This window comes from Tympanuchus pallidicinctus, unplaced genomic scaffold, assembly GCF_026119805.1.
Source record: "Tympanuchus pallidicinctus isolate F22 unplaced genomic scaffold, pur_lepc_1.0 scaffold32, whole genome shotgun sequence".
NCBI lineage: Eukaryota > Metazoa > Chordata > Aves > Galliformes > Phasianidae > Tympanuchus > Tympanuchus pallidicinctus.
This window is the reverse complement of record NW_026294750.1, coordinates 256,845-393,547: the sequence shown is the minus strand read 5'-3', so window position 1 is coordinate 393,547 and position 136,703 is coordinate 256,845. Positions and strand designations below refer to the sequence as shown.

Sequence of the window (136,703 nt, the reverse complement as noted above, 5' to 3'; positions counted from 1 at the left end):
CCCTGCTGTGACTGAAAGGAAACATCCTGCACCAACGCCACCTCGCTCAGATGGCAGTGGGCACTGAGCAGTGCTGCTCCCAGCCCACGTCTGTGCATGGCAGATCCCTGGCCCTGCAGGCCCAGGGGCAGCCCCAGAGCCCCCTGTCTTTGCAGCCAAACTGCTTTGGCACACAGTAGGTCAATGCATTTAAGACAGAATGCGTCCCCTCCACCTGGGCAGTGAGGAACACGTGCAGCAGTTCAGATGGCAGCCAGAAAAGGAAAACTTTGAGGACCTACAAGGCACAGCGATTAATTACGGGCAAAGGCAAAATGTCAGACCTATGTGTTAGTAAATGGAAATCAGATACAATCCACACAGCAGCACAAGGCATCTCTTGGAAGTCTCTTTTGCTGAGTATCAGTGTGCTCATCAACACTCCTCCCAGGGGCACAGATGTCACCGTGTTTCTTGTGACTGCCACATCCCAGTACCTCCACACATCTCAGCAGATAGAAAAAGATCAACTTCACTGAGATGCTAATATCCATCATAACATATGGATGCATTTCTCCCGGCACTTCTGCTAGTTGTATATTATCTACATATGCTCCTGCATTCATATCATCAATAATTACTGACATTAACAACATACTAATGAGACACACTCTGTGAGTGAATACACATCACTGAGCAAGGAGCACTTCTGCTGTATTTAGGCAGATCTCTGGTGGAGCAATTCGAGCAGCAGCCTGACACATTAACCATTTCTTCCAACACCAACCTGCTGCTCCATGCTTGCTCTGAGCCCTGCAGCATAGCATCACAGCCCTGCCTCTCCTAGCACCACAGCAGTGAGGTGAGAGAAGATACTTTTGCCTCCTGAGCCACTGAAATGGTAAGCTGAAATCAATAGTGGTTTATGTGACTGTGCTGAGCTGGAAAAATTGGTACTGTGCCCTGTTCAACTATTCCTACAACAGCCACCCAGTCAGACCTGTTGCCCTCCTGCTCCGTGTGTGCAGAAACACGCAGGGGATGGGAATGAGAGGTACTGCCACGCCAGCGTCAGGCTCCTACAGGGATACTGCCTGCAGCAATTAAAACACCAACTTCCTTCCCACTGTCAACTGACAAACAGGCTCCTGCAATCAGGCATGAGTGCTTCTGAGCTTATTTTTGTAGCTCTTCAGCATTCTTTATGCAGCAGAGTGGCAGACCATGTCCTCAAAACAAGCATTAACGTTAGGACAGCAAGCAGCCTGCTGTGGGCACATGGATGGGAGCAGAGGACCCGAAAGCAGGCTGGGTGTGCTCCCACACAGCGATCAGCCCACAGTATCCGTGTCACACTGAAGAACCCACAACTGCTGCCAATGTTTTGAAGCTGTCCCCCATCAGCAGCTGGGGAAGGAGAGATGATGGGATGGCAGTGCTTAGACTGCAAAGGAGTGCAAGAGCATCCTCACCTACGGATGGGGAAACTGGGGCAAGGAGCACCAAAAGGATTTGCTCGGTGCTCCTGGCAGACAAGGCCACCTGGAGAGGGAGCCCACAGTTCCCAGCAAAAGCCAGGGCTCAGAGCTCTCTCCACCACAATCAAACACATTGCAGGGACAACATCAGTGCTGAGCTCCTCTCAGACACATTCTTGTGTGCTTGGTGCCATAGACACAGCTCTCTTGCCCCAGGCACTGATCTGTATGGCACTCACTTGCACATATTTTCCACTGCTCTGTGATGTAGGGCTGTAAACTCCTCTCTGGATGATTTCCCATAGCCTGGCAAACAAAGGGACCTTGCAAATGGTGTTGGCTCCTCATTACCTCCTCAGGGGGGAGACTCCCTGCTCAGGACCACTGTGCCAGTCCCAGAGCAGGCTCTAAGCAATGGCAAGTGCAGAACTGCTGACTAGCCCATGTCACAGCTGCTGATTATCTGCAACAGCTCAGAACTGGCACCACGGAGTACAATGCTTGCCAGGCCTACCAGAAACTTACGATGATAAAAACTTCTCCAAATATGCACTCCAAAGCCCACTGCAAGCAGCAGAAAAACGCTGGCCCAGCAGCTTTAGATGCACAAACAGGAGATGCTGGTTTGGACTCACACTTTCTTCTCTGGCATTTTGGACCAGTCTGGTCCCCTGACCAACCTGAACTTAACACGAGCCTTGAAGGAAGTAAAGGAGAGAGACCCTTACCACCCAGCACAGCAGGGCAAGCAGGAGAGAATGGCGTGGGCAGAGAGCTGCAGGCAGCCGGTGGAAGATGCCTCTGGAGGACTGAGCAAAGCAAGGAAACTGAAATGCACTGTTCTGCTTGTTCTGTGACAAATGTGTGCAGCTCAGCTGGCAAGGTGACAGGAGGAAATGGTGCCGTCACATTCAGCCAAGGAACTTTTGCTTCCCAGGCTGAGCTCTGAGCAGCTCATGTGATGGAAAGCAGAGGGACTTGTTTCTCCTCCCACCTGAGCTCCAACCGCTTCTTGCATTCAGGTAAGGCAAACGTCAAATTGGCACATGATTTTGACTTCTCACCCTAAATCAAGACAGAAACTGATAAGATGCATGCATGGATGCTAGGAAAGCCAGAAAGGGAAAGAAAATGGAGGGCAATGAAGCAGGGGGGAAAGCTAGATCAAGGGCTGCATTTTCTGAGGCACTCAGCAGCCAGCAAATCTTTTTGTTCTCAAGGCAATGGCGGAAGAACAGAGTCTGGATTACCCTTGGAGGCAGCTGAGCCTTTTTTTCTAAAGCTGCCCCTCCCATTCCACATCTAAGATGAAGATTTCACACAGACGAGAGCTGTTTGATTTAAAGGCATAATCCTGTGGTCACCACTGCAGCGCACGGCTCTGGTTATCTGAACAGAGACTTTGAGAGTCGTGGCCTGCCCTGAGGTTGCCACCTGGGAACAGGTGCCAGGCCCAGCATGCTGGGAGGTGACCTGGGAACCCTCCTGCAGGATCCAGCCTCTCGGCTATGTGGTCTTGCCCTGCTTGGCAGCTGACAGTCCTTGCAGTGCAGAGGGTCAAGAGAATCATGGTCTAAAAAACTCAGGAGAAAGTCAAACATACAGCACAGCAGCTGATCCCTGTGAGATGCTGAGGCCAGGAGCACAGATTGCCTCCAAGAGTTAACAGAAGAGCCCAGGTCAGCTGGGAACTGGATGAACTCTTAATTACTACAGAGGGGGAAAGAACAGGAGGCCCTGAAGGGAAAAAAGAAAGTTTGGAAGTGGTGGGAGATGACATTTAAGAGACCTCACTGCTACTTAGATCTCTTGAATACCCTGCAATTGGCCAAAGAAATTGGAGTGACTCCAGGTCCTTTGGGTCCCTTTTTAGAAAACAGCTCAAAAATAACACACACACACACACACACACACACACACACACACAAAAAAGCCTGAGAGGATTGACCTGTGCCTGATGCTGAGAGCAGATGCACCAGCAGAAAGGAGAGCCTCTGGGAGCCCCTCCACGGTCCAATGTTCCTCTGATGTCCGCTGGCTCGCCTGGCACTGCTGAAGGGCATCAGTGCATCGCTTGCTATTTTGGACACCGTCCCTTTCCTGTGGTCATGCTCCGGGGCAGACGAGTTGCACGCAGGTTTGCAGTTAGCACTCAGTGCTTGATTCACAACGCAGCTGTTGGGGGAATGGGTCGATCCCCTGCCCCACACGCTGGGTTAGCAGGCAGCTCCCTTGTACCCACTTAAGGACCAGGAGATGTGCTGCTGCCTAAAGCGCAGCTGAATATGGAAGGGCTTCATTTTGGAACAAAAGCTGTGAGCAGCTCCAGTGGAGCCAGGAGCAGATTCTACTTGGAAAAAAAAACCTTTCACTGGCGTCTGTAGTGAAAGGAACGAGATCTGGGTCTTGGTAGTGAATTGCTGGGTCTGGGAATGCTTGAAAGGTTTCCTAGAGACAACAGTGCAGTGCATGGAAATGTTTTCCATTTGCAACAGCACTTCTACCTCGTTCCTCTCAGCGCACCAACCTAAGCATGACCTTTTGGGGTCTGACAGCTAACAACCAGTCCTGGCTCCTGCCACTTCCTTTCCAGCCTACAATGCCAACTTCTTGTGATTCCTAAGCACGATTACAAGCCAGAAGGGGCTCAGATATCAAGATTATCTTGTATTATAAGAAGTGTAAGAAAAAAATGCTAAATCACATGCTTCAGAGTTGACATCAGTAACAGCTCTTGCAAATTATCCCTGGTCTCTGCACAGGAGGCTCTTCTACATTCCTTGGAGTTAAGTCTCAGCAGCACAGCAATTTCTATTTTCTAGTATCTTAGCAATTTTCCCAGAGAGAATGGGCAACATTAATTTCCTCATCCAGATAATAAGAAGAAGCATAAAAATATGCAAGAAGCGTTCATAGTAAAAACAAAAAGCACACACTGGAAAGAGCCAGGAAGCATTGGGGCTTCGGGATTATCTTTGTAGCTCCTTCCTGCCTTGCTTGTTGGCCTGGACAGACCACACGCCTCAGCTTCCCCCCAGTAAAAGAGGAGCATAACTCTCCATCGATTTCAGAGGGATTGCTGCCAGAGACTCCAAAGAACACGTGTGCAGTGGAGTGGGCATATGCATTTATGCTGCATTTATCTGGCACCAAGCCTACTCCATTCATATTTAGGTGACTAATCATTAATATGTTCATTTATTAATGATGCTGAAAGCCTTCAAGGCAGTAGAAAACTCCCAGGCTAAAGAAGCTATGCAATTATGTCTTTAAAGCAATGCTATAAACATTTAAGCAGAGGATTTAATTCTCCCTGAAAATGACATCGAGCAATTGGACGACTCAGATCAGACTCTTGGAAACGGACTTAGTAATTAACTTGGTGTAAATTAACGAGCTTCAGTCAGGATTTGGAGACTTTAATAGCTGAGTGCTAGCTTTTGTAGCGACAGCTCCCAGACAGCACTTTGAAGTGGCCTGCCTCCTTGAAGTGGTGCAAGCTCCAGGATGGGGAAGCAGCAGCTATGATTTGCCTTACAATGGTACTCAAGCCCCCCACCCCCGGATCTGAGCCCAGTGCTACCATGCACTCAAGGCGAGACTGAAGAGGTGCCAGTCCAGCTAGATAAGGCAGACAAAGGAGTCGCATGAGAAACCGCCACAGGAAAGCAAGGACAATTTGGGCCCTGGTTTCCTGGGTGAAGCTGCTCGAGTCCAGGCTGCTGCCAAAGGCGCTGCTCTCCCTGCCACCAGCCCTCCAGCACAGCCTTTGTGCCCACTGCCAGGCCCAGCTCCACAGGGCACAGCTCAGATCCGGCTGGCCGTGAGCTGCTTCGCTGGAGCCGCTGCGTGGAAATGGACTTCTTCCCTTCCTTAGCCCAGAAAAAACCTTTACTCATCCCGCCACACAATGGGATCAGATCAGCAAAGCCATTTAGCTATTTTTAAATTAGCATATCCATAAAGAAGCTATGTCAATACAGTGCACTTCACGTCAGTGCGCCATCAGTGCTTCTACAGCTCGCCTGATGCTGGCAAATAAGCCTCCTGCAGCTCAGCAGCAGATCACAACTGGTGCAGCACGGGCAGAGCTCCGTGCTGCCATTAATTAAAAAAGGAAACTGGAGCTGGGTCACTACAGCCTAAACATAGATGAGGGGAAAACAAAACACCAGGGGAATTTTTACGGAGGCTGCCGGACACAAGCACGCCCTGTGGTCCTGTCTGTCTGTCCATCCAGCCACGCTGCTGCAGCCCGGCTGACCGCAGCGGGTCTCCCTCCAGGACTGCAGATGGGCAGGAAATATTTTTCCCATCCCACAAACATCTTCCTCTTCTCCATCAGGATGAAACCGAGATCTTTTAGATTTCCAGTCTTATTTTGTGAAGAAACAGCCACATGCAATCTCGCTGTGTGGGTCAGTCCTTCCCTTTCCATATATTCTTCAGCCTTTGGCCAATCTCAATCAAATCTGGCTGATGTGATACCAGCAACGTTCCTGCAAGTTTCAGACAGCTTGGGAGAAATGAGACAAAACACTTCTGCTACAGAAAAGCAGTCCTCAGCCACATAAAGCTCCAGTCCTTCTGGAAACCAGTTCGTAGCAGACACAGGAGCATTGGTTCTGCTGGCAGTGGGCACTGCCTGGCTTTGCTGCTCCTGGCAGTGTCTGCAAGGCCCTCATGCATCACAGCATGACTGGGACATGGGAATTCAAAGCCTGGCTCCAAGATGTGCTTCCTCAGACTACAATTCTTAACGTGCACCCAACCTGTACACCTACAGCCAGCACAGACACCCATTCTCTTGCCCTCGCCCACTTCCATGCTGATAAAGAAAAAAAAAACGTAAAACAGGGGCCTGCTGGGCTTGCGCAGGGCAGGGCACAGGCTGCAGGCAGCAACCCTCCAGCACTCAGCTCACTGCAGCCCTCACCAGCAAGGAACTCAAAGGCCACAGTCACACCCGTTACCCTTCTGCAAAGCCCCTGCTGGGCCCCACCCTCCACCCAGGCCTTCCACCACCTCCTGGCACAGAGATTTCCTTGATTCATTTTCTCCCTTTGCTTGCCAACTTGCAGCTCTTTACCAGGCCTTTGCAGGTGGTGTCTCAGCGCCTAATCGTGCACACCACCTCCTGAATTATCTGAGTCCTGGAGGCCACCCCACAACAAGCATCCCTGCCAGAAAGGTCAGAGATAAGAAGAAGGTCCCTTTGTGCTGTTTCCCTGCCTGGGTTTCTTAGAATCTAGCTGCCTTCGAAAGAAGAAAGAAAATAAACAACTGCAAGTAAGTCCCAGCACTGACTCTTAACACCTAGGTGAGAGGAAGAGGTTGCCTAAGGCATTAGCAGGGCCCTACCCTACACACAGGGAAGGCAAAAGGCAGCACTGACTGCACTTCTAAAGGTAGCTCTGCAATCACAATTGCAGGCCAAGCAGGTGATCAGCTTGCAGGGAATGTAAGTGCAGGACAAGAGAATCCATTCACAGACAGATGCAGTGCACTAGTGCACTTTTAACTGCTGCAGGCTGACAGAAAGTCCATGAACTAAACGGGCACACAGATCGGGTGAGATTGACTTTGGTGCTAAGAGCTGTGCGAAGCCTGACTTACCTCCAAACCCCACGCCAGGGCTGATGATGGGCAAAAGGGACAGGACTCCAAGCACTCAGCTGGCATCCAGGCTAAAGGCACAGAGCAAAATCCACTCCTCTACCAGCCCTGAGCTTAGGAGGGACAGCAGCAGGGGACACAAATTGATTACTGCAACTGGGTGAAAATAAGCTGCATTTAATCAGTGACAAACTGGAAGGAACTCTGATGACAGCTGATGGAGAATTGAGATCATATGTACTGAATCACATCTCTCTAGGCTCTTGTATTTTAAATGTGCTTAACATTTTTTTTTCCTCTCCCATCACAGCTACTGCAGCTTAGGCCAACAGCGACAGCTTTGGAAAACCCCATCACTGCAGTTTAATGATGATGAATTGGTTATACCTGTAATGTGCTTTGCCAGCTAGATTCACACAGGCAGCACAAATAATGCTGCTGCTTCTTGACAAACAAAACCCATGCAACACACGTTTAGCTGCTAACCAGAACAAAACATAGGTGTCCCTGCCAGTCACACTGCCTAACCTCTTCCTCCCTCACTAGGGGCGGAGGTGAGGAAGATGAGCATCCAGGAGAACAGCTGTTTTGGTGCGTGTTCATCACTCCCTGCAGGGCTGATGTTCTGCATGGCCCCCAGCCAGCTGACACCATGCACGCTGCCTCAGTTTCCCCTTCTGCTGGTTGAGGTTGATGGAAGGAGATTTCATAGAACTCTGCATTTTTGTAATTCCTGCATTTTCACGTTCATTGCTTTTTCTTAATTATTGACTGGGCATATAAATACCAACTGCCCGAGGCTACAGCACAGAAAGTCAAAGGCCTACGTCACTGATTTATGAGACCTCCATTCAGTTCAGTTTGCCTCCCTCTGTAGTTCCCATGGGAAAAGTTGCTTTTCATTTCCTTTCCAAAATCTCATGTACGGCATGGCTGGGAGCTGCTAAACCTCTTTTTGCCTTTGTCACAGTTTTCTCCACAACATGAGCTGGATGTGCCGCTTCTCCCTTCTGCTGCACTGAATTGGGTGAAGAAGCAAAGGTGCCAAGTTAATAGGAAACATGGGCGTTGTGTTTTTACTTATGAAAGTGGTGACTAGGTTAAAAGCTTGGGTGATCCAAAATAATACACAGTGCAGAGGAAGAAACTGGCACACGTAAGCACTAATGGAAAACATCCTAGAGGCACACAGCACCCCTGCTACTTGCATGCAGCTGCTACATCACCACTTATAGGAACTGAAATACTCAGAAACCTTTTGCTCCCAGAAAAGCAGGTGCCAGAGGCTGGGAAGGGAATCAGGAGAGCGCAGTCAAGCCCAAAAGCCTATGTAAATTGACAAATGCCTGCCTCAATCTTTTTGCTCTAAAATTGACACGACACCTTTTGCTTTTACTCCTTATATTCCTCAAGAAAATTCATTCCCCATCCCTCCCTATAGGCTGCTATGCAGCGATGCCAAGTGCCTGCATGAGTCATTTCAGGACAGAGATAATGATGCATCTCTAGGAGAGGAGATTCACATTCATCTCAGTGACAGCCATTACTGCAAACAATCAACCAGAGACACCAGAAACACTAACTGCATGCCCTGGAAGCTCCTACTTGGGTCAGCAGATTTACTCAGCTCTGTATACCAATTTGATAAGCATGGCAGCTGTACATCTTTCATTTTCAGGCATACACAGCATGAGATTACAGTTGATCCTACTTAGCTAATAAACTGAACTGTGCAATAGTACTTCTGAACTTGGTGGGGGTCTGGAGTTAAGAGATGCTACAAAACAAAGACCAGACTCCTATCCTTCACAGTTCCAACCATCCAAACCATGGGCACCTCCTGCACTGATGGGTGCTCAGTCTGAGTGCTGCATGCCAAGGAGCAGAAAGGTCACCCTGTGGCTAATGACAGCAGGGCTACAGGGTGCTGTGCCTGCGTGCCAGCCACTGAGACAGCCAGGCACAGAGGGCTCAGAGGGCTGGCACTTGCCGCCAGTTAGACCCTTGAGACCTCACCAATTTCAATGGGCTCACATGCAGTGTTAAGCAAACAGCATTCAGCCCCACAATATGCAAACTTAACTTCTGCCAGCAATTAGCTGACAAACACATTAGAAGTATGTGTATTTATTTACTTCCTGCACAGTGTAAGTTAAGAAGGAGAAAATAGATGCTCAGCAACGATCTCTGCTCACCTGCTGAGATTGATGGTTGGATGCACAGCTGAGAACTACAGTGGTGCCTTACAGACAGACAAATTTCCACTTCCATCTCCTGCCACTTCTTGCATCTGCAAAGCTGCCTGCCCAGCTAGGGCAGACCCAGCTAGGTTCTTAAGGAACCTGTCTGGCTGTGCATACGGACACTTCTGAGCTCACTCTACAAACCACTTTGGATGTACTAAGCTGAAATGCATTCTGGAAGCAGAGATTATACTGACGGTCTTCAGCCATCAAATAATTTCGCCGTGTTTAGGCCCACCCTGCGTCCTGCATTTACCCTACAGCACTGCAAGCTGATAATTTCAAAGAGCTTTAACAGCTGCATTGAAAAGAAGAAAAAAACAACAGATGTATGTGAGACAGAAGACAAACGTGGCAGAAGCCCTTTGAAGACAGACAGTGGCACACAAAGCATTTCAGTGGTTATTTCCCTGCGTGCACTGTCACAACCATGAATACGTAAACCCAGCTCCACTGCCATCTCTGCTGCTCTCACACCTCATTGCACATGCTGGTAGCAGTAGTACACGTGCTGGCAACACCAAGATGCTCTAATCAGAACTGAGACTCTCCTCTGCCAAGCTCTGCACTTACTCTGACGGTGCTCATCATCTGGGTATCACAGACCTACATCAATCAAGCCATGCAATGCAGAGCAACTGACCTACATGTCAGTATCTTATCAGGCCAGGGTTGAGGAGGTGGCCTGAGCAGCCACAGCTGGCTCTGTGTAAGATGACAAAAAAGTGCTGAGATGCTTTTTGGCTAACAATGAGAAGTGTCACACCCTCAGCTGAAGAATTTGGGGAAATCTCTGCCAAATCAGAGACTTTCTCGGGTATTTCCAGTGGAGAGGTTGATCCAGGCTCTGATCATGAATTAAATTGAATACAAAAAAAAAAAAAAAAAAAAAAAAAAAAGTCAGACCTCCTCTCTGTTAATTTTCTGGCTCAGGGTAGAAATTTAAACAGGGATAGTTTGAAAGGTACTTTCCACAAGCCTGAAGTCCATCTGTGCTTGCCCAAGCCCAGCTCCTCCATAAGACATGTGCATACAGAAACCAGATCTGTCCTGAAAACAGCAAATCCCCAAATCCTTGAGTTTCAGACAGACCACTTACAAGTGGAAAGCCCTTGCAAGAGAAAGTGCCAGCTGCATATGCAAAGGCACACTGAGAAGCAAGTTTGTGCAAATGACTTCTGGGTCACACCAAGTGTGCATGAGGCAAGGACCGGCCCCACTCTGCCTCCCTTGTGCTGGTAAAATGCCACTCACTTCTGCTGCAACTGAACATCAGAATGCAGAATGGAGCTCTCTGGAACACACTGTGCTTTACTTCTCAGGAGCAGTACGTGTGGCAGTAGGCTACAAGGCCACAAGAAGGCTGTTTTGGGCCTCAACTCATCCTGGAGTGCAGGCAACAGCAAGGTCTCTGCACTCGGACTTACCTCCATTGCAGGAAGTGGTGCAATTGGCTGCTCTGCTCTTTGTGCAGGAGTTTGATGTGGGCCATCAGCCACAAAGGCAAGATGAAACTGGACACAGCAACGATTAAGCAGGAGCACGTTCTACATGCAGCATGATTGGCTTGTGCTGCGTTGGAAAGAGCAAACAGGACACTATCTCACTGACCTACAGGGCTGTACCCTGCCTTTCATCTCCCGTTTGCGCAAGCTGCAGGTCCTGCATTGCCAGCACCCTTGCCACCCCCACCACATGTACAGGCATGGGGCAGGAGGACACAAGCCAGTACTCCTACACCAGCTGACTTCTGCTCTCAGATAGGAAGTTGATAAAAATCTCACTTGGCTGCAGAAAGAAAAATCAGATTTCAAAACCTCTGCCAAAAGGCCTCCAGAGCCTAGCAGCAGACCTGGCACCAACCCTTGCCAGAAGTAAGGCCCCTTCCCAGCTGCACCTGAGGCAGACCCTGGTTGTGCCTTGTCAACTCTTTCAGAATGCTTTCCCCTCCTGAGCTGCTGCTTATATTCTCCTGTAATGCCTTTTTTTTTTTTTTTTTTTTTTTTTTAAATCTTGGGATCTAGCACATGTCAAATCTGCTTTCATAAGTGAGTTGGGGGTGGAGGGGAGGGAGGAAAGAAGGGATAGGAAAAACTGCTATCTTGAGTTAACATGCAGATCCACTGCAAAAGATGAGTGGAGGTGGGAGCAAAAATGAAACCTGGTGCAAGGTTGGATGGCAAAACCCAAGGCATCTTAGCAAAATGCTCAGATCCCAGAGGAACAAGCCAGCTCCTGTGAGGTTGCATAGGCTCTCCCAGTTCTTGGTTCCAGCTCCAAAATCCTGATTCCAAGGACTTCTCGCAGAAGAGAAGATTTTTACTTTGACAGAGCATTGCATGCTTTCCAACAAATTTAAGCAGCCTCTAATTAATAGTTAGGGAACAACCTGCTCTCAGGGAGTAGATTTCCTGCTTCGTGGAAGTCATCAGATTTGTCTCTACCCCTCAACACACACCCTGTGCTGCTGCAAAAGCTGCTGCGTGGCAAAATAACAAAGTCCTTCCAGCCAGCCCTAACCTCTTTGCAACACCCCTGCCCTGTTCCCACCCTACCCCAATGGAACATGCAGAAAACCTTGCAAAAGGCCCCAGGCACAGGACTTCCCAGCAGGCAGGATCTGTGCAACCCACCTTCCCTGTATACTGGCTGCCATGCATGTAGCATGGCCCAGAATAGGGCATGCTGCCCGGGGGTAAGCAGGTGCTCTGTGCTTCTCACCCTTCTCCCCTCTTTTCTCTCTGCATCTTATATCAGTCTATGATTAAATCGAGCCTGTTTAACCGTCACAACCAGATGTGGGGACCCCATTCGTTATACAAAAAAAAAGAAAGAAAAATGGCACGTGGTAACAGTTGTCTGCACGTGAAACATGGCCTGCAGCCCTCTGTACACCCCGAAGCCACAGGATCCTTGTTTAGGGCATGGGAACTCATTTTATCAGATCCTCAAAGACTCAGCTAAAACAGACCCTGTTGTAGGTTAGATGGAGGAAACGCGCGCCCTGCGAGACACCGCACGCCCTCCCAGCTCTCAGCCCTCCTTGCCCAACGAGCCCCTTACAGCACAGACTCAGCCCTCCTCATGTCCACAGACCGCTGTAATGCTTGCTACCCCTGGCCCCACAGATCCCATCCCTCTGGCCAAACCAGAGGGATTCACAGCCGCAGAAAGCTTGCTCCATGCCTAACCCTGCAGCAGCTTCCCCTGCTCCTCGTTGCCCTGAGCTCCAGTGAGTGCTTTTCATTATGATCTGTAGGTGTCTTACTGCCATCACTAGACTGGACCCCTCAAGGGACTAAGGCTGAAAGCCCCTTGGGATTTGCACAGCAGAAAATGTCAATGAGCAGAGCCTGCAGCACAGCCAGGGCAAACTAACAGGGCTTACAGAGAGCTTTGCACTCACAGAGGAAGAAGCAGAGACATGAGAGGAAGGAAAGGAGCAGGAAGGAGAGGAGATGATATCCATCTCCATGCCCAGCGCAGGGAGATGAACAGCAAGAGCAAGCAATGAAGCCTATCGTTGCCTCCCAGCTGGCGCAGGCCCTCAGAGACATGCTGTGGGCTGCAGGCCGTTGAGAACAGGGCCGTCATCTCCACAAGGCTTTATCAGCAGCTGTTTCTTCTTTCTTTCTGTCTTGCTCCAAATTCTCAATTCCCAAAAAGGGTGGGAGATGTCACAGAATCAGCAACATATCCTGAACAGCTGCTGCCACCCTCTATCTCTGCCTCACCCCTTGTCCCTGCTGCTTCTGGAGCCCCCAGAAATGCAAACTGCTCCGCCTGGCTAACAAGGCCCAAGCAGTGATGCTACACCGCCAGTCTGGAGCGCTGCAGATCTCTGATAGCATTCAGTTCTGGGTTCCCATTGGGTCTGATCAATTCAGGACTTCTGCAGACTAACAGCCTGCGGACCAGAGTCCTGTACAGAGGGTCAACTGAAAAAAAAAAAAAAAAAAAGTTGGTTTTCCAGCTTATGCTTCTTCCATGACAAGATCTGGAGGCTTTTTTTGTCTCAAGGAAATGAGAATAGGTGGGAGAGGATAAGGTTTTTTCAGCACCCAAAGCTTTCACAGAGCAGCTGGTGTGAAACAGTGCTACATTTCCATTGCTACTGCATCTGTATTTCCAGGATCCCACTGGGAGGCAAAAGTGACTGTCATCAGACACCAAGCTCCAATTTACAGATAAAGGCATTTCCTTAAAGTGCGTTGCTCAGGAATGCCAACATTCTTAAAACAACAGATTTTAACAGGTATTTAAAGGTGATGGTAACCCCGCTCAATCCCACTCTTGCAAAGCTAGACAACTGCTTAGCATTACAACTTTTCCAGTCAAATTACTGATTGTTCTTAAGCTATCTTCTTCCGTTTCAAAAAAGTAGAGAAAAGGAAGTACCTTGCTCTATGCAACAACCAACAGCCTAGCCAGAACCAGACACCCTTCTGAACCCAGTATTATAGTCAGTGTGGCCCAGCAGCACACAGAAGAGCCTGCACTACGTCTCCCACCACTATGGCGAGCATCTCCATAAGCCAGTGAAGCTTCTCAGTCCAACCCAGGATGGTTTCAAGAAGCAGTGTCCATGTGTGAGCCCCTGCTGAGGAATGGGGGCTCTTCACAACCCATTCAAACAGCTTTCCTGCCCTGCAGAAGTGTGAAGAGCTCCACAGAAGGATTCCAAGCCCAGGTGGATAAGCAAATGCGCACATCTGTAGCTCAGAAGTTTCCAAATTTACATTCTACCCACTCACAACACAGCTCATGATCGGCTTCAGGAATTACTTCTGCTGGCCCCACACGCTCCATGCCTGGGGACAGATGGCTTCACCTTGCTCAGCAGGAGGAGACAGCCCCAGCCCGATCCAGAGAGCAGCAGGATCCCAAGACCCCGCTGGATCTGTGCCTGAGGGAGCAGGATTCCTCCCCCACCCCTACCCTGGAAGGGCAACACCCAATGTGTGGTTTCCTGAAACAACAGATATTTGTCAAAGACAGCAGCAAGAAACGCAAATGTGGTAAAGTGGCCTCTGCTGAGCTGTGCAGGTTGCCAGCCTTACCTTGAAGCATGAGCACTATCACCCCGTGGGGCCAGCAGCAGCACCTTGCCCTTTGCAAGATATCAAAGGCATGGGCAATGCAGCTCTGGCTCAGAGCAGACATGGCTTCCACTGGTAGGCTTTCCACAAAGGGAAGTGTGCAAAAAGCAGGCAGGAGACATTATCCTGGCCCAGCTTTACTGCTGACATCTGTCTTACCAGTGACCAAGCCTACCTCATTGTTCCAGCACCTCCTCCAGCAATGCTAAGACATCTACAGGTCAGACAAATGGCTGAGGTGAGGAGCAGGCTCCAGCTCAGAGATGCTCATTCTGCTGCCCATGCCTTTGGCTCTCTCTGCCATGGCTGTGAAAATACTGATTTACAGCGTACTCCACAGCAAGGGACTGCATTAGTACTTGCTGCACCCAGCATCTGGCACGTCCAAGGCAGCCACAAACAGTTTGCCAAAGCAAGGATGGTGACACAGAACAACAGCTTGTGAACAAGACTGAGCAGAGATCTTATGCTCTCCAGAACAGGACCAGTTGTATTATCTGTAAGGATCTTGAGAACAGAACATCACCACAGCTGACACTGTTCCTCTGCCTGTTTTTCAGCAAACTCCACATCTGTTGATCCTCAGTAACCAGCGCAGCACATCTCCTCATCACCTTTGGATTGTAAAGTTTGAAGAAAACAGAAGCAACAAAATGGAGAACATCCACTGAGTCACCAGTGAGGCAGGAAAAGCTGACCTGGAATCTGCAATAGTTCCTGGCAGCAGAGGCTCTGGACAGCCTGGAAGTGTGGGTTTACATGCTTGCTGGGTTACATACAGCACTGACTCAAACACAGCTTTGAGCTTGTGGGATGGGAACGAACAGTTTTTACATCAGCTAAATAGCATTACAATAAAAAGTCCAGTGGATATCAACCACCCTGGGCCCATTTTAACCAGTAAAGATGCTCTGACATTCCAGTTAGGCCAAAAGAAAGCTCCTGGGAGCTCCTTGCTATGGAAGACTCACCTTAATGTAGTGCAATCCCCAGACACGTGGACTCTGCAGCCCCTATAGTAAGGGTGAGGGGAAGTTGAGTGTGACAGGGAGAGGCAGGGACCCTTTGGGGCCCAGCTCCAGCACTGACAGTCAGTGCCATACAGCACAAGCCTTGAATGGGTAACAGCACCTCGCTCACTGCCTGAAGAAAAAAAAAACACCACACATTTCTGTGTCTAGCTCTGCAGCTGACATCTGAAGAACAGCATTATCTTCCAGACAAAGCCAGAGCCTTGACATGTTTGGGAGCACAGTGCACCCTTGAGAAGCCTAATTGCATTCCCCTGTACAGAGGCACACCTCATTTCCTCCTCCAACTCCACTGACCTGCATTTCCAGCACCTGGGTGGTGCATAAAGAGCCCTCCACCACCGATGCCCTCTCCCCCTATGGCTATTTGTGTTTCTATGTGGCTTGATGAAATGGCTTCAAGCTTTACTCAGAACTCTGGGGCTGGAACACCTAACTCATGCACTGAGATGGATTCTACACTCTGGAAACTCCATCTTCTACACATGTAACATCATTTACATCATTTTGAGATATGTATGCGAACTCCAGAAGCGACCCTGCAGAGCTGCACAGATCCCCATCTCGCAAGCCTAGGCAGGGCAGTGCTTTCTGCCAAGACATCAGCCTCTTCCACCAGGAAGCAACAAGTCCACAGGGTATTACTTCACACAAGTATATTGCCAACACTAACAGCGCTGTTGCATTAGAGAGAAGAGTATTTGTCAATAGTAGCAAAGCAGCCTCTCTGCATTCAGGTCATGATCTCTGCAAGCCATAGGCCAATTTCCTTAGGAGAAACATTCTCAGATGGACAACTTATTCCCTCCTCACCCCTCTCCTGTGTATCAAGTGCTTGTCACCATCACACTACACAACAATCCTCGCATAGCATCAGTCAAGGGACTTAGGGGCTTCACTTTTCAGAAACAGATGGGCACAGGGAAGATTTTGGTGACATCCTGACTGCAGGGGGCTGTAAGAGTCTAAATGAATTCACTGCTAGCTATTTTGGTTTCTGACATAAGCCAATGAGAAGAGCACATGGTGACAACGTGCCCTCTGGTGGCAGCGGCGCTGGGGCGGGCAGAAGCACATGCAAAAGTTCACCCCACCTCACCTTAGCAATTACCACCTACCCATCTCAGTTGTTGCTCAGAAACACCAGGCTCCCACGCCAGCCTCCTGCAGGCCCTCCAGCTGCACCAGCACCGCCCAGTTCAGAACTGAAAAAGCCTTGGGCTTTCCCTACCAAGGAGTGGACAGTCATCCATTCCCATCATTCTTTACAAAGCTGAATTTCAACAGGCCTCACAGCTTTCCCCTCCCTTCCCCCCCCCCCCCCCCCCCCCCCCCGGACTATCAGTATTAGAATAACTATTCAGCTGTAGCTCACTAAGGTTTAGTATGTTTGTCTGGGGTGACACAATAAGGGCTTGGGATTCCCACCTCCTACACCTTCTTTGAAATAATCTGCATGAAGTTCTGTAAAAACACGTGAGCTTCTTTCCTTTCTCAGTTTGAAACCAATCTGAAAGTGCTTCTTGTTGCAAAAGGAAGTGTTCCAATCTCTGGGAAAAAACACCACGCTCAGGAAGACGCACAGACTCCCACCATCCTGCATTTTCTTGTTTTGCTGCCAGCTGACCGATTTCACAGCACTGCAGAGGAAGCTGGCACCATAAACTGGCAAACATTTCCAGCGGCAGTGTCGATTCCCACTCCACATGGGCTCCAAAATAAGGATGTCACCCTCCACCTATGGACAGGAACAGCCAGCATGGTTCTGCTCGCTTCCAGATTCCTTCTCTTTCACATCAGACCCCTGGCAACATCTTTCAGCACAGCCCTGAAGCACTCCTTCTTTCACTACGCCTCTTTCCCCTCGGCTGCCAGTCTCCTCCAGTGGCTGCGAGCAGCTGCTGCTTCACACACACCGAGAAACCCTGACATCACAGAGGAGCCAGACCTTTATGGAAGCTTCTCCCATCCCACCCCAGCAGGCAAAGGGAAGCCGTGCATAACAGAATGATGCACCCACGCCATAATGTGGGATGCAGCACCTGTGATTTTAGGAACTTCTGCACATATTTAGTTGAGGGGAGTTCCCCAGGCTCTGGATTTTCAGCTTGCAACCAAGTCCAGCAGGGACTGCAGTACTCTGGGAAGCTTGCACCATCACCAACAGTATTCTAACATCAGCTGGTGCATTTCATCAGTTCTGAGAGCATCTCAAAAGGCATGCCAACACTTACTGATGGGAGAACGACATGCAGAGGAGCATAGAGGCTTGTGTATGGTTATTCAGCAGGCTGGCTGCAGTTAGGACTAGAGCTCAAAATAACAGCGCTCTGCACCAATAACCAGAGCACCCAGCCTCCCCCAGCACTGCTCACTGCAGGGCTTCCCCTGCCACCCCCTGCCTGGTGTCCAAAGAGACAGTTTTGTTTTCTGAAGTTTATGATACTTCAGGATGGGGAAAAAAATATTCCCAAGAGTAAAACAAACCACAACAACAACAAACAACAACACACAAAATCAACAAAAACCAAGCAGGCAGCACAGGGCTGTGAAGTATTCTCATTTATACAAGAGCTCCCACACGTGAATAAACCAAGTAATGCAGCCATTGAAGAAGAACGTCAGATGGAGGCAGCGGGAATCCAGGCTAAGTGACTGCCAACACCCAGGTGGGAACAGGGCAATTCAGAAAGACTTAAATAACTTGCTGTGAGCTGCTGACAGCTGTGGAGTCAGAGAGCCTCTGCAGGGCTCCATGCTCCCTACAAGCACTGAAGGCAGAAACACAGTGCCCTCATTCTCTATAACTGCTCAGCATCTCTTCTTTCTGCCTCCTAGAGAAACACCCTCAGCTGCTCGGGAAGACAGTGGATGCCCTCCATCCATACTGACAGAGACAAGCATAATAAAGAATCTGAAAGTCAGCTGGAGCAGGAAGAATCTGTGCTGCTCTGCAGATCAACAGACAGGTCTCCAGAGCGGGAGAGGGGCATCGGGCCTTGATCAGTATTCTATAGGATTGTCTCTATTTTTTTATGAAACAGATAGATATGTAAACACCTGGAGGCAAGGAGTCAAACCCACAATTCTTTCTTTTCATGCAAATGCTATAAATAACATGGTAAGAAGTGACATTACAAAGTACTGGAGACAAGAGATCAAGAAGAAACTGTCCTCATGCACGAGGACTCACCAGGAGTTACAGATCTGCCACAAGCTGCATTTATAATAGTGCACCTTTCCCAAACTCAGTGAGGTAACTCAGCTAAAGAGCATCTCCATCAGTCCTCTTGTACAGACAGGGAAGCAAAAGATGTGGGAGAGCTAGCAGATGGGAACAGCACACCAAAGTCCCGAGCTGCATGCATCTCCAACCCACAATTCACCCACTGATTCTGCAATGGGCTCCCACCGGCGCTCTCTTCTGCCTGAAATATTTCAATCTCTACCTTCACACCACTCATGTCGTTTTGTTTTCTTTTTGCCCTTCGTCTGAGCATGATGGCTGGCATGTTATACCCTGAGAAGGAAACACTACCTCACCGTGTATTCTGATGCACACAGTACTCATCAAGCAAAAGTACCTTTCTGCTTGCTTCCATGTTTACACACCCCCTGGATTCGTTACAAGAAATGAAACTGACTGCACAGAAAGCTTAGACTGAGGGGCACGAGTCTCTCCTGGAGCCCTATTGATATTGAACCATCCACAGCTCCCCATCACTCCTGCAGACAATTCCAGCTCAGCCTCAGCCTCTTCTCAGCGGTTGCACTGCACTGCTTTCAGTACAGACCCGCCACTCTCACACCCTTTCCTCCCCAACGTAGCTCAGTCACCCCTCAGCAGTTAACCAGCAGGTTACAGCTTCACAACACGAACCGTTCCCCCTTCCATCTCCTCAGGCTTCCTCAGCCCCGTCAACCCACTCACCTCAACCAAGACCTCCAGAACCAGCACTTCGCACACAGCCCTCAAGGGAAGCTCGTATCGGCCTCCATGCCCGGCGGGACCCCGACAGACACACAGGCGGCAGGGCAGTCCCCGGTCACAGCACGCCAACACCTTCACGCACGGGGACCACGCCGTAGCCGTCAAAGCTTCGCCCTCCCCCCCTCGCACTTCCAGCCTTTTAGAAGCGCCTCCTACCTTTGAAATCCAGCAGCTCCCCCTCCCGCACGACGCTTCCTCGCACCCATCCTTCCCCGCCCGCTCTCGGCTCCACGCGGCCGCAGCCCTTGTTTACGCCGCGCCCCGCGGAGGGCCGAGCCGCCGCACAGCGCCGGAAGCGCGGGGCGGAGATCGGGCTGAAGGTTCGCGCAGCTCTCAGCAGCACAGCCCGGAGCGCTGCCGCCCGCACCGCCGTTCGCTCTTCCAGAGGCTCGCGACGGGAACGCCGCTACTGCTGCTCGTTGTCCTCGCTCCCTCTCGAGCGCGCCGGCAGAGCTGGGATGAGCCGCAGGCCCCGCGCGCCGCCTACAGCCCCCAGAGTGCACCGCGCGCCTCGAGCGCGGCCCCGGCGCCTCACACATGCGCATCGTGCTGTATGGCTCCAAGATGGCCGACGCGGCGCCCGGCGGTTCCGGCACGGTAACGGCAGCTCCTCACTGGGCCGCGGGGTCGTTACGGAGGGCATCCCTCCGAGGAACCGGGCGGAACGGCAGCGGCCTACGCCGGCCGAGGAGCCCAAATGACTGCGGCCTGCCAGCGGCGGCCTTTAGGGGGAGCTGAAGAGAAGGAGGCGCTGATTGGCTGGATGGCTGGGCGGGGGCGGGGTTTGGTGGCAGACTTTGATTGGCCCAAGCTCTTCTGCTGGAATTGGCGGAGAGGGCCGCGGGGCGGGGTTGGCCGCGAGGCGGCTTTGTTTAAAGGGACCGCGCACGAGTGGGAGGGCGGGGTTGGAGGGGGGAGGGGTGCAAGGTGATGCTCCCCGTCCGTCCGTCCGTCCGTCCGTCCGTCCGTCCGTCCGTCCGTCCGTCCGTCCGTCCGTCCGTCCGTCCGTCCGTCCGTCCGTCCGTCCAGCTTATGCATAACTGTGTGCATTTGCAGATTTCTGTATGCCTGTCTGTGTGCATATGCGTGTGTGTTTATGTGTGCAGATGTGTAGATATGCCCATGTATTTATGTGTGTGTTATCTCCACGTGTGTAGTTTGTGCATGTGAAGAATCTCTAGTTGTAGGTTGCTCCAAAAGTAATGCCTCTTATTTACTTGTGTGAAAGCTGCAACATCTACAATGAGCCAAATAATACTATTTGGTAAAGCATGTTTGCAGATAGAAACACTATTTTTCAACGTGGTTACCATTATTTTTATCATCATTGAACAAGAGCCTGCATGCTGCACTCATACTGCCTGTGTGACCCACTGTTTCTGCTGAAACACACCACCCACAGCTTCACTGTGCTCACATCTGCTGTTCTGTCTCCAGAAACATCCAGAAAGCATTGTTGGAAGTCAATGCGTGCCTTCATGCCTTTTTTTTTTTTTTTTTTTTTTTTTTTTCACAGAGGAATTCAGTAATATCTCTTTGCTTCATACGCACTTCTACATTACACACCATCTTGTCAGGCTGTTGCCATCTGTCACATGGCAATGTAATGGTTACAGAACGTTGGCAGCAAGGTTCAGCCTCTGTTACCATACTACCAACATCCACCTCTGATGTCAAGGGCCAACAGCATAAAATAGGAGGCATTACTTTCAGAGCAGTCCTCAAACGTGTATGTCAGTAGGTGTGAGTCAATATGCGTAGGTGTCAGTGCTGCATGTGTACCCTTGTGATGTGAGCAGGATGTGTGAGCCCAGCCTGGGTGCTGGCTGCATGCAGGCATTTGGGTTCAGTTTGAGCTCTGTGTCCGCAGAGGTCGGGCAGCAAGCACACGACCACGCCGGCGGATAACTACTACCTGGCCCGAAGGAGGACTCTGCAGGTGGTGGTCAGCTCCTTGCTCACTGAAGCTGGCTTTGAGAGTGCTGAAAAGGCTGCGGTGGAAACACTGACAGAGATGTTACAGAGCTGTGAGTCCCCGTGTCACCATTGTGGTGATTTAGGGCAAAATCACCTTGAAGTTAATTCAGATTTGCTTTTGCTCTTTCTGTTGTTTTTTTGCGTGTTTGTTTTGTTGATTTTATTTGTAATTTCTTACATTAATGATGTTAGCAAAAGCAGAAGGCTTGGCAGGGCATTAGAGCACAGCCCTGGGGTCACAGACCTTCTGACTGTGAGCAGTTTGTCTGAACTCAGTGGTGCTTATCTTACTCAGTGGGCATTAGGAATCCTAATAAGGTATCTGGAGACTGAGATGCTACCAGAATAAACAGACTGGTAACCAAGTTCCAGACATTTGGTTAGTGAAGGCTGTAGAAATGGGACTGTCTGGCAGTTCTGCTCTTAATTTCCTGGGTGATGTGCCTAGGATCTCAGCTTACAGTTTTTTTATGTTGATTAATGATTAGGTTTGGTAGTTTTTCATGCTGTGTTGCAGATTTGCTTTTTTTATTTGTGAAAAGCATCTGACTTGATAATCAGTGTTTCCATACTTCGGCTGTCCTTTACTTTGACATATGCAGGCTGTAAGATACCAGATTCTGGAAGCTATTTTTTATTCCTTGCTAGGTGCACAGTGTTACTTCTAGGTCTGCATCCCTGCCAGGAGAGCAGCAGGCCCACAGGCCCACCAACCAAAAAAAAATAAAGAGGAAGGGATTTCAATGGTTTACAAGCTGGTTTGGCCCAGGTCCATGGCTGATGGGGCAGGGGGACCAGGGACCAACACCGCAGCAGAAGGGAAAGGGGAAAAGGGGGAGGGTAGGGAGATGGGAAAGAGCAGTCTCGTGACTGGCAATCAGTTTTATCTTTCCCACTGAATGCAGTCCTCTGGGGTGTGCAGTTCTTCTGTTCTGAGAACCAGGTACCCAGCAAATAAGCAGTCCACAGAACTGGAGCGTTAACTCTTTAACTCCCTGTGCTTTACATGATGTTATGATGTGGAATACGAGTTACAAAAATCATAAAACCATGACACTAGATTTGCTAAAAATTCAGGAGTTGGGCTGACACAAATGTGTGGTCGGTGACTGAAGTGAATATGTAATAGTTGTTGTTGATTTTTTCCCTCCAGATATTTCTGAAATTGGAAGGAGTGCAAAGTCCTACTGTGAGCATACAGCCAGAACACAGCCTACACTCTCTGATATAGTGGTTACTTTAGTGGAAATGGGTGAGTAGCTGACTCATCTCACTAATTCCAGATGCATACATTGCAGGAGAATGGGTGCTCTGTGTTGCCATAACAATATGTTGCTGGTGTTGCCAGTGTTTGTGTGATGTCCACCATTCTGCGTCTCACGCAGGTGATCCGATATCACTGTTGTTGATGCAGTTTCTATGCATACAGAGTACATAATTTTCCTTCTTCTTGGTGTGATTCCTTTTTCCTCCTCTTCTGTATTTCAGGGTTCAATGTTGAAACGCTTCCCGCATACGCAAAGCGCTCCCAGAGGATGGTCATCACTGCCCGTATGTGAGAAGTCCTTTCTTGTGCAGGAAATAATTGTCATTTCTATCTGCTGGCATCCAGAGGGCTGCTGCTTTTCTCATGAACGGTGCAGTCCAGTGCTCTGGGGCACACAGTTTGTGTTAAGGATTCCTGTAATTATGATGTAATATGTGAAGGAGGACATCCTTTGCCAAATCAGTTGCTTTTGCTTCAGCATCCTCATTGCACATGAGAATCCTCAAGATGATTTTGGTTCTCCTTGTGTAGGAGAGAGAGGTCATGTAAGCCTTGTTCTCTTTGCCAATGCTGATAAAAATGCCAAACACAACCTGAAACTGTTGCTCATAGGATGTGCTCTGTCCCTATCACAGGACCTGGAGACATGAGTCACAGCTTGGTACAGACTAGCACTTCTTGATGCCTAACATTTGGCAGAATGATGCTGGCTAATTTAGTGCATGTGCTTTTTTAACCGTAGCTCCTGTGACAAATCAGCCTGTGACTCCCAAAGCCCTGACAGCTGGGCAGAACAAGCCACATCCATCCCACATCCCTGGCTATTTTCCTGAGTTTCCAGATCCTCATACCTACATCAAGACACCAGTGAGTGAAAAAAGACTTTTGTGCTGTTTGGATTCTGTCTGAAGTCAGTAATGTTAGGAAAGCGCGTGTGTATTTTTATTGTAGCGCTGTTCCAGAACACTCTTTCTGCTTCCTTGGCACAATGCTCGTCATTTGCACATTGTACTTGTTTGAGTTTTATGGCTGATATCTGTAGCTGTTTGAAAACGTGTGCATGTTGAAGGTCAGTGCTTGCCTGTAGCACCCGCGTCCTAGTAGTGTTCGGAACTTGGTCTGTCTGCATTGAATCTAGTGACTGTACTTGTTGTGTCCTCCCTGCTCTACAGACATACCGAGAGCCAGTGTCTGATTACCAAGTGCTGCGGGAAAAGGCAGCGTCTCAGCGGCGCGACGTGGAAAGAGCTCTCACCCGCTTCATGGCTAAGACAGGAGAAACGCAGAGTCTCTTCAAAGATGACGTTAGCACATTCCCATGTGAGTTATCTAGGAAGCTTGTGCTGTGAAGGACAGACATCTAACACAGTGTACACGCAGTGTTCTTGCGATTGCAGAAGGTGGGCACTGAGGGATCCCATTCTGAGGCATGGGAAGGGAGGGTGATGAGGGACTTTCTATTTTAAACAGGCATAAAGACCTCGGGTTCATAATAAAGCCTTGCTTGCCTCATGGTAGGCTTCCACTGTAAATGAATGCCCTCTTTCTTGTGATGGTGGAGAGGGGTTTGACTGATAGATCCTCTCATTCCCTTATCCCAGTGCTGTCTGAGTTTCTGTAACTTCTGTACAAGTCATTTCTTTTCTCACACATTTCTGTGTGAGGCAGTGGAGGTTGTTGTGTTTCTCCGCCTGCAAAGCAGGGATGACAATTCCCACTTTCCCAAGCTTGGCTGAGAGCACAGCCTGTGTTATCTTCTGGGGAACTAAGTAAATACTTCAGCCTGTGAGGCAGTTGAACTTGTATGAACAGTCAGGAATGAATTTTTTGTGTTTGTATAATGCTGTGTCCATGACTGGAAACATAAAGGGTCTTCAGAAAATAGGGAATTAGAGACTGCCATCTTTTGGGGACAGCATATTTCATTCCTGACTCCTGGGAGCGGCAGAAGAGGTGTGCCTATTTTGTTTAAAATCAGAACTATGAAAGGGTTTGGTTTCAAAGTAACTGGTTACTTTGTGCTGCGGAGTCTCTGAGTTGATGAGCTGTCTCCCACCTTGCTCACTGCGTCCTTTTCCCCAACCTTAGTGATTGCTGCCAGGCCTTTCACTGTACCCTACTTGACAGCTCTTCTCCCCTCTGAGCTGGAAATGCAGCAAATGGAAGAAACAGATTCATCTGAGCAAGACGACCAGACAGACACAGAGAACCTCCCCTTGCATATGAGCACGGTACGCCCCCCCTTAGAGATCAAGATCCCTAGGGCCTGCCTTTCTTAAACATACGAAACCTTCGTCCGTCTTCCTTGCAGCTGAGCAGAGGGGGTGGAAAATGGTTGCATTTTACCGGATGTAAATGACTAACACTGTCATGGTTCTTTAACTTTCTGCAAAATACATTGTACAATGAGGTTATCCAGTGTTGGATCACGAGCTTTCAATGCAACCTTTATTTCCATGTTAGAGGAGAGAGGATTGTGCCACTATTCCATGCTGTTCTCAGAGGGGATCTGCTTATATTAAAAATCTGGACTTCCCACCTTTAATGCAGCTTTTTGTTTGCTTCTGTTTATCTTGGCTGTTGATTATGTTTCACCCTTGTGTTTTGTGGTTTGAACTTCTAAGCCTTGTTTAGACTAACTGTGGTTATTTATGCTTTTTTTTTTTTGCTTTTTTTTTTTTCCTGTGCCAGGATGATTCCGGACCTGAAAAAGAGAATGCTTCAGTATTACAGCAGAACACCTCCTTGTCTGGCAGCCGGAATGGGGAGGAGAATATGATAGACAACCCTTACCTCCGGCCAGTGAAAAAGCCCAAGATCCGCAGAAAGAAATGAAGTGTGGTCAGCTGGCTGCTAGAAGAAAGAGGAGCCCATTTCTCTGGCTGTTATGAGTTGTCACCTCTGCTGCTGTGGGTAGGAGGCATGGAGCACAGGAGGGGCAGTCTGACCGAGTGACAGAAGCAGAGGAATGATCTGCCTAACAAACTACACTGTCATCACTGTTTGCACTGCTCCCTCTTTCTCCTCTGCTTTCCTCCTAACTGGGATTCCTAAGTGGTCAATTGCCTTAAAAGTGGTGAAAACCACTGAGTTACAGATGGGAATTGTCTCATTTGGTTTCTTCTGACTGTTGGGGAGATTTACTCTTTAAAGAGGCGTGGGATGCAAAGATTCTTGCTGCTCTACAGAACACAAAGACATAATTTGTTTTTGGCTGCCTTACAAGCTAGGAAAGAAACTTCTGCAGTGAACCTTGTTTAGCTTTATAATCTGTGAAGCATGTATTTAGAGAGAGAAAAATCCCACAGAGGTTTCTTTCTTTTGGTTGTTGGCAGGTAAAAGCAAACACGTTTATTGAAGAATGAAGTGTAAATGAAAGCTAAGATGGCATTTATTCTCAGCTTTTCTGACTGCAGCTGCACTTCCAACTTAAAAGTGCTGAGTGTGGTGTTTACCCTACTCTGCTTTGAGATTATTTGCTAGCAGTACCAATGGCAGATTCAGCAGCTGCCTCAGGCTCTTTTTGAGTTCTGTTGTTAGTTTCAGCACAGCACAAGTCCTTTGAGAGTTCATGCCTTCACCAGCTGTTTTGAAAGATTCTTGCTGCAAAGCTTGGAGTATGGAATAAAGCTGTATTGATTACAGTCTGCAGGGCTGTGCTATCGATCACGCTTTTTAATTTTGTCTTTGTTCAGTATGGGCTCTTATCAACAGAAGTTGCTCTTTTTTCTTTTCTTTCTTTTTTTTTTTGTTGTTGCTATTGTTGTTCCCTTTTTTCCTTAGAGAAGGACCTTTATTTCAGCTCTGAAAATGACTGCTGGTGGGATTGCTGTAATTGTTATCCAATTATGGAGGCCTTTCCTTTACTTTTCATTTAGTCTTTACTTAGGGAAAATATGCACAGAATTCCTGTAACAAAGTACTCCTAAGTACTTGTTTGGTACAGTCTCCCAAGCATGATATTAATACCTGAATTCTGTAGTTCATACTACATCAGCTTTTTCCCATTCATGCAGGTAAGTTCTGAAGGGAAAGTTGCTTTTAAGCAGTAGTCAAAACTGCACCTCTTTTAGATGAGAATTTGGTGCTGCGAGGCAAAGCCTGCCTGCTTCAGACTGCCAACTTACTGCTCCCAGAGCAGTGCCTGGTGCACAGTCAGTTGCAGTCAGAGGGAACAGAGTTACGTGTGGTTTGTTCTCTTCTGTTAGTGAAGGTACCCCTCTGTCCCCATCACCCAGAGAGGAGGAAGAAGAGGAATTATTTCAGCAAGATTGGAAGTATTCCTGACAAACTATTTGAAATCGCATCTTTAGCAAAAAAAAGTCCTGCATGTGCCATTGCCACTTTTGCTGGTGCCTTGGTTGTACAGAAAATCAAATGTACAGACATTATGTGTATATATATATGTATATAAAAAAATATATCTTTTTTTTTTTTTTTTTTCTACCTTGGATTAGATGTTTTTCATAATGAAAATATCTCTTTCTGAATAGGGGAAAATCTGGAATGAAAATATGTTCATAATAAAAGAGATTTTATCTTCTACAAGCCAAAGCAACTGAGTTCTTAACATTTCAGGAAGAGTGGAAAAAAACCACCTGAATGGAGCCTGAATGTGTGCTCACGGGGGAATGGTGAAGTTCTCACCAACTCGAAGGAGGCCTCATTCTTCCTGCTGTGTCTCTTCCTTTCTTTGCAATGATGTTTGATTGCTGAGAAGGTTGGGAGTTTTCCAACGCTGTGTGTTCAGTGAGGACAAAGTACCTCCCTTTATGAGAAGGTTTTTCTCTGTCACAAGTGGAACATGTGGTTGAAAAAGACTGCAGAATCCTTGGTGCTTTTTAGTAAGTCCTGCATCTTTCTGATGTGTTTTTTTCCTTACAAAAAGCTCAAGAAAGATAAAGGATACAGTGTCAGCCATGAATGCAATGATGCAGCCATTGAAAACAGGCCTTACAACAGTAAAATGTGCAGGGGATAACAGCCCCTCCTTGAAGAGTTTTCATCAAAAGGTGCAACCGAGAGTCAGCAACTGCATCCCGTCCTGGCAGCTGCAGCTACAAAGCTGCCTTGTGTGGCTGGGAGGGTCGTGCACTGAGAATAAAGGCTGTGAGCAGCTGCACTGCATGTGTGAGAGCACGAGAAGCCTGAAAGCGGGGAACTGGAAGAATGTATCTCGTTTTTATAGTCACAATTGGGCTGCAGGTGAAATGATAATGTCACAGCTAAGCAGACCCAGAGAATGCGAAAGCTTGCATTGTGGTTGGCAGTTATTTCGAGTACAAATATGGTGAGTTCCCAGTTTTCCCCTGAGATCTGATCACCGTGTGTGCAGGCAGGTTGTAAATATTTATAGAAGTCTCTGCAGTCTGAGCTGCGCCTTACAGAAGCACCTGAAGGCAAACACCAGAACCTCTCTGTTTCACACTAGGGTTATTTTTGTGGCCTCACGGGTTGCTCGTAGATTGAGAGCAGCTCTTCCTGTGCATAGGGCAGTGCTGGTCAGGTCCAGGCACGGCCACCCAGTCTGGCCATTCCCAGCCCTCCGTGCCCAGGACGTTTGCAGTCTGTGAGGTTAATGCAGCTGACTGCACAGAGCCATTACACTTCTTCCCAGTGCAGCAGTACTGCACAGCTCTTCTCTGACTGCGGTGCATTCTTCTACTGGAAGGAGATCAGTGGAAGAGGAAACCCTGAGGTGGTGAGGAAGCTGAGGAAGCAGGTAGTGGTGTCGAGGAGTTAACTGTGTTCCTTTCTGATGCCATCAAGGGCTGGATATGGGGGTGAAGCCCCCTGTGGCAGGGGAAACCATGCTGGGGAGTGCAGCGCCACGATGTGTCTCCATGGCAACCTGCCCAAGATGGCCGCCCCCATGCCTGGACAAGGAGCTGAGGGAAGCAGTGCTGAATGCTGGCCCCAGCGATGCCAAACACCCGCAGAGCCAGGAGAGACCAGGTGCCAGATCAGGTAATCAAAACTAATTGAAGAAATGTGGCTTTGAACAGGTTTTATTTGAGGAGGCAGAGTATTGCAGGCAGACGTGCCCATGGCAGGCATGCACAGGATGCATCGCTGTTCAGCCCTCATACAAACTCAGGTAGGCCACGCGGTTCTGATACTTCCTGAATTCTCTGTCCACGATCAGCTGAAAGAAAAGAGAGCACAGGAAGACACGGAGTGGTGTTGAGCACTGCAGGCTGGTTCACCAGCTGGTTTTCCTGACTCTCAGTGTTTCAAACTGGAAAGTTTTTCCAGCAGAGCTGTGCAGAGAAAGAAATCTGGGCTCCGATCTTCTCACTTTGTGGATGGAAACTTATTTCTAGAGCAAACTCCCTACTCAAAGCGTTTTTGAAGGACTGTAGCTGATTTTGCAAACTGGCGTTTTCTGACAGCAGCTCACTTTGTGTCTCACTCCCTAAGCTGGTACAGCTCCACACCGAGCAGGCCAGAGAGGAGAGGATGGCAAAAGACAGTGCTTAAGTAATCATCTGATTTCCTCTGTGAGAAATATTAAGCTGGGAATAGCATCCCCTCATCCCTGTCCATACCTTCTGAACTTCCATTTTTAGCATCCTCTTCGCTGGCATTGGCACTAAAGACCAATCTGGAGACCCAAACTTCATTGGCCAAGTGATCTTTTTGTGTAATCGCTTGTCTGCATCATAAGTTCCAGGTCTAAAGAAAACAGAAACAAAATATCTCATTTCTAGATCTGGTGTATGATGTTTGCAATATGAGAATTAACCAGGCCTGCTTTGACCTATGGGAAAAATGCATTTTGTGGTCTTCTAGTCATCATAGGTTGAAGACTGAAGCAAAGGAGCCTTTTGAAGATAATTTAAAAAAAAGAAAAAGAAACAAAGCATTACTGGGGACTCGTTACATATCTTCTATTTCTGTCTCAGTATTTCTCTCCTCTAGTACTCCTTTTTATTAGAAGAGTAAGAAAATGAGTCATATTACCCAGGGAAAAGTTCTTTCTTTGGAGGTTTATCAGGAAATCGTGGTGTCTTAGAGGAAAATGGAGCATAGTTAGACTGGCGTTTTCTCTCCATATTGCAGAATGGCTGGTATGTTCCTGGTCCGGGAGTCGCCATCTGCAAGAGAAAAAAAATCAGTACAGAAGATTTTGTTCTGCAAGCCATTTCTGAATGCTTTGAATCAGAGTGTTTAATGCCAGCTGGCTAGGCACTGCAGGCCTGCTGTTCAATGCATGTCCTGGCTACCCTGATAGCACAAGAAGAGCAGAACAGATCAGATCTGTGCTCCCTGCTGTTTACCCAGCCTATCCTGTGACATCTCTCCTGATACAGTGTTAATCTTCAGAAGCTGGGTCGCTAAACTAGCTTTGTTCAATTAGTACAACTTGAGCTCCCTTCCTGATTTGCCTCGCTACGTACACCTAGGTGTGTGTGAGAGAGATCCAAAGGAATACGTATACAAAAGCACGCATCCATGTTTCCAGAGCTCCCATGATTGGTGATTGATTTCTAGCCTCAGTGCTTGCGACAAAGCTTGGCATGGGGAGATCTCTGACCACCATTACTTTAAGCTGGAGGCAGGCCAGCACGTGTTCACAACTTACAGTCTGTGGTAGGATCAGCCTACAAATTCTTTCAGAGCTGTGGCACTGCCTCTCTGAAGCATCCTTTTCTTACCCGTGGCTCTGGTACGAATCGCCGGGCCGTTCGGGCTCCTATCGCGTAACCTTTCATGCTCAGTGGTTTTGTTCCAAAGGAGTTCCTGAAGCTGCTTTCCTGCGGTTAAAAAGCAGAAGCATTGTTTGCATCAACGGAATAGGAGAAGTACCTGAGCAGCAGACATCGTTCCTTTAATTTCTCACTAATCAGAGTATTAGCACAGCTGGAGCTTTGAGGACTGGTTAATTTAGAAGGTAACTTTTCTAGGAGATAAATGTATTTTTTTGATATATATGCAGATTTATACAAAGGCTTTACAGGGCAGGCACGGAGTACGCTGTGGCTGGCTGGCCGTGCTCTTATTACCTGTTACTTATCACTTACTCCTTACTACTGCTCCTATAGCACATGTCTTCTGTGAAGGAAAAGCTCTGAGAATAAAAAACAAACTTACCTCCTGACTCCAGTAGCCGCCTGGCCCTAGGAAGCGGTTTCCCCTGATGGCTGCTAGCTGGGTTCCCATCCTGTTTGGAGCAAGGTGGAGAGGGAACATTTTTTGATCTTGGCGTGACCCAAAGCAAATTTGTTTCTGCACATCTGTAAAACCAGGAGAGGGAACTGAGATCAGTGTGATTCACCCATGAGGGTTTGACCACTCGCTGCTCTTCTTCCTCCTCAGGTGTCTGCTGCTTCCTGAGGTGGGCTGTATATCTCAGTTGCCCCTGGATGTCCTGGCAGGGCCTGCTCTTTGAATGACTCCCTGCTGCCACAAAGACTTATTCTTCCCCAGCCTGGGCAAGGAGGTGCATAGCAGCCCAGTCACAGGAAAGACTGCGAGGGGATCCTGATGCTGTTGGAGATGCAGGGCCCATGCTCGCAGCCCCCCATGCTGTGCACACCTCACACAGCTCACCTCTGGGCTGCCACTCTGCACGCATGCTGCCACATCAGGCACTTAAGCAACTCTGTGTACTGTAGTTGCTATGGATACGGGGAGGGGTGCTGGAGGAAATACTGGCAGTAGGAGCTCTTGAAGCGTGCAGGAAAAGGAGCAGCTTTGATAAAAGCCCTGGGGATCACACTGTGCTTACTCTTGCTCCCAGGAGTTGCAACTGCACAGTGAAATTCAGACTCTGGCAAAGCAGTCCATAGAGCATGCTGTCAGGACCCTTCACTGTGTGTTTTCAGACACAGCAATATCCCGTGTCATCTGCTCCCTGTCTTTTTCCCTGTATCTGGCTGTCATGATAAGATAGTAAGAAATTGCTGGAAAAAGATACTGGAATTAAGTCTACCTTCGGGATTTGAGCCCATCCCACAAGTGTAAAAACTGAGAACGAAGGAGCATCAAAATATTACAGGCAAGATGAGTCCAAGCAGCACGCATTTTACTTTTGCAGAACGCTTTATTGACCATTATTATTCCATGGGATTCATTCAGAGGGGAGAGCTTGCTCTCACAGAATGGGTGGCTTCATGCCCAGTTGCAGCAGGAGCAGCTGGAATCAAAGACGAGACCGGCCTGGCACGACTGCGTGAAGGTTTCGCCATTATTGCAGTTGTAGAACTTGCTCTTGTTGGTTGGATCTGCGTAGATGCCGTTGGCCTTGCCAGCACAGAATGCACTCCCACCTGAGCTGTCGGGATTGCTGCCGGAGCTGCCACTCTCACTCCCGCTTTCACTTCCTTGCGTATTACAGAGAACTGCGGTGGTGGTAGGACTGGGCGTTGTGGGCACACAGCCTGCGAGAAGAGCAGGAAAAAGCTTATTTTATTGTAGGCAGTTTCTCAGCTCTCCTTTTCTGCTGCTGGCATCAGCAGAAGAGCGACTAAACTTTGTCCCCCTCAAAGTCTGGCTGGGTTCACTGTTGGCCTTTGAAATATCGGGACCCACACGTAAGTTCCAATCTCACACTTTCATCCCGGGGACGTAGAGTAAAGGGGTGTTTCCAGCACAATCTCCTGCTGTGGTTTCCACAGAAGAAGTGTGTCCACCAAGGCCTTACAAGTGAAAGTTCATGGGCTTCTGAAGCTCTGCACCAGCAGCAAGCTAGGGGATCCCCTGCAAGCAAGCCCCACCACTCAGGTTACTCACTGCTGCTTTGAAGACCAAGAGCATTCTTCAGGGTGGTAATCAGGGGATATCTGCCCTGTTTACAGAAAGTGCCAGTGAAGTCATCCATATCAAGGGCCCAAACCATAGCACCGCCATAGTTGTTCTTCTTCAGCCAGTCAACCTGTGCAATGCCAGGGGAGAATGAAATGACTGTTTGTCCCAAGACGTGCTACTGCAGAAGGGCTCCTGCTCTGTCCTTAGTGCAGCTGCACCTCCCACCCACTGTACCTTGATGTTGAAGCTCTTGATGTTGTCATAGCCAACCCATTCACTGCTCTTGTAGGCATAGGGCACATCCTGGGGAGCATCCCAAGCCTGGGTGGCCCCAGAGTCCAGGAAAGTGCAGATCTGGGGAGAAAGGGAGAAGGGGGAATTTTCTTGAGTATCATGCTGCGTGCAGCAGCCATTCAGAAAGTTGCATGAATCCTTTCTATGAAATTATTTGAAGTAGTATCACAAAAGTGATATTATACACACCTCATAGTAAGCCAGCGTCCCAGCCTCCTGAGTGTAAGGTCCAGCAGGTCCTGGTCCTGAAGTCGGAGCTCCGAGACCATGATTAGATGGGTTTTGCAGTCTGAAGGTGTTTCCATAGGCTGGGAATCCCACAACTAGTTTCTCAGCTGGGGCACCATTGCTTTTCCAGTAATTCATAGCATAATCCTGTTAAAAACAAAACAAAACAAAACAAAACAAACAACAAAAAAACCCTGAATTGCAGTCTGTGCAAGGTTTGGTAGACAGGATGGTGAATTCTTGCATTATTGTCACTGCTCTGACCACAGTGCTAACCATTCTTACACGGGCTCCTAAAATACACTTACAACATTGAAGTAGATATTGTCACCAGTGTCACTTGGGCCTTGGTATAGAGGGCTGTTCTCCCCTGTTTGTGTATCCCATGAGCCATGGAAGTCGTAAGTCATCACATGAAAGTAGTCCAAGTACCTGCAGAGAAAGGTTGCTGTGTCTGCACCCTGGCCAGTTCCATCACGCAGACCCAACTGTTCCTTCACACCTGGCCAAGGGCTGAGGCAAGTTCCTCCTGCAGAGGGGGGAGGCAGAGCACAGCGCAGGGTGGGATTTGTGCTGAAGTTATGGGAGCTGAGAGATGTTGTCTGCTGGCTCGGAGTGGCTGGAGCCCACCTGCTGTTGCCCTTCCCTCCCTCAGCTATCCATGTCTGCCCCAAACAGGCACTGCCTGCGTGGCCTTCTTGCCCTGCACAACAGCGTGGGGCTGCTCAGGCTCGGGATGCTCAGGATGGGCTGTGCCCAATAATGGCAGGAGGAGTGCTGCAAGAAATCTCTTGAAGGAAGCTCTGGAAAGCATACCAGAGAGTTTGCTACTCACTTTCCAAGCTCAGCAATCTGGTAGCCAGCCTGAATGTTGGAAAGTCCTGCAGCAACAGCAGCCGTGATCATGAGACGGGGCTTGTTCACCTGCTTGGCTTCCTGCTCAAAGGCAGCCAGCATTTCCTGCAGGATGACCACAAACGGCTCAGCGTGAACCCCAGTGGGCTGTGGTCAGAGCTGTGCAGATCGGGGGGCCTGATCAAAACCTTCTGTTGTGTCCTACCTGAACCAGGACGGTGAAGAGAGCTTTGTCCTGAGAAGAGCTGCCCCTTGATCCAGGGTATTCCCAGTCAATGTCCAGCCCATCAAATTGGTACTGGCGCAGGAATTTGATGACGGAGTTGATGAAGGTCTGGCGGTTCTCAGGAGTGGAAACCATTGTGGAGAACCTAGGGAAGCAGAGAAGGGCAGAATTGAGGCTTGCTTGGTGCCTCTTTTTGTAGTTCCTCTGTTGCAGGGAAGGAAATGGTTTGAACTTACTTGGCTGTTCCAAAATTCCATCCTCCAATAGAAAGCAAGGTCTTCAGGTTTTTATTCCTATAGAGGGAGGGACATGAACACGTTTCACTGCAAAGAATGGTTCAGTATTGCTGTTTCCAACTTCAGACCAAAGACCAACACGAAGCACAGTGCTCCTGCTTTTCTGCAAAGTGGCTGCTGCAGCTGCATTTGTAGGCTGTGATGTCGTGGAGTGACACCCAGGCAGTAAGTCGGGAGCACTTACTGATGTGACTGATGTTCCTCATCCCCGGAGGATCAATGCTGGCAGCCTGGCCAGCCTTATCTGCCATCACTGTCTCCAACTCTCCTCAGCACCCCAGTGCCAATGCAGGGAATGGCTGCTGTGTAATGGGCAGGTCCTGAACCAGGATTAAATGATACCTGATGCTGTCAGTACGTACTGATTTTTCAGTCCATTGAAGGATTTGTAGAGGGTCTCATCATTCCATTCAATGGTTGTGATCTCATTGTTGGACATCCCAGCAAAGGCGTACAGCAAGTGGGTGCACAGACATGGGTCGATGTTATCAGGCATGAAACTTCCCAGGCCCGGTCTGTATTGAGCCCAGTTGGTGAAATAGCATGACAGCACATAGGCAGTGCCTGCAGGGAAATAGAAATGGGGTAGTGAGGGAAGAATACAGAGAGAATGTGTTCCAAATGCTGTCAGACGTGCACGCTGTCCATGTAACACGAGGCCATGTTAGTTCTTATTACCACCCTTCGTACCACTCAGTCATCCAGCACTGGCTTGCGACCTATGTGAAATCTGATCTGAAATGACTGGGCAGTACTTCCTTGCAGACAAGAGTTCAGAGAAAGGGAAGTGGGACTGGTTGGTTGTGAGCCGTCTCAGCAAAATCATAATTCATTTCTTTCCTTCTTTCTTTGTTTCCATAAACAAGTCTACCTAGGAGCCTCTTGCATACTGATTGATCAGTATGAATCAGGGATGTTATGGCTGCTGAGTCTCTTCCCTAAACTCAGTCTTTCTCCCTTGCTGCCAGGTGAGGACGAACAGAGGCAGAATGGATCTCCAGTGAGGCACTCAGAATGAGGAAGGTTGTTTTTGTGTCTGCTGTACTGCTTTCTTCACCTGTCTGTGAAAGTCAAGCACAGCCTTTCTGCATAGCCACAGAATGGCTGCACTCAGACTTCATTAAAGCTGAGCAGGAAGGGACTAAGGGGAAACTTGTGTGAAGGCAAGCAGCATATTTACACTTCATGCACTCCATGCTTCATTAAAGCGCTGTCTGCAGAGACACAACTGCTGAGTGCTAAGCAGCCTTTGAGTCCTCCCTGTCTTGTAAAAGAGTTAGCCAGTGAGTCCATTCCAGGTACAGATGCTGAAAAACGTTTGGTGGAGCACGTACCTATCTGGGCATTCAGCAGGAGGGCCAGACCTTTGAAGAAAAAAATGTAGGATTAGTCCTTGAACTGAGAAATGCAAGGCACAACTGGGCTGAACCCAATGTAACTTGTGCCCCAGGTCACTTTGAGGAAAGGGGAAACTGTGGTAAAGAGGTCATGTGCCACTAAAATATGAAATGTGCCACTAAAATATGAAATTGAATTTGTTTGTGATCGTTTTGTTTCCTTGAGTAACATACAGGAACATGGATTGTTCAGCACAGGTCTGCTGAGTGTTCATTTGGAAATGGGTACAATTTGTGGAACAATTTCATGTAGAAGCATAGAAAAGAAGCTGGATAGCACACATAGAGAATTTTGAGATTTTGTGGTTTTTTCCTTTGCTTTGTTCAAAAAGAAAATGCCAATTTCAAATAACAATGAACCATATTGATTGTGAATGCATAAAGTATCTTCTCAGCCGTACTGAAAAATCTAACAATCCATCCTGAAAGCTACTGTTATATTTTTTTCCTTTGAAAGGAATGCGCAAACTCTTGAGTGCCATAGCATCTCTCTTTGATCACCTGGTGTAAAAGTGAGAGAGCCCTGGCACTTGTCATAAAGGCAGAGAAGAAGTTTTGAAGCAGGACTTACCGGTAAGCAAAACGAGCTTGGCCATCTTTGACCAGAACTGATCTGCTGCAGACTTTTCTCACTTTTATATGCTGCTCTCACTTCTTGCAAGTCTTGTCAACAAAGATGCTGAAACATTATTGGGCATTATTGGGCAAGATTAGATTACCTTTCTTAGAAATTCTCTTTACCACGACAGACTTTGCGTCGATATCAGCGATTATGCAGAGCAGATGCCTGAGTGTTCAACCTTGTGCTGCCATTGTGTCTGCCCAGAGGCAGCAGGTGCTGCCAAACCTGGGTGCTTTACAAGGGTTTGGTCTCCTTGGCTGGGGGTCGGAGAGGTGAGACTGAGCAGAGCTTGGACCTACAGCAGCGGAGGGCTCAGGAGCTCACTGCTGTTGGCAGGAGGCTGCTCAGGATCCTGGGGCTTCTTGGTCTGACTTCTCCCTTGCCTGTGCCACTTCCCCTGCTGTGAGTCGAAGCTTTGTTCATGGTAAGATGATGTGAAGGTGGTTCAAGGTGGGTTTCAAGGCGGTTGCCAAGACTTGCTGCAATGGGAGCCCTGAAAATGCCCACAAAGTTGTCCGTGTCACGTACTTGTTCTGAAACCACGGACCTGCCTTAGAAGCTCATTAGGCTGCAGACGTGCAGTATGGAGGAGTGAGATGAGATACGGTGGATGATTGACTTTGGTGCTTTGCCAGGGTGCGGGATGGCACTGGCACAGCCTTGCACCCACCCACCGTGAGGTGTTTCTAACAGTGACTGCCAGCCAGCTCTCTAACAAGTGCTGCATTCCAGGAAGGCCTCAGCCATGCTGTCCATGTTAACTCTGGGGCACCCAGGGCAATGCTTTGGATATGTTTTGTTCTGCCTGCCCTTGCTACTGAGATTAGGCAGGTCAGTGTGGAAGGCTGACCTGGGGAGAACTGTAGAGGTCAGTGAAGTGGAACAGTACCTTTTGGATAACCCTGCCCTTACCCTTATCTGGATACAGAGATATGGTTATCAGTCTCCTGATACAGGGTGGTTCGAGCTGGCAGCCAATACTGGCATTTGTGCTGATGGAAATGTTCCGTGGCCATGTGCCATGTTTGCAGTGCAGAGGCATATGCTGGGTAGATGAGCACTGTCTATATGCATGATATATCTGGCTTTGTATTTCTGCGTGAAGTAAAATTGCTTTAGGTCATATTTGCTGTTGAGCTTGTATAAATGCATTCAGAATTTAACTTCTGGATGTCAGAAGCAAAAATGAAAACCTGGGGAGAGTAATGCTCGTCTTCAGCTGCTGCTCTTAGTTTCCTCACTGCAGACAGGCAATGTTGTACCACCTCAGAGAAAATCTGTTGCCAGTCTGGTCCTCCTTAGTGTGAAGTGATTTTCTTAGAAATTCCTTGGGACTTTTCCCTTGGTAATTTACCCTTCACATATCTACACAGTCAAAAGCTGCACATGTACATCTTGTGTCTATGCTGTTAGAGCTCATGCAATCATCAGTGTCTGGGCATAGCCTAGAATTTTCTGTGCACAAGGTTATGCCCTGGGAGATCTACGACTTCCCTGTATACTAAGGATGGTTTCTGGTTGTTTTTTTTTTTTTGTTTTTTGTTAGGTTTTTTTTTTGCCAGTCTGCTAACCCAGCAGTACTGAAAAGCTGACTGCTTTTCTAGCTTTCTCTCTGCTTCCCAGTCTGTTTCTCTGAAAAACTTTCGTGACCACTAAAAGTGAGACCAAAATGGCTTAAGAACGTCCACATTCTTGCCAAGATGCGGCTCTGGCACTTTGAAATCTGCTGGTCATACCTTAACTCTCAGATGAAATGCTGTTCTTCTCTTGCTCCAATCACATAGCCTTTTCTGCTCTGTCATTTGTCTTCAGGAAGCATCTGATGCTCCTTCCTTGTGGCTCAAAAGCATTTTTCAACACCATTTGCATCAGGGGAAATGCAGAAGTGCCTGATCAGCAACATTTAAGTCTTTTCTCTAAATATGCATCTTTTAAATAAATCTTAGTTGTAAGAAAAGGAAGAATAGTGTTGTGATCCATGCTTTGACCTATTGCAATGGGAATGAGGCTCCCCTATTGCTGAGGGCATGCAGTGGACGTCTGGGGCTCCAGGGCACATCAGGAGTGTGTGTGTAAACTGTACATGCTCATTCCTGCACTGGTGGGGGAATCGCTGCAGCTGTTTCAGCGCCAAGGCACAAGAGCTGCAGGACCTTTGAAGAATGATGTCTTTGGAAGGCAACTTTTCCAGAAGGGGAATGCTTTTTTTTTTCCCTAGGCCAAAGGAAAGGCCTTGCACAAGGGCTTCTGGAGAGCCAGGCTCTTGGTTGTTGCTGCCAACTTGCTGAGAGCGCTCTCTCATGGCACAGCATGATCTGCCCCGTCCCCTCTTCCTGTTGTTTTTCCCTCTCTGACTGACTGCTCCACTGGGAAAGTAAGGAAGCCCTGGGAAACGCCAGTCCAGGGCTGTTGAAATGCCACATCTGGATTTGGGCCGTACCCTGGGCATGGATGTAAGCGCTGAGAGAACAAAGATTACGAGCCAGATGAGTCCAAGCAGCACGCATTTTACTTTTGCAGAACACTTTATTGACCATTATTATTCCATGGGATTCATTCAGAGGGGAGAGCTTGCTCTCACAGAATGGGTGGCTTCATGCCCAGTTGCAGCAGGAGCAGCTGGAATCAAAGACGAGACCGGCCTGGCACGACTGCGTGAAGGTTTCGCCATTATTGCAGTTGTAGAACTTGCTCTTGTTGGTTGGATCTGCGTAGATGCCGTTGGCCTTGCCAGCACAGAATGCACTCCCACCTGAGCTGTCGGGATTGCTGCCGGAGCTGCCACTCTCACTCCCGCTTTCACTTCCTTGCGTATTACAGAGAACTGCGGTGGTGGTAGGACTGGGCGTTGTGGGCACACAGCCTGCGAGAAGAGCAGGAAAAAGCTTATTTTATTGTAGGCAGTTTCTCAGCTCTCCTTTTCTGCTGCTGGCATCAGCAGAAGAGCGACTAAACTTTGTCCCCCTCAAAGTCTGGCTGGGTTCACTGTTGGCCTTTGAAATATCGGGACCCACACGTAAGTTCCAATCTCACACTTTCATCCCCGGGGACGTAGAGTAAAGGGGTGTTTCCAGCACAATCTCCTGCTGTGGTTTCCACAGAAGAAGTGTGTCCACCAAGGCCTTACAAGTGAAAGTTCATGGGCTTCTGAAGCTCTGCACCAGCAGCAAGCTAGGGGATCCCCTGCAAGCAAGCCCCACCACTCAGGTTACTCACTGCTGCTTTGAAGACCAAGAGCATTCTTCAGGGTGGTAATCAGGGGATATCTGCCCTGTTTACAGAAAGTGCCAGTGAAGTCATCCATATCAAGGGCCCAAACCATAGCACCGCCATAGTTGTTCTTCTTCAGCCAGTCAACCTGTGCAATGCCAGGGGAGAATGAAATGACTGTTTGTCCCAAGACGTGCTACTGCAGAAGGGCTCCTGCTCTGTCCTTAGTACAGCTGCACCTCCCACCCACTGTACCTTGATGTTGAAGCTCTTGATGTTGTCATAGCCAACCCATTCACTGCTCTTGTAGGCATAGGGCACATCCTGGGGAGCATCCCAAGCCTGGGTGGCCCCAGAGTCCAGGAAAGTGCAGATCTGAGGAAATGGCAAGGAGAGGGAATTTAGTAACTGTCCCATAGAAATGGGTGGCTGGAATATTCCATGAATCCATGGGATAAAATTCCTTTGTAGGAAGTTTTGAGACCATACTTGGCTGCCCAGGTGTGATGAAACACACATACCTCATAGTAAGCTAAGAAACCAGACTGCCTTGTGTAAGGCCCAGCTGGCCCAGGGCCCGATGTTGGTGCCCCAACAGCAGTGTTGGAAGGATTCTTGAGGATGTAGCTATGTCCATAGGTTGGGAATCCAACCAGGAGTTTCTCAGCTGGAGCACCATTGCTCTTCCAATAGTTCATAGCATAATCCTAAAAAAAAAAGGCATCCTTGTTAAACTTGTGCCCTGAATTTTAGGTTGTAGGGTGAATTCTTAAGCCTCTTACTGTTGGTGCAATTACAGCAGTCTGTGGGAGAGATTACTAAAGTGTACTTACAACGTTGAAGTAGATGAGGTCACCAGTGTCAGCGGGGCCTTTGTACAGAGGGCTGTTCTCCCCTGTTTCTCCATCCCAGGAGCCATGGAAATCATAAGTCATCACATGGAAATAGTCCAAGTACCTGATAGTTTTAATGGCACAATTTCTCTTAATTGCTCGAAGGAAGACTATTCAAGTAATAAAAACTGTATTGGAGAGTTTGCTACTCACTTTCCAAGCTCAGCAATCTGGTAGCCAGCCTGAATGTTGGAAAGTCCTGCAGCAACAGCAGCCGTGATCATGAGACGGGGCTTGTTCACCTGCTTGGCTTCCTGCTCAAAGGCAGCCAGCATTTCCTGCAGGATGACCACAAACGGCTCAGCGTGAACCCCAGTGGGCTGTGGTCAGAGCTGTGCAGATCGGGGGGCCTGATCAAAACCTTCTGTTGTGTCCTACCTGAACCAGGACGGTGAAGAGAGCTTTGTCCTGAGAAGAGCTGCCCCTTGATCCAGGGTATTCCCAGTCGATGTCCAGCCCATCAAATTGGTACTGGCGCAGGAATTTGATGACGGAGTTGATGAAGGTCTGGCGGTTCTCAGGAGTGGAAACCATTGTGGAGAACCTAGGGAAGCAGAGAAGGGCAGAATTGGGGCTTGCTTGGTGCCTTTTTTCCCCTTCCCCTCCCTTTCCAGTGTGCTGTTGTGGGAAGTGGGAACTTACTTGGCTGTCCCAAAATTCCATCCTCCAATTGCCAGGAGGGTCTTGAGATTTCCATTCCTGCAAAGGGAAGGACATGAACACGTTTCACTGCAAAGAATGGTTCAGTATTGCTGTTTCCAACTTCAGACCAAAGACCAACACGAAGCACAGTGCTCCTGCTTTTCTGCAAAGTGGCTGCTGCAGCTGCATTTGTAGGCTGTGATGTCATGGAGTGACACCCAGGCAGTAAGTCGGGAGCACTTACTGATGTGACTGATGTTCCTCATCCCCGGAGGATCAATGCTGGCAGCCTGGCCAGCCTTATCTGCCATCACTGTCTCCAACTCTCCTCAGCACCCCAGTGCCCATGCAGGGAATGGCTGCTGTGTAATGGGCAGGTCCTGAACCAGGATTAAATGATACCTGATGCTGTCAGTACGTACTGATTTTTCAGTCCATTGAAGGATTTGTAGAGGGTCTCATCATTCCATTCAATGGTTGTGATCTCATTGTTGGACATCCCAGCGAAGGCGTAGATCAGATGGTCACAGAGGCACGGGTCGATGTTATCTGGCATGTATTTTCCCAGGCCAGGCCTGTATTGAGCCCAGTTGGTGAAATAGCATGACAGCACATAGGCAGAGCCTGCAGAGAAATAGAGGAGGTGGAGCGGGGGGAGAAGAGAGTAAATAGGCGATGCTGATGTCCTGTTATGTATGCTGACCAGGTAACTGGCTGCATGACATTTCCTGTAACCATCTTTCATGCTTCTCAGTATAGCCAACACTGCCCTGGGCTGCACTTGCTGTAAATTAAGACATAAATGAAATCTGATCAGAAATGTTTGTGCAATGTTTGCTTGGGGCTAAGGATTTCAAATAAAGTGATGTAGGGATGGTTATCCTTCTGGGAACTGGCTCCCTAAGGTCAATAAGGCATTTCCCTCTTTCTTTGTTTGTACCCTGAAACTCACGAATCAGGGTGGTTGTGGCTGCTGTGTCTCTTTCCCAAACTGAGCCTTTCTCCCTTTGGTGAGGAAGAACAGACGTAGAACAGATCTCCAGTGAAGTGCCTGGACCGAGAAGGCTGCTGGTGTATCTAATAAGCTGCATGCCTGCCTTGACTGTGTGTGCCAGTGCTAAGAGGTGTTTGGTGAGCAGTTTTGGGGTGTGAAGCACATACCTATCTGGGCGTTCAGCAGGAGGGCCAGACCTTTGAAAATCAAAGTGAAGGATTAGTCTTTGAAATAAACATCAGTGCTGAAAGAAGCAGAAATCATTTGATAGGTACACTGTTATACAGACAATAAAATTGCTCTGTGCCAATATTTTAGATCAGTATGAACCCAACAAAAGTTCAATCTGAGGTCACAGTTCATTCTGAGGGAAGCGAATGTGAGGAAAAGCTTATGGTCATTAAGATCTCAGTATGCTGCTCTGGTTAATTCCTTCAGTAGGTGATGATTCCTGTGAATATAGCTGAAATAACAGAGACTACAGGCAAATATGGACAGTGATAGCTCTTTTAGCAAGGCAGTTTTTATCCCTAGAGTGTTACGTCTTGGTCCAAGGTTATGTTTTGGTTAAAGAAATCAACTGAATAAAGAAATTGCATATCTAAGGAAGAAGAAAACACCAGAGCACTCCAGCATATAAACAACCTGAAAATGCTGTATTGATTTTCCTTTGAATAAATAGAAAATGCAACCTCTTGATTTCCATTGAACCCCTCTTCTATCACCTGATGTAAAAGTGAGAGAAAAGTGAGAGAGCCCTGGCACTTGTCATAAAGGCAGAGAAGAAGTTTTGAAGCAGGACTTACCGGTAAGCAAAACGAGCTTGGCCATCTTTGACCAGAACTGATCTGCTGCAGACTTTTCTCACTTTTATATGCTGCTCTCACTTCTTGCAAATCTTATGTCAACAAAGATGCCCAAACATTGCACAAGCTGGTAAAGATCAGTATCATTAAAATTGAGATACCAATACAATAGACTTCAGGACTTCGCTTGGAGACCCAAGCGTTATCACGGTCCACCATGCTGTGATGCTGCCTGAGCAGTGGAAGAACAAGATTAGATGACTTTTCTTGGAAGTTCTCTTTACCACTAGAGACTTTGTGTCAATATTGGCATTACACCAGAGTAGATACCTGAAGTGTTCAACCTTGTGCTGCCATTGTGTCTGCCCAGAGGCAGCAGGTGCTGCCAAACCTGGGTGCTTTACAAGGGTTTGGTCTCCTTGGCTGGGGGTCGGAGAGCTGAGATGAGCAGAGCTTGGACCTACAGCAGCGGAGGGCTCAGGAGCTCACTGCTGTTGGCAGGAGGCTGCTCAGGATCCTGGGGCTTCTTGGGCTGACTTCTCTCTTGCCTGTGCCACTTCCCCTGCTGTGAGTCGAAGCTTTGTTCATGGTAAGATGATGTGAAGGTGGTTCAAGGTGGGTTTCAAGGCGGTTGCCAAGACTTGCTGCAATGGGAGCCCTGAAAATGCCCACAAAGTTGTCCGTGTCACGTACTTGTTCTGAAACCACGGACCTGCCTTAGAAGCTCATTAGGCTGCAGACGTGCAGTATGGAGGAATGAGATGAGATATGGTGGATGATTGACTTTGGTGCTTTGCCAGGGTGCGGGATGGCACTGGCACAGCCTTGCACCCACCCACCGTGAGGTGTTTCTAACAGTGACTGCCAGCCAGCTCTCTAACAAGTGCTGCATTCCAGGAAGGCCTCAGCCATGCTGTCCATGTTAACTCTGGGGCACCCAGGGCAATGCTTTGGATATGTTTTGTTCTGCCTGCCCTTGCTACTGAGATTAGGCAGGTCAGTGTGGAAGGCTGACCTGGGGAGAACTGTAGAGGTCAGTGAAGTGGAACAGTACCTTTTGGATAACCCTGCCCTTACCCTTATCTGGATACAGAGCTACAAGCATTGGTCTCCTGATGTAGATTTGAGCTTCTAAAAATAGGCTTATTTCCAATGCCGGTAAAGATAAAAAGCTGGAGCAGCTGATAAGCACAGGAGATGGAAGAGTTTTGAGGGACTCTTTTTCATTTCTGCACATTGGAGGCAGCTGTAATGAGAGCCAGTAGTGCTGAGGTGCAATGAGGGCTGATGTGCCCTTGGATGTAAGGCTCCCACAGGGGACTTGCTGCAGCATTTCAATTCTGCTTCTCAGGGAGAGCTGAAGTGATGTGTGGAGCTGAAGCGCTGCACCTGAGTGAACTGCAGCCCAGGCACGTGTGATCGAAACATATCTGTGGTGGGAACAGACTGTGAATGCATGCAAGGCTGTGGCTTTGCTATTTTTAAGCAAATTCTTCTTTTGCGTGGCTCTGGTATGAAACACTTGGTTCTTGCTTCTACCGTGTAGCCCTTCTTGGCCTGTGGTTTGTTTTCAGGGAGTATCTGATTCTCCTTTCCTGCATCCCAAGAGCAGAAGTGTTTAACTGACATTTTAAAGACAACATTGCATCGTGGAAGGACAAAAATGCCTGAGCAGAAGGAAAGATCTCCCCTGGGGTATGGGAATGAGGCTCCCCTATTGCTGAGGGCATGCAGTGGACGTCTGGGGCTCCAGGGCACATCAGGAGTGTGTGTGTAAACTGTACATGCTCATTCCTGCACTGGTGGGGGAATCGCTGCAGCTGTTTCAGCGCCAAGGCACAAGAGCTGCAGGACCTTTGAAGAATGGTGTCTTTGGAAGGCAACTTTTCCAGAAGGGGAATGCTTTTTTTTTCCCTAGGCCAAAGGAAAGGCCTTGCACAAGGGCTTCTGGAGAGCCAGGCTCTTGGTTGTTGCTGCCACCTTGCTGAGAGTGCTCTCTCATGGCACAGCATGATCTGCCCCGTCCCCTCTTCCTGTTGTTTTTCCCTCTCTGACTGACTGCTCCACTGGGAAAGTAAGGAAGCCCTGGGAAACGCCAGTCCAGGGCTGTTGAAATGCCACATCTGGATTTGGGCCGTACCCTGGGCATGGATGTAAGCGCTGAGAGAGAACAAAGATTACGAGCCAGATGAATCCAAGCAGCACGCATTTTACTTTTGCAGAACACTTTATTGACCATTATTATTCCATGGGATTCGTTCAGAGGGGAGAGCTTGCTCTCACAGAATGGGTGGCTTCATGCCCAGTTGCAGCAGGAGCAGCTGGTGTCATTCATGAGGTCTGCCTGGCACTTTAGCAAATAATTTTTGATGTTAAGTATTGGTAGAAGCTCTTGTTGAATAAGTGTGGATCACTTCACCAGCACAGAATCTGCTCCCATTGGAATTACTACTTCAGTACTTGCTCACAAAACCGTTTCCACTTCTACTTCTGGTGTTAGGAGCTGCAGGGCTTGAGGACTGGATTGCTAATAGGTCAGACAGCCTGAAAGGAAATCAGGAAGGCATTTTCATAGAATCACAGAGTCATGGAATCATGAATTGGTAGAATGGCTTGTGTTTGAGGGGAACTTAAAGATTGTCTGGTTCCCAACTCCTTGCTGTGGGCAGGTTACCATTAGTCAAGTTTACCAGGGCCCCATCCAGCCTGTCCTGGAGCTCCTTCAGGGATGGGGCATCCACAGCTTCTCTGGGCAATCTTTTCCAATGCCTCACCACCAGTAAAGAATTTCCTTCTAACATCTAACCTAAATCTCCATTTTCTTAGCTTAAAAACTGTTTCCCCTTGTCCTGTCACCATCAGACCATGCAAAATGTCTGTGTCCCTCCTGTTTATATGCTCCCCTTAAGTACTAGTAGGCTACAATGAGGTCTCCTTGGAACCTTCTCTTCTCCACGCTAAACAAACCCAGCTCCCTCAGTCCTTTATAGGAGAAGTGCTCCAGTTTCTGATCATTTGTGGCCTTCTCTGAACCCTCTCCAACACCACTATGTCTGGGAACCCAGGCCTGGATGCAGTAATGCAGATGGGGACGCACAAGAGCAGAGTGGAGGGATAAAATCCCCTCCCTCGCCCTGCTGTCAGCCCTCTTTCCGTGCAGCCCAGGATACCGTTGGCCTTCCAGGCTGCAAACACACACTTCTGGCTCACATCTAGACATCCACTGTCGGGACCCACAAATCCTTCACCTCAGGGCTGCTATTAATTCCTCCTTTTTCTTTGCCAAAAGTGGATATTTCCAGTAAGCATCCCTACCTTCCCTCATTTCCTTCCCTCTTTTCATGGTCCCTAGGTGCTATTAGCACAGCTTTTTGTTGTTGACATGTTTTTAACAAGCTCCATGCTGCTCAGGTTACTCACTGCTGCTTTGAAGACCAAGAGCATTCTTCAGGGTGGTAATCAGGGGATATCTGCCCTGTTTACAGAAAGTGCCAGTGAAGTCATCCATATCAAGGGCCCAAACCATAGCACCGCCATAGTTGTTCTTCTTCAGCCAGTCAACCTGTGCAATGCCAGGGGAGAATGAAATGACTGTTTGTCCCAAGACGTGCTACTGCAGAAGGGCTCCTGCTCTGTCCTTAGTGCAGCTGCACCTCCCACCCACTGTACCTTGATGTTGAAGCTCTTGATGTTGTCATAGCCAACCCATTCACTGCTCTTGTAGGCATAGGGCACATCCTGGGGAGCATCCCAAGCCTGGGTGGCCCCAGAGTCCAGGAATGTGCAGATCTAGGAGGAAATGGCAGGGAGAGGGAATTTAGTAACTGTCCCATAGAAATGGGTGGCTGGAATATTCCATGAATCCGTGAGATCAAATGCCTCTCTAGGAAGTTTTAAGTTTGTTTCTGTTCCTGACTGCAGAGATGTGGTAGAACACACATACCTCATAGTAAGCCAGCAACCCAGCTTCTCTTGTGTAAGGCCCAGCTGGCCCAGGGCCCGATGTTGGTGCCCCAACAGCAGTGTTGGATGGATTCTGGAGGTTGAAGCTATGACCATAGGTTGGGAATCCAACCAGGAGTTTCTCAGCTGGAGCACCATTGCTCTTCCAATAGTTCATAGCATAATCCTATTAAAAAAGCATGTTAGTTCATTCTGTGCCCAATTTGTAGGCTTTAGGATGAATACTTAAATATCTCACTGGCTAAGCAACCACAGTGGTCAGTGAGCAGACTTCCAAATTGTACTTACAACACTGAGGTATACATTACTGCCACTGTACAGAGGGCTGTTCTCCCCTGTTTGTCCATCCCCAGAGCTGTAGAAGTCGTAAGTCATCACATGAAAGTAGTCCAAGTACCTGCAGAGAAAGGTTGCTGTGTCTGCACCCTGGCCAGTTCCATCACGCAGACCCAACTGTTCCTTCACACCTGGCCAAGGGCTGAGGCAAGTTCCTCCTGCAGAGGGGGGAGGCAGAGCACAGCGCAGGGTGGGATTTGTGCTGAAGTTATGGGAGCTGAGAGATGTTGTCTGCTGGCTCGGAGTGGCTGCAGCCCACCTGCTGTTGCCCTTCCCTCCCTCAGCTATCCATGTCTGCCCCAAACAGGCACTGCCTGCGTGGCCTTCTTGCCCTGCACAACAGCGTGGGGCTGCTCAGGCTCGGGATGCTCAGGATGGGCTGTGCCCAATAATGGCAGGAGGAGTGCTGCAAGAAATCTCTTGAAGGAAGCTCTGGAAAGCATACCAGAGAGTTTGCTACTCACTTTCCGAGCTCAGCAATCTGGTAGCCAGCCTGAATGTTGGAAAGTCCTGCAGCAACAGCAGCCGTGATCATGAGACGGGGCTTGTTCACCTGCTTGGCTTCCTGCTCAAAGGCAGCCAGCATTTCCTGCAGGATGACCACAAACGGCTCAGCGTGAACCCCAGTGGGCTGTGGTCAGAGCTGTGCAGATCGGGGGGCCTGATCAAAACCTTCTGTTGTGTCCTACCTGAACCAGGACGGTGAAGAGAGCTTTGTCCTGAGAAGAGCTGCCCCTTGATCCAGGGTATTCCCAGTCAATGTCCAGCCCATCAAATTGGTACTGGCGCAGGAATTTGATGACGGAGTTGATGAAGGTCTGGCGGTTCTCAGGAGTGGAAACCATTGTGGAGAACCTAGGGAAGCAGAGAAGGGCAGAATTGGGGCTTGCTTGGTGCCTCTTTTCCCCTTCCCCTCCCTTTCCAGTGTGCTGTTGTGGGAAGTGGGAACTTACTTGGCTGTCCCAAAATTCCATCCTCCAATTGCCAGGAGGGTCTTGAGATTTCCATTCCTGCAAAGGGAAGGACATGAACACGTTTCACTGCAAAGAATTCAGTATTGTTGTTCAGTATTGCTGTTTCCAACTTCAGACCAAAGACCAACACGAAGCACAGTGCTCCTGCTTTTCTGCAAAGTGGCTGCTGCAGCTGCATTTGTAGGCTGTGATGTCGTGGAGTGACACCCAGGCAGTAAGTCGGGAGCACTTACTGATGTGACTGATGTTCCTCATCCCCGGAGGATCAATGCTGGCAGCCTGGCCAGCCTTATCTGCCATCACTGTCTCCAATTCTCCTCAGCACCCCAGTGCCCATGCAGGGAATGGCTGCTGTGTAATGGGCAGGTCCTGAACCAGGATTAAATGATACCTGATGCTGTCAGTACGTACTGATTTTTCAGTCCATTGAAGGATTTGTAGAGGGTCTCATCATTCCATTCAATGGTTGTGATCTCATTGTTGGACATCCCAGCGAAGGCGTAGATCAGATGGTCACAGAGGCACGGGTCGATGTTGTCGACTGTAAAGCGTCCTGAGCCAGGCCTGTATTGAGCCCAGTTGGTGAAATAGCATGACAGCACATAGGCAGAGCCTGCAGAGAAATAGAGGTAGGTGGTTATGAACTGCACTGAAGAGAAGATAGTAACTAAAGAAAAATGATCACAATTAGATCTCATCAGAAATGATTGGGCAGTGTTTGCTTGGGAGAAAAGAGTTCAGCGAATGCGAAGTGATTCCAGTTATCCTTCTGGGAACTGGCTCCCTAAGGTCAATAAGGCATTTCCCTCTTTCTTTGTTTGTACCCTGAAACTCACGAATCAGGGTGGTTGTGGCTGCTGTGTCTCTTTCCCAAACTGAGCCTTTCTCCCTTTGGTGAGGAAGAACAGACGTAGAACAGATCTCCAGTGAAGTGCCTGGACCGAGAAGGCTGTTGGTGTATCTAATAAGCTGCATGCCTGCCTTGACTGTGTGTGCCAGTGCTAAGAGGTGTTTGGTGAGCAGTTTTGGGGTGTGAAGCACATACCTATCTGGGCGTTCAGCAGGAGGGCCAGACCTTTGAAGAAGTGAAGAAAACAAAAGGATTTTAGTATTTGTGTTTGCAAAGTCAAAGCTCTAGTGCAAGACTGGAGTGACCCCAACATGCAGGCAGTCTAACATAACTGGGACTGCTGGTACTTTTCACTCTGAGAAAGGGAGATTAAGGCAGAGAAGTCATATATTGTGAAAGGCTTATTTCTTTATTGTTTGTGATCATTGCATTTCCTTCAATCAAAACAATTTGAATCAGCTTGATTGTTTGTTTTAGAGGTGGTGCAATTTTTAGAACAGCTTCAAGTGGAAATATAGAAAAGAAATAGAAGTAGTCCCATCCAGAAGTCTCCTACCTTGGTCAAAAACTTCTCTTAAATTTCAAATAGCAAAGAACTATATTGTTTTTTAATGTATGAAGTATAGACCCCAGCTGTACTGGAAAATATGGTAACCCTGAAATTCCCTGTTGTATCTTTTCCTTTCATAGTAGTGTGCAGTATCTCCTAATCCCCAGTATAAGAGTGAGAGAGCCCTGGCACTTGTCACAAAGGCAGAGAAGAAGTTTTGAAGCAGGACTTACCGGTAAGCAAAACGAGCTTGGCCATCTTTGACCAGAACTGATCTGCTGCAGACTTTTCTCACTTTTATATGCTGCTCTCACTTCTTGCAAGTCTTGTCAACAAAGATGCTGAAACATTATTGGGCATTATTGGGCAAGATTAGATTACCTTTCTTAGAAATTCTCTTTACCACGACAGACTTTGCGTCGATATCAGTACAGTAGATGTCTGCTCAACCTTGCGCTGCCAGAGGCACCTGGGTGCTTTACAAGGGTTTGGTCTCCTTGGCTGGGGGTCGGAGAGGTGAGATGAGCAGAGCTTGGACCTACAGCAGCGGAGGGCTCAGGAGCTCACTGCTGTTGGCAGGAGGCTGCTTAGGATCCAGGGGCTTTTTGGGCTGACCTCTCTTGCCCCTGTCACCAGAGCCTGCTGTGACTTCGTGGAAGTGGAGTGGGCTTCCTGGTGATTGTCAGTGAAGGCAAAGCAAGTCAGTTTGTGCTGGGCAGTTCTCTCACTTACTCTTGGGACTGTTGTTGGAAAGAAGGTGGGCAGAAAGCTTTAACAAAGTGCCTTCAATGGTGAGTGCGCTGCTGGCCTGAAAAGCAAACGTTTGATGGTACATTGCTAGGATAATTTCCTTTGAAGAAAAGCATTATTTCTTGGAGGCCACACACTTGGAGAGAGAGCCCAGGGACAATGCATAAATCAGGACATATTAAAACGACTTCACTTTTGTCGTAGAGGACTTTAGATTACTGTGTGAGCAAACAGTCACTGCTAAGTTCTATGTTCAGCCTTTTTTCTCTTCAACTGCCGTTACGTTCCTATCTCTGGAGCATTTTCTCTCACATCTCTTTTTACAAATTGATGATATGAAAGATAGGAAGCTCTTCACAAGAGTATCCATGTCTTCACTTGATGCTCATTTGCTGAAATGACCTGATGAAGAGAAAAGTAATGGTAGGAAAGAAGATGTAGGGCTTAACTCTTTCAGCCTGGTTGCCAAATTCTTCCTTCATCTCTTGGGAGAGTCACTCAATCCTGCACATGAAATCTCTCAATTGGGCTGGGAACAAAAAAATAAAAACAGCGAGCACTGCATGTATGGAATCATGATGATGAGCGTTTTAATGTGAAGAACTCTGAAAGTGTTAGAAATGATCCGTCCCTATCCACAAGGGACAGCAAACTTCTTTCAAACCTGTGCTCTGTACCTGGCTGGTTTGTACTTCCTGATGTGCTCTGCAAGATGTTCTCTGTAGGAGAACCTCATTTCCTTGTGAGGTGGAAACTTCGACTCTTCTGAAGAATCTGCACACTCTCACTTTGCATACAGTACAGCCTAATCTGAGAACAGCAGCATATGTTTGCAGGCCTTTTATTTTTATAAGCTAGCCTCAAAAAAGCTCTCACTGCCTAAGGATCACTTAGTTCCACTTAATTCCCATGAGGAAATTGAGTTAAAGGAAGAGGTTTCCTTTACGTGCAGATTCTTGGCTTGCAATTAAGTGAAAGCACTGCAGGAGGCAACACAAAAGCAAAACAAAAGACAGCATGTAGTTTTAAGTAAGGAAAGTGTCTTCTGGTTCACGAGAATCTTGGAAAGTTGGCGCCTTAGTACTGTCAGCAATTAATATGTCCAACAGTAGGTGTCAATGTTGCTTGCTCTTCCTGGTCACATACATAGAGCACTTTTGTAGCAGTCTTCTGGTAACGTGGAAGCAGTGTGCTTGCAGACCAAAAAGCTTAATTGCTGCTTCTCTTTTTTTAGTTGTAAATAAAGGCCTGAGATCAACATACAAATGGACTGCTTCATTCTTGGTATAGAAAAGTAACATCATTAAAGGCAAGTTTTATTTCAGTTCACTTATCCAGAGCTGTACTGCATGCATAACATGTTAGAGAGAAAGAGGAACTATTAAACACTTATGTCCAAAAACTAAACTAACCTTGAAACGTGTTAGGAGCAATGGTGTCTGCCATGGAAGGGTATCCCAGAGCCTCAGAAGGGAACTGATAAACCTGCTTTTTGGCTACCTCAAATGTCTAAATCACCTGCTTATATCTCTAATAAATAATTTAGGCTCATCTTTTGTTTCTTCCACCTTCGTCTGCCAGCACAGTAAATACTTACTATGGGGGAAGCTGGGCCTGGCTGCTCAGATTAAAGACTGACTGAATTCCCATATTCCATGCTATGTGTCTGCCATCTTTTCAACATGCCCAATTTTATTCAAGTGGCGTCAGGTGAAGCTCACTGAAATTGTGTGTCCTTGGCATACAGCCCTTATTAACTGCTTCGCTAAGACTTCAAACCATCTCAGATGTGTTTACAGTTCCCAACCCTTTCCTTCCTATTGGACACTTTTTTGCTATGGAGCAGCCCCTGGTTTTCACACTGCCACGACACAGAACCAAGCAGTCACACTGGAGTATTCATTTACAGTATTTATTACAGCAGTTCAGCAGGTTCTCCAAAGAACTGCCTCTTTTTGCTCAAAGCTCTGTGTACTTGATAAGCATTCTATCGTGAAGATCAGAGCAATTTTATCTACTTCTTCCTAGAAAACTACATCTGAACAAAGCCATCTCCTTCCCAGATGTAGTGAGCAGCTTCAGATTCCTACCCAGGGGCTGGTCGGTTTGGAGTTCAGCTCATGCTCTGAGGCCTGTAAAGAGGAATGTGCCTCCTGATGCCAGTGCATGCCAATGACCTACACCTTGGCCCTGCCTCTGCTGTGCCGTGTCAAATACCAAAGGCTTGGGAGTGTCGAAAAGCAAACAGAACAAAATCAACAACCAGTGTGTGCATAAGTGTTTGAAATAAGAAGTAACCCCTTGTTTTCACCTTGCTAAAAGTGAGGGAGATTTTGTTCTATGATTAGGACAGCTTGACTCAAGGCTGTTTTTATTTCCTACAAGGTCTTAGCTTTGACTTTTTTTTAGCTTAACCTTGCTATCTTGGCAAAAGTCTCCCTGCTTAATGTGGTTTATAATCTAAGAGAGGGATATCAGTGCATCAATGACTGCTCCACAGAGCTGTGCTGCTTCCAGTGCCCAGTCCAAGAGGTGTTAGGAGATACCTGGTCCCCTTCCTTGCCTTGGTTTCTGCTTTAGATTGAGTCTGATCACTTTGGGCTCTAATGGGATTAAGATGGAGTGGGGCTGTGGGCAGGGGAATAAAGAGCATGATGTAATTCCATTAGAGATTCATCCACAAGAGATGAGCCTGTCTGGGTTCTTTTCTCAAGAGCCTTCATGGTATTGCTGGTTCCTCAATAGCTTAGCAGCTTTTTATATCTGAGCTCTTCCTGAAGGACACCGAGTTCCCTGGAAAAACTGTCTCCTCTTTAAGAGTCTGGCCCCACATCCACTTTGGTATACGTACCCTTGCTTAAGTTACTGCCACTGTAATCCAGTGCCTGTAAATGGAGTCATGAAAAGGGATCTCTGCGGCCTCCAGGTTGTGTGACCCCTGTAGGTGTCCTTCACTGTGCAGCCCAGAGCTGATGGTGGCTGGTGTAACAGCACCCCATGCAACACGGAGACAGCTGGAATGCCTAAAATCGAAACGATTACGAAAACGATTCATTTGTTTAAAGATCTCTATTCTTATGCCTGGTTTCCCCAGTACTAACTCCTTGTTCCCGAGTCTGTCCTGCTTCACACCGTCTTTCTCTGGCATTTGATTTCCCTCCTCTCTGCAGCTCATTGACTGGAACTAAAGAACTGCTGACTTTCAGATACCAACCATTCCCTGGCTCCACAGGGGAAATTCCTCCCTTCTGCACGTAGATTCCCAGAAATACACCCTGACTCAGTGTGATTACAGAATGCTGCAGCCATTTCCCAAGCTACTTCTACAGTGTCATCGTTTATCCACCTTTTGTCCCTATGTATGTTTTATTGGGACCTTGAAGTGTCCTTTTCATGAAGAATTAGATGTAATATTGCAATAGAGCATTACACATTTTTTCCTTACATCACAGCTTTTATCTTTCCATTCTGTCTGTTGGCACTAAATAGCTGTAATTAGGCACTGTAAGCACACCCCTTACCTTCTCTGATGTTAGGAAACGCTCAAGCTTGATTTCTGCCAGTCCCGTTCCTTAAATAAATCTTGACTCCGCACTGTGAGCATCTGCCTGATGTTCCCAGGTGGCCAGGGCTGAGGGGATGAGTTCACCAGCTCTCCGTGGTGGTGGTGAACCCCAGTGAATGGTAGGGCGCTATCTGCATGTAGGAACGGGCAGCAGGGCTGGATCCTGCCGCCTACCCCGTCTGAGTTCAAGAACGATTCTGTAACCTGCCAGTAAGAAAGGCCTTCAGAAGTGGGGGTATGTGCATGGTTCAGATCCACAGGCTTGCACTTAAATATCTGTGCCCAAATGCAGGTGTGTGCAGGTGAGCAAAACACACTGAAAACAGGTATATGCATGAATGAATGTGTGCATGGTGTTATTTTAGCTATGGACATATCACACGAAGAATGCTTTGTTTTAGCTATTCTGGATTTTTCTTTCTCTATTTTTATGCAATTTATGTCACATGCAATTATTTATGGTGTGATCTTTTGAAATTTGGATTTACTAAAACATAAGATCTGAAAAATCCACTTAAGATTGGCAGGGCATATTGGAGCCTAATCTATTACAATTTATTATTTATATATATATATGTCATCACTAAGCATGCAGATCTTAAACTTCTTCCATCGGGTTTGGAAGGTTCCATCAGGCTGCCCCATGTAACAGGACCTATTTTCCCCACCTGTCTCACCCATCAATCCCCATGGTCTGCAAGGAGAGGACCAGCTGTGACTAGCTGAGAGCACTGGCTGCTGCCGTCACCAAGCAGAGGGCTGCAGTACAGACATCATCTTGCATTTGTGACCGCATTCATGAGGTCTCATCCCTCAGAATGAATTGTAACAAGGCCCCAGGAAGTTCCTTCTGGACTTGGTTTTGCTCTGAACCCTTCAGAGGAGGCTTTGCTCCCACAACAGCATCCCGTCTAATTACTTATTAAGCTCTTTTTCTGGTAGACGACATCCGCCCATTTCCAATTAATCCTTGCTCACAAGCTCAATAACCTCAGCCATCTGTGCAGGTAAGAGAGATAAGCTTGCCATTAAACATTTACAGGACATAACAACAGAGCACTGAAGCAACAGGCTGAGAGAACCCGGCAGACAGGCTGTGCGGGGGGAGCTGCCCCCCATCCTCCACCTGCCATGCTGCAACTGAAGGAGAAAAACGTCCCTATGTCTGTGTGTGATGTGGGCCATCAGGCACCAGGAAAGGGTGTTCACTCCTCTCAAATTCATGAGTGTTTCTGCGACATTAGCATGATAAAGGCTTTTAAAATGATTCAATAGCACTTAGGGCCCCAGAAATTCTAGCAACCAAACCGCCTTTAAATAAAACATTCTCTACTTAAGCAGCAGCTCTAACTGCCCTTTAACCTCAAAGGCTTAAAACAGCTTAGAAGTCAGTCTGACCGCTTTGTTCAGCTTTCTCAACAGGGTGAAATGTGTCCTTAATTCTAGACAGAGACATCATCTACATCAGATGCACTTCATCAGATACTGTCCTTGTTTTGAAAGAACAGTTTTGTTTCAAAATACTGCCGGGATGGTTTTTATCTCAGTGAGTGACTTTGCCCTTTTTCCCATTCAAGGTTTCAGTCTCTGGGGCAGCAAAGAGAACATCTTTAGCTAATGTACTACAGTCCCTGAACTGCAGCGAACGCCAACAGAGGATAAGTTGAAGTTCATGAAAACATTCACGATTCTGTGATGATTCTATGAGAACTAAGGGGCTACCACTATTCCACTTATTATTGTTATTATTATTATTTTGTAATGAAGCCAAAGCATTCACAACCTTTTAAGAAATCTCAAGATATAGGGGCAGGATTGGCAGATGACTGCTTTTAGGAGAGAAGAGTACAGGAGGCCACAAAAAGGGCAGCGCTCTCTCCTCCGCTCCCTCAGAGCTGAGGAAAAATAGCAGCAACAAAAGCAGAAAGCCTACAAGCTGTGAGCAAACTTCTCGAGGCAGCAGGCAGCAGGCAGGCCTGCTGACACAGGCTCAGTATGGCTCCATTCTCACCAATTCCTGAGCACACAGACATGAACTCAGCTCCATAAAACGGAAGCAAGCCAAACACAGACACAGCCCTGACAGCATGTTTAACTCCAGTGTGGGAGACGATCCAAAATCTCTCGTGCAGTCAACACACCGGAGGGACAGGATGCCATCCTGAGGGACCTCGACAGGCTTGAGCAACGGGCCCAGGTGAAGCTTATGAGGTTCAAGGAATCCAAATGCAAGGTCTTGCACCTGAGTCGAGGCAAACCTCACTACCAATACAAGCTGGGGGATGAAAGGATGGAGCACAGCTCTGTCAAAAAATCCCCGGGGGTTTTGGTGGATGGCAGCTGGACAGGAGCCAGCACTGTGCCCTCCAGCCCAGACAGCCAACCGCATCCTGGGTGCAGCCACAGCAGCGCTGCCAGCAGGGCCGGGGAGTTGATCCTGCCCCTCTGCTCTGCACTGAGACCTCACCTGGAGCGCTGTGTCCACACTTGGAGTCCTCAGTACAGAGGTGCTGGAGCTACAAAAATAATCAGAGGGGCAGGATAAATAACACCTCTCCTGCAAGGACAGGCTGAGAGGTCGGGCTGCCTGGAGAAGACGGGGCTGTAAGGTGACCTGACAGTGGCTTTTCAATATCTAAATGGGAGCTACAGGAAAGAAGGGAACAGACTCTTTAGCAGGGTCTGTGATGACAGAACAAGGGAAAATGGCTTCAGGCTCAACGAGGGGAGATTTAGGTCGGATGTAAGGAAAAAGTCTTTTACAGCCATGGTGGTGAGGCACTGGAACAGAATGCCTAGAGATGCGGTTGATGCCCCATCCCTGGAGGCTTTCGAGGCGAGGCTGGATCGAGCTCTGGGCCACCTGATCTGTCCCTGTTCATTGCAGGGGAGTTGGACCAGATGACTTTTAAAGGTCCCGAACTCGAAGGATTCCCCCCAGGAGGTGGGAGCGCAGGGCCGGCTGCTGCGCCGCGCTGCGCCGCGTGGTGGCGCCATAAACCCTCGTGGGCTGAAGAAACGCGGCGCGCTGCCGTCCATGGCCGCTCCTTTCCCGGAACTCATTAATATACGCTAATGAGCCTCTGGGCATGCGTGATCTCATGTAGAGTGGGCGTACGCCTACTTACTTTATCCCCATTTTTCCACTATCGACTTCATCGCTGAGACTTTTGGCTGACCTTTAGCTGTTTTTCCCTGATTTGGCAAATTCCCATTGTTTGTTAGGCTTCTTCCAAAACAATATATGTGAAATGTGAGGAAAATGTCCTTGCACCTCATGAAATGCTAAGATAAGTAGTCTATTGTGACTCTGTAAGTGCTTTTAGTGAAGCGGAATTAAGAGAAAACAAGGCTGTTCACACACCAAGCAAAGTTCAAATGGAAAGTTTTAGGATTAATACTGGTTGATTCCGTTTGGTAAACTAATCCATCTAAAATACTGATCCCTGTTGCTAGACAAACCAGCCTGAACCAGCATGAAGTTAGTTCAGAGCTGGCTCAGGAGGAAACACGTTGAGCTCTCCCATCTCTTCCTCGTGGGGTGTGGGGTGGTGATGGGGACTGAGCCCACGGGCACCAATGAAACATGGCTGCTTTCTGTTGGCTGAAGGCTTCAGGAGGCTCCTGGTCCCAGCGCAGGCCAGTTTGGTGTATAATTCAGTAAATAATTCTGAATATTGCAGACATGAGAGAAAACCCAGGTAAGCAGAAGACTGTGGCTAACTTGAAAGCAGTAAAAGTGAAATTCATCAAAGGAGCTGCCAATTATTTACTTAACTCAGGGACATGCTGCAGGGAAGGAAGCATTAGGTTTCTAGCGTGTGAATACGCTTCTGCTGGCCAGCCTGCTCAGCAGGGCGTGGGAAAGCTGGAGCAGAGCACGGTCCTGGGCTTAATGCTGTGTTTCTGCCTTTTCCTGGGCGCTTCTGGGGCAGCTCTACTGCAGAGGGAGGCTTGAAGGGCTACCAGCTGTTTGGGTTTTTTTGATTGGTTGGTCAGGTTTTTTTGGGGGCTGGGGGTGGAGAAGGAAGTGGTGGAAGCATGTGTCCCAAAATACTCGGCTCACACCGCAGTCATTTCTCCTCGTTGATCAGACATGGGGAGAGATGTGTGATGGGGCTTCCGTTTGATTTGTGACCCTTCGTTTTTCCCCCAGGGAAGCGAGCACACCCACATCCCATGCAGGACGCAGCCGTCGTGCCGTGCAGGCCCAAGGTGAAACGTCTGTGCCGCTTCTCCTTTCCTTCCTAACTTACAGGCTGGATGCAGGCACCCTTTCAGGCATCCGGGCACCCTGTGCTTCTCACAAGCAGCCCTTTCTTCTTGTGCCAAACGTGTACAACCTGCCAGCACCGCAACACCGCGAGCCCGCGCACTCCTGGCAGCAGCACAGCGGGTTTGGGAGGCTGCTACAGAGCTTTTGTTACCCAGGGAAGGGCCATCAGGCTCTCCTTCTTTGGAAGCGTGGCTCTGCTCCACATCCCCACTCTGCGCGCCGTGCGTTGGGCTGCGTCACCGTCTCCTACGTCACATGTTTGCAAGAAGCTCTCGCCAGCTTCCTGCTGGGGAGCTGATCCTGCTGACGTGTGCAGGCCAGGCCACGTCAGGCACGGCCGGGAAGGGAAATACAGTCCTTTTTTGGGTGCAGATTAGAGCGAAATCTATTGGCCTGAGCAGAGGGGAGGGCTGAGATTCACGAACAGCTGGGCTCTGTCAGTAATTTAGCACTGAGAGCTTAAACAGTGTCCAGGATAAACACACGCCTGGACTGGCAGACCTCCCTCTTTTTCTCAGCTCAGCACAATATTTTCCTTTCTCTTTTGAAAATGTTATTTCAGTGCTGATAATTAATTTGAGTGGAATGTTTTTCCAGAGTTATATTTAGATTTTCTTCTCTGATAGCACTCCCCCATTCCAGCTTCTCTGACGGAGCTCAACACCGTGCTTTATGAAGGAAAAACAATTATTCCCCTTCAACAGAATTTAGCAGTTTCATGTCCCGAGGCAGCACCTGAACTGGGGCAGTTTGGGGGATTCAAAAAAGGTGGTGTATTGTGGGAAGGACCAGTGTGGTAGAATGGAACCTTCAGCTTCAGTCTGGGGGCTTTCAGCTGCCCAAAGGGGAAACGAAACAGCCTGAGAGCGTGCTTGAAGTGGTGTGTTACTGCTAGTGGGTAAGATGTCCTCACACACATTTGGCAATTTGGGCATCGACAGCAATTCTCCAAGACAGACTTAGGTCAGATCCTCACCTGACTGCTTTTCAGCTTTGGGAAAACTCCAAGCTAGATGCAAAATCCATGGCAAGGCACCCCTGTCCTACCTGCCTGGCAAGGCTTTGCTGCTCTGCCTTCCCTCCAGCTCTGGCATGGCTGCACGCTGCAAAGTTCCTTTCATGTGGGCACCCGTGCGATAACACAGCTCTGCTCTGTGCCTACGTGGTGTAGTTTGAAAAAAATAATAATAAATCAGGCTACCAGGGTTACAGAGCTACGAGGAAGAGATAGTTAATCTGAGAACAGCTTTCTAGCCATGCATACACAGGCTGGAATGAAAGACAATTACAGTGCTGCCATTGTGGGATCGGCTGCTCAGCTGGAAAGCCCCTTCCCCCCCACCCCCAGCCCAACCCAGGGTTCTGCCTCCTTTAATGTGTGTTGCCATAAGCCAGGGTTACACCCAGGTTTCTAATCTTATCGGGGCGGTGGGAGAAACCTGCTCGGCAGGGTCACAGGGCAGGAGGCACCGTGGGTCCAGCTGGAGTCCTTCTGTTTTTCTCATGTTGGTCAGACTTGGTCGGAATCTTTTCTATCCCACATGTGATGCCTTCGCATAGTTAAAGCTGCATGAAGTGTAATTAGGCAGACCCCTGTAATTAAGATGATTATGTAAGGTAAGCACCCCACAGGGTAATTGTGGTCAATTTTTAGCATACCCAGGGGCAGTTATAGGGCCCAGAGTGGCTCTTCAAATGATTTACCTGCTCACAGGTGAGTGCTCTAAAGCACCTTAGGTGTGTCTTAGGTGACATCTTTGAAGTGGACTTTGTTGTTGTGCTCCTGCTGGGAAACAGCTGGCTGGAGAAGTACTCTTTTTTTTCTTCCGTCTTTCACTAAAAAAGAGCAGTTCTGTGTCTTGTCTCTATTCTGACACAGCCTGAAACTGAGACCCGAGATGTGAGCGACCCAGATTCGGACGTGACCTGCCAGAAGGCAGCCTTGACTTGGAGCACTCTCATCACAGGTGCGGTGTGGGTTGCTCTGGGCAGAGGCTCACTTGCTCATTGTCCTCCACTGTTTTTCATGAGAAATTCCATCCTGGTTCTGAGAAATGTTCCCAATAAAGTGGTGCTAATATGAACACACTCCCTTGACGTGTTTTGTTCTCAGTGAAAGTATGCATTGATTCTGCTGCAAATACCATGAGACTCCCTGTTCTTTGGAGACAAAAGGCAACTTTCTGCTCTCTTTTAGCTTTTTGCTGTGTTCTTGAAGCCATTTTATCCCTTCTCTGGCTGGAGATGGACCTCTGCTCAATCAGCAAAACGCCTGAGGCGAACCAGATCCTACCCTGTACCTCAGCTCTGAATATGGAGTCACTCTGTCCTCATCCAGGGACACAGGAGCCAGGATCTGTCTACAATTGGTGAATATCAATCAGTACCAGTCTTGATACAACCCAACAGGGAAGGACACTATTAAGATTCAGAAGCTGTAGGAAGTTGGAAAGGAAGGTTGGAAAAATATTGCCTCATTTTCCCTCTCCCACTTTCCAGGAAGAGCTCATCTTGCTGCGTATGTGCTTGGAAGAGGGGGCATCAAGAGCAGGAATGGTCTTTGGGAAGCAGCAGAGATGCCTGCAGGGCACGTTTGCTCTTGGGCTGGACCCCCCTCTGGTTTGCCAGCAACACATCCCGGATGTTTCCTAATGCATGTTTTCTCAGCTACACAGTGCTGGGACCTGCCTTTACGAAAGCAAAACTGAGAACGCTCTGTGAATGCATTCTGGGCCAATGCAGAAAGCACTGAGATACCAGTGTGTGCTGCTCCAATGTCCTGCCCCTCTGGCTCATGGGGCCCTGTGTTCTGCAATGTCCATCCAAGGAAGCTTCAAGGATGTCAATGAATTCACCACTTTTTGTAGCATCTATAAGGTTTAAAAATCTCTCATTGACCTCCTTTATTCATTTTTTCTGATTGTTTTAGCTGATACCTGTTTCAGACCTTAACTTGAGATAGTTCGTGTTTTCAGATTTCCTCTTAGTGACAACCTTTCTTAAATTAAAAGCTCAGCCCTTGCAAGAGGAGAAGAAAAGCTTCCAAACATGAGGAGTCTTGTGATAAGATCTACACTGGTGATTTTGAGCTGAAATTTATGATGGTGGAACAGAACAGTTTGAGCACAATGTGGCCTTGCTAGAAAGAGGGAGAACAACCACTTATGGCAGAAAAATATGTCCATCTGCTGAGCAGGGTCTCTCCTGGGCTCTGGAGCAGGCAGGGTGAAGGGTGCATGGTTATTATTAGCTGCTTTGTATCGTAAAGAGGACTTCGGTTGCCTGGTCTCTGCAAAAGCTGCTTTGCTGAAGAGTGCTCTTGAGAAGGAGGGAGTGGAAGGCAGGAATTTTAGCCCCTTTTAAGGTCTGTTTACTCTTCAGCCTCTGCAGATCTCAAGGGCGTGTGTATGAGGCAAAGCTAAAACGGTTATCATGGGGAGAGCTGGGGGCACAGGAGGGAGCGGAGATCCCTGGAGCCATCAGCCAGGAGGTATGGAAACGTTTCCCTCCTCCGCGGGGCCATTGCTGTTCTGAGTGACCATGGTGTGTGCCAAGAACGGGATCATAACACGACAGTGCTGTGCCTCATGTGGTCACAGGGCTTGTAGCTACTGGAAAACTGCAAGGTGACTTTTCCCTCTCTTCTTGAAGACTAGGGAGAATGTGGTTCCCCTACTGAGGGGGGTGTTCTGGTAATGGGGGATGCTGAGAAGGCGGAATACTGAATGCCTTTTTTGCTTCTGCCTTCAGTAAAAAAGCTCCCCCTCGGGAATCCCAGATCCTGGAGGTCAGTGAGAGGGTCTGAGGGATGGAAGACCTCCCTGCAGTCAGGGAAGAGGTGGTCCGAGAGCGCCTAGGCAGCACCAATGTTCATAAATCCATGGGACCCGATGGGATGCATCCACAGGAGCTGAGGGAGCTGGCAGAGGTGATTGCTGAACTGCTCTCTGTCATCTTTGAGAGGTCTTGGAGGATGGGGAAGGTGCCTGAAGACTGGAGGAGAGCCAATGTCACTCTGGTCAAAAAGGGCAAGAAGGAAGATCCAGGTAATTACAGGCCAGTCAGCCTCACCTCTGTCCCTGGAAAGGTGATGGAACAGCTGGTGCTGGATGCCATCTCCAGACAGCTGGAAGAAAAGGAGGTGATCAGGAGCAGTCAGCACGGGTTCACCAGGGGGAGGTCGTGCTTGACCAACCTGGTGGCCTTCTGTGATGTTGCCACTGTCTGGGTGGATGGGGGGAGAGCCGTGGATGTAGTCTACCTTGCTTTCAGCAGGCGTTTGATACTGTCTCCCATGACATCCTTATAACAAAGCTGAGGAACTGTGGGATAGATGAGTGGACAGTGAGGTGGGTTGAGAACTGGCTGACTGACAGAGCGCAGAGGGTCGTTGTTGGCAGTGCAGAGTCTGGCTGGAGGCCTGTAAGCAGTGGTGTCCCCCAGGGGTCAGTGCTGGGTCCGGTCTTGTTCAACATCTTCATCAATGACCTTGATGAGGGGATAATGGCCACCCTCAGCAAGTTTGCTGATGATACGAAGATACGAAGTTGGGAGGATTGGCTGACAGCCTGAAGGCCGTGCTGCCATTCAGCAAGACCTGGACAGGCTGGAGGGCTGGGCAGTAAGAAACCAGATGAGATTCAACAAAAGCAAGTGTAGAGTCTTGCATCTGGGGAGGAATAATTGCATGCAGCGGTACGGGTTGGGGGATGAGCTGCTGGAGGGGAGCCCTGCGGAAAGGGACCTGGGTGTCCTGGTGAACGACAGGTTGGCCATAAGCCAGCAGTGTGCCCTTGTGGCCAAGAGGGCCAATGGCATCCCGGGGTGCATTAAAAAGAGCGTGGCCAGCAGGTCGAGGGAGGTGATCCTTCCCCTCTACTCTGCCCTGGTAAGACCTCATCTGGAGCACTGCGTCCAGTTCTGGGCTCCCCAGTACAAAACAGACAAGGATCTCTTGGAAAGAGTCCAGCGGAGGGCCATGAAGATGGTGAGGGGCCTGGAGCATCTCTGCTATGAGGAAAGGCTGAGTGAACTGGGTCTGTTCAGCCTTGAGAAAAGAAGACTGAGAGGGGATCTAATCCAGGTTTATAAATATATGAGGTTTGGGGGGCAGAATGGCGAGGCCGGACTCTTTTCAGTGGTGAGTGGAGACAGGACAAGGGGAAACGGCCGGAAACTGCAGCATAGGAAGTTCTGCACCAATGTGCGAAGGAACTTCTGTACAGTGAGGTAAGGAGCACTGGAACAGGCTGCCAGGGAGGTGGTGGAGTCTCCTTCTCTGGAGATGTTCAAGACCTGCCTGGATGCCGACCTGTGCGACCTGCTGTAGGGAACTGCTTTGGCAGGGGGTTGGACTCGATGAGCTCAGGAGGTCCCTTCCAACCCCTACAATTCTGTGATTCTGTGATTCTCTGTCTGCACAGTGTTTTCTGTGAGGAGATCTCAGCAATCATCCTCTTCATTGTAGGGGATGGTTACACAGCTACATTCCTGGCTCCTTTCCCTCATTGGATGTGCATCATTTCAGGTTCAGAAGTATCCATGTGCATCTGGAAATTGAGGTACATACCAAGAAAATGTAAATTGCTGTTGCAAATACACAGCAGGTGTGTCCAGCAGCAGGATCAACTTTAAAATGTGATGGAGCAACTAGTTCTGGATGCCATCTCCAATCAATTGGAAGAAAAGAAGGTTATCAGGAGTAGTCAACATGGATTCACCAAGGGGAATCATGCTTGAGCAACCTGATAGTCTTCTATGGTTTCACTGGCTGGGTAGATGGGAGGAGAGCAGTGGATGTTGTGTACCATGACTTCAGCAAGGTGTTTGCCATTGTCTCCCACTACACCCGTGCTGTGAAACTTATAAGATGTGGGATAGATGAGTAGATAGTGAAGTGGACTGAGAACTGGTTGACTGTCAGAGCTCAGAGGGTTGTCATAAGTGGTGCAGAATCTGGTTGGAGGCCTGTAACTAGCTGTGTTCCCTAGGGGTCAGTGCAGTCTTGTTCGATGTCTTTATCAGTGACCTGGATGAAGGGATAGAGTCCACCCTCAGCAAGTTTGTTGATGATACAAAGCTGGGAGGATTGGCTGACACACATGAAGGCTGTGCTGCCATTCAACAAGACTTGGACAGATTGGAGAGCTGGGCAGAGAGGAACCTGGTGAGGTTTAACAAGAGCAAGTGTAGAGTCTTGCACGCGGGGAGGAATAACTGCATGCATCAGTACAGGTTAGGGGATGACCCGCTGGAGAGGAGCAGTGGTGTTCTGCCATGAGCCAGCAGTGTGCCCTTGTGGCCAAGAAGGACAGTGGAATCCTGGGGTGCCAAAAGAGCATAGCCAGCAGACTGAGGGCGGTGGTCCCTTCCCTCTACTCTGGTGAGGCCACATTTAGATTGCTGTGCCCAGTTCTGGGCTCTGGTCAGACTGGGCATGTGTGCAGCCCTTCAGTCTTGCAGGCCTTGTACCCCAGGAAGGCAGGGTGGGTTGCTGACTCGAGGAGCTCAGCAACACAGGCTGTAAGGGAGGCAGCCGGGCCTCCCGTCCCCCAGCCCTGGTCTGTGCTCTGTCTTGGCTGTGGGCAGATGGGATTGCACGTTCTCAGCTGGGAGGGAGGCTTCCTGACAGAGCTCCATGTATAATTCACTCAACATGGCCTCAGCCAAGGCTCAGTAAAGGAAGGGGAAGATGGTTTATTGTTTTTCCAAACCTTCTTTTGTTTCCTAAGGAATGCGGCTGCAAAGTCCTGCTGCCAGAGCCTCACTGGAGAGTTGTTCTGAAGGAAGGTGTTCCGTGAGATTGCTGTGCCCAGCAGGGGAGGTGTGCCAGCAAGGGAGCTGCGTGTTGTTTTTCTTACAACCCATGATCTGAATTCCCCCCCTGACACCACTCTCACACCACTCTCCAGCCTCCCAGGCACTGTGGCAGATCCATTTCCTCTGCACGGCTTTTTCCTCTGCTACCTCATGGGGAACAGTGCCCGTGCATTGGATTTCCAGCTGTCGCTCTTGGCGTAGCCTCCCTGTTCGGTTTTTGGTGCCCATTCACATTCCAGGAGTGCTGTGACATCCCAGACAGCTTCACTGACCTCCCAGTGGGAGACAGGAACAGAGCTGTCTGGGTGGGAGTGGGACCATCCCTGCCATTACAGGAGGGTGGGGTGGAGCAGGGCTGGGGTGTAAGTGGGCACCCAAAAGCATTAATTATGGTGTGATGCACGTGGAGGTCAGTCACTTCAAGGAGCTCTGGGAATGCTGATCAGCATGGGCAGCTCTGAAACCTGGGCCAGGTCGCTGGTCTCAGGATCTTCTGCACTGCTGCCCTCGCTCTAAAAGACTCCTTGAGGCCAAGTCTTTGACCATTGCATCCCTGCATACCTTGGAGGTAGCCTCCCAGAGGCCATTTCCAGGACACTGATGTTATGTTTAGCTTAAGCAGGTTCAAGTGTACCAGTTTCATTCCAAACCTAGCTTCTGTGTGAAGCCCCTGAGTTTTCATAAAGCAAGACCAAAGTCCTGAGCAGAAATTGAGCAACAGGGCAGGGCCTTGGCCAGGCACCAAGGTCCAACCTGAAAATGGCTCAGGAATCCACACCCCACCTCCTCTCCTCAATGTACACTGATAAAATCATGTCTGCTTTAATGCTTTTAAATACAAGTGGGGAAAAAAAAACGCCCCTAGAGACTGTGCTAAAGCCTTGGTTGTTGCTGATATGCAGAAATATGAAGAGAGAGTTTATGTGCTGCTTCTGTGAGTAACAGATGTGGTTCTAACCTGAAACTTGGAATCCAAACCCGGATGAACTCTATGTGCAATCCAAAGCCATGCCTAAACCCAGTTTTTGGGGGTAAATGATCCCTTACCTCGCCTACTCCCTGCACACACCTGGCAGTGTGGGGTGGATTCCAGCTCCCCAGCCCTGTGTCCAATTCCCATCTCTCAACAACTTTCTTAACAAATAAAACTTTCGGTGGGACTTCAGCAAGAGGTAAAATGAAGGAAACCATGTTTGCTGCCTCTGCTGGAGTCTCTTCAGGGCAGCAGGAAATGAATGCAGTTAACATGCTGAAGTGAGGGGCATTCACTGGGGTCAATAGGATTTGGGAAGCAAAGGGCTGTTTTTCAGTCGCTTTTTTAGCAGTATCATGGTGAAGAAGGTCAGATGTTGCTGAAGAGAACAGTGTCACCTCAGTGCTGGCTCCCAATGAATACTTGCTGCATTCTCCTTCCTTCCAAGCACCACCAAGGGAAGATACTAGCTCTGTCTTTGCCCTGTGCTTGGCTGTCTGTCGGCATCAGCTACAAAAATAAGCAGTGTGCTGCTCAGAGCAAGCCAGGGGCCAACACAGTGTGCTGGTTGCTTGTGGATTGTGGCCGTGGGGAGATTGGGAAATTAGGAGGGGTGGATGCATATGGTACACCCCACGCCTGCCTCCCCCTGCTCAGGAGCAGCACTCACCAAAAAACAATGAACTGGCTTTGCCAGGGAGGGCCAGGAATCCTTGGGAACAGCCTAGAGCAGTCCTGCAGAGTCCACCTGCTATTCAGGAGGTATCTCTCCTAGTGAGGATCAGGCTGCCTTTTGGGAAAGGGCACCACCCAGATCTAAACTCTTGTAGGGTGTTGCCCTGCTTTATCTGGGCTGCCTTTGTGCACTAATTGATGTTTGCAGGGGTTGGGATGTTTGCTGGGCTCTGAGAACTACTGGCTTCTTTCCTATTTGTGGGTGTAGCCTGAGAAGAACCCCAAGGACCTTCTCCCAGTGTCCCTTCTTTCCCACGCTGGAGCCCAGACCATCTGCACACTGCTGCTCTCCCTAGCTGTAAGACAAAAGTCCCCTGTGGCTTTCATTCTGTGTAGATGGAGGCCACAAGGAGAGGGATGCACTGAGCAGAGCTTTGTCCATACAGCAGCTATTGATTATGCCTTGTCTAATCCATGCTGCGGCGTTTAGCTGGGGATCAAGAAGAGGACTGGTAGAGAGGGATAAAAGGGAAGCCAGATCCATAGGTTTGATGGCAGCGAGGTTCTGGAGTTAACCATAAATGAGATTGAGTGTGGCTCGCTACCAGTGTTGGTGCACGCCAAAATCTGGAAGCTACTTACCTTCTGTTGTTAGCAGCACCAGCTACTACTTTGAAGTCTGTGTGAGATGGGCTCAATCTCTTCAGCCTTGATCTTCTCAGAAAGATCTCATTTTCTGTTCAACACTGTCCTATAAAACCCTTGAGAAAAGGATTCTGTGTGTGCAGACCCTCAGGTCTCTTGTGCCACAGTGGAAATCACTTTAATCTGTAACCATCTTCTCTTTGACAGTGAGTAAATCAGCTGCTGTCCCTGAACCCACCTTCAAGCCCAGCAAACTCCTCACTCGGTGCCCAGGTGTCGGGTGGCTCTGAACAGGGTCAGTACACTCACTCACCAGCTGCTACAGCAACAGAGCCTTTGGTGCTTTTGCCCTTATTTTGTTGCTGATGACTGGGGTTGCCATGGTGCTCAAGACACGTTATCCTGCATTAATGCTTTATAGGCAATAAAAGCAGATTTCGGCAATGTGCTGCTCTGGCAGCTCCATCACAGCATTGCTCCGTGGCTGAGCTGGAGTTTGGCAGATGAACCGCATTCTCACTGCTGAAAAAAATCCTGTCTTGTGGTTTTCAGCCAGAGGGTTTTTCTTAACTTCTCATTTCTAAGAAAAGAAAAAAAATCCCTTTTTCGTAGCGTGGCTACATTGCAGGGAAGTGTGAAAGCACTATATATAGCCCTGCAGCCTGCCCTCGATGATGTGCAATGGGCCCGAGGGGGGAGGTTTGCTTCGGAATGTGGAGGGGGGAGCAGAGGACCCCTGTTGTGCTGTAGCACTGGGGAGGATGGGTCCCACGTCCCACCCCTGCTCTGCAGCTTGGAACAAAACCCAGCACCCTGCAGGCTCAGTTTCCTGCCCTCATACAGACTGAGATTCTCGTGTGGTTGTCCATGTATCTTTGTGGTGCTGGGGAAGCTTTGGATCCCTGTCCCACGGAGGATTTGGTGGGTTTGCCACCAGTTGCTCTGTGTTTACCTATCCCCAGCTATGGCAAGGGAAATCGTGTTTTGACTGGAGCTAATCTGTGCCTGGGGACTTTCTAGAGCAGCCACACCTCAGGATGCTGCAATAGCAGAGATGGGCCAAGGGGCGCTTTGCCTCTGCACACAGCACAGCTGTGTTGACCTTGCAGTGCTGCAGGCGGGGGCTGGGGGCAGATGTCAGCGCCGAGGGCTGCGGGGGGCAGCGGGGTGGAGCAGGACATGCATCTGCCAGAGTCCCACTGATCCTTGTTCCATTTCAGAGCACAGGCCAGGGCTCTGGACTTGTTGTATCTCATGAACCAACAAGCCCGTTCCAGGCTTTACAGCTGGCGACTTTCTCTGGATCTGCCAAAATCCCCTTTTTTACCCCCTCAAGCTTTGTTCAACCGGAACAGATGTAGGTGGAGGTGGTGGCATCCTGCACAGAGGATGTGGAAAGAAACAATAACTACGTGCAAAGAACAGGAAACAGCTATGAAATAGCACAAGGTCACCTACACACCTTCCCCAATGCAGCAGCTTCAGGAGGAACTATTCTCTGAAGCTTCTTCTCCAGCTGATTATACTGCTTTGAGCAAATGTATTATAGATGACACTTGTAATATGGGTTCAGCAAGTAGCTGGGAAGGCTGAGGAGAACCCCCAGACTGTGCTGATGGCACATGGAGCCAGTGAGTGTTGAGCACCATTGGAAACCAGGCCCAAAGTCCTAAGAAATCAGGAGAAAAAGCAGATACTTTGCTTGTGGCTCCCTTGAGTGCAGCAATGTTTGCTTCTTAAAATACTTTTGAACAGATGTGACGTTTGCAGTGGGCCAGATAGGCTGTTTTCCATGAGGAAATATGGCCTGCTATAAGGAAAGAGGCTCAGAGGGAGGTTGTTGGGTGAAAGGCATCTCCTGGGGACGCGGCAGGCGGCTGGAGCCCTGGGCTGTGCTCCCAAAATGCTGGAGAACATCCAGCCCTCGCTCCGTTCCCTCTGTGGATGAGGCAGAGGGGAATATTCAGCATCCTGATAGCCTGCAGATGGAACTGCCCGATGGAACAACCCACAGTGCTTCCAGCCATCTGTCCCGTGCTGCAGCTGCACAGGCACTGTGGGAGGGAGCCAGGTGATGGACAGCACGAACTGGGACAAGAGAGGACCGAGCTGCCAGCAGCCATTCAGCAAGGTGCAAGGTGCTCAGTGAAGCGCAGGTGTGGGATGCTGAGCTCCTTGGAGCTTGGCCTGGCTAGGGCAAGTTCTGGCTCCGGTTCATGCTGCCAGGAATCCATACATGCTGCAGAGTGAGGACTAATCTCAGTAGCTGACAGGTTAAAAAGTCTTTGTTTTCTGCCCGGCTCCTTCCCCACTCTCAACTGCGTTTCACATGGCTCAGTCACAGCCATATTTCACAACTGTGTGTTTTGAAAGGCCTTATTAGCTCTAAGTGTAGGTTGGGCTTAAGACTCTTGCTTTATTGTTTACCCTGCCTGCTAGGCCTGTTTCTGGGGTCAGACCCAGGTTACCAATTACAGCTATGATTAAACACACTCGCCCTGCTTACCCCTGGGCTTTTTTCCCCTTAAATTCCAACTGATCATGCTTAACCCATGTTAGCAACCAGGTGGCTGCTGGCAGCACCATCACGATGTCTGCGCCGTCTCCGGCAGAGCCAGATAATGAGATTTGAAGCTTCTGGAAACTTTTAACTTTTTTTTTTTAACTTAAAGAAAGCCTTCCTGCATCCGCACAGATAACCTTACAGTTTTTCCTCAAATGCTGGAGTAATTGGGAGGGACCCAACTGGGAGAAGTGACAGCTAATTTAGCAATCGGTGGGACATGTCTAATCAGGCGGATTTGCATGTGAGTTCTGTGTGTAACTATTTCACTGCTGATAGCAAGGGCTGCAGATTCACACTGTGGCTCTGACTGGCAGCTGACTCTTCTGATATTCAAAACCTGGGTTTTGTGTCCAACGCCTTATGAGCTGCAGCCCAACGTGTAAACAGGTGCCCTCCAAACCCGGCAGATGAAAGCACAGCGTGGGAACAGTCGCCTCTTAGGTGTACATAAAACACCGGAGTTGCTGACTCTGGAAAAGCCCGAGCCATGTGAGCAGTTTGTTCTGTCCATGCTGAATTTGAACCCTTCATTGAAAGCCAAATATTACCCTTTTATTGTAAATTTTCCAGCTCAACTGGTTTTGAACCTCATTTGGATAAACAGGGCCAAAGTGTTTGAAAGCCTATCGGATGTTTAACTCCCATCAAACCAGTTACAAATCTAGCCTGGCCAATCACTATGGAGAGGTTTATTGGTGGTTTTGTTTTGTTTGTTTGTTTGATTTTAAATTGATATCAAAATGCTCTCAGCCATTTCCAGCTGACGCAGGGCAGAACCGAATCTGGCCAGACTGACATTAAAACAGCTCTAACTTCTGTTTTTCAAATGAATTTTATCTTCTAATTGTTTGTTTACTCTGTAACTCCTCAAAGCAATTTGAGAGTGTGTATTAAGCCTATGCCCTGTCTTTAAGACCGCAGTCTTCTTGTAACAGGGCCAGAAGTTATGGGCAGTAACCCGCTTAGAGATCCTTCAGCTCCACAGGAAATCTCCTATTGGAAGGGCTTAAGGAAGACAATCTGATTGCAGGGCCTGGGGCCGCGTCAGACCATCGAACACAGAAGACAAAGGCCCTGAGCAGTGTGAGGGGAGCCTGCATTAACGCGGAGATTGAGGACAAATGGAGGATCTCAACTGGGAGAATGGTGCCACTGCTGACTGCACCCACTTGTGGAGCAAGGGGGACCAGGGGAACCTGCTTGCCAAGGGCAGAGCTTCAGCAGCACTTAGGGAACACTGTGAGCCCCGGTGGTGAACAAACCGGCGGGTGCAATGAGTGCTGTTCTTGGCAGACGGAGCTCTGAGGGCCTCTTCTACTGACTCAGTTCTGGGTGATGCCATCCCAGTACTTCTTAATTAGCTCCTTCTGTCGGATGGGGGAACAGCCCCTTTTCCTAGCTTGCTCAGTCAGGCTGCAAGCACAGTTCAGCTCTCCTGCCTTTTACTGTGGTAGAAAAGTTTGTTTTTGCTTTGGCTTTTCCCAATGCATTTGTACAAAGGTGTCCTCTACGAGGATGGCTTTGTTTACTTCCTAATTTCGTGCCGCTTATGACTGCATCCACGCTCTCCAAGTGTGTTTGCTGGCTGACAGAACAGGTGTGTTTAAAGTAATCAAGCTCTGTGTTGACAGCCTCGCTCTGTGTGTTTGTGCAGCTTCTTCCAGGGCCCCCAGCTGCTGCTCCAGTACAAACGCACTGCCCTGCACCGTGCCCTGCGCTGGGTTTCACATGGACCCATTTGCTCTTTCATGTGTGTTGCTGACTTAAAAAAAAAAAAAAGTCCTTAGACTTTAATCCTTAGGTTTATTTCAAAGATTACAAAGGCAAATCTGGTTTATAGCGAGAGATTTGCCTGATTCCTTGTGCTTTGTGGATGAATGGAGCAGCAGATGGAGTGGGGAGGAGAGGACCAAGGACCCCTTGGCTCCCTCTTCTTGCTTGCTTGACCCTACTTCTGTGCTGCTGCACAAAGTATTTCTTTTGAGCTGTGCAGAACAAGAAATGTCAATACAGACCTTTGCTTGGGCATTATCTTCTATTACAGTTTTCCACGATTTCAAAAGCTATTTTCTCCTCGCTCCTTTTTTTGGGCTATACATTGCTACACAGCCATAGTTTCATGCCTTGGAAGGTGTGAAATCCCCTGCGCAGTGCCTGCAGGTAGGAATGACAGAGGTGCGAATAAAATGAGCTGCAGACTCTGGAAGCAAAAAGCTTCCAAAAAATCCAACTGAACCTCAAGCCATGGACAACAGCTGGGACTTCTGAGACCTGCTGTGCAAAGAGGTGCTGGAAAGTCCCCCCACAACCCTCATTGAACTCCCCACTGTTGGCAGAGAGTGCTGTCAGATGGCTCTTGCCAAAAGCAGGGTTCCCAGGTGGGCCCCACAGGGCTCGGTGGCAGCCACACCTTATCATATCAGGGAGCCTTATCAGGGAGTGAGCGCAGGACAGGAGTGGTGCTGTGGGAACCGCCATGCCCCAGCTGCAGGCTGCCCTCACAGCCAGCTGAGCTCCTGGCCTGCTTTGGTACCTGCAGCTGCAGCCGCTGCTTGTGGAGGAGCCAGGTGAGGCCCTGGCCATAGAATGCCTTTCCACCACGGTTTGCATCACACGGTGGCTTCAGATCCTCCCCAGCACACACCAAGGGAGAGATCTGGGGCTGCCAGACAGTGGCTCCAAACGACCCCAGCTCTCTGCCAGGGAATATCCAGAAAACCCATCCTGTTTTGATACCAACTGTCTCATGTTGGATCAAAGCAAAGGCAAGAACAGAGCTTGGTCTCCCGCTGTTGCTTTAGCTTCAGGCCAGTTTCACCAGAAGCTGGCCGAGTGCCTCCATCCTGGCAGTGGGGCCGGCTGCTGCAGCTCCCTGTTTTGTAGTGGTTTTTGGGTGCTGCCTCCATCTTGCTGTGCATCAAGGCCGTGTGCTGCTTGCTCTGCTCCTGTCCCCTGCTACTGGGCTGGATGGAGGCACCTGAGGACACTTGTCCGGGCTCTGTGCTTGCCTTGCCCTCCCCGTTCTGTGGTGTGCCATGTCCCTGTGCTGCAGCCACCTCCATTGCAGCCACCTCCCGGCTCCTGCTGTCCGGGCTGGCGGCTGGAGGTGGCTGCCCTCGCCCCGGGCAGAAAAGCCAAACAGTGGGGCTGCGATGTCCCCCTCACCCACGTGGGACAGTACAGAGGATGCCGAATCCTCCCTGCACGTTTCAGGGAACCCCGCCACGGCTTTGGTCTTATCCAGAACCGGGTGATGGGAGAGTGTGGACCCTCGGACGTGACCTGGGGAAGGAGATGCGGCGGCGGCAGCGTGCCCGTAGGCCGCTGGGGAGAGGCAGTGCAACGAGGAGAGGGCATCCCCGGGTCCGTCCCGGGGCCAGCGGCGGGGGCCCGGCACAGGCAGCCTGGGGTGACCGATCCCTGCAATCCAGCTCAGTGCCGCCTCGCGGACAAAGGCGCGGCGGTGCCGAAGCGGCTGTCCGGGAAGTGATCCTCGGCAGCACAGCCTGCAACGCCCGTCTGTCGCCGGACGCCGACAGCTCGACGGCGAGTGGCCTTCGCTTCACCCTCCCAGCGCGTCGTACCCGTTAACGGGTCCCCTTACCCCCCTGGCACCCCTCGGGTACCCATAGGTGCCGCAACTCCGGAGCTGCCAAGGAGACCTCTCTCTCTCTCTCTCTCCCTCTCCTCCTCCCCCCTCCCCCCCACCTTCTTGGCACCCACCCGGTCCTTTGCCCTGGAGCACGGCAGCGCGATGAGCCCCGGCCCCGGCCCCTTTTTCTTCCTCCTCCCCCTCCCGGGTCGGCCCAAAAATAGCCCTCCCGTAAGCATCCCTGCCCCCCCGCCGCCCTCTCACGGCCGCTCCGACGTCACTCCTTCCACCGCGCTGAGCTCAGCCGCTGTTTGCATACCGCTCCGCGCGCCCAATGGGCTCCGAGGCGCCGCTGCCGCCCCCCCGCGCGGCGGTACTTAACGGCGGAGCGGAGCGGGCGGCGGCACTGCGAGCTGAGCCGGGCAGCACCGCGCAGAGCCGAGCGGGCAGGCAGCCGGCAGGCAGGCACCCACCGTCAGCCCTCCCCTACCAGCCATGAGCCAGCGCCGCGGGCCCCCCCCGCGGGCCGACATGCTGCCCGAGATCGCCGCCGCCGTCGGTTTCGTCTCCGGGCTGCTGCGGACGCGGGGCTGCGTCAGCGAGCAGCAGCTGCAGGTCTTCAGCGGAGCGCTGCGGGAGGCGCTCGCAGGTGAGGGGGGCGGGGGGGGGCTCGTCGTGGAATCGCGATGTGATTTGGGTCGGAAGGGACCTTAGCCGTCGTGGAACTGTGGAATCGCCGCGTGGTTGCGTTGGAAGGGACCTTGTGCTCCCCCATCCCCTGCCGTGGGCTGAGTGCCCCCTCCCCCACTAGCTCAAGCTGCTCAGGATCCCATCCGTGGCCTTGGGCACCGCCAAGGATGGGGCTGAAGCTTCGTGGTCCCTGCGGGGGCGGCCCGGAGCGAGCAGAGTCCACTTCCATCCGGTCCTCGGCACCTTTTGTCGAGGCCAGAAGCCTCCGTGTCGCTCCTGGGGTCGGGACTCCCCAGCTGGTTCCTGCCCTCATCCTTCTCTGCTACCCGGCTGTGCCCCCCTCGGTGTTGGGCATCCACGTATGTCCCTGTGGGCACCTGCCCGTGTCTCTGTGGTACTTGAGCTCTGCAGCTGTCTGTCTGTCCCATGTGGAGGGCTCTGTGCCCTCAGCACCCTCTCTGGGGGTTGCCCTGGGGGACCAAAGCCGGGCTCTGTGCCCAGTCCCTGACAAGTGAAGATCCACCCCGTGTCCTGTCGGGTGGTGTGAGGCTCTCCTCCCAGCACAGCCTTGGTGCTATCAGCCCGAAGGAGGGCACTTGTCTGCTGCTTTGCCAAGATAAGGGGCAGCAGCATGCCCCAAATGATCCATCTGCCCCTCCCTGACTACAGGGTTTTGTTGTTGGTGATACTGTATCTCCCCCAGCCACCTCAGTCCCAGGGTAAGGAGACTTCGGGGTGCCCCCATGGCACTACTGGGGTTTTCCAGGACCTGAAGAGCTGCGTTCTGCCTTGGGTTCTGCAAGTGGCAGCTGAGCACTCTGCTCTGGAGCTGCTGTGACAGAGGTGGCCGAAGCAGGATGTGGTTTCTCTGCCTGCATTGGGATGTGGGACCCCTTGGGACTGCAGTGAGATGCAGACCTTGCTGCTCCACGCCTGCTCACCGTGCTTCCCTTCTTGCTTCCCTTGCAGAGCACTACAAACACCACTGGTTTCCTGAGAAACCGTTCAAAGGCTCTGGGTACCGCTGCATCCGGATCAATCACAAAATGGACCCCATTATCAGCAAGGCAGCTAGCCAGATCGGACTCAGCCTCCCGCAGCTCTACCAGCTCCTGCCCAGCGAGCTCACGCTCTGGGTGGACCCCTATGAGGTCTCGTACCGCATTGGTGAGGACGGCTCCATCTGTGTCTTGTACGAAGCAACAGCAGCCAAGCCTGTGAGCTCCTATGGGATGCTTACCTGTAAGAACCAGATGATGTTAGGTCGCACAAGCCCTTCGAAGAACTACATCATGACTGTCTCCAGCTAAATACTCCTCTTGTCCTTACACTGCCAAGACATGGGCTACTGTATACCTCACCCGAGGATCTATTTTTAAAATGAAGAGCTATTTATATTTTTTAAGAAAATCCAAGAAAATCAAAATTAAAATATCAGGCGCTGCTTCAGACAGAAGCAGTGCTTTTAGGTGCCTTTTTTTAAAAAGCTGTTGCAGGCTTGAGGTTTTTATTATGAAGCTGATATCTACCTAATTAGTGTTGGATGGCAGTTTTGGTGAGCTGGCTTGCTCACTGGGCAGCTTGGAATGAAGGAAGAGGGGAAGGAGAGGCCAGCTGGGAAGTGTGGCTGGTGACAGGACCTGAGTGTCACCTCCTCTCCATCCTGGTACCCAGCAGTGCCGTGGTGTCGCCAAGCATTGCAGTGCTGTTAAGGAATGGATGAGAGAGTTACTGCGTTTCCTTCACTAACTCATGGCCAAGCTGGTCTGATCTCCCTGGGGATGGTGTTTGGTAACCCCCAGGGGCTGGGTGGTGCTGGGAACCTGTGCAGTGGAGGTTCCCAATACTGTAAATGCTGTGGTGGCACCCGGTGCTATTTGTTCCTGGTGCTGCCCAGCACCTGGCTGTCACCACAGCTTGCTGCTCGCTGGGGGGCTGCTCCAGGCCCTGAAACCAGCACTGAGCTGCACTCCTCCATCGGGTTCAGACATCAGCCTGTGCCCTGCAGCTGTGTCCCCTCTTGTGTGTAGAAGTTGCCTAATTCAATGCTGATCCCACTCTGCATCACTTCTCTGGAAGAGCTGAAGCAACTCGCCTTGCGCCCTAGAAGTTGCTGTGTAAGTTCCCCTCTTGCCCTCTCTCTTTAAATCTAAAAGTATTGGGAGACTCTTCCCCTGTGCTTGTGGCTGCCTGGGGTTGGTGTCCATGCTGGTTTTAAATTCACATCTTTTCCTCCTTCCCTTCCTCCCCTGGGTGCTCAGCACGTGGCTGAGCCTTGGAGCTGCCCCAGCTGAGACCTCAGAGGGGCAGTACCTGGTTCTGGTTTCTTGGTACCTGTTTTGTACAGTGCCTGGCCCTTCACCTCCTGAAGCAGAGCTCCTCTCACTGGTACTTTTTGTTCAGGGAGGTTTGCCTGAGTGGTGTTCAGGTGTTTGGCCCTCTGGCTTCTGCAGGTGGGGTGGGAACCGAAAATGCTGCCCCAAACACTGCCTGTGGGGAATGAGCCTTCACCAGCATGAGATCCATTGCCTTTCTTAAGAACAGCTGGTGCTCCTCCAGTGATCCCAGTAGAAGTGATGGGGAAATTCAGGGCATTGACATGGCCTGTTCTAATGAAACTTCCTCAGATCTGTTTTGCAGAATGCTTTTATTGTAACCTTCCTCCTTCCTGAGCCAGCAGCTGACTGGCATCCCGGAGCTGCTCTTTCCCGGCCTTGGGTTCAAGTTCTCAGACAATTGTGCAATATATTTCAAAACCATGGATGCTCTGGGAGAGGAAGGAAGCCTCCTGTCTGCTGCTTGGCTTTTTTCTCAATACACGAAAACAAAGAAGTGCAGCTCCCCAACTCTGACTACTACTTATGTGGGAAAACTTACAGATTCCTGTAGCAGTTTCAAATAATGATTTCCTGAACTGGAAAACCAGCATTTTGATTAAATGTCAAGTGGTGTTACTTTGTCCTTGAGCTGTATGAGGCGGTGGCTCAGGAGTTGCATCACTTCAGTTCCTCACAGCAGCGAAGCAGAAGCTGAACTGAAGCGCTGGGACTTTTCCCCTGCTGCAATAGGTGACATCACCAAGAGGAGAGCGCTGGGAACTACCGAAAACCAAGTTCCCTTTTCAGCAGAGAAAAGATCAGGGTGCTCTCTGTAGTTCTTGCTTCCAATCTGCTGGTGTGGGAACTGCAGTGTGCTCAGGACAAATGCTGTTTGCTTTGGCCCTTGTGGCTGGGTGTGGGCTTCCCTGGGCTTTAATGTCTGCCTCCCCGTTACTGTTCCCTCCCTCTTAGCAGAAAAGAAGTTCAGAGGAACAGCCCACACCAAAGGAATGTGCTGTTGCACTTACTTTGCTCCTGCTTCTGACACAAAAGCTGTCACGTCCCGTTCCTTGTCCCTGGCATGGAGGAGCCTCACGTTCAAGTGTCTTGGTAGCTTCAAGCCCAATCAAATTCAGGTGCAACCCCTTCCTCTTGTAGCTGGTTCCTTGTAAAAGCTGTGAATTACTGTGCTGTTGCCTTCTTGCCCACAAGCCTGAATGGTGTGTTTTCAGAAGGTGTTTGGGAGCTGGGGGGGTTCTCTCACTGTTTAAACAAAGCTGGACTGTTGACCGGGACCTGCTTTTTTTATTGGGTGGATGTGGTGGGACGTTTGTAAGCTACACATGGAGGAAGAGATGGATGGTTACTAATTGTACAGTAGTGTTTTTATATACAGAGTGTACAGATCCTTATGCTTTTGTTACTTTAATAAAAATGTAGCAGCGTTGCTGAGCCTCATTTCCTTGCTGGGCTGACAGTGGGGGTGGGCTGCAGCCTCCATCCCACCCTGTGACCACGCAGAGCTGCTGGGCCTTGTTAGTGTGGGTGGCTGCTTCTCTCTGCCTGCGTCACGGAGGAGGTTTAGAAAAACCTGCTTACTCAACATGCTGGGAGCATGGCCCTGCAGAGCTGGGGGCTGGGCCTGATGAGTAACGTGGGACTGTGGGGTGCTGCCCTTCTCCCTGGGGCTGCCTTGGCTTGTCCCACAGAGGCAGCTGGGGGGCTTAGTACAGAGCACAAAGGGCATAAAGCTGCCTGCCGGGTCGCTTACTTGATGCTAGAGCTGCTGTTCACCTTGGAAATGAGCAGGTAATGAGCTGAGCCAGGCATAGGGCAGTTCCTGGGTATTTGGGAGTGCCACTCTGCTCCCTTCCTGCCTTCCTTCCAGGGGTGGCTGAGTCAGCAGGAGGAAGGCTGAGGGATCAGAGGATCGCAATGTCGGGGCAGTGCTTAGGGCTGTTACGACAAAGGCACCTGGGGCTGATTCATGGCAGATCCTGTTTCAGTTGTGCCCAGGCTGGTGACTGCAGCTTGCTCACTGTGTGGCTTGTGTGCTTCATCCCTCCTCTTCGTGCTGACCTTATTTAGGGATACTGAGCTGAGCCAGGCTACGTAGGTGCTAGCTTTGGTCCCAAACTTGCCAAAAGTTTTTGGACTGTGGGCACTGCTACCCCCCAGCTGCTCCCTGGTGGCTTCCAGAGAAGTGATGCTGGTGTGGGCACTGGCCTGGGAGCAGAGCCATGTCCCCCTCCTGCTTTTATCCTGCCTGGAAAACAGTTGGTGTGTTGGTTTTGGTGCTCTGTCAAGGCCACTCCTTTTTGAACTCATCCCTTCATTAGTTTCAATAAGCACACCCAAATTGCTGCTATTTGTGAAACAGGGCTGTTAGGGAGGAATGGGCGTCCGTTGGTTGCTGATTACATTGGAGTCATGTGGGTTCAAAGGCACAGAGTCGTGGGCTGGCGCCCATTTGCTGTATGCATGATCCGGGGGCCAGCACAGCCCGTGCCCCCGCTGTGCCCATGGGTTCTGTTTGGGCTCTTGCAGGGCTGCAGCCACCACCGTTTGAGTCCTCACAAGCAGAGCTGCGATGGCCCAAAACTGGAGTGCTCCCAGCCTGGATAAAAACACAGCTCTCACGTAGAGGAGTGTTCAGTGAGGAGGCAGCACTACGGCACAGCCGCCAGGTCTGCCCACCAGCCTTCTCGTAGGTGACTCATCTCCTATTTTTATTTTGCTCGTCATTTTCCTTCTGGTCGGATCGCGGCCCCTCAGGATCGGCTCTGGGCTGGGGAGGGGTGCAGGGTGACACCCCAGGACCAGCTCAGGACAGACTGGAAGTAAATAAAGGCACAACTGCTGCTCCCCACCTCCTGTTACCATTTTGACACTCCTTCTGCCAAGCTTTTTGTTGGATTTCTGCTGGGATTTTTTAATTATTATTTTTTTTTTAATTTGGATGTTTGCTGGAAATGTCTGACTCAAAGAGCCCAGGTTGGTCGGTTCCCCCAGCCACCAGCAATTGGCACATTGCACAAACCAGCATTCATCCTCGACGTGTCCTGGGCCGGAGCACTGCGCGATGCCCTTCGCTCTGCCCACTGTCCGCCGGGTTGGGGCTGTCTGTTGGAAAAATGCCATTTGTGCAAAGTCCAAATGAGCTGCGGAAAAAGTCCTGACCTGGCAGCGACCACTGCAGACAGACTACGTGAAGATATTTTGCTCAATTCCCGACAAAATACTATTGGATTTTTGTGTGTTCATTTTGCACTCTTTCCAGGGGTCCCTTTAGCAGAAGCCGAACATTTCTCACTTCTAACTTACCAGAAAAGCAACATCAGCAGAAGTGAAACCCAGCCTCCACCCGCCCCAGCACACGGCGTGGGGTCAGACTCCTCCAGGTGCTTCCTGCCCGGGGTTTGCCACTGGGACGGGAGCGGCGATGTCGGCTCAGCTGAGGCCAATCAGCACTGCGTGGGTGCTTGTATCTGGGGCAATGCAGCAGCTCTGCCCCAGCCCTGAGGATGGGAGGGGATGCCCAGGGCACGCCGTCACCTGCGGTGTGCGCAGCTCAAACCATCTTCCAGGATCTGCCAGAGCTGGAGAAACTGCGCTCACGTGGCCCAGCAACGGGACGGAGCTTTGTGTGGTTGGAGGGGCTGCAGCAGCACCAGCTCCGGCAAACCCACGTCTTGTGCTGTGTGTGAATTCCTGCTGGTTTCTGCCCCTCGGCAGGGCTGGCAGAGCAGCCCTGCTGGGAGGCCATGCTCCCTGCCTGCCCTCTTTCCTGACAGAGCTTTCCTCCCTTCCCCTCGCACCATCTGCAGAGCAGAGCCTGAGCTCCCTGCAGCTCTGACCCTAAGGCTGTGTGTCCCCACCAGCACTGAGAAGATCACCCTTTTCCAATCCTTGATAAAAACAGGGGAATGGGATCCTGGGGGCTGCCTCACCCCAGCCACCCTCCCACTGTGACTCCTGGGGCCTTGACAGATGGGCAGGCGGCACGGAGCTGCTTTTTTTGTTCTGCACTGCACATCCCATGGGGAGAACCATCCCTGTCCCCATCCCCATTTCAGTCGCCATTCCTGCCCTATCCCCATCCCATCTCTATCCTATCCCTGTACCTATTCCTGTCCCCATCCCCATCCCCATCTCTTTCTCCATTCCTATACCATCCCATCCCCATCCTTGTTGCCATCCCTATTCCTGTCTCTGTCCCCATTCCAGCCCCTCCATGACAGCGGCTGCTGAGCTCCAACGCTCTCATTTATGACCTGTTGGGGGATAAAGGGGCTTATTGGCAACAGTGAGCAACTGGTGTGCGGGGACAACTGCTGCCATCTGTCTGCTGGGGGGGGTGGGGGAGTTGTGGCTGGGGCCGGGTTTTGTTTCTCTTTCATGCACCACTGAACTTTGCACCTTTTGTTTTCCAAGAGAAGGGCTGTGGAGAAAAGCGGCCTCCCCACACTGTGCAGGTCAGGGCAGAGCTTGCTGCTTTGCATGCTGTTCTTATTAAATATTCTAATGGTAATTATTGTTATTTGAGGAGTCTGTTGGCGCTGGGCAACCTGGTCCTGAACCCTTCTGTTCTCCACTCTGTGAGCTGGGAGGAGTGCAGTGTCCCAGCACATTGTGGGGCACGAACCATAGGGACAGAGCTGTGCCCTAATGTCCCTGGAGACGCTGTGCCCTACTCCCATTCCCAAAGCACACCGAGGGACTGCAGCAGTGGGGACACAGTGCCTGGCCGGCCCTGGGATGGGAGCATCACCGCTTCCCACAGGTCCTTGTTTGGGATGCTGAGCCCCTGAAGAACTCTGCCAGGTGGGGGTTCAGAGCCATGTGAGGAATGTAGGGCTTTCTCTGTGCCCCGTTACCCACTGAGTGAGCTGGGATTGGTGACACGCTGTGTGCTCCTCCGGGACACGCCAGGAAACGCCTTATGGAAACGGCAACAATGCCCCTGAGCCCCGCGCCTTCCCGGCTCCCAGCTGCCAGACGGAGGGTGAGGCCCATTTTCCCTCTGACAATACCCTTTTACCGCGAGTTTGTGTCTATTATAGCCCCAGATAAAACGGGGAAGGGGAAGGACCGGGCTGAAGCGGAGCAGCTGCCCTTGCTGACGAGTTGGTGGCTTTGTTGTGAGCTAAAAGGCCGCGTCCAGGCTGGGACAGCAGCTGGGGTGCTGCTCCCCTAGAGAGGGACTGGGACCCCTTCTCACCCAGGGATGGCTCTGAGAGGGAACGGCACACTTCCAAATCCCCGAGAAGCGCAGCACAGCAGGGCTGTGCGCCCCTGATCCCAGTAGTCAGGAAGGAGCAGCAGGACCCCCGGCAGTGCCAGCCCTTGAAGCTTTAAGGCTGGCACTTGGGGCTGCAGCACAGCTCTGGGTGCGCGGTGCCTTTAGAAGCAGAGACAAAACCCAGCTTGATATTTACAGCACGCGCAGAGGGAGCGCAGGGTGTGTGGGGCTGCGGGACAGATGGCGAGTGGAACAAAAGGGGAGGCAAGAATGGGAGCCAAACAGATTGGGAATTTCTTGCCCTTCCCTCTGTCCTGAGGTTCCGCAATGTGGGGGCACTGGGCTGCCCAGCAGTCCCCAAAGCTTTTGCACTGAGTGCTGCCTGAGCATTGAAACCCCACATCCCAAATCTTTAGCCCTGGTGTGGAGGAGTGGGAGCTGGGTAGTCTCCAATCCTCATTCTCCTCCATAATGTGGGACCACGCAGTGCTCGGGGTCCGGTTGATCTCTGCTGGGAACACACTATTTCCCCCCCCCCCCTCCCCTGGCATGTTTTCCCTCTACCTCTGCAATTTTCTTTATCTCTTCCCAGCAATGTCGCAGCAGCCGTGGCCCAAATCCATGTGGCTTATTAATAATCAACCTTTATTGCTGCTCGTCTGCAGACAGCCGTGTGTGTGGGACTCAGCCCTTTTGTCCTCAGCATCAGCGTGAGAAATGTGGCACGGCAGAAATCAGAAAAAAGCAGAAATCCCGATGGCTCTGTCTGCACCAACACATCCTAACATCCTAACAATAAAGGTTTTAGGTTAAGGCTGGGGAGAATGGAGCAAAGGGAAATGCTGAAGGACGGGGTGTGTGTGCTGTGCCCAGCACTCGCGTCCTGGGAGTGGCTTTGGGTCACAGCTGTCCTTTGCTTCGTTCTCATCTGTGTCCCCAGAGGGTAATGTCTGGGATGGTGGTGTTGAAACATAAATCCCGGGGAGAAATGTGGTGGTGAAGGGCTGTTTGTGAGCGGCCTGGGTAGGTCTGAGCTGAGGGATGCTTCAAAGGGGTGGGAGGGGGGAGGAGGAAGAAAGGAGGGGAAGAAAATGTGGGAAACGATGTTGAAAAAGAATTGGGGACTTTGGGAGCTGAAATGTGAGGGGGTTTGGGGGGGCTGTGGAGAAGCCCTGCCCGTCCTTGTGGGAGCTGCTGTGTGGCGTGCGGTGCCCCACAAAGCCACGGGGACACCTGGGGAGGAGGGGACAGCGGAGTTGCTTTCAGTTGCTTTGGAGTTTTCCCCTCCTTTATGCTTCTCGGCGAGTCCGGACAAAACCCCGCGCCCCTCCTCCCCGGGAGGACGTCGCTGCGGCCCCGGCCACCGCTCCTCCCAGCAACAGGAGGAGGAGGAGGAGGAAGAGGAAGGGGACGCGAGCCCCCATCCTGCCGTCCCCTACACAGCAACACGGCGCTGATTGGGCGCCAGCGGGCTCGCAGGACCAATGGGATCTCCCACTTTTTGGGGGGAGGGGGAAGAAGTTGGGGAGTGCGGAGAAAGGGGAGCGCGCAGCCCCTCTGCTGTTCGTCCCCCCCTCCCCTCTGCTATCGAGCCGCTACTGCGGCCGCCCCGCCGAGGAGGACGGAGCGACCCCTCGGGGCAGCTCGGTACCAGCCGTGCGTGGGCTCTGCGCGGTCCCGTCTGCCCGTTTGTCCCTGCAGGGGCTGTGACTGCGGGGGGCAGCGATGGCGTGCGGAGGGAATGGAGCCGGGCTAAGCGGAGTGGGGCCGGAGCGCCTCCCCCGCTGCCCGACGGCCGCTGCACAGAAAGCCAACCGTATCCTGGGTGCATCGCTGCCAGCAGGGCCAGGGAGCGGATCTGCCCCTCTGCTCTGTGCTGAGTCCTCACCTGGAGCGCTGCGTCCAGATGGGGTTTTCTCAGCACAGGAGGGACGTGGAGCTGTTGGAGCACATCAGAGGAGGGCCACAGAAGTGATCCTAGGGATGGGACACTGCTCTTCAGTTTCTAAAGGGGCTGTAAGAAAGAGGGGTCTGACTCTATAGCAGGGTCTGTGTGATAGGACGAAGGGAAATGGTTTCAAACTGAAAGAGGGGAGGTTTAGGTTGGATATAAGAACAAAGTCTTCTGCAGTCAGGGCGGTGAGGTGCTGCACTGCCCATGGTGATGTCCCATCCCCAGAGACCCCCAAGAGCAGGGATGGGGCTGTGAGCACTGATGGAGCTGTGGGTGTCCCTGTGCACTGCAGGCCGTGGTACCGGATGGCCTTAAGGGATCCCTTCCAACTCAACACTTCTACCATTCTGCGAACCCCGCAGTGCAGCGCAGTGCCTGCAGCAGCCACCAGACGGCCGATGCACAGCGCAGCTTTATCGTAGGTTCTGAGCTGCGAGCGGCTCCAGGCGGTGCTGGGATTCCTCAGACACGTTTTGTGCAGTTACAGAAAGGGCTTTATTCGTCGGTATGACATCTACAGTTCATGCGCCGGTGATAGTGCAGGTTTTTTTGGTTTTTTGTTTCTATAATGTTAGCATGCAGTTTAAATGCGGAGGGTCTGGATGACCTCTTCAGCTTTGCAGGTCATCTTCAAAGCTCAGCTGCCCCTTTGGTTCTCAGTAAGCCTGTCCAAGGAACCAAGTTGGTGCTTCCGCTCTTGATAAATTGAGATGTGCTGCCCATGCTGACATTGCTGCTACATCATTTATTCCTAATGGGAAAGCCCAGTTCCCTAGGTGGGAAGCCCTGAGCTGTGCCAGCAGGTGGAGGGGTGGGAGGAGTAGGGCAGATCCTGCAGTGTGGGTGAGTACAGGAGTTAGGCACCAGAACTTTGGGAGCAGTGAAACCCTCCCCTGTTAAAGCCAGGTGGGTCCCACCTGGTTCGAAACCTCACCTGCTGTGGGGCTGCTCTCCCTAGGCTGGGGCAGCTGCAGCTGAGTGGCACGCAGCAATGGGGTGGATTGGCAGAGTGGGAGGACACGGCTGTGTGCAGACCCAGAGTGTGGCCCAGTTGCTCTCATGGCAGCACCTGGTGCCTGGGCAGGGGCAGCAGGGACAGAGGGCTGCTCCTGGCATGGACCTGGAGCTCTATGGGGTGACGGCACTGCAATGTGCCCGTCTCTTGGCCTGTCCCAAAACCTGGGGAGGTGTGAGGGTCCCTCTGGCCATGGCTGCTCCTCAAGGAGTTTCTCTCTGACCTTAGCAGCTGAAGGCTGCTGGGCAGCAGCAGGAAAGATTTCTTTCCTCTTGGCTTGATATTTGCAGCAGGAAGCTTCAGGGAAAGGTGGTAAAGTAAGGATAGAGATTTGCTTATTCCCATCCTAGAGAGAGGGATGCTGCTGTTTGGGAAATCTGTAACCCTTCACCTATTGAGCTCCAAGCGATCACCAAACCCTTGCCCAGGGGGAGCCACCGGGGTGGTTCTGCAAGACCCACATCCGGAGCCGAACGCTTAGCACCACATTTCAGAGATGGGATGAGCTCTCCTTCTTCCCCACTGCCTCCTGCACGGACCAGGGCATGGCTACATGGGATCTGTGAGGCTGGAGAGAAGGGGGGAGGGGGGGATTTGGGGATGAGCAGATCCTGCCCCCCTGCGTGGGCTGGCATTGGAGCACCCTTATTGCACTATTGCAGAAGCCAAGTCAAACTGTCAAGCTGCATTAAAATAGGAGTGAGTGTCTCCCCGGGAAGAAGGGAGCAGAGTCCTGAGGAGCAGGGCTGGCAGCAGGCTAGATCTCGATGACGGTGGCACGCCGCAGGCACAGCGGGGCGTCGGGGGGCATCGCGTTGCGCTTGATCTCATTCCCATCCAACCGCAGCACCTGGAGCCGGGAGTAGTTCATCACATCCACGACAGTGCAGAAACTGCTGATGGAGAATTCTGTGGGGGAAGGAGAGCTGTCAGGGCCCCGTTCTGCAGTGGGTCAGAGGGTGCCCAGCCAACGCAGGTCGGGCAGTAGAACAATGATCGCAACCCTGAATTAGCAATTTACAGCCAAATTGGACTCCACACCTTTCCATCCTAAAGCAGTAGAGCAGTTGGCGCTTCCAGCTGGAGCCCAAAGCAGCGCTGAGGCTGTGCGTGCTCAGGGCTTTGGGAGCTGTGACTTTGCCCAGCACAGCTGGAGTCCTGGTAGGATAAAAGAACAGAGCTGGGTGGTGTCAGACAAAAAACTGTCAGTTTTCAGAGGGAACGGTCACTGCAGTTCATGAGTCTTCCCATGCTGCAGCATCCAGACCCTCTGGCACCGACGGGGAGCGGGACCACCCAGGCACTGTGTCTGTGGGGGGAGGTCCCCGTCCCATCCGCGTTCCCTCTCCTCTCTGCCACCCACTGCTGCCTGCGGCTCCCAGGCCCATCCCTCCCTGGGTCTGCAGGGGAGATACGGAACAAATTTCGCTTTTGTGCGGGACTTAGGAGAGAAACGGCCGCCTAGGGGGCAGCAAAGCTCCAGACCGAGAGCTTCTGGGAAAGGCTCTGGGGCACGCTGGGGTGCGCAGCCCTCAGCACGAACTCTCCGTCCGCGCTCAGCCTGTGCGCCTCAGGGGCTGTGCAGCTCCGCACTGTCTGAAACAGCCCGGGAGGAGAGCCGGGGGGACGGGGGCTTGGTGGCAGGAGGGGGCACATGGAGGGCAGCAGCGTCTCCCGGGGGCTGCACAGCACCCAGATGTGATGCGGGTGCCCCACTCTCCACCGAAGGGCACACGGGGCTCCAGAGGTCTGCAGCAAATCTGCAGCTGGAGCAGAGCTTCGGACAAGCGTGGAAAGCTCCACAGCGGTTTCATGGCGTTTGTGGGCAGACATTAACAGCTACAAATGTTGAAAGCAAACATTTGGGAATCTGTTCTTGTTTTCGTGTTCTGTCAGTTCCTCAGTGTGGGGTTGTTTCCCCTGCAACAACTGATGGCTACACCGGTGCAGCAGCACTGCTCCTGAAGGTTCTGCCCTCAGCCCTGCCAGGTGAGAGAAGCAAGCGGGGATTTTTCCAGGAGATGCAGTTTGCTTGTTGTCCTAATTATTATTATTTTGCAAACAGCAACCGTTCCTTTTATTTTTGTGTACATGTGCGTGTGTATTAAATAGAGTGAATGTTAGTCCTGGCAGAAGATGCTCTAAAAACTAAAAGCTGTTGCCTGTCACAGCCCTGGCGAGGACGTACCCATCAGCTGCAGGCAGTGGCTCTTGGGGAGGTCTGGGTGTTTCCAGGGGCTGGGGGAGGGGTGGGGCTCATCAGAGTCGCCTCTGGCACATGGGAAAGGACAGAGCTACATCTCCTGTGGATTACTGAAGGCTTGAGAATAAACTGGAGGTGTCAGACTGGGAGAGCTGCAGCTGGAGACCTCAGGGCATCCTGCCGATGAGGGCAGAGGGGCTGCAGGGGGATGCGCCGGCCCCAGTGCTGCAGACCACTGAGCACTGTGGGGTTTGCTTGCAGCTGCACACTAGCCGTGCCAGGGGTGATGCCCGTTCCCATGTTCAGTGACTCTCCCAGCTCTCTTGGTGACCCTTCATCCTTGGAGGCCCCTCCCCAGGTTGTGCAACAGCCTCTACCCACAGTTCTGGCATGTCCAGCCAGAAGATGCTCAATAAAACCAAAGAAATGTCTCTGTGCATCACGCAGGAGATCTCAGAGCTCACAATAGATCAAGCCCCTTTCCTGCCTTGCAGCCTTGCATCGAGGAGGTCAGAGATCTGCCAAATTCCAGTGTCCTGCTCAAACCGTTCCCTGGACAGCCTCATGCTGGGCAGCACGGTTCCCACCTCCCCACCTCCCCATCCCCACTGCGCGTGGCTGACATGCTCACCATTGATTTGGTTCCCTTGAAGGTAGAGGTTCTCCAGGTTGGTGCTGACCCGGGGGATCTTCTGGAGCCGGTTGTAGGAGAGGTCCAGCTCGAGGATGCTGCTGCTGTTGAAAGTGTTGGTAGAGAGCCCTTGGTTTGTCAGGCTGTTGTGGGACATCCTTACATAGAGCAGCTTGGGAGACACCTTGAAATAGTCATCAGGGATCGTGTTGATGTAGTTGTACTCTAGGTAGAGCTGTTCCAGAGCCATTGGGAGCCCATCAGGGACTTTCCTGAGGTGGTTATAGCTCAGATCAGCGAGGATCAAGGACTTGAGCCCTTTGAGAGATGCTCCCATCTCAAAAATATAGTTGTGGCTGAGGTATAGGGCAGTAAGGTTCTCCAGACCCTCCAGAGCATTGGAGGGGACCTTGGAGATCTGATTGTAAGACAAGTGGAGCTCCCTCAGGGACCGGGGCAGGGGGCTGGGCATCTTGGTCAGGTTGTTGTTGTTCATGTACAGTCGCTCCAGGTTTTTCAGCTTGGCAAAGACCCTCTTGCCCATCTTCTCACTGCTGATCTGGTTGTTGTGCAGCGCCAGCCACTCCAGCTCGGTGGCGTTGTCGAAAGCTCCCTCCTGGATGGCGGTGATTTGGTTGTTCTGGAAGTAGACGTACTTCATCCGGGTGGGAACGAAGGGCAGATACCTCAGGTTGCGCGTGTCGCAGTACATGGCCGATGAGAAGTTGGGGGGACAGTCACACTCCTGGGGACATTGCCAGGATGAGGCCTGCTGAGCTTCAGGGACGAGCTCTGCCTCAGTGTCCGGGGCTGGGAGGTAAGAGTAAACGTAGGGGCTGTTCTCGTCCTCGTAGTAGGGCATGTAGTTGTAGGAGGACATCCGGGACTGCCGCATGTAGTACTGCAGCCACGCCAGGTCCTCCTCCTCATTGTATTGGCCCAGGGAGGCTCCGCAGAGCCCGGCGACGAGCAGGATGGTGGCCCAATGCATGGCGCTGGCGCTGAAGGGACCTGGGGGGAAGCAGCAGCAAAGTCAGGCCCAGCGCAGGGGCCGCAGGCAGGCGAGCTGCTCCCTGCGGGCTGGGCTGAGTGGGCTTGGGTGGAATGGGTTGGGATGTGGGGCTGATGGCGCTTGGCAGCAGAGCCGATGAACTGAGATGACCTGAAGGAATCCTATTAAAACAAATGTGCCTGCCAGCATTTCCCTTTTCTGAAGCTACCTGATCTCCCCCTCTTTCATCTCACGCTTTCCAGAAACATTCTAGTGCCCATTTTCTTGCCAGCTCTTTGACCGTTGTTGTTTCTGGGGAGAGGGTGCCAATGGGGGCCCATTGGCAGAGTTGGTGCAAGGCCACAGCTGTGCCTGCAGCATCCCGATTCGCCTCTACTGGTCTATGCAGGAGGGAGGAGAAGGGTCTCAGCCGCCCTCCAAGCAGCGGGAGCTGCGGAACAGGTTGCTGGAGCTCAAGGCATGTTTCAATGCAGCTATATTTATACTGTGCTTGCTGGCGACGCGAGTTGCTGTGGGTTTAATCCAGCTGTCCCCTCCCCCACAAACATGCTGGATGCTCACACTGCTTGGGATTGATGTAAATCCTGGTAAACAAGTTCTGCCTTATTTTGAACTGAAGCCATTTTAAAGCTGTTTTCCCCCATCTCTTGTCCTGATGAGAATCAGGACAGTTGTCCTGAGACTGTCCACCTGCTGTCCCATCAAGGCCAGCGTGACACAGGAGAGTGGGGACATCCCCAGAGTTGCCATTGGGACCTTGTTTATGGGAAGCAGTCTGTGTTGGGCTGAAGGCCAGCTGGGAGCAGGGCTCAGCACTGCGCAATGGCTCTGGTGCCCTTTGGCTTGGTGTGGGCTTTGCTGCACTGTCTCAGGGCACTGCACTGGCAGAGGGAGAACACCAGTTATGGCTTCTCGTCCTCCCCTGAGCCTCATGGCTATGCCAGCACGCAGAGCGAGGTGGCTTGAAATGCCTCCAGGAAATACTCTGAGCCGTGCTGCTTGCAGGGGGAGCGCGGGCTCCTGTACACGTGGCTGTGCTGCTGTGCACGGGGAAACCATGCTGCATCCTCACCCTGACCCAGCTTGGAAAATGGTGAAAACAGCAGGTTTTGTGGTTTTCTCCCCCACCCGACCCCTGCAATGCTGGGGGCTGTCACCTAGCCCTGCAAAGCTGTGATGGTGGAGCTGGCTGAGCTGGCTGTGCCCACTAGTCATTCCCAAATTACATCCTTGGGGATCCACTCCCTCTTTCCCATCCAAACTGCGCTCCCAAAGAGCCAGCAGGATGCTGGTCCCCCTGCCCTGGCACAGCAGCAGGGAGAGAACCGCTCACCCATCAGACAAAGAGGGCACAGCTCTGCCCAGGCTGCCCCTGAGCGACCCTAGCAAGTTGCTCCTGCTGGAAGAAAGCAGGGATTGAGACCAAATGAGGCAGGCATGGCTCTTGTTTTCTCTTGCTCAGAGGGGCCGAGGAGCCATGGCCCTCCTGGCGGCTGCATGTGTGGCAGGATCTTGGCAGTTGCAGGAGAGTTTCTCCTCCTCCTTCTCCCTCCTTCTCCAGGGCACTCTGCCTGGTAAAACAGAGCAGTCTGCTCTGCTCCGGGGCTACTGCCCCTTCCTGGGGTCCTTCTGTGTGGTGCAGAATGGATCCAGGACTCTCTGCCCCTTTCTCAGAGCCTCCTTCAATGTGCCACCAGCCCCAGCACCTGTCCTCAGCAGCCACCCCTGCTCCATTTGAAGGCTGCTCTCCCCTCTCCGGTGTGTTCAGCCCCATTTTTGGGTGGCATCTGCACAATATCCATGCAGTCTCCCATGCTCCATCATTCTCTGCTAGAGGGCCATGTGTCCCATCAGGGCCAGCTCGTTGCTCAGGGAGGGAGCAGGATTTAGAGCGAGTGGCATCACAGGCACGACACGAGCAGCAAAAGATCTGGCAGAGCTGTGTGGGGCCGGGGGGGGCTGCATGTGCTGTGGGTGTGTGGATCCCATGGCAAATATTTGGGGAGCTGCTGCTTGGGGCAGGAGCGGGAGAGGGCACGTTGGCACCCATGCTGTGCCACCCGTGTCGCTGGCATGTGCTCCGCGTGGCACAGCAGGGCTATGGAAATTGAGCGTTAAAAAAAAGAAAAATCAATAAATATGGAGATGGACTTACCAAGCAGAGAGCCTCCTTTCCAAAGCCTCGCTGTGCTGCTCTGGGATCTCCCGTGTGTCAAGCAGCATGTGAGTGCGTCTCCCAGTGTGCAAGGACTGGTGCCCGCCCTAGATCCCAGATCAAACACTGTGCTTGCAGGTCACGGGCTGTGCAGGTTTTTGGGAGTGACCTCCTAGCAGCAGACAGTTTGCAGGAGAGACTGAAGAGACCCTAACGCAGCCTGGCGTTATAAATAACCTGCTTTTTCTTTCCTCCCTCTCTCTCTCTCCCTCCCGTCTTTTCTCATAGGAGTGTTGGCACTTTTCAGGCTCTCTCTGTTTAACGAGTTAGTGGAATCGAGGATGTTGTTTTTAAAAGGGCTGTTGTTAGGTCTCCTGTGTTTCTCATCAGGAAGTGATGAAGAAGCCTCTGGCCAGATGAAAAACTCCCTGATTTTGAGGCGCTGAGGATGTGATTTTTGGGGAGAAGTGAGAAAGTAGCTGCAACTTTTGCAGTACCGAGGGAAGGGACGCTGTGCCTTCCCCAACTGCAGCCTGGGCTCCTTCCCCAGGAAACCTCCGTTTATGCAGACCTGCTATTAAATATTTAGGATAAACATTTCCATGAACGATAAGGCTGCAGCATCCAAGGTAAACAAATTGCCTACCAAAGGGCCACTGTGACACTCGGAATTTCTCTTCACCTTGGAAGGAGACAGATGCCAAGCTGGCATTCTACTGCCTGTGCCCTTCCACCCAGGGCTGGGGGGTCCCCACTGAGGATCCTGGGGAGGGGACCCGAGGTGGAGAACGTGTTCTGGGTGACAGAACTGTGGACATGGCAGCTTGCAGCACCTCCTGCTACGCAGTGCCCACTGTGTCCTGCAAAGCTGTGGTGTGCTGGGTGCTGATCCCTGGTCCCTGTCCCTGCACGCTTCAGCACTGGCCATGGCTCTCTGATGGCTGCTGAAGCATTTCTTCCTGCAGGGAGAAGGAAGGAGGAGCCCTGACCGCCCATTGCCTGCTGCTCCGTGCCCTGTTCCAGCAGCACACCCGGCTCTGCCGAGGAGCCTGCAGTTATTCAGAGAGCTTGGCAGGTGCCACGCTCCCTCTGGGCTTGCTTTCTCCTTGCTTCCCATTGATATTTCCCAGCCAAAACATCCTCCGCCCCTGGGGAGACTTGCAAAGATCCTTATCAATCTGTGTTCCTCACTGTAGGGAGGAGGAATGTGCGGGCGGTTCATGGACAGGGTTGTGAGGGACAAACTGTACAGTGGGGACTGTGCCAGGATGTGAGGCTGGGAAGGACGAGCATGCCTGGAAAGCACAGCTCTCTGTGGTGCCGCAGGCAGAGTGCTGCTTGCTCTGGGGAGAAATCTTGCCTTCAAGTGGGGAAAGAGGATGGGGGGCTGTGCTGCCCCAAAGGAGGTGAAGCCCTCATCAAGGTTGGGGGGGGGGGGGGGGGGAGTAGAGAGGTGCTCTCTGAGCCTCCCCATGAGCTTCAATAGAGCTGACAGCACCTCTTTGTCCCTGTGGGGCACTGCCACTGCAGCTTGAGAAAGGGCTCACACCTTTGGTGTGTGTATGGGGGCAGTCTGAGGGTGGTGCAGGGGGAAACCCCACTCAGAGGGCTCCTGCTGCCCCAGGAGCCCATTCCAGGGAAAGGCAGCCAGCAACATCTGCTGCTTGGTGCTTGGATGGTGTCAATCAGCACCGCATCTCTGGCAGCTCGAGGTGTCCTGCTGGCCAGCAGCTCAGAGGCTTGCAAAGGGCTTGGATGTTTTTCTGGAAAAGCACCACGTCCATATCTAGGTTAGATAAGGAAGGGGGCCTCTCCACCTTCTGGAAGTCAAAAATACTCCTGACTCTGGGTGCGCAGCCCTGGGCAGGCTGTCCCACAGAGCTTCATGCATTGCTGGCTCCGTACCCACACTCACATCTCCCTTTCCCAGCCTAAACCAGAACAAAATGACATGTTGGAGCTCAGTTTCGGTGTTCCCCACAGTTACCAGGGCTTTTTGCCTGATCATCCTGCCCGGCTTCAGTGTCCTCTGGGCTGTCTCAGGGAAGTGAAAAGCTGCCATCTAAAGAAGCAAGTACATCTTATCTGGTTACCCTGCAATCTCATGTTCCAGGTGGCCATTGTCTCCTGAGCCACTCCTGGGGTGATCCTGCTTGATTTGTCTGGTTCTGCTGGCATGAACACGGCTGTTGATGAGACCTCAATGCTACTGCTCATCTCAGGCCAGTGCAAAGCTTCTGCAACTGTCCTCAACTTTCATCAAACTTTTTGGACATCTATAGACACCTCTTCCCAATGGCTTACTGTTGAAAGGAAGACTTGAACTGATACCAGGAGCTGGGAACATGCTGTCCTGCTTGCTCAAAGCCAATGGTCCCTATCACTGCATAATCCCATCCGGTGCAGTTACGCTTAGCAGTTGTAGTCTGCATTTCATCAGGGCCAGACAGATGTCTGTATTGGTTTGCTTTGGTTTTCTAAACCAAACTGATGTGAGCAGTGTCTGTTTTGTTTGGGTTTGCTCCAGTTGTTTTGATCAAATGCTCCTGAGCTTTATCTGAAACCAGCAAACCTGGCCCAAATTTGCCTTTAATTTACAAACACAGCTCTTGGAGCTTGGAGCACTGTCCTGTGCATGGACCACCACTCTGGCACAGGTAGCAAATGCTCCATTGCATAATGAAGAATCAAAACAATCTGATGCTCCTGCTCATTCTTCCCAGTGGATGCTGATGTCCCACGTGCTTCCAAAACGATTGTCATAAAGCACGGCTACTTCAGATTGGCCTCCCTTCTTGCTCATGGAGATGCTATTACTGCCTCTTTCACATTTCCATGAAGTTTCAGCCATGCTGGAGCTGCTCGCTGCTCTGTCTTCTCCCTCCCTGTTTTCTTTGGTTTCCAGTGCCCGTCGGTCTGCGGTGCTGCAGGTTGAGGGGTGCTGGTTCTGCTTACCTGGGGCTTTCAGCTGGGGGCTCCCAGAGGCTCCTCCTGAACTTTATAATGAAAAGCCAGTTCCTGAAGATGAAGGTCCCAGCTGCTGTTTTGAGGGACTCCAGTCACAAGAATCCAAGAAGAACCCAGGGAGGCCCTGAGCCTCAGCGTGCTCCAGGTGGAAATGAATGAGGCAACATCTGCAGAGCCACCATAGTGGGGAACATCACGAGGCCATGGTCTGGAGCCCCTTCTTTGCACCAGGCTCCTGTTCCAAATACCAGAGCACAGGTGCCCTGGAGGACAGTGGCTTCCAGGTTTGCATGGCCTTTCTGGATGTTTGCAGCCAAATCTTCTCTTTCTCACCTCCCCATCCACTCACTGGGCTCCTAAGCCCACAGTCGATGCCCACAAAGGGGTTTGCGTCTCTTGTACCCAGAGGAGCAGCCATACAGCTTCCCTAGTGGTTGTCACCCCCCAGTGGTTGTCACCCCACCTCAGCTGGCAGACTCCTCTTGGTTTGTAAGGTGTTTGTAAGGGTGTCCACAGTGCCAGAAGCTAAACCAGACCAGGAAAGGGAGAAACCAGACCAGGAAGGAGGGGGAGCAGATCCGTGGGGCTCAGCCCTGGCCGAGCTGCGCAGAGGGATTGCACTCAACATCTGGTGGCTGCTGCAGCTGGGGCTGTGCTCTCCTCTCCAGAATTACGGCGGTCAGCATGGAAGGACAGAGCGAAACCTCTCTCATCTCACCCTGGCCTCCTTCTCTTTTCTCTCTCTTTTTTTTTTTCTTTCCTCTTTTAGGCATACTTTCTGCAACCCAAACAACATTCTTGAACTGAGATTTGAGGCGATGAGAATCGGTCACTCGGAGACAGTGTGACGGCAGTGGGGCCATGGGGCTCTGCTGGAAACTTTGAGTTGGGTGCAGGCGCAGCTCCTTCCGTGGGACGTGCTGCAAAGCTTTCCCTGTGTGCAGTCAGCTGCAAGAGCTGCCTGGGTCTTTCCCAGATGAAATTGGGGTGGGAGATGGCTGCAAATGGCTCCATTTTGCAACCCCCAGATCTCTTCTGGGAGATGGCACAAAGGGAGGGAGAGCAAAGCCTGACCTGTCCCCTACCCCTCAGCTTTGCAGAGCACTGGGGGTGATGGTTTAGCTGAGGAAAGCTCTGCGCTGTCCCACTGTAATTATGGGCTGCTTTTGAGGCCTCAGTGCCGGAGGTAATAATAGCTGCCTGTGGGTTATGATGGGGTGGACAACATCCCCACAGCCCCTGGCCCCACTAGTGTGCCTCTGGGTAACAAATGGCCTCAGAATATCCGTGTGCGTTCTGATCCGCTCCCCTGCAAACCTCGCCTGCTGGATTTCCTCATGCAAGTGCTCCTCACAGCGCGGCCCTGGGCCGTGCACAAAGCGGGTTGCACTGCAACCACCATCAGATGTGTTTGAAAAGGTTAAGTGCCTAATTTAGAACAGAGCTGGAAACTATGAAGCGTTTCCTCATGCAGTCGCTCCCTCGGCTGCCCCTGGACGTCTGCTTTGTGCTGCGAACATCACCGTGGCTAAGGGAGGCTTGTTAGGGAAGAACCTTCCTTCTCTCCCCTTCTCCATTGTGCATCAAGGTTGCACGAATGTCTGCCAGATGCTGGCTGCAGCTGTCCAAGGAGCAGAAGGAAAAAAATGCAGTGTTTCTTTGCTCAGAGACCTCGATTCATGTTGTCAAAGGCCCTTTGAGCGCTTGGCTCCCTTCAGAAGCCTCCCAGCTCTCCTGAACAAACAGCAGAAGGGAACAGGTTCACTCCAGCCCATCGTCTGAGGCTCCTGGATGGGGAAGATCTCAATCACGTTTCCCGTAAGCAGAGCCCCATGGTCCCATCACAGCCCTGTCCCAGCCCCACTTGGTGCAGACTGACAGCGCCCGGCACCCAACGCTCTTTGCACGCGGCTGCAGACGCCCTTGGAGCCAAATATAAACCTGTGCAGAGATTAATAAATCATAACCAGCAGCCTGAGCTGCACTAGGGAGCAAACAAGAAGAGGTAACGTGCATGCAGCCGTGTGTACCTGCCAGACAGCGCTGATGTGGTTGACACACACTGCCCCGTTTCTATCCATCTCCAAAATGAGGCCGGCTCTGGGGGGGCAGCAGGGCTGGGGGAAGAAGGGTGAAGGTGGGTCCTGGTCCTGCCTCCTGCCCGCAGCCATGCGATGGGCACAGAGCAACAACATATGCTCCCCTGGCATAGCCTGGTTCAGGACGGGCACTGCACCGAGCTCCTTTCCCCAGTGGAGCATGGACTGTTTTTCTCTCTAAAGCATCTGAAAAATGAGATTTATTTTTTTTTTATTTTTTTATTTTTAAAAGCATAACATCAACTGCCTGGGAAACCCATTACTGTTCCTGCCTGCTCTGCCACCTGGCTTCCCATGCTCACAAACAAATCTCAGGTCCCGTGGCAGGCAGCCTCTGAGCCCATGGCCAGGGGCACTGCATCGCAGCGCTGCCCTCCACACTCCATCTCCCATCTCCACATTCGGCTGCAGCATTCCTCCACATTGAGGGAAGGCGTGTTTTAGTTTTCTTCTCTTTTTTCTTTTTTCTTTTTTTTTTTAAAGAAAAGCTTTGGAGATAAACAGGAGCAAGAGCAGGGTGTGGGCGTTCTCTGCTTTTGCTTCTGTTCAGCCGAATTGTTTTTCAGCGGGAACTCGGGGACCTGGCAGCGCCTTTGCAATTTAGGGGGAATAAAAAGCATCGAGGGGGATGTGCGTTGAGGGTTTAATCCCTGCAGTTTGGAGCAGTGGTGCTCCAGGACCTCTGTCATACCCCGGGCTGTGGGACACACTGCTGGTACTGTCTGTCTGTCCGTCTGCCCGGCTGAAGGTGGATGTGGGGCTCCAGCCCCGCCGGCAGCACCTACAAACCCGCTGCAGCGTGGGGCGATGGGGGAACGTGGGCGGGCACAGCTGAGCTGGGGGTGGGACAGCAGAGTGCTGTCAGCCCAGCAGCAGTAATTAGCGATGATCAAAGCGGTTTCTTCTCCACAGCCCCAAGCACTGGGGCCTGGGAATCTTGACACCATTCAGGATGTCGGCATGGAGTGACGCCCACTCCTGCCTGGGGCATGCAGGGCAGCATCTGCAGGGGCTGAGCTGCTCCCGGGGCAGGACACCCGCATCCCCACGGCATGTTGGCACCCGAGGCTGTGTGTCCCTTCCCTCACTCCTCGTTATCGTTACCCCGCTCCCCCAGCCCTTCCCTCCTCTGTTTGCAATGAGAGGCTGGGCTGAGCGGTGCCCCAGCCGTGCTGCTGTTTGATTCTTGCTTTGTTTTCTCTTGATTTCTGCTGGCCCTCTCCAAGCACAGTGTGTGCGGGCTGATCAGATCAGAGACAGCCGCCAGCTGTGCTGATCCATTGCTCCCAGTGCAGCACCGGGGCTTCTCCTGCCCTTAGTGCTCCTCAGCATTGGGAGAAGCTTTCTTGCGGGTTCCAGATCATCTCCCCGCTGCTGCTGGCTGTCTTCTGCTCCATGGAGGAGCAAGCGCAAAACAGTAGCAATGCCCTGCCCCGTGCTGCTGCCTCATTCCTACCACAGCAGCAATAATTTGCAATGACAAAGCAGGAGAAGCCCCATCCTGCTCCAAAGCATCCCAGCCATCGCCCTTCTGTTTGCTGCGTGCACCTCGCTTTGTCCACCCGCCACCCCCCATCCACCCCTCTGTGATTGTGCAGCACCGAAAGAGATGAGGAGAGGAAAAGATCACCCAAGTAGGAGACAAATTCAATACAGAGAGATAGGTGGGCCGTCAGACCCCGGGAGTGACCAGGGGGAAAGCAGCTCCTGCAGCACAGATTTCCTTCCCTTCATTTGCTTTGGAGGTGGCTCCAGCTCTTCCCACTGAGCCAGTAGGAGGGAGGAGTTGGCTGCCTGCATTCTCCTCCCGTTTCCCTGCGAGGCCCAGATGCTGATGTGTCTGCTCTGGGTCTCTTTGGCTCCCCAGGTCCTCCATGGCTGCAGCAGGGAGGAGGCGGCCGGGAAGCCGCCCCTATGGACCCGCTCTGCTCCTCCGGCTCCCGCATTACATCTGCACGGCTGTCTGCCCGTGCTGGAGCAGGAACGTGCGCCTCCGAAGCAGCGCGGGGATTAATGGGCTGGAAGGAACAGGGCAGCTCTGCGTGCCGTCCTCGTCCCAGCGCCGTGGCTCCGCGCCGGCTCCGCTCCAGCAGCTCTTCTGAAACGTCCCAGCTCGAAGTGATTTTACAACAAGCCTTCGTTTCCAGGCAGTCTGACCTCCTCATTAATAAATCAGCTGTGTTATTGAATGCATGAATAATGCATGATCGTGCTCAGCCCTGCGCTGAACGGTGTGTAAAAAGTAATTAATCCTCTCACATCATAGCCTCGGGCGCTGGTGATGAACGGCTGCACGCTGCCAGTGGTACCCGGGCTCTGCAGCACCATATCTGGGCATCCCAGCCCCACGTGGCTGCATCCTGCTCACCTTTGGATGGTGGTTCCCCGCTGCCAAGGCCTCCCCTCCCTCCAGGGATTTTTTGGATGCTTCTTTCCTCGGGTGTTTTAATGTGGAAAGTTCCCCTTTGTTATGGAGCTGCTGGAGGAAACCCCAGCAGCATCCTCTTGCTCAGTGTCTCCCCTGGGAAATAACATGGGCTTTTTTCCTTTCCCCGACCTTTTCCCGCTGTGGCTGTTAATAATGTGAAATCCTAAGTAAATGTCTCCATTCAGATGTGTTTAACAAGAAACCATGAGCTAACACTGTCATTGCTGGTGCAGTCTCCCAGGGACCCTCATATGGAAATCAGCCCAAAGATAGCCTTGATCCCAGCAGGATACTTCCCTGCATGTCATGGGAGTGGTGGGAACACATTTGCTTGTTTTAAATCATGACAAAAGCTTTTGCCCTGTGCAGGGTGCCAGGGAGCTCCTCATTCTGCTCCAGGCCGCTTGCTCCCCTGCTTTGCTGCTGCTCTGACACAAGCATCACACCCACCCCTCCTCTCATTCCTCTGCTTAACCACGCATGTGCTTTGGGCCCAAAGTTGTGGCTGCTCAGAAGTGATGTGGGTGTCCTGGGGAAGGGGATGTGGTCGCATGTGGGCTCTGGGGGGTTTGGAGCTGTGTAAGCTGGCAGTGCCCTGCTGGCATCGGGAAAACTCTGCTCCCCACCCAGCACACAGCGTTTCAGCAAACGTGCTGAAAAATAAACATATTTCTTTATAGCTCCACATGCACAAATGTTACCCTTGGCTCCACACAAGTGGCCAGGCGCCCTGGGACTAAAGGGGTTTTTGTTGGGGAAACGTTTGCAAGAGTCATTTAAAAATTCCTTCTAGGCTTCTGCATAGCTCCTTCTCCCAACTTTACCCCAGACAGCAAAAGTGATCCTGGAGGTTTCCAGCAGCCCCCATCACTGGGAAGTCCCTCACGCCTCATCCTCACTTTCTGAGCTCCTTCTCAGCATTGCTCTGCTCCATGTGAGCTGTGTAGCTCTCTCACAGAATCACAGAATCACAGAATGGCCAGGGTTGGAAGGCACCTCAAGGATCATGAATCTCCAACCGCCCTGCCACACGCAGGGCCACCCATTTCATACCAGACCAGGCTGCCCAGGGCCCCATCCAACCTGGCCTTGAACACCTCCAGGGATGTACGGGGCATCCACAGCCTCCCTGGGCAGCTGTTCCAGCACCTCACCACTCTCATAGTAAAGAACTTCCCCCTGACATCCAACCTAAATCTTCCCTCCCTCAACTTAAAACCATTTCCCCTTGTCCTGCTGTTATCTACCCTTCCAAAGAGTTGATTCCCCTCCTGTTTGTAGGCTCCCTTTAAGTACTGAAAGGCTGCATCCTCTCCTCTCCTCTCCTCTCCTCTCCTCTCCTCTCCTCTCCTCTCCTCTCCTCTCCTCTCCTCTCCTCTCCTCTCCTCTCCTCTCCTCTCCTCTCCTCTCCTTTTTCTCTCTTCCAACCATCTCAGTTAAATGTTTATGACCGAGGTTGTCTCGAAGCATCTGCAGCTTCAGGAATCCTCTGCAGGTTGCCTATGAGAATTGTTTCAACGGGTTTAATCATTGATACTGGCCCCACACTGCTGCTTGCCTGGATGCTGAGGCTCCGAGGTGGCTGCCTGCACACAGCCTGTGGGATCCAGGCATGGGGACAGCATGACCCGAGGTGCCACAATCCCCATGGTTTTAACAAACTCTGGCACAGGGCCACCGAACCTAGCAGCTCCTTGTGCATGGCTTGGGTCCTGGGTGCGGCTCTGCAGACAACCAGGACAGGGCTGGAATAAGGCTGGGATGGAAACATTGCTTGTTTGCGCCCGTAGCTACGGCTGCTTTCTGCGATAGCCAAGAGCTCTGTAAGGAGCGGCTTGACTTCATATGTCAAGATGGTGTCTGGTGGAAAGAAACTGGGGGTGGTTGGGCGGGTGAGCAAGTGATGCTGGGGAGACGGGGAGTGCTGGGACAGGGCTGGGTGTTGGGAGCTCCGGCTGTGTGTGGGATGCATGGCTCGTGGGGCCATCTTGCTCAGCAAGGAGTTAGGATAAAGGCAGGTGTACGGCTGCCCTGCTGGCTGTGGGGACAATTTCCAGGGCAGCGCTCACCCCCAGGCTGGGATCTGCTGCTTCCTGTCCTGCCCAATGGTGACAGGCTTGGGGCTGCTCCTGGGACGCGAGCTGTGCTCCCAGATGGGGGAGGATGGCTGTGCAGCAAAGCCTCCGGATGCGCATTGCATTCTGATTTAATCAGAGCTTTGCTGCAAGACCATGGAGCTGTGAGCTGCTCTTGGTGGTGTCTCCAGGGCTCTAGCACAGTGTGTTCCCCTGCACAGCCACTGTCCCGAATGCCAAACCCTTCCTGTGCTGTTTAAGTTTCTCACTTAATCAATGCAAATTAGTTATGAACCATGAACTGTCTCTGATCCCAGTGCAAATCCCTGTAAAACAGCTGGAAAATCTCTTCTCCAGCCTGTGCCTGTTTTTCCTGCAGGTTGCTAAAGTGTGTGCTGCTCACCTATGAAGCCCTGCCCTGCTGGCAGTCTCATGCCCAGCACCAGGCTCAACAGCAGAGCTCTACCAGACTCAGGGCTTCAGGTGCCTCTGTGGTGCTTTTCCTTTTGTGCTGTCCTCATCACTGCATGGACAGACCTGCACTCATCAGCAACTTGTTGGTGTTGGGCAGTGCCTGCAGCTGTGCCTGGAGCAGTGGGTGCCCTGTGCTGTGCCCTGGCCCTGCCTGCAGTGCTGGGGCAGGGGCAGAGCAGCGCACGGTGATGCCTGCTGGCAGGGGCTGCACTGCTGGCGAGACACAGCTGGCTGCCTCGACATTTTTCCAGGCCTGTGTCTCAGTTTCTCTTTATTTTACGTGTTTTTATTTCCTATTAAAAGTGCGCTGTCTCATTTCCTCCATGAAAAACAAGGCTCTTTCAGCAAGAGGAGTTCCTCCAGCTCCAGCAAAGCCTCGCTCTGTGCTGAAAAACAAACAGGCTGCACGGGTGGCAGCCTCCTTTGCCCTTGGAGCTCTGCAGCTGGCCTCGGAGCAGAGATGGTGACCCACTGTGAGTGCTGCCAGCACCAGGCCAGCCCCATGCCACCCCCTCCTCTCAGGAAATTTCCCCAACCCCTGTCCTGTTACTGGTAGAGAAAGATCAGTGCCACCATTTCCCAAGCAATGGTGCTCTCTGGCCGTGTTGTGAAGATGCTGGGGAAAGCAGCCAAGGGCTTGGAGCTGCCTTGGTCACAGTTTTGGGCTTTGGCTGTGGGTTTTGCAGCCCTCCACCCGCACGAGAGCAGGTCCTCAGAGAGCTGTGGGGCTGCAGAAGCTGCTACTAGAGCATCTGCCTGTACTGGAACTGCAGCACGGATGCCTTCAAGATGAACACACTTCCTCTGCTGCTCCACCTCCACCTGACATTTGGGAAAGCAGAGCCACAACTCCCTGGAGCTTTCCAGCTCTTCTAATTGGAGTCATTATGCATGCTGCTAATGATGCCAAATAGTCTGCATTGCATGGTGGGGGGGATAGCATGCAGGGAAGCCAGCCTGGTGCTGTGCAGGGCAGGGGGTGCTGGTCCTGCTGGGAGCACTGATGAGGACTCTGAGGGGATCTCTGGGAAAGGAGGGGCTGATGTTCACAGCTGACTCAATGCTGTAGATAGAGAACTGCAGCCCAGCCCAGGGAATTTGGGGCTGGGGGTAAGGTTTGGGGTAGAGCTTTGGGGGTGGAGGCTCAGCTCCAATAGAGACCCCCAGTGCACATCTCCTCACCTAGTCCCAGACCAGATTTGCACCATTTGGGGGTTAATCTTCAATTCTTGGCCATATTGAGATGAAGCCAGCAGAAAGCAGTCCTTCCAGATGGTGCTGTTACTGTGGGAAGATTTGGGGGTTGATGCCCCCAAAGTGGCTGCTTTGCCCCCTGGAGCTTCCTGTGCTTTGCTCTGGTCTGGAACCATCCTGTCCCTCCCTGGCAAATATGGTGGTGCGCACAGCACCTTCTGGGAAGGCTCCTGACAGCTGATTGTACAGCTCTGACAGCTCAGCTCTGCCTTCCATCCACTTCTGCTTCAATCAAAATAGATGGGCAAAATTAACGTGTTGGAGCTGATCTCCCCAGGCAAGGAGAAACAGAAAGATGTTTGTTTTCCAGCCTTGAGCCATGTATTCCTTATGAAACGCCGGTGCATGCTGGGTGGAAGGCATGGCAGGGCTCTGCAGCCCCAGTGAGCATCAGGACAGGATGAGGGCTGCCATTGTCACCATGGGGCAGCTGCTGCAAAATGAAGGGAAAAGGTTTCGGGAAGAAATTATCTGAGGCTGTGGTGGATTGCTTTGATAGCTTCAGGTTTCCACTGGAGCCAGAGGAGGCCAAGGGCCACACGTGCTGTGGTGACCTGGCTTCAAATGGGGATGAAAGGGTCAGGGAGTGGAGCTGAGGGCTGGAAATACAGTGGGAGCTGCCTGCACAGCTCTTGCACTTCCAATGAAAGGCACAGCAATGCCCAGAGCCTGCAAATACCTGACCTCCCAGCACGTCCCTGATGAGGGGTGAGAAGCAGATGTTAATTACTGGGTGCCAGTGATTGCATTAACTGGGGAGTTATCAGTTGCCCTGAGCTGCTGGCAGCAGTTCTGGAGGGAGGAATGAATGTTTGCATCTCCAGGCAATAATTGCAGCCAACTTTCAGGCCCTGGAGGAATAACAGAAGTGTGAGGAGGTGAGAGATGGAGAGGTGAGATGCAGGTGGTGGTTCCAGCCCTGCTCTGGGCTCTGGTGCTTGCTGCGTGCCAAGGATGCTGTAGGCTGTACTACATCAGGTGGGATTTGGGTTCTCAGCTCGGCCAACAGATGTGTGGGGTTCACGAACTCGAATTGGCTGTGGAAATCTTTGTGTCTACATCTGAGGGTTTTCAGGGCTCTGCAAGGCCGGGAAGATTCAAAATGCAGGTCCAGTGGTGGCCCATGGGGACCAACGTGTTTACTGGGATTCAGGAACGCTGTGGATGAGGAAGGAAATAGCACATGCACAAAATCCTCTGTGGATGCAGAACTGGGAAGATTTGCAAATACCGAAGAGGACAGAGAGGTTAGAAAAATCTGCAAGAAATACAAAGACCCAGATTGGGAAATGAAAAGCAAATCCATCTGGAGGGGAGTGGAGCGTGGCAGCAACACAATGTGCAGTGGATGATGCAAGCTGCTCGGGGTGGCCAGTGTAGGACAGGCACTCAGGGGTACATAACACAGTGGAAGGAAAGAGCAGGAGCCCCTCGAGCTGCCCCTGCCCCCGGGTGCACGCTTACTGCTGCTGGGTGAGATGGAGTTGCAATCCGCCCTCCACAACCAGAGGGGCAATGAGCTGAGCAGGGGCTGAGTGAGTCAAGCTGCCCATGTAGGAAAAATCCATTCCCACGGCTGCTCTGCAGGAGCTGGAGTGGAGCTGGCAGTGGTGGGATGCTTCGATGTGTGCCCTGGATCACCCCCACCCCTTTGGGCAGCTCCCAGGGAAAGGGGCCCTGTGGGCACGGGAGTGGGGAGGCTCTGCTGTGATGGGTTAAAAGCAGATTGTTGTACCTTAATGGCTCTGCCATAAATCCCTTCTTCAAATGCTGTATGAGAGCAGGGAAACACTGATGTTCCCAGAACTCCCTTGCTTATTAAACAACCTAATTAAGTGATTTGATTAAATGCAAGGAAGTCTTTCTGGCTGCCCAGGTGCTTCGCAGCAACCTGGGATTACTGAGACTCATTCGAGAGACACAAAGCTCCAAGAGCAGCTCCTGCCTCGTCGCTCGGGGCTAAGCGGCTTTGCAGAGCCAGCGGCAGGGTGAGTCCTATAGAAATTCTGCTGCTCAGAACTTCTGAACAAAACCACAGAGTGCAGAGGGATGAATACCCACAAAGGAAGAGAGGGAGAGGAAAGAGAGCGGGGTGAGCGATTGGCACCCATCGCTGTGCCGTGCTCCAACAGAACCAGCATCACATGGGGCTGCCAGGGGCTCCTCAGGGCTGTGATAGTGCTGATAATTAACAGCAACGGTAGTAAAGAGAGCTGGTGAGCTGGAGGGAGAGAGAAGTCCAGGCTGCAGAGGGAGAGTGGGAAGGAGCAGCATGAGTAACAGACGTAAGGAGAGAGGAGGCAGTGTGACCTCTGCAGATACACAAATTACTCAGCTCCTTTTGGCTGCATCAAAGACTTCTGACTCACCAGCCGGGGGATTTAACCCCTGGATCCTGGGCTGTGCTGGCTGCTCCAGCCCCTCCCCTGCATGGGAGCATTTTGGGGTTTCAGGTGCCCCCTTCTCCTTGAGGCTCTTCTTGTCCCCAGGACTTGGGGAACTCATTATGGAGGCCCAGGAACTGGGGAGGGAGATTTGCTCTGGCAGATGTTCCGCACAAAGGTCCAGATCCCCCTGCCTTAGCCCAGCCCCAGCTTTGCCTCCACCAGACCAGAAGCGGTGATGTGGGGCTCCGGACTGAACCCCCCCCCCCCCCCCCCAGCCCCCCTCTCAAAGGGGTTCAGCAGCCCCAGGCTTGGCTGTCACCTCCCAGCCATTGGGATAAGAACTGCTGTGAGGAGCAGGCCGAGCACAGAGCTGTGGGGCTGAGCTGCAGAGCAGCTGGGAACAAGAGGGAAGAGACAGGAGATAAGGGGTGGAGCTCAGATAGGTGGAAAATACAGGAGCAGTGTGATTTATTTGCCGTTTCCCTTCATCTCCTTTCCTCCCAGTTTTCATCGTGGTTTGTGAGGAGTTTATCTTGAAGCTTGTGCAACAACTGGACTGTCTCCATGCAGACACAGTTTCAGAGCAGAGCAAAAACCCCACAGCCAGGAAAATAAACCTGGAGCTGGAGTGCATCCGTGATTGATAACCTCGGCTCAGGCTCTCTGGGGTCTGTGTGAACCCAGCTGGGACTTCCACCAAGGCGAGTTTCATTATGAGATTCCATGTACTGCCGGGGGAGGCAGAAGCCTCCGTGCTGCCACCACCTTGCTGCTTCACTGCTCAGCCTCCGTGCTTCTCTGCTTTAAAGAGGAGTGAGCAGCAGTTTGTGCTGGACAGGAGGAAGGTTTTCAGTTCCTTTGGAAAGGCTACACACTCTGCTTTTTTTTTTTTTTCTTTCCCACTCCAAAATAATACAAGAACAAAAATAAGAAGTTTCTCGTAAAACTGTGGTCGTTTGGAGCTGCAGGAAACATTATTTTTCGATACTGTCAGAATACCTCCATTCTATTTTTATTCTCAGTAAAGCACTTGGTGGGAAATCGAAACTCTGGGATGTTTCTGGGGATGCAGTGTCACCTGTGGCTGATGCTGGGTGCTTCCCCAGGGTTCTGTGTGCTGGCAGCTGTGGTGGCACAGGGCACACAGCCAAAGCCATCCCCTTGATGCCACCAACCGTCTCTCTGGCAAAGGACAGGCTGAAGCAAACGGATTAGGCTTTGACTTTGCTGCTAAAGCACCCCATTTCTGACCCCTGAAATGGGAAAATGGGGAGCCCCAGCATCTACAGAACTTCAGTAGCTCCTTTTGGATGGTAGATGCTGGCAATGGCAGATGCTGGTACCCCCAGTTTTGGATCTGATGTTTTGCTCGCCTCCCCTTCTGAGCAGCTGCCACAGCCAGCAGCTGCCTGGATTTCTGCTCTGTCCCTTTGCACAATTTACTCTTTGCACAACCAGGCCTCAAATATTTGGGTGATGAGTGGCTGGAGAAAGGGCTGGGTGAGGAGTCCGTGTTCTGAAGCATTCCCAGCTCTCCCAGCCCCAGGGATGATCCAGGGTTAATTATAGCCCTGCTCTTCCTGAGGAGAAAGGAATACGTTTATGGGGGGGATGTGAGGATATAGTCTCTGGAGGATCAGTCCTGGAATGTTTTTGGAAATCTGATGCTTGCCTTCAATGTACACAGCTGAGGGACATGCAGAGCTTGTGAGGAAGAGTTAACTCTTACCTGCAAATAGCCACTGCAGGGGAGCAGTGGGGCTGGGTCTGTCCTGTGTCTGGGGCAGCCAGCTGCTTGTGTATGGTCCAGCATGTGAAAGGAAGAATATGGGAAAAGTCAACCTGGAGAGAAAAGAAACCCACCTCCAGTGGGATCTGCCTTCCCTGAAAGAGCCTGAGAGGAGAACATGGAGCCTTTGCTCGCGTGGGGAAAAGCACAAGGCAGAGCAGCCACACGGAGTGGTCCCAGCAGTGCTGCAAAAGTAGCCATGGTTCAAGGGGACAGGGGAAAGCTGGCAGGAGGGGAGGGGGGGAATAGATGGTAAGACCTTGGGGACAGAAGGGGTGTGAGAGTGGAGGTTGCACCAGTAGGAGCTTGGGGTATGGTGGGATGTGTATTGCAGACCCTCATGAGGAGCTGCAGGGGGAACAGTGTCTGGTGGGATTCGGCACAAAGCCACCAGGAGAGAGATTGAGTCAACCTCCTTGGCAGCTCTGAGCATTTAGAGAAATGAGCTGAATTTATAGCTGTAATATTTGGGTATCTCTGTAATGTTCTGGGTATCTCTGGGGCTTTGATGAGGCCTGTTTGCTACTCACACTCCGCCAAGCAATATAGGCAAACCCGCACCGAGTGCAATGAGCAGCAATAGAATGGGGCCACTGAGATTGCTTCCCAGCTCAGGCTGCATCCATCACCTCCAGCCTCCTGTGCTCTGCTTTCACCTTCTCATCACACACACATGGTGTGGAGCTGGGGACTGCTGCATGCTCAGTGCACAGCAAAGGACTGCATGTAGGAAATGTCCCCCATCTGAGACGTGCAGCCCAGCCCCCAGCTCGGGATGTCTCACGTGCCTTTGGCAGCTGTTGCAGTGAGGCTGTTGGAGGTGTCTGTTGCTCAGGCTGGGGTTTTCCAGGGGGCAGCTGAGCAGGCAAGGGGCTGCTGTGTTGGAAGGGACGGTGTTGTCATTCTGCCCAAAACGCACTGTCAGGTCATCATAGGAGGGGCATATTTATTAAGAAGCAAGACCAGCACCAGGATGTCCCCAATCATGCCTTCCCCAGCTGGGGTTGCTTGCTGGGAAGGAGCTGTTTTTACCCTCCAGGTCCATCAGCCTTAGCCCACATCACCCCAGTTATCGCCTCTGAGGATACTGTGGTGGAGCAGATGCTGGGGGTGGGAGCAGTCCCCCAGGCACTGGTGGGCTGCAGTACTTTGTCCCCTACCACCCTGGGGAGCAGCCAGGATCACAGTGCAGCTGATGTCATGTGAGGGAAGCAGCCGGCTGGCTCCTGCCTTTGGAGAGGAAAAATACTGGGCAAGGAGGAGGAGCAGGGATGAAGGCCAAACCCAAGGGAGGGTTGGAAGGGCCAGATGCACCTCAGGTGTTTCCTTTGCAAACAGCCAGCAGTGACGCCTGGACAGGGCAAGGGAGGTGACAGAGGCTTTGGGACAGCGCTTCAGACAGTGGGGAGCTGTGTCACCTGCATGCCGACAGCTGGGTAATCCCTTCCATCCCTCCAGGGGCATAATGCATCACCTGAGAAGCAGGCAGATGTCCACCACGGCTTGATGATTCCTTTGCTTCTGTGTCCCCAGCACTTTTCTGCTCATTGGAATGCTTGCTCCCATTGCTCCTGCCGCCCCGAATGACAGCAGTCTCCCTACATGTGGGCATTCCCTCACATATTTTTCATGTATTTATTTAAAACCCCATAGAGCCATTTGGCCTGAGCGGCATCTTGTGATGATGGGTCCCACCAGCTAATTGTGTGCTCGGCTCGGAATATTTGCTTTCATGGTTTCCAGTGTGCTTCATTCCATTGAATCACTGCCTTGTTCTTATTCTGACCAACACTGCCCACTTTTTCAGCTCCAAGCTGCCCCCAGGAGCCCCCATCCTTCCCTGCCACCATGGGCTGTGGCACAGTGCCCTGTCCCTGCCCCACTGTGGGCTGCAGCGTGTCAAGCAGCACGAAATGCACCAGGGAGCACAGTGAGCTCCTGTCCTGCGTGAATAACAAGGAGAGAGGAGAACTGTCCCCCTTTATCAGGAGCTAAATCAAGTGTGCCTGCTGGAGAGCAAGCAGCTGCACAGCTTGTCTCAACTGACAGCAGCTGTGGGATGCCACAGTGGGGCCATCTGCAAAGCTCTGCTGGAGCACATGGCACTACAGAGAGGATGTGGGGCAGTGTGTCCACCCCACATGCCATGGGGCTGGAACTGCAGGCCACCCCGTTCCTGGGTGGGAGGGGATGGAGGGGATGGTGGGATGGACATGGGGTGGGTGGTGTGGAGGAGCTGTGGATGGGCTCCTGGGGAGGATGCTGGCAGCTGCTGGGTCTGTGTTTGCTGGGCTGTTCCCAGTGCTGGCTCCCAGAAAGCTGCTAATGGGGAGCAGTCACTGCTGCTGCCTTCACGTGCGGGGTGACAGGCATGTGGGGGTGGTGGGAGCAGGAGGGCAGGAAGAGGGGGGAAATCCTCCCCATCTGAGGTCTCTGGGCAGCAGCAATACCCCAGAGCCCATGGGGTCTGTGGTGGCACTGGGGACTGCAGGGCAGGAGGAGGGGTGGCTCCCAGCCACCCGAGCTCCTTCCAGGAGCTATCTGAAGCATTTCCATGTACTTTTGGCTGTCTCCTGAAGCATCTGGGTCTGAGATGCTGCCTAAGATCACATGAGCTCCCTAGCCTTGTCTCAGGGATGGGTAAGGCAGTCACTGTGGGGTTACTCGGTCACCTGCCCTTGTCACTGTGCCTGTCTGGGGACCCATTTGAGTCATGGCCCTCTGCCAGAGAAGGACAGTGAAGGTCCCCACATCAGCACCATTTATCCCCAGGGGTAATAAATTGCTCCCCTGGGGATTTAGGGCTCTGCAGCCAAAAAAATAGCCAACAACAAGAGATGAAATAGACATTGGCGGGGCTCCTGGTCTGCTGGGGCTGGGTAGTGCTGCTGCTGCTGCTCATCCTCTGCTCAGCTGCCAAATGGTTTGCTCCCAGCTTGACATTCATATGAGTTGTTCTGTGAAACCCATCACATATAGTTCAGTGAGTGGTCAAACTGCTTGTAAAGAGCAGGGAGAGGATGTCCTGGGGTTTCCAAGGATTGGAGAGGTGGAGCAGCATGTACTGGAGCTTGGTAGGGTCTCTTGCAGACCCCAGGGATGTGGGAACACGTTGTTGCCTTCTTGACATCCCTGGACACATGCCTCAGTTTCCCCTCTGCGAGGGCCCAGCGAGCAGGATGGGATCTCTGGGATGAAGCAGTGACATTGGGGCAGGGTGGAAGCAGCAACTTCCTCAGGAGCAGCCCTAGGGTTCAGCATGAGCTCCAGAGCCTGGGTCACTTTCTCTTTGTTTATCTAAATTATCAGCCCTAATGTCCTTTCCATAGAATATCCAGACAGGGAATGATGGGGGCCATTTTCCACATAGAGGCTACTGTCACACCCAAGACAGCTTGGAAAAATGCAGCTTTTGCTCAGGGGAGGAAAGGTCCTCGTGTCCTGTGCACTCCTAGTGCAAACCACTGTTGAACCATAGCAAACTGGGCCACGAACCCCAGGAGAGGAGAGGACACGATGGCAGGGCTGGGTGGGGGTGCTCCAGGCAGGGGCACCGTGGGGCAGGGAGGGGGCCCTGGTTGATGCCCCGCAGCTCCCAGCCCCCAGCACTGCGGCTGTGAGCTGAGCACGCAGCAGCAACTTGGCCCAGCGCCGTGCCCTGCTGCCAAGAGCTGATGAGTGGCTGCTCGGCCCTGCAGGAAAAAAAAAAAAAAAAAGGGGGTTTGGACTTCTCTCCCTCAGAGAAATGAGCTGGATGATTTAATCCCCGAGAAATGTGAGGTCTGATGAATTCTGTATCTCCTCCCTGCACTTAAAGCAGCCATGAGAATAGCCCAGGAGATGTGGAATGGGGAGGAAGGGGCTGGGGGTGTGCTGGGGGGGCTTAGTGGTCACAGTGCAGATGGAGTGGAGCTGACAGCTGTGCCGTGTCCACCACCAGCTATTGGCCAGCCCCACTGCCAGCTGTGTGTGACATGCAGCAGGGACGGGGTCCTCATGAACTGCGATGCCACTTCCCTTCTGCTTTGAGCTTTGAGCCCCTTCCTGTATTTTGCCTTTTACTTGGGCTACTTCCTCAGGCTGTTCCAGCAATGAGTTTACTAGGTCTCAGTCCCCTGGGGAAGCGCTGCTCCATCCCCACGGGGTGACTGCAAGCTCAGCACTGGGGGTGAGACAAAGCCCAGTGCTGGCTGTAAAGTACTTTGTGCTGGTGTAGGTATGCCAGCTCCCCCATGCCAAGGCTGAAAGAGGAATAACAATAAAACCTTGGCATTGCTTGGGAAATACTGCAGGTTGTGTAAAGGAAAAGACAGCTGGTTTAGAATGGAGCTCCCTCTTGCCTCAGTTTCCCCAGGTGATGGGGGATGCAGATCCACTTTTTCTCCTCCCTGCATTTTGTCCCATAGCAGGGCAAGACCGAGCGCCGGTGCTGTCCTGATCCAATCTGGCCTGTTCCCGCTTCATCACGTCTCTGGCAACAGCCAAGCAGGAAGGGGTTTACGGCTGCAAGCGAGAGGCATTGGGGTTTGCATTCCTTTTCTGCGTCAGCTCTGGTGGGGCTGTGGGACGAGAAGCTTGCAGGCATTTTCCATTCCCTAACCCTTCCCTGGCTGCCGCAGCGCCTGTGCTCAGGCACCCAACTGCTGAGGATGATCCTGAGAGGTGATTTGCCTGTAAATTTAATGACCAAAACAGCAGCTGTGCTCAAAACAGGATTATCTCTTGTTTTTCCTCTCTTTCTTTTTAAACACCTGGTTGGGGCAAAGGTCAGCTGGCTTTTTCAGCTGTGTTTCTCACTTGGAATCAAGGGCAGCTCGTTTTTTCCAGCCTGGCTCCATCTGCCTCTGTCTGAGCGGGTGAAGAAGCATGTCCTGGTCCATGGGGTGTTTGCATCCTGGTTCCAGCAGCATGAGATGCCCAGGGATGGATGGAGGGGCCCGGCCACGCTTGGAAGGAAGGCAGCAGCGTTTGGGCTGTGCGTATCTGTGAGGAGCTGATCTGACCAATTTCCTCTGCCTCTGCCCCTCACTTTGTGTTGCATTGACTGAAGTGACCCAATCTCCCACCCTAGCCAAGCACTGGGATGAATCTTTTTGCCTGTAGAGCACTTGGGGCTGGGAGCTGCTTTGTTTGATGGGCATTTTGAATCCCCTTTGCAGCTGCACTCACAGTGCATGTTTCCAAATGTTTGCTGGAGGTGGAAATGTAGGCATGGAGCAGCCGTGCTCTGCCCAGCCCTGTGTGCAGCACATCCCGCAGCATCCCAGCAATGGGAGAGCAGGATCTGTGCATGACAGAGCAGCATACTTTTCCCCTTTGCTCACTTCCACCTCCAGAGCTTTGTTTGTAGCCATATGTTTCTCCTGGTGACGCTTTTACAGCTTCTGACGCCTGGGAATGAGCTCTATGGTGAGTCGGCGGGGGTGGGGGGTGACAGAGCTTAATTCTACAGGCTGGTGGCAACACCGTGCGCTTCACACGGAGGTGCAGAGCCCCAGGGGAGCTGCAGCTCAGGGCTTCCCTTGTCCCTGCTCAGGACTCATTCCCATGACTCCGGGTCACCGCAGCAGCACCCGTGGGAGGGGTGGCCTGGGGATGTCACTGCTCAGGGCCGGGGCGCTTGGCGAGGGCAGCCTGCTTTGACGTGGTGCATAAAGCACGCGCTGATCCGACCCGCTGGCCGCAGGGGCAGCTCGGATTTCCTGTCTTTATTTTTTCCCTTTCTGATTTTTTTTTTTTTTCTTTTTTTTTAAAGAAATTTTTGAGCTCTCCAAGGGGAGTTTGAAGATCTGGCTGTCAGAAAGAAGCACCATGCCATTAATCATCTGTGTTTGCACAGCATCGAGCGGAGCAAAGTCTTGGCTTGGGATGGGGCAGCCGATGCTGTCATAACATGAAGAATAAGCATCTTCCTCTGTCCTGGGCATCACCTTTGGGCATCGCGGGCTGTAGCATGGGGAAGAGGAGCCCAGCCTGGGCTCAACTCTTTGCTTGTCAGCGTTTGAGAAGTCTCTTGCACTGCATAATTCTACTTCTTACAGCCCTGGGGCTGCTGGCTTTAAATGGCTTTCACAGAGTGCTCTTGTCACAGGTTTCCTCAGACCCCCATCCCTAGCCCTCTCTGCCCGCTGTTCCCCCTGTGTGTGCTCCAGCTCATGCCCATCTGGGCGCAGCCTCGGAGCCCACAGCAGAGCTCCCTGCTCTGCATGGACGCCCTCAGCAGCCGCCTGCTGCTCTGCCTGGTGGGGACAGGCCATTCTCACAGCCCTGGCTCTGCCTGTTGGTGCTTTCACACTCAGACATTTCCTTCTCTACATCCGCCAGACCAAAGAGGTATTTCTGCTGCAGAGCAAACGCACGAGGGAGGGCCAGAAGCAGGATGGGAAGGGGCATCAACCAAAGGGAGGTGGTACCAGGGATGACCAGAGCCAACAAAACCCATAGAGCAGGCATGCCACCGGCTGCCCTCCAGCATCCCTTTTGCCTGCAAGAGCTGGGGAAGGTTTCTCTGCAGCCATGCCATGTGGCAGCCAGGGCTGCAGCTCACAAACCAAACCAGGACAGCTTTGAAGGTGGATTCAGAACTTGGACTCCGTGAGAAATTCCTGCAGAAAGAAAACTCAACAAAGTCTCTTGGCTGAGAGTAAAATTCAGATTTGCAGGATTTTTCTACAGGTTTTTGTTCTTCCCAGCAATGGGAGCTGTGCGAGCAGCTTCACAGCTCTTACAATGCAGTGGATAGTCTGGAATAGGAGACTTTTCCGTGCTGGGCTTTGCAGGAAAGCTTTTGTGCAAGAAATGCCCCTGTACAGTGCCTTAGTTTCCCCTGTGCATACCTCTGTGCTCAGCTGAGTATGTATTAGGTAACAGGAAAAAAAGCAAAACCTAAACACATTAAAAATAGCCGTGTTTGTTTCAATTTGGAGGCTTTCAACTATTTTTTCAAAGCAATTGGTGTTAATCTCCATGCTGGAAAACAGCATATTCTTTCCATATTGATTTTGATCTTTCTCCAGCTGGCAAACACGTCTCCATCTCAACCCTTTGTTTAAGCAACATGAAGTACCAACATGGCTTCTCTTTGTGCCTCTTCGGTGTCCTGCAGGTTTTGGGGCATCCATGTCACTGGGGCATCACACTCCCAGGAATCAGTCACCAGTGAGACCCCCATTATGGAGCAAGGAAGAGGCCACTGCTGGAACAGTCAGAAGGGCTGCAGGGAGCTCAGGGCCAAATGGGGGATGCCAGCTGGGGGGAGTTTTGGGGAGGGTCTGATTTTGGCTGTTTGAAGCTTACTGCTGATTGCCCTATCAGCCAAGTGGGGCAGTGCAGTATCAGCCCCTGCCAGGCAGCTGCCAGTGTCCAGCAGGTTTTGGTCCAGGTTCTCTTTAAGCAAAAACAGCTTTTCCTGGCCCTTCCTGCAGATCCACATGGCTGGAGAGAGGATGAGGAGCGTGGGAGCCCCTGCCCCCCAAACCTGATGGGGATGCTCATGGCCTGCTGTGCCTGTGGCACTCCCTGCTTGGCCCCATGCTATTTCTTAGCACAGTGAATATTCACCTGGAGCCCCTGGGAGCAAAACGATCCCCTTGGGCACCCACCAGCCCACCAATCCCTGCAGCCCCAGCACTGAGGTTCCTCAGTACATCCCCTCTGCACAGAGCAGTTTTCCAGCCCAGGACCTGCAGAGACTGAGGGTAAAACCTCACAGCCCTTCACCCACGTCCCACTCAGCCACCCAGCACTGCCAGAGCTCTGCTCCTTCCTCTTCACTGAGCATCATCGGGATTTGAATTAAAGCTCTCACCGACTGGGAGCGAATGAAACCCATACCATGTCTTATGATGCCATCGTCCAGACCCCTGCACGGGACCGGTTCCATTCTGCAGGACAGAGGGCAGCTGTGTGTCCCCGTGCCGTGTCACCGCCTCGCGTGGGATGGCTCTGGGGATGGGTGGCACACGCAGAGTCCCCGCGCTCTGTGCTCCCTCTGTAATCAGAAGCACAGCTGGAAAACACCGGCCCAACCGCACACTCCTGGAGCAGGGGCCGTGGCAAGGGAAGGGCTTATTGAAATTATTAATTAGCTTTGTTTTTAAACACGGGCTCCGAGCAGCCTCCGCAGCAGAAGGAATTGTTATTAAACGCCAGCCCTCCGGCAGGCAGGCCATGTGTGCGGAGCCCGCAGCGCTTGGCTGCCAGATAAAGACGTTATTGTTGTCATCTCGCCTCCATCCCAGCCCTCCGCCTCCCGCGCTCCCACCCACCCCGCGCCCGCGGTTCCCAGGAACAAAACCCCCGCGCAGCGCCGCGCGCTCGGCCGCCGCTCACTCGTGGAGAGGAGGAGGAGGAGGAGGAGGGAGGCAGCCAGAGGGAAACTGCCCTGGGGATTAATAAGAGGCAGGAGGAGGGAGAGGTGCACGCAGGTAAGCGGTGGGCAGGCGCTTCCCCCGAGGCTCACCTCGCCTTGCCCGATGTCCCAGCCTGGACGCTGCACTGATCCACGATGCTCCTGCCCTCTCCAGCGTCTCTTACATGCACAGCAGCATTCGCTGCTCCTTTTCTCTCTCTTCTTTTTTTTTTTTTTTTTTTTTTTTTTTCTTTTTCTTTTTCTTTCTTTTCCTTCTGTTCTTCCGCAGCTGGAGTCTCTTTTTCCTTCACTTTGCTCTGTTTTTGCAAGAGTTTTGCTCAGCATGGTGCAGGGCTGGGGGTGGAGGGGGCTGAAAGCAGAACTAAGTCCCGTGTGTGACAGCGTTGTGCCTACTGCCAGGTGCTTTCTGTGGCTGCTCCCAACCACACGCAGGCTCAGTTCTCCAGCTGGGTAGAAGTGCTGGGGGTGGACAGGGGGCTGCTCAGCCCACGCCTTGCCCTGAGCAATCTCCTGCTTGGGAAAGCAGTGCGGAAAGTGTTCAAGGAGTGGGAGAGTTTGAGAGGAGAGCGCACACCTCTGGAGTCAGGACTGCTCCCAGGGAACCTCCGTCACTCCGTGTGTTGTGGCACCGGGTCACTGAGCTCTGGGTTTGCAGGGAATGGGGTGGGGGGCTGCTGCAGGGTGCTGCTCCCACAGGAGGAAGGCTGGGATTGTACAGCGAGGTGGGATGAGGCAGCCAAACAACATCTGGGTGCCTCAGGAGCAATTTTAGCATCCTTTCGTGCAGTGGTTGAGCTTTTCTACCCAACAGGCAATGTCTGTGCCTGGAACACGCAGCCCACTCCCAGGGCACATAACACTGCCTTTGCCAGCCCATTAGATGGAGCAGCTTGGCTCACAGCCGGCTCTTTGTGCCTGCTTCAGCAGGCGAAGGGAGAAAGCAACGGGGCAGGGATGCTCACTTAAATCCTGGAAAAAAAATTTTGGTGTGCAGAAGAGATTCAGTTTTACACCAAACCTGCCCTTCTTTGCCTTTTTGAGAGCTGGATGCTTTTAGGAAAAGAAAGAAATAAATAAAAGGATGAAAAACAGAAATTCATTCTCTTGGCAGCCGAATGCAAAGCACGCAGCATGTGAGGGCTTGGAAACTTTCCTAGGAGCTGTGGGCTGCCTTATGTGGTGCTGGGCTGCAGCATCCCATAGCCTGGGGGAGCGCCGGTTCCTGGGTGCCCCTCTGTGCTGCAGTGCAATGGACTGGGTGCTCCCAGCAGGAGGGATGGAAGTATGGCTGTGGGAGGTCTGCTCTGCCTTGGGAAGAGTCTGGGAGAAAGGGATGGGGCGGAAGGAGCTGACAAAGCATCAGGGAGTGTTTCTCAACGTTTTACAAAAGCAGAGCTGGCACGACGCGTCTGCTGGGAGGGGAGTGGGGTGTGCATGGAGGTTTGCTTCTGTGGGTGCAGCATGGAGGTGTGCGGGCTGAGCCAGGAGCAGCCTCAGGGCATGCAGGGAGGAGGAGGAGAAGAGAGGAATTGCTGAGATGGATGAAGCAGCAGTGGTGCTTTCTGCCTGCGTTGCCTTCTCACAGACCATCCCAGGGGGAAGAGGTCGTGGCAAACGCAATGAGCTTTTCGCAATGAATCTGGTGACTGTGACACAGCGGGGGGAGCACTCATGGGCTGCGCATCGCCATCCCCACAGCACGCAGTCCTTAAGCTGAGCCCACAGGCATTGCTTGTGAGCCCATGCTCACATTTGAGCTGCTCTCCAGCCGGACTACAGCTGGTCCCCTGGGACACCCATGTCCTGCATGTTCACATGAGAAGAAATGCAGCACCGACCCCAGCTGGATCAGCAGCCCACAGCTTGTCTTTTGGCTGGGAAATTACTGGGAAAGGGCAAGCAGGGCTGTTGTATCACTGCTCCGCTCTGCTGTGCTCCCCAGGCGCCTCAGGAACGTGCGGGTGGCAGCATGTCTGCCTCCCTCAGAGGACAGCCTGGCACTGTGCACTGTGGTTTTCCATCATTTCCAGCACTGCGGCACTGCTGGATAAAGAACCCCCTGTTTTGGTTAAAACTGATCAGACCCAGAGCCTTGCAGAGAGCTAATGGGCTGTTATGGAGACTGGAGGAGGAGGGAGACCAATAGGGATTCTTTGCTGGCTCCTTTTGGCTGTTTTTAAAGTCACTATTTCTTGTTCTGCTGTAGAGTGCAGGTTCACAGGGAAGCTGGGGGTATTTTCCAGCCTGGGGAGTGGAGATGAAATGAGAGATGGAGGTAGCAGTGGGAAAGCTGTGAAGGGAGCAGGGCTATTGGACTGGAATGTAATGGTGCAGCAATCAAGTCTTTACCCTCACCTAAAGACAAAGGTCCCCTTTATTTATCCCTCCTGGCCCCTCCACAGGAGGAGGGGTCCCAGAAACATCTGTCCAGAGCCTGCTGCTGCTCCCTGTATACCCAGCTGCTCCTGGAGGCAGCCCCGAGGGCAGGAGGCACCTGAGAGAGACTGATGTGATTTGTGCCTGCCTAAAATCTCCCAGCAGCCTTTACAAAACTCCCTCCTCTCCCAGAAGCTGTGATTTCTGCACCGGTCGCTGCGCTAGCAGCAAGCATTCCTTCGGAGCAATGGGCTCAGATGCACCAAAGGTAAACTATTTGGAAAGCAAAGTGTTGTTTGGGGATGGAATTTCCAGCTGTTGTGCTGAATTTTTGTTGTTTGTAATGGGATACTGAATGCACAGCTGTCTCTTCTTGGGAAAAGCTCCAGGCTGGCATTTATTGGAGGCTTTGCCATAACTCCAACCAGGATCTTGTAGGAGATGCTGGTCTTGCACCCAAGCCACTCAGCATGGCTCAAGAGGCGCCTGAACTGTTAAAACTATTCACAGAATGGGGCTTTCCTCTGCAGCGAGCACTTGGTTTCCTGAAGGCATTCATTGCTTCATGATTTAACTCTATTCCTACTGCAGGGATTCCTCGGGGAGGCACCCCGGAGAGGTGTTGGAGGTGTCTCTGATGGGGAGGCATCCCATCAGAGAGCGATGGGAAAGGTGGAGGCATCTGCAGAGCAGACACTGCCACAGATTCAGCAGCCAGTGCTCATGCAGGATCAGGGTATGGGATTTCAAAATCTATTTCTTGCATTCACGTGAGTGAATTCAGCGGTATGAAAGTCGACAAATAACAGACTGCTGATGGCGCTGTGTCCAGGGAGAGCCAGCTTTGAACCTTCCAGTGTGCTGGAGGCAACTGTAAATCTCATGGCAGCCTCAGGCTTGTTGCAAAAAGACTGGTTGGTGATGTTTTTCTGGACGTGGGTGCCACAGGCCATGAGCTGCTGCGTGCAAATTGCAGGGGAGAGATTGCTGCTTTCTGTGCGTGCGATGGAAACAGTGGGCAGACCGGCTGCAGTCCTGGCCCCGCAGGCTGCAGGTTGCAGGCAGTACAGTGGTTAGGAGGGTTTGCATCTGCCTGCTGACACTTTCTTTCTGCACTGACAAATAGCACATGATGCTGTCGCTCTTGGGTCTGGATTTCTGGCTCAGACACTATTTCTGCAGAGTCCCTGTGGTGATGGAGGCTCATGCGGAGGGGACAGCATGGCTGTGTGTGTAACAGCACTCACGTGCCAGGTGTTTTCTGAATGGGCTGAAAGCTGACTCAGTTCTTGAGTCTGATGGGGCAATGGGGCAACCTCGTCCTCGCCCCTCATGGTGAAGTTGCCCCTGCGGCAGGGAGGAGCTGAATGGCTGCACCAAAGAGTGCGCTGAACAGCAGCGTACTGCATCCCAAACACCTCCTCCCTCCACCACCAGCCAAATGCAGGCATCAGATCTCCCCCCACTCCACCAGGCTTTGTGGGTGTGAAAATCCAGAGCTGAGTTTTGGAGCTGATGCAAAAGCCCGCGCAAAAGTTTAGGATAATGTGGGGGGAGAGGGTGTGCAAAGGGGGACGTGGCTGGAGAGGAGGGGGATGCTGTGGGGCCAGGGAGGGGCCTGTGTGTTGGGAATTTGTCTGTACTCCGCGGCCTGCTGTCGAATCTGTCCTCCAACAACACAGAAGCATGCACGTACATCCCCAAAGGGAACTGACTGCAATACTGCTGAGCTGAATATCTGGCGGTGCTGCTCTTCCCCTGTTCCTCCCTTCCCCCAGCGAGATGCCAGAGCTCTGATTGAAAACAGCAGGCATGGGAGCCTTGTAGGGTTAAACAGAGCCAGATGGGAGTGGAGTGAGACAAAAAGGAAAGTAACACAGGCCAGGGGAGGGCGGGGGGTGGGAACAGGGTTTTTTTTCAAGGAGAAAGTCAATTACTTTGAGCCCCAGGAATGCATGGGATTGCTTCAAAGGGAGCAGGGCTGGCACAGCCTCAGGGGCTGGAAGAAGCACCCACCAGAGTTGGAGTGGAAAGGGGGTTGTTATGCTGGAGGGGACCTAGACAGGCATTTCCATGTCAGGAAAAGGCAACAGGAGGGGGTTTGGTGGTGGGTGCTGCTCTACCTTGAGGCAGACTGATTTGAGCTCCAGCATCACCAAAGCCTCCTGCTTCATGCTGCTATCCCAGCTGTAATGTCTCCCACGGCATCTGCTCAGTTAGCCTGAGAGATCCATTCTCCTCTCTGTCTCATCTTCCTCCCCACCCTCCTCCCTGTCTCCCCACTCTTGGTTCCCCTTCCCATCCCGGTTCTGCCCAGCTTCTCCATCTGCTTTGCTGTTCATCCACCTGGGCTCCATTCTCACTGGAGTGCCAAATGCCTTTGGTAGAAGCCTGACAAACACCCCCAGGTATCTGCTGCCTGCACAGAAAGTACAGAACCTGGTCTGCTCCAGCTGGCCTGGGAAGCATCCAAAGCATCTCCTTCACCAGGCTTTCTGGGGAGCTCATCTGCAAAGAGCTGGATTCTGCCACCCTCCAAGCTGTCAGCTGGAGAGCACCCAGCAAAAATCTTGCAGGGAAGGTTGCTGCTGCTGTTTCAGGCAACAGGGATGGGACAGAAAGCCTCCGTGGGCTTAGTAACAACCGCAGAAATCACAATGTGGTTGAGAAGGAGAAGTGGGGGATGTGAGCTGTTGGGCTGGTGTCCAGGAGGGGCTCCCAATGGCTAGGGACAATCAGAGGCCTTGTCTGATCCCTCTAGATCCCCCACTGCTATTGCACTCCCCCTAAATTACCAGCCCAGCCTAGCACCCTGCAGTGGGGCTGGAGGTGACGGATCAGTTATTTGGGTAACATAGGGAGCCATATGGCAGAATATCTTCAGTATTGCCCAATCGTAATCTTGCAAATGTCCTTTTTTTATCACACAGCCTTAGAAATGGGCCGTCCTGCATTAAATCCTGGTCCCTGAAGCACAACACTATCCATCTTCACTGCTCTGCTAGCTGCTGCAGGCCTCCTGCTACTGTTGCTCAGCCAGTTTGTTGCTGAATCATTGATTTTTTGGCTCAAGAGCAAAATTAACCCTAATCCATCAGGGCCTCTGAAAGGGCAATCCATCCTTCTGGAAGAAGGGTGCAGTGAGGCTCCCAACCCACACTGGGGACATCTTCCCACCACAGGAGATGCTGCTTATTGAAGCTGAAGGGATGCTGCAGTTCAGAGCAAGAAAATGTCTCCTCGTGCCCCATCTGCTCACCTCTGCTCTATTCAGGGGATTTCTGCCCTCCCTGCCTGTCTTTATGACCGCTCGTCTTTTGCCAGAATTACTGCACAGTTTCCTTGCAGTTTTAGGACCCCTGTGTAGCTCTCTTCCCTCTTAATGTGGAATGAGTAGGGTTACCTTGATCTCATTTCTGTGCCCTGCTGTAGGTGACTTTTCTCTCAGCTGTGTTTTGTTCTTTGAAAGGCCAAAAAAGTAAAAGTAAAGATCAACCAACCAACCAACCAAAAAAAAAAAAAAAAAAGAAAAAAGAAAAAAAGAGACAAGCCCTCCAAAAACACAAATGAAATGGAAAAAAAGCAACCCCCAATGGCATAAAGCTGAGCCAGAGGAGATCTCAGTGAACTCATGCTTGGGAAAAGGGTTGGATGTAAAGATAACTCCCAGGGGGCAGGAGAAAAAATAGCAGGTTAACTGGCAGAGTAGTGGAGTAACTCCTGGTGCCAGAGACTGTGGTGATGGGAGATGATGCAGAACCTAAACTGGTCTCTTCACACAGAGGGTGGTGAGGCACTGGAACAGGTTGCCCAAGGAGGCTGTGGATGCCCCATTCCTGCAGGCATTCAAGGCCAGACTGGATGTGGCTCTGGGCAGCCTGGTCTGCTGTTGGTGACCCTGCACACAGCAGGGGGTTGCTCATCTATGAGCACTGTGGCCCTTTTCAAGCCAGGCCATTCTAGGATTCTGTGATTCTTCCTAACCCACCTCTTGTTGTCTCACTTAGGCAAACATCTGGACCATGAAGTTGGCCTTTTGCTTGCTTCTCCCACTTGTTCTTGTGCTGATCTCAGAGGTGAGTGGGCAGCGGAGGAAGCCTCCACGGAAACCCACCCGCCCGCCTCCTGAGCCCGTCGAGCCTGTTGAACCCGTGGAGCCCACCGAGCTGCCCCCACCCCTGCCGCCCGGCCCACCCTCCATCTTCCCTGACTGCCCCCGAGAATGCTACTGTCCCCCAGACTTCCCCTCTGCCCTCTACTGTGACAGCCGCAACCTACGGAAGGTCCCCATCATCCCGTCCCGCATCCACTACCTCTACCTCCAGAACAACTTCATCGATGACCTCCCGGAGGAGTCCTTCAGGAACGCCACAGAGCTGAAATGGGTCAACCTCGACAACAATCGCATCCGGAAAGTGGACAGGCGGGTCCTGGAGAAGCTGGAAAACCTCATCTTCCTCTACATGGAGAAGAACCAGCTGAAGGAGGTGCCTGCCTTCCTGCCGCCCAACCTGGAGCAGCTGCGCCTGAGCAGGAATCAGATTTCCAAGATCCCTGCTGGGGTCTTCAACAAGCTGGAGAACCTGGTGCTCTTGGATCTGCACCACAACAAGCTCAGTGATGGAGTTTTCAATAAAAACACCTTCAAAGGACTCAAGAATCTCATGCAACTCAACCTTGCCCACAACATCCTGAGGAAAATGCCGCCTGGGGTGCCCAGTGCCATCCACCAGCTCTTCCTGGACAGGAACAACATCGAAGACATCCCCAGTGACTATTTCAAGGAGTTTCCCAACCTGGCGTTCATCCGGCTCAACTACAACCAGATCTCTGACAAGGGGCTCCCCAAGAACTCCTTCAACCTCACCAACCTGCTGGTGTTGCACCTAGCTCACAACAAGCTCACCAACGTCCCTTTCATCAGCGCCAAGCTGGAGCACCTCTACCTGAACAACAACTCCATTGAAAGTGAGTCACGTTGGCCAGCTGATCTGGGAAGCAGATAGATTGAGAGATGGCAAGAGTTTTGTTCCAAAGGGCATTTTTCACCCATGAACCTTTCAAAGGGGGGATGCAGTGGTGAGATGAGCTCAGGTTTTAGTGTTGGCAAATGAAGGTGGGTTTGCACGAGGTGAAGGACGAACCACAGATGAGGGTAGCAGCAGAGGAGCAGGGCTGAATAGCCCTTGGAGCTGCAAGGCTTTTCTTATTCGTTGCCATGGGCAGACGTTCTTAGGGGCTAGCAGTCATTGAAGCAGTTACTTCCCCACCAGGGTTCAGAAATAGGGCTGCTCAGAAAAGAGTGTCTGTGCACATGTTTTACAAACTGATGCCAAATACACAGTCAAGATGGTTAGAAATAACCCAGATTAACTCTCAAGCAGAGCCTCACAGAGGAAGGAACAAGGAGAACAGGGCTGTGATGGAGGTTGTCTTGGCAAACCAACCTGGGCAGTTTCACACTGCTCCAGGCAAAGCATAGCGACTTGATGGTGCTGGCCTGTGAAGTGTGTAAACACAGCCAGCACATTAGAGAAGAAGGCAGAGAACCATTCCTGGTCAAGCCAGATGTTTCTGCTTTTAGAGGTCCAGTGACCTGCTGTCCTTGCTATCTGCAGGGGAGCAAGAATGCTGCACTCCTGCCAGAAACCCTCTGTGCATTGGGGAAAGAGAGCTGGGCTCTCATATTTCAGGCTCTGGTTTGGGGGCTGCAGGACCTGCACAGGGAATACTCATTTGTGAAGCAGCTGCCAGGCAGGACATTGGTCCCAACAGGTGACGTGACGCCACCACTTCCACATGCTGCAGTGTTTGTTTATTGGGCAGTGACTGTGCGGCTTTACATGGAAGAGCAGTGTGCTGCCACGGAGGTGTAAAATCATGGACCGGGCTCTGGCTGTGGCATCAGGAAGGGGCAAGGCAGGAGCTGTCTTCTTACCTGCCAAGCACTGACCGTGTTGTGATGATCCCTTTTGTCTCCAAATTGGCTCTCTGTATTCCTCACCTTGCTTTGGCTGAGTGACCTGCTTCATTTCTGAACAAAAGCAAGATTTCTCTCTTGCTTGGTCTGCACCCTGCCCCTTGCAGGGGCTGGGGATTCTCCTTTTGATAGCAAAGCAAACCCATCGTGGGGGTGACCCTATGAAGATAGGGACAAATAAATGGAGGAGAGGGGGATGGTTGTCTAGCATCCCACCCTGCCTTCCTTTTCCTCATTACCTCTAACCCATGCCTTTCTTCTCCTTCTTTCCCTGCAGAAATCAATGGGACGCAGATCTGCCCCACCTCACTGATGTCCATCCAGGACTTCTCCCCCTCCGACCTGGACAGCGTGCCCCGGCTCCGGTACCTGCGGCTGGACGGGAACCTCCTGAAGCCCCCCATCCCCTTGGACCTGATGATGTGTTTCCGCCTCCTGCAGTCCGTGGTTTTCTAGCCCTGCGTGCCTCTCCTATGACTTGGCTTTGCACAAAGACTTGAACCCCATCAGCTTTTGACACTCGGGACTCTCTTTGCTTCCCCCTTCCCTCGCTCACACCCTGGCCTCTCTGTTCCTCATCCCCTCCCTTTCCTTGCCTGCAGTGGCTTCTGTGTCCCCAGGGGTTGTCTGCAGGACAGCATCATGTTGCAGCAACTGTCCCAGGTCCCAGCATCAGCCTGGGCTGCATGGGGGGCTGTCACCTCTCACTATGCTGTCACACTCCTGTCACCCTGCCCCTGCCCTCACCCCCTCCCCTCCCCACCTGGCCCTTTGCCAGCACTGGAGCTGGCTTCATCTCTCCCCTGGACCTGGCAGAGTTTGGGGAGGATGGGCTCGGTCCTAGCCAAAGCATGTCCTGGTGGAGCTGATGAGGAGGCTGTTTGGGGAAGGGATGGCACAGGAGCGAGCGGTGCTGCAGGACAGCAATCACACAGCCCTGTGACGGAGCTATTTCAGCTCAGAGCAGCAGTATTCTGCACAAACACCAAACCCAAACAGCCACGAAAGCCGAGACCGGCCTATCTGGGGACAGCTGCATCCCTGTGCTCGGGGCTGCAGCACGCGCTGAGGCTGACTCCCGGCTTTGGGAAGCGCAGCCCTCCGTCCCCGCACCGCCTCCCATCGATCCAAGCGAGTTCTGCGGTCACATCCAACCGACGGCGGCGGAGCGGCGCTGCGGGTCCCAGCCCGATCCCGGGGCGTTCCCCCGAGGTCCCGCGGCCGCCGCCCGGTTCGGTGCGCGGGGCGCGCGGCTGGGACCGCAGGGCAGAGCCGGCAACGACACCTCGTGGCCGCAGCCACGGCCCGGGGCCGGGACGCCGTCCTCCCGCAGCTCCGCAGCCTTGCTCTCGGGGCGGCGTGGCTGAGGGCGATTGGGCAGGAGATGGTGGAGGGGGGGGGGGGGGGGTGGTCCTTCCCCTGCTGCTGCCTGTGGGGTTGCAATACACTCCGCGCGTTCTGCGCCCTTGCCCCGATTTCAGAGCCCCCTCCCGCTCCCCCCCCCCCCGCATCCTGCCGCCCCCGTGCTGAGATGCTGACGTGAAGAACATCTGGGCTTTGCTGGCTGGGTGACCTCCGTGCCACCCCCCGCCCTGCCCTCCCCTCCTCTCTGCACCCCCACCTCCTGCAGGTTCCACTCTGTCGCTTTCTTGGACCGAACACACGTCTGGTTTTGCCTTGTGGTTTTTGATTTTTTATTATTATTATTATTATTTTTAAGGAGAGGAAAAGAAAAGGGAAAATTACTCTTTTGGAAAAGCTGTTTTTTATCCCCTCTTCTCCCCATTTCCACATGTATCACTTCCCTCTTGGATAGCTGTGCCTGCATATATAGGGTGTCCGGGTTTAGAGGGGATTACTCTTTTTTTTTTTTCCTTCCTGATCCTCAGGACTTACATTTGAGGAGAAAAAAATCCAATCAGAACAAATATAAAGCAATAAACCAAAGAAACCAGCCTTGGTATTCATCCCCCAAAGTGACCCTTCTCTGGGGTGGGCATGGACAGGCACTGTGTCCCACCCCCAGGAAGGGATGGGCATGCTTCCTACAGGAAGGATCAGCAAACTCCCATGATATTCAGGATTTTTAAAATAATATGAGTCTCTCCAAGTCTTCTTCCAATGGGCTTTGTTGGGTTTGACAGGTTTCAACCTTAGACCCGGAGACCCTATGTATATATTTATATATAATGTGTATATATACTGGTAGACTGTACAGATATATCTAGAGACATATGTAGTTCTCAACTGATTTCAACTTAATGGTATTTTCACTCCTACTCTCTGCAGCAGTGAAAATAAAGAGATTCACAAGGGACCTGGAGCCGTGGTTGTCTCTGCATCTTCTCTGTTGCATGGGAGCAGCTCCGTTTGGGAGCACAAGGCAGCCCTCCCAAAAGCTGGAGCTTGTCTGTTGCTCACCCAGGGCTCTCCTCTACCTGTGGTGATCAGGTTTCTGGAGCATGGGCCTGGCCTAGTGAACAGTTCTGCTAATTAGGAATGCCCAACTTTGACTGCAGCTCCCAGGGTTGTGGATGCAGATGATGGGTGTTGTTGTCCCAGCATGGCTGCATGCACTGCATTGGGGTGGGTTGTCTCAAACTGGGGCTGAAGTGCCCCACCTCACTTTGGTGCTCCCAGGAAAGCCAGACAAATGCCTTTGGGGTGAGTTTGCCCCTCCGGTTGGCACAGGTGGACTCTGGGACACGTAGGAAAAGCATTTCTGACACACTGCAATAAGCCTGGACCCCCAGCGCTGTGGTTGTGCGGGTTGCATGCATGCTTTCACACAAGCAGAATTGGTGTGGGCAGCAATTTATCTTCTGCCCATCACTGCAGGTTCAAAATCTCTTTTTGCTGCTGCTCTCCCCACGCGAATCATGAGCAGAGAGGGAGGGTGGATGTGGGTCTGGAGGGAACGTGTGGGCTCTGGCATGGGGCACACAGGTGTGTGCGTGCGCCATGCAGAGCAGGCAGCTAGCTCTCCTGTTTTTCTGCTGTAGAATAAAATCTGTGCTTTGTGATGGGCACATGAACCCCGTGCTTCGACGTGGCTGCCACTCCAGACGAGGAACCCAACACTGAAGAAACAAGGGGGGCTGAGCCGTGGTGCCCCCGAGCTGCCATGTCGTCTCCATCACTGTGGCTGCTGAGCCGCCTAATGAGGGGCTTAATGGGGATTAGCGGCCGCCCTTTGCTCCCCTGTGTCCCGAGGGGGCCGGGGCTGCGTTGGCAAGAGGGGAACGTGCGTGGGACATGGGACGTGTGTGGGACAGCTCAGCCACACCACACAGCTGGGTGTGCTGGGCCTGTGGGTGCGTGGACAAGGATGGTCCCCGCTGCGAGGGTGTCCTTGCCTGTCAGAAAGAAGTGGCAGATGGGCATGACGTCTCGGGTGGGTGAGCGTGTGGGCTGCGATCTGTGTGCAAGAGAGAGGAACGTTTTCACAGTGGTGGGTGGCTGCATGTGCACCGTGCTGCCCAGTATTGATGGAGCCGATGGGGCTGGTGTGCACACCCAGCCCATCTTGAGGTGTCCTAGCCCTGTAGGACGCATCCCCAACACTCAGAGGATGCAGCAGGGCTAGGAGCCGCAGGTGGCAGGGAGCCAGCAGCTCTACTGCACACGTGGGTGCATGGAGGGGAAGAGGGGAACTTCTCCCACCCCACTCTGATGGTGAGAGTGGTGCTGCCCCCAGTCTGTGCCTGCTCCCTCTCCACAGACCGCTCCAAGTTTCCAAAGCAGCACTGCACAGAGGGACTGAGCAGAGGGGAAAAGTGAGGGGGGCAGATGAGCCGAATGTCACAGGGTACTTGGCTGCTTCTGGGCATGTGCTGAGCGAGGACGCCCAAAGGCTGGGGAGCAGGAGTCCCCGCACACCCTCCCCAAGGCTGGGGTGCTCACTGCACCTTGATGGAAACCCCACTCAGCAGCTGGGGCTGCACCTGATGCTCTGCCAATCCTGCATCCATGAAACAGCCACATGTAGAAATTGCTCCTTGCCTTGGTAGGATCTGGGCTGTTGGGGCAGCCTACCATGCCCTCTTTGAAAAGAACTGCGTGTCTCCATCATCCTTGGGGACACGGAGTGTAGGGAGTAGAGTACGGTCCTGATCCCATTCCATCTCATCCATCACAGCCCCAACACAAACCCAGGCAGTTGGAGGAAAGCCACCACGGCTCTGGCTTGTCCGTGGAAACAAAGCAAGGTCGCAGTGGAATGCTGGGGACAGCTGGAGGCTGCCAGTCTGATTGGCCACGTCTTACCTCTCCCCCCAGCGGGAACTGCGCCAGGTTCTTCCACCCATCCTCTCCAGGTATTAAAAACCCAGCAGCACTTTCCAGGCCAGCAACAGCCCACAGGAGTGGAGTTCTGTGCCAAGGAGGGGAAAGGGGGTATGTGCATGCTGTCTTCTTTCTTTCTGCTCCTTCAGCACTGAGCCCAGTGGCTCCATGTAGGGTTGGGGTGAGCGGTGGGTCTGGGTGAACTGGGTGTTGATGTTGCACACAGGAGGCTAATGGATTTTATTGCTCTTGTAATGGTTTGATCTGCAGGAAAAGTGGAAATTAGGAGCAGCATTCTCAAACCAGATGCACTCTGGGTTGTTTGTATGGGAGAGTTGTATTGGGGGGCTGCTGGGGCCAGACTGCTCTGCTTGCTTGGCTGGGAGTGGGTGGTGCTCCGAGCCCCTCATCACCTCCTCAGGGCTGGGAAAGTGAGGGCAGCCCAGCTGCTTGGGGCCTCTCCTGCACAGCCGTGCAGCCAGGCGTGAAATGGGCTGAGAAGAAAATAAAAGCTCATCCCCCACTGCAGTCCCTGGCAGGGCTGCAGAGTGAGGCCAGCGTGCTCATCCTGCCTTCCTGCCCTTCTCTTTGCTTTCACCGCTTTGCAGCTGTCTTAGGGTAGATGGCTTTAGGGCACAGGATGCAGACTCTGGCCTGGGTGGGCATCGCCAGCCTGTGTTTGGGAGCAACCTGGGCTGTCCCAGCCAAGAAGGAAAGGAAGAAGGTGGAGAAGCCAAAACCTGACCTTGTGCTTTATGAAAACCTGGATCTGGAGAACTATGACATGACTCTGGACAGCTATGGGGACATCATGGACCTGAACAACTATGAGGAGCTCTATGACTATGGTGACCTGGCTCCCAAGGTGAGGGGGACAGGAGGGCATGTAGGGCAGGGCTCACCTGGGGAAGGAGGCAGGGGATGCCCCGAGAAATGGACCACAGCTGGTTCTTGTGGGCCATGGCTGGAGAACGAACTCGGCCCCTTGCACAAGCCTATGAGCATTGGTGGTTCTTCCACTTGTTCTGCTGTTGGGAAGGCTTTACCCAATCCCAAATTTCTCCTGCTTCCTTGTGTCCTGCCTGGGCTGAGTATTGCTATAGGATGAACCATGCGAAGACAAGGAAAAAGTGTCTGCATCTCTCTGGGTAGTAGAGGGTAGATTCTGAAGGGCCAGGAAAGCTGCTGAAGGAGCAGCTGGCTTTCCTATGAGAGCTATCCAGTACCCCAAAGGGGAGTGGGAGAACTTGCTCAGCCTTCATGCCCCATCTGTTTTGCAGATCGAGGTTGGGACTCTGGCTCCTCGCCCCAAGGACCGCGGGACTCTGCCAGAGCTGGGCACAGCAGCTCCAACACCCAAGTTGCAGCCTCTGGCCACCACCAATCCCACCCGCCCAGCACCACTGGGGCCCAACACTGCGCAGGGTGAGCACAGACTGACAGGGTTTCCATCCACTGCAGCCATACGACCCAGGGTAGGCATGGATTGTGCTCTGCAAGAAAGAGAGCAAACTCTTTTCCAACAGCAGACAGCAGCAGTTATTTGCTCTGCCCATGCAGCAAGAAGAGGAGGGGTGCTGGGGTTTGCCTTATCACACAGCAGGCAGGAGTGCTGCAGCAAGACATTTCTGAGAAATGAGCTCCAGCAAACACCAGCAACATCTTAATGAGCACAGGCATTGTGAGAGTTGGACAGAGTAGCAATTAGATTAGCGACAATTAAAATCCTGTAGTGAGGGATAAATATCTTTATTCATTTTCTGTGATTCCGGACTGGGACAAATTAAGGAGGAGGCAGAGGGAAATTGTTGCCTTTCTGCTTTGAACTCTCCCATTAATGGATATAGAGCCTGGTGGCCCTGGGGGAGAGGAAGCCTGCATGGGAGGCACCCAGCTTTGCCTCTCCTGCTGCCCCTGCCCAGCTTTGCTGGGACCACCTTGCTTGCACAGTGGAGTAAAGTGTTTTGCTCGATGCAAAACTATTTTCTTTTGCTTTCTTTTGCCACATTTTTTCTGTGAGAAAAAATAATGCGTCCAAATGGGCTTCATGTGCAACTCTGCTGTGCTCGGGAACCTTGCATCTACCCTTCTCCCATAGGAGCTACCCTGATCCTGAGCAGATTCATTTATTAGCAGACCTCAGGCTAGTGCTTCCTGACCCTTCTTCTGCTGGTTGGGATGCTCAAGGGAGATGGAGCAGCCCAGCTGTGTCATGCTCAGCCATGTCAAGCCATGCTGTGCCGTGCTGAGCAGTGAGGTGCTGTGCTGTGCCATGCTGTGCCGTGCTGAGCCGTGAGGTGCTGTGCTGTGCCATGCTGTGCCGTGCTGAGCAGTGAGGTGCTGTGCTGTGCCATGCTGTGCTGTGCTGAGCCGTGAGGTGCTGTGCTGTGCCATGCTGTGCTGTGCTGAGCAGTGAGGTGCTGTGCTGTGCCGTGCCCAGTGCTGCCTCTCTGCCCCCAGGCCTCCCCAGCTGCTTGCGCTGCCTCTGCATCAGAACCTCCGTGTACTGCGATGACACCGACCTGGAGCACATCCCACCTCTGCCGCCCGACACCACCTACCTGTACGCCCGCTTCAACCGCATCGGTGCCATCCGGGCTGGCGATTTCATGGGGCTGAGTATGTTGGGGCAAGGCAAAGGCCAGGCCCTGGGGTGGCCTTGCAGGGACAGGTGATGATGTGTGACCTGTGCTCCCCCTCCCTCCCTCTCCCATCAGAGAAACTGAAGCGAATAGACCTGACGAGCAATTCCATCTCCTGGGCAGACGTGGATGCTTTCCGTCTCCTCCCCAGCCTGCAGGAGCTCATCCTGCCTGAGAACAGGCTGACAGCTCTTCCCGAGCTGCCCCGCAGCATCGTCAGGCTGGATGCCCGCCTCAACAGGATCCCCAGTGCTGGTCTCCGGCCCGAAGCTTTCCAGGTAGGTGCTGGAGCTGTTGGTATGCACTGAGCCATGCCATGCACCCACAGACCCATCTGGATGGTTTTAACCCCATGGCAAGGGATGATGGGGCTGGTGCCGGGGGCAGGGAGCGAGGAGCTTCACCTCTCATCTCTTCCTGCAGGACCTCACGCAGCTGCAGTTTCTCCATCTGTCTGACAACCAGCTGGACTACATCCCTGCACCCCTGCCAGAAAGCCTACGCTCCCTGCACCTCCAGGTGAGATGTCTCCTTTTTCATAGCAAATCCTCATCTGCAGAGCTCCCTGCAGCTCCTCTGCACTTCCAAATCTCATTTTCCCCTTTCTCTCACCTTCCAGAACAACAACATCCAGACCATGCATGAGGACACATTTTGCAACAGCCAAGACCAGAGCCACATCCGCAGGGCGCTGGAGGACATCCGCCTTGATGGCAACCCCATCAACCTCAGCCTCTTCCCCAATGCCTACTTCTGCCTGCCCCGCCTGCCCACGGGACGCTTCCTCTGAGCCCCAGCATCAGCCCCTGATGGTGAGCATCCCCAGGCCCCTGGCGCTCCACCTGCACTCCCTTGTTTCCTGCTGTCCCATAGAAAACATGGGATTAAGGCAGACGTGTTTAACCTTAGTGTGAGCTGAGCATCTGAATGCGGGTGAACTCAGTTCTGGGGCAAATAGAGCTGGGTGTGAGCAGCTGTAATAAAATGAAGACTTTAAAAATGAATTCAGTGGGTTTTTTTTTGTTTTGTTTTTGTCTCTGGACAGTGAGAACAATGGAAAGTTCTCACCCAACCCAACAGCTTCTTTGTGATCTGTGCTGGATGCAAGGATGGGGACTGCTCTGTGTCCCAATTCTTGCTCAGTTTCCTCCCTCCTGGGGACCTTGGGAAGACTCTGTGAGCTTGCTTTAGGGGTTTCCAGGCCAGGAGCTGTGCTGTTGCAAGGAGGTGATGCTTTGACCTGTACAAAGGGCTGTCCCTCATCTGTGCACAGGTCCATGGATGATCTGTCCCTGGTTGGGACACAGAGCTAATGTGAGCTGTGTCTGGAGGGTTCGTGCAGCAGCTCCCTGTGTTTTGGGGCTGCTTCAAAGCCCAAAGCCTGAAGGCAAATGTCCTCTCATCCAGCAGCAAAGAGTCACTTGGATGTAGTTAAAATATCTCATGTCAACCCAGCGTTTCAAACCTGAAGAGTTCTGCCCAGTGGTGAGATATTTTAAATGTAATGTATTCATCCTCAATATTTTTAAACACATGTAATAAACATGCGTACAGTGAGAGAGATGATGCACCCCCGGAGAATCCAAAATCCTGAACTGAAACCACTGAGCTCAGCCCACATCCTCCAGGCCTGGGGATGCAAACTAAGGCAGCTCGAGAAAAGATTCAGCTTCTCATATATGGGCACGCTGTGAGCACTGCTGTGTGCTGGTGCCTCAAGTCTGCCTTGCTGGCACGGCTCGGCGACACGCTGGGTGTGCCTGCGTGCACTTTTCCATGCAAAGCCCTAAGAGGGGCTGCTCTGACACAGGCGATGTCCATCCAAAAGCCAGGACCTTTAATAAACGGTAAAAGGAATTTATTTCTGCTCCAACCATTCCTTCCAGGCTCTAGATGCCAGGATTTATTAGCCCTGTTTCCTTGCCATCCTGGAGTCACCCGGCTTTCCCCAGCAGTGAACTCTGCTCCTTCACGTTCATCCCACTAGATGGCAAGGCAGAGTATTTGGAGACGCCTGACCTGAACGTCCGACTGCAAACTGAATCTCTGCTGTCTGTATTCCTTTTCGGGATGTTTTAGCATTTTTGAGAGATTCACGGGCATGCCCATGTAGCTGGAGAAGAGCCAGAGCTGTGCCCAGGTGTGCAGAGAAGGTGATAAAAGCAGCCGCAGGACGGAGAAGGATTTGCTTCAATTAGCAGGGGGTAAGGTAGGTGGGGATTTCTCTGGGCGTGAGGGCTTTGCAGAAGCCGAGCTTTAATGCCAGCAGTGCGATGACCCGGGGGCTCTGCTGGGGGGAGCTGAGGTGCATCTCGTGTGGCATTCAGGTCTCTTCGGGTCTAAAGGAGGAAGGGGCAGCAGGCCTCTGTCTTCCTCACCTCCAGAGAACCAGGGGTCTGCTCGGGAGCTGAGCCCTGTTACTCCGCAGTTGGTACCTGTGCTCCTGTATCCTTGCTGCTTCTGAGGAGAGAGAGAAGAAATGAGTGCCCCCCTGTGCAGGGAATAGGATGGCAGCCCCCTGGGATGTCTGACGCTCCTGCTGCTGGCCCATGGCTGTTTCCCACCCTTCTGAACTCCCTTGTGACCTCAGTGGAGACCAGGTGCTCAAACTCCCCCCAATTACCTCGAAGAGGTTGGAGGAACCTACCTGGCGCTTGCATGGGAGCACAGCCTGCCCTGGTTCTGCACGTAGCAGCTGATCTCAAGGGACTCCGCCCAGTCATGTGTCCTCAAGCTCCCTCGCCCCTGCTCCCCATGTCCCCAAGTTGTGCCCAGGCAGCTGGCAGTCCTGGCTGCTGTCCATCCTTGACAGCTCTGCCCAGCTGATGGCTTGTACCATTTGTGGAGACCTGTTTGGATCTAAAGTCATTTCTGTGGCAGAGATTTTTAGGGCTGCGCAGACTATCCCACGGTTATATGCATGTAAAGTTCTGTGCAGCTCTGCTCAGATTCATGAGCTGCTTCTGCTGACCTGACGTGGGCACAGCCTGAGCACAGCAATTCAGGGCCGGCAGCTGCCAGACCTGCTGCATGTATGTGGGGCTGAACGGCTGCAGGGGAGGGAGTGGAGCAGCCCAAGAAAGAGAAATGAGTGCAGGGCGCTCTGCTAAGAGCTGTCGGCTAGAGCTGTGTGAAGGCAAAACATCACTCTGATCTCAGGAGCTTTCATTGAGGAGCAGCGGGAGCTGCAGGGCTTCAAAGCAGCTGGGAAACGGTGAAGGCTGCACTGCTGGAGATGGTGAGATGAAGGGGGACAGGAGCATCCCTGCTTAGAGGGGATGGATGGGACAGGCAGCTGCTTCTGAGATCTTTTAATCTGGGGGCTGTGTACAGGAAACCATGTTCCCACTGGCATGAGGATGGAGCAGGAGGAGCAGAGCTGTGCTGGGTATTGAGCTCCAGGGCTTGTGTCCTGCCTGTCCCTCTCTTTCCTCTGTCCCCCCTCCCTTTCCCATCTCCATGTGTAATTCATGCTGCTCTCCTCTCACTGTCTCTCTCTGCTTGCTGCTCAAGGTCACCTTCCTTGCTGGGCTGGGTTTTCACATATTGATTGCTTGGCTCCAACAACCAATGTCTCAGTGAGCTCCCGGGCTCATGCCAGCTCAGCATCTTGTCACTCTCTGAAAGAAGCTTCTCCATATGGGCCCCCCTCCTTTTTCATCCTGCCCTCCCCTGCACGCTCTCCTCCCATCCCCTGCCCAGGCATGATTAGCAAGCACCAAAAGAAGGAGGGGAAAGCCTTAGAGGCACGGAGGAGCAGCCTTCCCCTTCCTCTGCCTGGTCATGTCCCTTGGTACTGCCTGGGGACACAGCCACCCTTTTCTTCCCTATTGTAACTCCACTGCCAGGGCAGTGCAGGGGGAGCTGGAGGTCAGAGGCAGAGGTGGGAACCAGAGCAGCAGCAAGAGGAGGAGAAGGGAGGTTTTCAGCAGTCCTGGGAGCCAGGTGATGTGGGATGAGGTCACAGAGATAACACACATACCATGTCCACACCAGCCAGCATCAGTGTCCCCACAGTGGCAGCCCAGTCCCCAGCCCGCACCCAGGGTGGGCATCTACTGAGTTTATTGGCCAAGTGCAGTATCAATGGCAGGAGGGGAAAAGGCCTCTGAAGTGTGGATGCTGACAAGATCCTGGCCTCCTCCAGGCTAGAAATCACCCTTAAATGCTGTTGAAGAGGAAGCGCTGTGGCCGAGCTCGCTCAGCGAGTGAGGCTTGGATGATAACAGTTTTATTTATAGCATTAACTGGCTGTTGGCTCAAGGCACCGATTTGTGCTTAGTGTGTGCAGTCCTTTAGGGTGGCTGTTTGTGCAGCTTGTGGCCGGAGTGCTTGCCTGGCCCTGCCAAAGCCATTGCCGTGCTTCCATTGCCTGGCATTGATCCCACCCTGTCCCAGCTCTCATTCCCAGCCCCCCAGTCTGGCCAGAGCCTCATTTCCTACCTGTATGTTTACGGCATCCCATATGGAGAAATCCCACTTGAGTGCCATAGGGTCTGGGAGGTTGTGCTTCGCTAATGCTAATGGACTAATTAGTAATGGCCACCTGGTCACCACTGCGTTGCTTCTCAGCACCTCAGTTTCCAGATCTATCCCTTATTTATCCATTCTTTAATTTATTTTTGAAGGATCCCAGTGCTGGGATTCATTAGATGGGAGCTGCAATGGTTTTGGAGACAAAATCACTGCTCATGAATTATCGCTGGGGTGCAGACAGCTGCCGGGGCCTCTGTGGGGAAACTCAACAATGGAAACTGAGACAAAAAAAAAAAAAATAATACAGCCCCAACTTAAATTGTTTGGGCTTTTCCTCTCCTCATTTTCCTCTTTATTGCTAGGTGAAGGAGGAGGAAAAATACAGCCAAAGAAAGAAGAGAATGCCTTATTTCCCCCTTCACAACCTTTTTGCTTAAATCCTGAAGGTTTAGGGCTGAAATGACAAGCCAACCCCCTCCTTGCAGCCGATCTGGGAGTGCCTGAGCACCCCGGGGCTCTTCCAACCTCCTCCTCCTCCTCCCTGCCCGGGGGGGGGGAGTCATTGCAGCGAACTGCTCAGGGTGGAGATGCGCCCAAGAAGCAGCTATTCTTAGCGATGTTGCGTTAGGTCTTGTCAGCAGGAGCCCTGATGCCTGGGGGAGGCACGTGTCCCCGGGGGGCCCGCATGACTTAACCCAATTCCTGCAGAATCCCTGCAAAGCTTTCCGGGAGCTCTGCTTTGGGACAAGGGCTGCAAGGAGCCTGGGGGCGATGAGGCCGAAGGGCAGGGGTCTGTGCTCTGCTTCACAGGGGGACGTGACTGCTCTGGAGGATGCTGGAGCCTGCAGCATGAAAGCTGGTGTCCCCAACGCAGTCAGGATTGACAATGTTCTTGTTCCTTGCAGCGGGGGGCAAAAGCTGCTTGGTGTGTCCCCGGAACGGGGGTTATGCCCTCCCTGTGGCTGATCCCAGCTGTGGGGATCTGTCCCACACCCACGACCAGCAGCATCACTGCCCAGAGCAGCCCTGGCTGTTGCTGCAGAGAAAGGTTTCCCAGCACCACTCCTAAGGTCACTCTTTGTTCTCACCCAAGCACACCAAACCATCTCAGCAGAGAGGAATGTTGAAATGGAGGAAAGCACTGATGAATCGGCTCTACCATCTGCGTAAGCCAAGCTTTTCCCAGGCTGCTGGCACCAGCACCAGCACCTCACTGGGCTCATAGCTCTCCTCACCAAGCATTCATTCCCCATCTCATCATTTCTCTGCTCCTGCCTTTAGATCTCACTTTTGACCCAAAGCCCTGTGTTGGCTGTGGGGCAGGAGGCAGCAGCCGATATGGAGCACCTGCAGACCACGAGCAGAGGAGGAGAGCCCCCACTCCTCCCAGCACGCCTGAGCGAGTGCTGGCTTTTAAAATAACCAGCCCAAAGCCCTGCTCTTCTGTTTCTGTGGGATGTAGAAAACCTGGAGAGGGGGAAGAGAGAACAAGCTTTGAGTGAGTGCGTGTGAGTATCACTAATTTATGATCAGAGAAATGTGTGTTTGAATTCAAAGATTACAGGGAAGGACCTGGTATTCAGCTGATGATAAATCTGTTTTACTGGGGGGTTATGAAAAGGCTTCCCCACCGGGCAAATTGCAGGAAGGCAGAACGTAATTACCCCAAATTCCAATTTGAGTAATTATCTCTACATACCTGTCACTCCCCTGGTGCTTTCAGCTGAATAGGGAGGTTTTGCTTTCCCTTGCCTCTCTGCTTAAGAGAAAAAGCTTTTTTGCAGAGCTGCTGGGCTCCCTGAATAGCTGGGCTGCCCCGTGGGGAGGCAGGGGCTGGAGGCACTCGCCTGAAAGGCTCTGGGAGTAGCTGCCATCCCACCTGAGGCTAGAACACCCGTCCCTCTGCCTTTTGCCTGTGGCACCTGGGAAGGAGCCATCAGATGTTTTGCTGCATGTGGGGAGGGAAGAACAGGGGTAGGGGATTCGGGTGTCTGCATCCAAGGACATCTTTGCCCTTGCAGAGAGGGCAGCACCATCCTGGGCAGAGAGAACCATGGGGAAAGACCAAGCAAGGGGCCAGGATGCCGAGATTTCCTCCTTTGTCTGTGAGCAGGATGGCTGAGGTTTGGCAGAGGAGCCGTGGCTGGGAGGGGTGCTGGCTGCTTCAGCTGCAGTCTGGGGCTGTCCAGCCCTGTGCCTCCTCTCCCCGGCCCCTGGGCTCCCTGCAGGTGCAGCATCCCTGCGCCTCCACACCACACATTGAGGCAGCTGCAATGGACTGTAGATAGCTGTTCTAAGTGTTGTCTCCTAACGCTTCCCTGAAGAGCCAGGCAGCGTTTGGGGACATTAGAAATCGATGCACATCACATATGGATTGTTTTCCCTATCTTCCACACCTCTTCATCCTCTCTGGCTGCCTCCATGCTTGTCCCCTCCTCCCACCCCCATCATTC

The 136,703-nt window shown here is 51.9% G+C and overlaps 9 protein-coding genes and 1 long non-coding RNA gene across 18 annotated transcripts in view; 5 read left to right on the top strand and 5 right to left on the bottom strand.

The window, feature by feature from the left end:
- Positions 1-19,713, bottom strand: part of CCND3 (cyclin D3) — a 37,867-nt gene extending 18,154 nt beyond the window's left edge. The window contains exon 1 of one of the 3 annotated variants that reach the window (XM_052698072.1): positions 19,594-19,713. Coding sequence is in view for 1 of the 3 variants with exons in the window: in XM_052698071.1 (XP_052554031.1) it covers positions 10,744-10,749 (6 nt within the window). In the remaining 2 variants the exon portion in view is untranslated. Of the gene's footprint in view, positions 1-10,743; positions 10,864-19,377; positions 19,529-19,593 lie in introns of those variants that run through there. The other 2 variants (XM_052698073.1, XM_052698071.1) reach the window with 2 other exon arrangements.
- Positions 19,714-19,846: 133 nt separating this feature from the next.
- Positions 19,847-27,229, top strand: TAF8 (TATA-box binding protein associated factor 8). 2 transcript variants are annotated; one of them, XM_052698068.1, is made up of 8 exons: positions 19,847-20,034; positions 21,308-21,464; positions 22,568-22,666; positions 22,903-22,965; positions 23,424-23,548; positions 23,854-24,001; positions 24,809-24,912; positions 25,373-27,229. In XM_052698068.1, exons 1-8 carry the CDS (start codon positions 19,975-19,977, stop codon positions 25,514-25,516), a joined length of 900 nt encoding a protein of 299 aa, XP_052554028.1. In that variant the 5' UTR covers positions 19,847-19,974; the 3' UTR covers positions 25,517-27,229. The 2 variants fall into 2 exon arrangements, with proteins under 2 accessions (XP_052554028.1, XP_052554027.1); XM_052698067.1 differs by having other exon boundaries at positions 24,770-24,912.
- Positions 27,230-28,677: 1,448 nt separating this feature from the next.
- Positions 28,678-31,169, bottom strand: PIFO (primary cilia formation). The gene is made up of 5 exons (XM_052698349.1): positions 30,776-31,169; positions 30,340-30,438; positions 29,645-29,778; positions 29,230-29,356; positions 28,678-28,826 (listed from the first exon to the last, which is right to left on the bottom strand). The coding sequence occupies exons 1-5, from the start codon at positions 30,872-30,874 to the stop codon at positions 28,758-28,760; spliced, it is 528 nt and encodes a 175-aa protein (XP_052554309.1). The 5' UTR covers positions 30,875-31,169; the 3' UTR covers positions 28,678-28,757.
- Positions 31,170-31,731: 562 nt separating this feature from the next.
- On the bottom strand, positions 31,732-49,860 carry LOC128088164 (acidic mammalian chitinase-like). 4 transcript variants are annotated; one of them, XM_052698422.1, is made up of 11 exons: positions 49,801-49,860; positions 49,213-49,242; positions 48,579-48,780; positions 48,147-48,203; positions 47,883-48,048; positions 47,658-47,782; positions 47,146-47,254; positions 46,838-47,023; positions 46,564-46,683; positions 46,315-46,456; positions 31,732-32,064 (listed from the first exon to the last, which is right to left on the bottom strand). In XM_052698422.1, the coding sequence occupies exons 1-11, from the start codon at positions 49,823-49,825 to the stop codon at positions 31,796-31,798; spliced, it is 1,431 nt and encodes a 476-aa protein (XP_052554382.1). In that variant the 5' UTR covers positions 49,826-49,860; the 3' UTR covers positions 31,732-31,795. The 4 variants fall into 4 exon arrangements, with proteins under 4 accessions (XP_052554382.1, XP_052554383.1, XP_052554380.1 ...); XM_052698420.1 differs by lacking the exon at positions 31,732-32,064 and adding an exon at positions 38,856-39,212; XM_052698421.1 differs by lacking the exons at positions 31,732-32,064; positions 46,315-46,456 and adding exons at positions 38,856-39,212; positions 39,566-39,707.
- On the bottom strand, positions 39,961-52,802 carry LOC128088203 (acidic mammalian chitinase-like). Its single transcript, XM_052698482.1, has 9 exons — positions 50,183-52,802; positions 42,895-43,433; positions 42,256-42,285; positions 41,517-41,718; positions 41,095-41,151; positions 40,831-40,996; positions 40,606-40,730; positions 40,393-40,516; positions 39,961-40,266 (listed from the first exon to the last, which is right to left on the bottom strand). The coding sequence occupies exons 2-9, from the start codon at positions 42,917-42,919 to the stop codon at positions 39,961-39,963; spliced, it is 1,035 nt and encodes a 344-aa protein (XP_052554442.1). The 5' UTR covers positions 42,920-43,433; positions 50,183-52,802.
- A 21,022-nt stretch (positions 52,803-73,824) lies between these two features.
- Positions 73,825-77,883, top strand: BTG2 (BTG anti-proliferation factor 2). The gene is made up of 2 exons (XM_052698301.1): positions 73,825-74,077; positions 75,088-77,883. The coding sequence occupies exons 1-2, from the start codon at positions 73,924-73,926 to the stop codon at positions 75,426-75,428; spliced, it is 495 nt and encodes a 164-aa protein (XP_052554261.1). The 5' UTR covers positions 73,825-73,923; the 3' UTR covers positions 75,429-77,883.
- Positions 77,884-82,581: 4,698 nt separating this feature from the next.
- Positions 82,582-112,030, top strand: LOC128088048 (uncharacterized). Of its 2 annotated transcripts, XR_008210149.1 has the most exons (3): positions 82,582-82,701; positions 110,949-111,096; positions 111,877-112,030. It is a non-coding gene; the product is annotated as an uncharacterized LOC128088048 (long non-coding RNA). The 2 variants fall into 2 exon arrangements; XR_008210148.1 differs by lacking the exon at positions 82,582-82,701 and having other exon boundaries at positions 110,833-111,096.
- On the bottom strand, positions 84,104-91,149 carry FMOD (fibromodulin). Its single transcript, XM_052698151.1, has 3 exons — positions 90,649-91,149; positions 87,482-88,492; positions 84,104-85,556 (listed from the first exon to the last, which is right to left on the bottom strand). Exons 2-3 carry the CDS (start codon positions 88,470-88,472, stop codon positions 85,405-85,407), a joined length of 1,143 nt encoding a protein of 380 aa, XP_052554111.1. The 5' UTR covers positions 88,473-88,492; positions 90,649-91,149; the 3' UTR covers positions 84,104-85,404.
- Positions 112,031-114,405: 2,375 nt separating the features above from the next.
- PRELP (proline and arginine rich end leucine rich repeat protein) lies at positions 114,406-125,171 on the top strand. The gene is made up of 3 exons (XM_052698153.1): positions 114,406-114,547; positions 120,876-121,836; positions 123,126-125,171. Exons 2-3 carry the CDS (start codon positions 120,891-120,893, stop codon positions 123,302-123,304), a joined length of 1,125 nt encoding a protein of 374 aa, XP_052554113.1. The 5' UTR covers positions 114,406-114,547; positions 120,876-120,890; the 3' UTR covers positions 123,305-125,171.
- A 2,506-nt stretch (positions 125,172-127,677) lies between these two features.
- OPTC (opticin) lies at positions 127,678-130,783 on the top strand. 2 transcript variants are annotated; one of them, XM_052698205.1, is made up of 6 exons: positions 127,678-127,997; positions 128,413-128,557; positions 129,593-129,751; positions 129,850-130,052; positions 130,198-130,293; positions 130,394-130,783. In XM_052698205.1, the coding sequence occupies exons 1-6, from the start codon at positions 127,755-127,757 to the stop codon at positions 130,562-130,564; spliced, it is 1,017 nt and encodes a 338-aa protein (XP_052554165.1). In that variant the 5' UTR covers positions 127,678-127,754; the 3' UTR covers positions 130,565-130,783. The 2 variants fall into 2 exon arrangements, with proteins under 2 accessions (XP_052554165.1, XP_052554166.1); XM_052698206.1 differs by lacking the exon at positions 129,593-129,751.
- Positions 130,784-136,703: the final 5,920 nt, after the last annotated feature.

Coding starts and splice junctions, on each gene's coding strand:
- FMOD (XM_052698151.1), bottom strand. CDS start 88,472: ATGCATTGGGCCACCATCCTGCTCGTCGCCGGGCTCTGCGGAGCCTCC. Junction 85,557..87,481: donor TCAAGGGAACCAAATCAATG/GTGAGCATGTCA, acceptor CTTCCCCCACAG/AATTCTCCATCAGCAGTTTC.
- LOC128088203 (XM_052698482.1), bottom strand. CDS start 42,919: ATGGCCAAGCTCGTTTTGCTTACCG. Junction 41,152..41,516: donor TTCAATGGACTGAAAAATCA/GTACGTACTGAC, acceptor TTCCCTTTGCAG/GAATGGAAATCTCAAGACCC. Junction 40,997..41,094: donor TGGAATTTTGGGACAGCCAA/GTAAGTTCCCAC, acceptor CTGCTTCCCTAG/GTTCTCCACAATGGTTTCCA.
- TAF8 (XM_052698067.1), top strand. CDS start 19,975: ATGCGCATCGTGCTGTATGGCTCCAAGATGGCCGACGCGGCGCCCGGC. Junction 20,035..21,307: donor CGCCCGGCGGTTCCGGCACG/GTAACGGCAGCT, acceptor CTGTGTCCGCAG/AGGTCGGGCAGCAAGCACAC. Junction 22,667..22,902: donor GGTTACTTTAGTGGAAATGG/GTGAGTAGCTGA, acceptor TCTGTATTTCAG/GGTTCAATGTTGAAACGCTT.
- LOC128088164 (XM_052698422.1), bottom strand. CDS start 49,825: ATGGCCAAGCTCGTTTTGCTTACCG. Junction 47,255..47,657: donor CAGATTGCTGAGCTCGGAAA/GTGAGTAGCAAA, acceptor CTTTCTCTGCAG/GTACTTGGACTACTTTCATG. Junction 32,065..46,314: donor TCTTGGTCTTCAAAGCAGCA/GTGAGTAACCTG, acceptor CTCTTCTCGCAG/GCTGTGTGCCCACAACGCCC.
- PRELP (XM_052698153.1), top strand. CDS start 120,891: ATGAAGTTGGCCTTTTGCTTGCTTCTCCCACTTGTTCTTGTGCTGATC. Junction 121,837..123,125: donor GAACAACAACTCCATTGAAA/GTGAGTCACGTT, acceptor CTTTCCCTGCAG/AAATCAATGGGACGCAGATC.
- OPTC (XM_052698205.1), top strand. CDS start 127,755: ATGGCTTTAGGGCACAGGATGCAGACTCTGGCCTGGGTGGGCATCGCC. Junction 128,558..129,592: donor GGGGCCCAACACTGCGCAGG/GTGAGCACAGAC, acceptor CTCTGCCCCCAG/GCCTCCCCAGCTGCTTGCGC. Junction 130,053..130,197: donor TCCGGCCCGAAGCTTTCCAG/GTAGGTGCTGGA, acceptor CTCTTCCTGCAG/GACCTCACGCAGCTGCAGTT.
- PIFO (XM_052698349.1), bottom strand. CDS start 30,874: ATGTTCCCTCTCCACCTTGCTCCAAACAGGATGGGAACCCAGCTAGCA. Junction 30,439..30,775: donor GCGGCTACTGGAGTCAGGAG/GTAAGTTTGTTT, acceptor TTTTAACCGCAG/GAAAGCAGCTTCAGGAACTC. Junction 29,779..30,339: donor GATTCGTACCAGAGCCACGG/GTAAGAAAAGGA, acceptor TTTCTCTTGCAG/ATGGCGACTCCCGGACCAGG.
- BTG2 (XM_052698301.1), top strand. CDS start 73,924: ATGAGCCAGCGCCGCGGGCCCCCCCCGCGGGCCGACATGCTGCCCGAG. Junction 74,078..75,087: donor GCTGCGGGAGGCGCTCGCAG/GTGAGGGGGGCG, acceptor CTTCCCTTGCAG/AGCACTACAAACACCACTGG.